At 42.9% G+C, this 129,403-nt stretch overlaps 4 protein-coding genes across 11 annotated transcripts in view; 3 read left to right on the top strand and 1 right to left on the bottom strand.

Annotated features, from left to right (window-relative positions):
* Positions 1–36,501, top strand: part of LOC110515064 (oxysterol-binding protein-related protein 3) — a 129,201-nt gene extending 92,700 nt beyond the window's left edge. For 2 of the 4 annotated variants that reach the window (XM_090187202.1, XM_090187198.1), the window contains 12 exons: positions 12,954–13,091; positions 14,011–14,101; positions 14,297–14,421; positions 14,887–15,006; positions 18,704–18,841; positions 18,962–19,025; positions 21,911–21,989; positions 23,285–23,429; positions 25,129–25,273; positions 30,986–31,112; positions 31,991–32,113; positions 34,526–36,501. In XM_090187202.1, the coding sequence (XP_090043328.1) occupies positions 12,954–13,091; positions 14,011–14,101; positions 14,297–14,421; positions 14,887–15,006; positions 18,704–18,841; positions 18,962–19,025; positions 21,911–21,989; positions 23,285–23,429; positions 25,129–25,273; positions 30,986–31,112; positions 31,991–32,113; positions 34,526–34,622 (1,392 nt within the window). In that variant the 3' untranslated portion in view covers positions 34,623–36,501. Of the gene's footprint in view, positions 1–7,955; positions 8,383–12,953; positions 13,092–14,010; positions 14,102–14,296; positions 14,422–14,886; positions 15,007–18,703; positions 18,842–18,961; positions 19,026–21,910; positions 21,990–23,284; positions 23,430–25,128; positions 25,274–30,985; positions 31,113–31,990; positions 32,114–34,525 lie in introns of those variants that run through there. The other 2 variants (XM_090187215.1, XM_090187209.1) reach the window with 2 other exon arrangements.
* Positions 36,502–46,313: 9,812 nt separating this feature from the next.
* On the top strand, positions 46,314–69,142 carry LOC110515062 (gasdermin-E-like). 2 transcript variants are annotated; one of them, XM_090187190.1, is made up of 10 exons: positions 46,314–46,514; positions 46,823–47,075; positions 47,562–47,766; positions 49,635–49,809; positions 57,741–57,861; positions 58,347–58,472; positions 60,340–60,467; positions 64,168–64,339; positions 64,447–64,520; positions 68,403–69,142. In XM_090187190.1, exons 2-10 carry the CDS (start codon positions 46,853–46,855, stop codon positions 68,628–68,630), a joined length of 1,452 nt encoding a protein of 483 aa, XP_090043316.1. In that variant the 5' UTR covers positions 46,314–46,514; positions 46,823–46,852; the 3' UTR covers positions 68,631–69,142. The 2 variants fall into 2 exon arrangements, with proteins under 2 accessions (XP_090043316.1, XP_090043313.1); XM_090187187.1 differs by having other exon boundaries at positions 46,423–46,503.
* Positions 69,143–71,128: 1,986 nt separating this feature from the next.
* On the top strand, positions 71,129–87,804 carry LOC110514302 (gasdermin-E). Of its 2 annotated transcripts, none has more exons than XM_090187147.1 (10): positions 71,129–71,394; positions 72,011–72,266; positions 80,175–80,379; positions 83,727–83,901; positions 84,016–84,136; positions 85,583–85,708; positions 86,596–86,723; positions 86,920–87,091; positions 87,199–87,272; positions 87,367–87,804. In XM_090187147.1, the coding sequence occupies exons 2-10, from the start codon at positions 72,035–72,037 to the stop codon at positions 87,598–87,600; spliced, it is 1,467 nt and encodes a 488-aa protein (XP_090043273.1). In that variant the 5' UTR covers positions 71,129–71,394; positions 72,011–72,034; the 3' UTR covers positions 87,601–87,804. The 2 variants fall into 2 exon arrangements, with proteins under 2 accessions (XP_090043273.1, XP_090043276.1); XM_090187150.1 differs by having other exon boundaries at positions 71,183–71,704.
* Positions 87,805–98,365: 10,561 nt separating this feature from the next.
* LOC110535004 (gasdermin-E) lies at positions 98,366–110,772 on the bottom strand. 3 transcript variants are annotated; one of them, XM_036936664.2, is made up of 10 exons: positions 110,570–110,772; positions 110,073–110,345; positions 105,419–105,629; positions 104,583–104,745; positions 104,217–104,337; positions 100,274–100,381; positions 99,564–99,691; positions 99,286–99,469; positions 98,985–99,058; positions 98,366–98,742 (listed from the first exon to the last, which is right to left on the bottom strand). In XM_036936664.2, the coding sequence occupies exons 2-10, from the start codon at positions 110,281–110,283 to the stop codon at positions 98,515–98,517; spliced, it is 1,428 nt and encodes a 475-aa protein (XP_036792559.2). In that variant the 5' UTR covers positions 110,284–110,345; positions 110,570–110,772; the 3' UTR covers positions 98,366–98,514. The 3 variants fall into 3 exon arrangements, with proteins under 3 accessions (XP_036792559.2, XP_036792564.2, XP_036792560.2); XM_036936669.2 differs by having other exon boundaries at positions 110,193–110,345; positions 110,570–110,663; XM_036936665.2 differs by having other exon boundaries at positions 110,559–110,615.
* Positions 110,773–129,403: the final 18,631 nt, after the last annotated feature.

The following is a 129,403-nucleotide window of genomic DNA, read 5'->3' as shown; positions in this document are numbered from 1 at the left end:
TCCTTCCCCCCCTCTTTTATAGCCTTCCCTCCTTCCCTCCCTCTTTCCATCCTTTCCTCCCTCTGTCCTTCCTTCCTTCCTTACCTCCTTCCTTCCCCAGCTAGAGTTTATATTGTGGGTTTTAACATGATTGTGTTTCATATGTTTCAACCTCTGAGTTATTTATACTGGGATTCAGAGAACTACCAGGAAGTAAGAAAACACTAGAGTTATTTATACTGGGACTCAGAGAACTACCAGGAAGTAAGAAAACACTAGAGTTATTTATACTGAGACTCAGAGAACTACCAGGTAGTAAGAAAACACTAGAGTTATTTATACTGAGACTCTGAGGACTACCAGGAAGTAAGAAAACACTAGAGTTATTTATACTGAGACTCAAAGAACTACCAGGTAGTAAGAAAACACTAGAGTTATTTATACTGAGACTCAAAGAACTACCAGGAAGTAAGAAAACACTAGAGTTATTTATACTGGGACTCAGAGGACTACCAGGAAGTAAGAAAACACTAGAGTTATTTATACTGAGACTCAGAGAACTACCAGGTAGTAAGAAAACACTAGAGTTATTTATACTGGGACTCAGAGAACTACCAGGAAGTAAGAAAACACTAGAGTTATTTATACTGAGACTCAGAGAACTACCAGGAAGTAAGAAAACACTAAAGTTATTTATACTGAGACTCAGAGGACTACCAGGAAGTAAGAAAACACTACAGTTATTTATACTGAGACTCAGAGGACTACCAGGAAGTAAGAAAACACTAGAGTTATTTATACTGAGACTCAGAGAACTACCAGGTAGTAAGAAAACACTAGAGTTATTTATACTGGGACTCAGAGGACTACCAGGTAGTAAGAAAACACTAGAGTTATTTATACTGAGACTCAGAGGACTACCAGGTAGTAAGAAAACACTAGAGTTATTTATACTGGGACTCAGAGAACTACCAGGAAGTAAGAAAACACTAGAGTTATTTATACTGAGACTCAGAGGACTACCAGGAAGTAAGAAAACACTAGAGTTATTTATACTGGGACTCAGAGAACTACCAGGAAGTAAGAAAACACTAGAGTTATTTATACTGAGACTCAGAGAACTACCAGGAAGTAAGAAAACACTAGAGTTATTTATACTGAGACTCAGAGGACTACCAGGAAGTAAGAAAACACTATAGTTGTGTGACTGTGATGGGGTTTTCTTTTGCTGTTGTTTCCCTTGTGAAAGAGGTCTTCTGACCTCAATGAGAGAACCTGGTTCAAAAAGTTTTTTTTAAAAGTTAACATTACAACAAACTGCAAGATTATATATTTTTCCCTTTGCACAATGCTCTGCACTACAAACGTGTCCATAAGCCTGCAGCTGTGTTTGGTTGGGGCATGTTCTCCTCTCCTCCGCTCCTGCCTGCTATAGATATAGAATGAATAGAACGGGGTTCCCCAGTCAAGTCAGCGATGGCATAATGGGTGGACTGGCAGCCATTGCAGGTGAACCCCTATGGGTACGCAGGACGTACGAGTAGGAAGTAAAAGCAGGATTCAACTCAACGGGCATTAGAAAATATTAGAAGGGCCACCACACGTTCAGGCTGCTACACAGAATCTATGGAGTCTCTAGTCTAGAGCTTCAACTAGAAAATATTAGAAGGGCCACCACACGTTCAGGCTGCTACACAGACTCTATGGAGTCTCTAGTCTAGAGCTTCAACTGTGTTTCAGAGTAGTTTTAAACTCTAAATGGTTAAATGAGTGAGAAATAGATGTCATTGTTGCAATAGTTTTTGAGTGGGCAACATATATTATCATCTGAAATTGACATGTTGAATAATTTTGCCATGTAAAATGATTGTATATTTCCCTAATGGGGACAGTTTGTGTTACTACCTTACACAAGCTGGCATTTTCACCCCATAAAATTGAGTGGAATTACACATCCTTTTTACCTCAGATTGGTGATGTTAGTATAAAAGTTTACAGTCATCACGATGACATAAGATTGATTGCTTGAAACGGATCAATATCTTTGGTTTTGTACCGTTGCAACTTCCTTTAAACTGCACACAGAGACATTAAAAAGGGATCCAAGAGTTCATCTGACTCTGGGGAAGTAGATAAACGGCTTCATTACCAAAATCCAGAAGTATCCTTTTAAGTTAACTTCCCTTTTTCGTGATGGCAGCCTCCAAAATAATCAACATCCGATGTTCTAAAATATAAGCCTTATGCAAGTTCTCATCTAGTCAACCTTGTACAGTGGGGCAAAAAAGTATTTAGTCAGCCACCAATTGTGCAAGTTCTCCCACTTAAAAATATTTTTTTAAGTGGGTGAATAATTTGCTAAATAAATTCATAAAAAATCCTACAATGTGATTTTCTGGATTTTTTTTCTCATTTTGTCTGTCATAGTTGAAGTGTACCTATGATGAAAATTACATGCCTTTCTCATCTTTTTAAGTGGGAGAACTTGCACAATTGGTGGCTGACTAAATACTTTTTTCACACACTGTTGCTGGTATTTTGGCCCATTCCTCCATGCAGATCTCTTCTAGAGCAGTGATGTTTTGGGGCTGTTGCTGGGCAACACGGACTTTCAACTCCCTCCAAATATTTTCTATGGGGTTGAGATCTGGAGACTGGCTAGGCCACTCCAGGACCTTGAAATGCTTCTTACGAAGCCACTCCTTCGTTGCCCGGGCGGTGTGTTTGGGATCATTGTCATGCTGAAAGACCCAGCCACGTTTCATCTTCAATGCCCTTGCTGATGGAAGGAGGTTTTCACTCAAAATCTCAAGATACATGGCCCCATTCATTCTTTCCATTACATGGATCAGTCTTCCTAGTCCCTTTGCAGAAAAACATCCCCAAAGCATGATGTTTCCACCCCCATGCTTCACAGTAGGTATGGTGTTCTTTGGATGCAACTCAGCATTCTTTGTCTTCCAAACACGACGAGTTGAGTTTTTACCAAAAAGTTATATTTTGGTTTCATCTGACCATATGACATTCTCCCAATCTTCTTCTGGATCATCCAAATGCTCTCTAGTAAACTTCAGACGGGTCTGGACATGTACTGGCTTAAGCAGGGGGACACGTCTGGCACTGCAGGATTTGAGTCCCTGGCGGCGTAGGGTGTTACTGATGGTAGGCTTTGTTACTTTGGTCCCAGCTCTCTGCAGGTCATTCACTTGGTCCCCCCGTGTGATTCTGGGATTTTTGCTCACCGTTCTTGTGATCATTTTGACCCACGGGGTGAGATCATCAGTGGTCTTGTATGTCTTCCATTTCCTAATAATTGCTCCCACAGTTGATTTCTTCAAACCAAGCTGCTTACCTATTGCAGATTCAGTCTTCCCAGCCTGGTGCAGGTCTACAATGTTGTTTCTGGTGTCCTTTGACAGCTCTTTGGTCTTGGCCATAGTGGAGTTTTGAGTGTGACTGTTTGAGGTTGTGGACAGGTGTCTTTTATACTGATAACAAGTTCAAACAGGTGCCATTAATACAGGTAACGAGTGGAGGACAGAGGAGCCTCTTAAAGAAGAAGTTACATGTCTGTGAGAGCCAGAAATCTTGCTTGTTTGTAGGTGACCAAATACTTATTTTCCACCATAATTTGCAAATAAATTCATTAAAAATCCTACAATGTGATTTTCTGGATTTGTTTTTCTCATTGTGTCTGTCATAGTTGAACTGTACCTATGATGAAAATTACAGGCCTCTCTCATCTTTTTAAGTGGGAGAACTTGCACAGTTGGTGGCTGACTAAATACTTTTTTGCCCCACTGTATTTATGGTTAACACTTGCATCTGTGGCCATAGCAACGCTCCTCTGGTCACTACTCATCGGCTAAAAAAAAGCCTTGTGGGTTTTCTGATGCCTCTGCAAAATATATATTGTACCACTCAAAAGTTTGGACATTCAAGAGTGGCTAGTTTGAAGAATCTGAAATATAAAATATATTTTGATTTGTTTAACAGTATTTTGGTTACTACATGATTCCATATGTGATATTTCATAGTTGTAATGTCTTCACTATTATTCTACAATGTGGAAAATAGTACAAATAAAGAACAACCCTGGAATGAGTGTACAAACTTTAGACTGGTACTGTATGTTTTTAAATAAGTACATACAGTACCAGTTCCCTAACCCTACCACCCCTCCCCTAATTGGAGTAAACTAATGTACAACAACATTTAGGCTTCTACTTACAGCTTATACATACTATATACATTTTACTGACACAGTATATTTTACATTAGTGTTTTTTTTGTCCCCCTACAAGATCTTGCATCTGCAATTCCGCTCTTAACCCTTAAAGGGGATTTTTCAGTCTTAAAGGGGCCTTTTTCAGTCAACCACTAACCACACATTTTTCCTTACCCTTTCTTAAAACACAGGCTCCTGCGAGCCGTGACGCAAGTTGCCCCTAACCCCCGAAGAGGGTGTGGGTTCCAATACCAAATGATATGAGCATTATCTCATAATGATCCGAGCCCCCTATCAATCTGGTTACCTCTCCTCCTTTTGGGAGGAGTCTGACCTGGGGATATTCAACGTCCATTATTTCTCTCAATGTTCAACCTCCTCTGTGCTCCGTTTGTGAGTTTAAGTGAAACTTCTTCATGGGTGTGTGTGAGATTAGGGCCTTCCTGTCAGCACTTCCTTCCCACGCTCTATGCTTACTAAAAATGACTCTGAAAGCTAGGCCTAAACCAACTTACTCTGACGGTAGCTAGCTAGCCAATTGATACAACTTGTTTTCTCTAGATGTATACTAATGTTCAGAAGTTTGGGGCCACTTAGAAATGTCCTTATTTTTTAAAGAAAAGCTATTTTTTTGTCCATTAAAATAAAATAAAATAGATCATAAATACAGTGTAGACATTGTTAATATTGTAAATTACTATTGTAGCTGGAAACGGCAGATTTTTCCAGCACCCAGCTGGATGAAGGCATTTGTGGGTGAAGGCTTTTCAATGCGAGAAATTGCCAAGAAACTGAAGATCTCGTACAACGCTGTGTACCACTTCCTTCACAGAACAGCGCAAACTGGCTCTAACCAGAATAGAAAGAGGAGTGGTAGGCCCTGGTGCACAACTGAGCAAGAGGACAAGTACATTAGAGTGTCTAGTTTGAGAAACAAGTCCTCAACTGGCAGCTTCATTAAATAGTACCCGCAAAACACCAGTCTCAACGTCAACAGTGAAGAGGCGACTCCGGGATGCTGGCCTTCTAGGGAGAGTTGCAAAGAAGAAGCCATATCTCAGACTGGCCAATAAAAAATAAAAGATTAAGATGGGCAAAAGAACACAGACAATGGACAGAGGAACTCTGCCTAGAAGGCCAGCATCCCAGAGTCGCCTCTTCACTGTTGACGTTGAGACTGGTGTTTTGTGGGTACTATTTAATGAAGCTGCCAGTTGAGGACTTGTGAGGCGTCTGTTTCTCAAACTTGACAAAAGCTAAATCTGGAGACTTATATCTCCCTCACTAACTATAAGCATCAGCTGTCAGAGCAGCTTACCGATCACTGCACCTGTACACAGCCCATCTGTAAATAGCCCACCCAACTACCTCATCCCCATATTGTTATTATTTTTTTTTGTTGCTATTTTACACCCCAGTATCTCTACTTGCACATCATCATTTGCAGATCTATCACTCCAGTGTTAATGCTAAATTGTAATTATTTCGCCACTATGGCCTATTTATGGCCTATTTATTACCTTACCTCCCTAAACTACATTGGCACACACGGTATATAGATTTTTCTATTGTGTTATTGACTGTACGTTTGTCTATCCAATGTGTAACTCTGTGTTTTGTTTTTGTCGCACTGCTTTGCTTTATCTTGGACAGGTCGCAGTTGTAAATGAGAACTTGTTCTCAACTGGCCTATCTGGTGAAATAAAAAATAAAAATAAATAATAATGGGCCTCTGTACGCCTATGTAGATATTCAATAAACCATCCAGCTACAATAGACATTTACAACATTAACAATGTCTACACTGTATTTCTGATCTATTTGATGTTATTTTAATGGACAAAAAATTTGCTTTTCTTTCAAAATCAAGGACATTTTTAAGTGACCCCAAACATTTGAACGATAGTGTATGTTAGCTAGCTAAGTCAGCAATGTCATGAATACATCTCCTATCTTCTGTCAACATCAGGATACGATTTGAGCGCACTAGTTAGCTCCAAAAGTGGTGATAGTATATGATGATGGTGGTGATTGTATATATTTTCTGGTAATAGTTGACTAAGGTTTATGCAACATACTGGCCGTCTATTCCTCTTCTTTCTTGGATAATCAGTTTGCTGAAATAAGTCATGATATTTTGAAGATCAATACATAAAAGTTACTCCCGACACACACGTGTTACACTTGTATTCAGATGACTTGTAATTTTGCTAAATCAGTGCCTTATAAACTGCTCACGTGCCAATATTTACCAAGCTGTCTCACTCAAGACACAAATTGATTAGCTTGTTCTACTGTAATCAAATAGCTTGTGCAAATGAATCCCTCACATTGATATTGAATTGAAATGAATGGAACTGGGACAATAGGCAGCGGCGACATTGCAGCGTCTTCTAACAGACAAACCTCTAGGAACTTTGGTGTCCTACATCTACCTGACGTTAGATGACAACCAGTCATAGCCGTAGTATACTGTATGAAGCACACTCACAGATTTTTATAACAATTACATATATTTCTCACTATCTTTAACCATGGAGAGAGTTTTAAAATGTTACTAAACACAAGTCAACCATGCACTCTAGACTAGTTTCCATAGTGACTGTGCAGCAGCCTGAACATTTGACTTTCCTACATTCAGTGGCTAGCTACACTGCAAAAATAATCGTACCGCGTTTCCGTGAAGCAATCGTAGTGACAGTCCACCACAACAAACCCAAGAGTTTCCTGATTAGCAAAGGTTAGTGTATGTTTCATTTCATTGTGTATTAGAAACACAGGTTGAGATCGTTGTGAGGGGATTTCACCAGTGATTGAATGGGGAATTGGTCTTGCCGGGAAAATGTTGTCCTAGGTTGCAACAGTAAACAATGGGGGCGGGGCTTAGAGGGTTAGAGGTTCCAAGCCCATTCTATTCATTCTATTTCTATTGCTGCAGGGAGGGAGGTGTTGTCTTGGCAACCGAAGAACTTTGCTTGTTTCAGCAAGGAACATCAAGTTATCACAGAGACGGACTCAACCACAATAGTGCCTGGTCATCCCGTCTTCAGTCAGCTGTTCGTTCCATTTATTTTTTATAACGGTGATGACGGTTATTTCATTTATTCATGACGGGCTTCATCCATAACCTCCAGGCCTAATGGCATATCAGTGTCTGGAAGGAAGTGACATTGTATTTTGTTCGATGTCCTGCCTCTCTAAGTCACTCTTGAAAGACACCTCTGTTCTTAACCACTCCTACTACTGATGAGGCAGGTCTCATCTTGTTTGGGTCTTCTCAGAGCTTATTGGGGAGACATTTCTAGGCACCTCATCACCTCTTCCCCACAGCTGTGTGTTCATACAGCACCTGTTTTCAGTACATGATCAATCCATTGACACAATCTATAAGTGGTTGGCTGTATTTGTGCAGAATCACATTTCAAACATTTCGATTTTTGAATTGGTAGAAACAGAAGTATTGTGGAAAATGTTTGATAGAAAATGTTTGATTTAGTGGGGAAAAAAGTATGAATCATACCAATCAGTAGAGATAAGTGGTGTTTTGGTGTCCCAGGGTCATATTAACTTTGCACCAAACAGAAGATAACAGACTGCAACACGGAGGATGTGTCCAATAAGAAACACTCGTTTTTCATTTTTCTGCTGCAAAAGGTTTTGCTACGGTGTGCACTAATGAATACGTCCCAGCATTCTGTGTGTGGCTGTGTGCTGAAACAGAACACTGGTTGTTTGTTGTTCCATCCAGGCTATAGCCCAGAACTCTGAACTGAGAGAGCGGCTGAGCAACATTCACGCTGAGTCCAGCTGCGTCCCAGAACCCTCCACTGGGCTCATAAACCTCTCTGGTCCCCTACAGGTGGGTGTGGGACGTGCATGATGACGTGCATGATGACACACCCTCCCTCCCTCCCACATCAGCATCATCAGGTTTACAAAATTCCGCTAACGTGTCAGTGGATTCTGGATTCCAGAGGATTCTGGATTTTATGCATGTTCCCTCCTAATTCTAGGAATCTAAACCGTGATTTCTGGGATAACCTGGGAACTTAACAGACTTTTCCAACCGTGATCATCATCATTGTTATCCAGTGAGAACAGGCTGTATGATTATAAAAACATCTGACACATTATCATCTGCTGGCCTTAGTCCCAATACAACAGGTGTTGTCCCACTCACTGCATGTTCAGCCCCTCTGTGATGATGAGTGGTTATCATCACAACATCTCCTTAGTTGTTACAGAGTAACAGGTTCAGCAGTGTTTTCTACTCCTAACTGCTACAATATGGATGCTTAGTGTTGACAGCTCCAACTCCTACTTACCAAGCTGAGTGTTGAGACAACAACTGATTAGACTGAAGGGATTGTTAGTTGTAAACACCTCTCCTTCTGTTCAGAGTCAGTTGTTATCCTTAAGAGCTCACACTCGCGCGCACACACACACACACACACACACACACACACACACACACACACACACACACACACACACACACACACACACACACACACACAAACGGATTCAGAGTACCCTCTGGAGCTCACTGTTGTGTTTATTTAATCAGATCTGATGATAGGGTACAGCCTGATCCTGTTGATCACATCCCTGGATGCTTCCAGTACACACACACACTCACATGCCCACACACACACACACTCACATGCCCACACACACACACATGCCCACACACACACACACACACGCACATGCACACATACAAAACAAACACACACACACACACACATGCCCACACACACACACCCACACATGCACACATACAAAACAAACACACACACACATACACACACACATGCCCACACACACACACCCACACATGCACACATACAAAACAAACACACACACACACACACAGTTAGTGATTCTGTTATTGTCAGAGGAGTTTCCTCAGAGGAAGTCTTCCCTGTTTCCTCATCATTAATTGGTCAACAGAGGCATGAGGGAATCAACAAGTAGGCCTAATGCACTGTCTGGGTCCCCCTCTGGGTCCTGGTCAACAGTACTGTCTGGGTCCCCATCTGGGTCCTGGTCAACAGTACTGTCTGGGTCCCCCTCTGGGCCCTGGTCAACAGTACTGTTTGGGTCCCCCTCTGGGCCCTGGTCAACAGTACTGTCTGGGTCCCCCTCTGGGTCCTGGTCAACAGTACTGTCTGGTTCCCCCTCTGGTCCCTGGTCAACAGTACTGTCTGGGTCCCCCTCTGGGTCCTGGTCAACAGTACTGTCTGGGTCCCCCTCTGGGCCCTGGTCAACAGTACTGTCTGGGTCCCCCTCTGGGCCCTGGTTAACAGTACTGTCTGGGTCCCCCTCTGGGCCCTGGTCAACAGTACTGTCTGGGTCCCCCTCTGGTCCCTGGTCAACAGTACTGTCTGGGTCCCCCTCTGGGCCCTGGTCAACAGTACTGTCTGGGTTGCCCTCTGGTCCCTGGTCAACAGTACTGTCTGGGTCCCCCTCTGGGCCCTGGTCAACAGTACTGTCTGGGTCACCCTCTGGTCCCTGGTCAACAGTACTGTCTGGGTCCCCCTCTGGGCCCTGGTCAACAGTACTGTCTGGGTTGCCCTCTGGTCCCTGGTCAACAGTACTGTCTGGGTCCCCCTCTGGGCCCTGGTCAACAGTACTATCTGGGTCCCCCTCTGGGCCCTGGTCAACAGTACTGTCTGGGTCACCCTCTGGTCCCTGGTCAACAGTACTGTCTGGGTCCCCCTCTGGGCCCTGGTCAACAGTACTGTCTGGGTCCCCCTCTGGTCCCTGGTCAACAGTACTATCTGGGTCCCCCTCGGGTCCCTGGTCAACAGTACTATCTGGGTCCCCCTCTGGTCCCTGGTCAACAGTACTGTCTGGGTCCCCCTCTGGGCCCTGGTCAACAGTACTGTCTGGGTCCCCCTCTGGGCCCTGGTCAACAGTACTGTCTGGGTCCCCCTCTGGGCCCTGGTCAACAGTACTGTCTGGGTCCCCCTCTGGGCCCTGGTCAACAGTACTGTCTAGGTCCCACTCTGGTCCCTGGTCAACAGTACTGTCTGGGTCCCCCTCTGGGTCCTGGTCAACAGTACTGTCTAGGTCCCACTCTGGTCCCTGGTCAACAGTACTGTCTGGGTCCCCCTCTGGGCCCTGGTCAACAGTACTGCCCTATAACAGGAATAAGGTACATTTGAGACACAACCTGTATGAGTGTTCAATTCACACAGTCACGCTATTCTTTGGAAATGTCCATGTTTAATCATGGTTTATTGTTTCAGACAGTAATGTTTTTTCCTTTTGAAAGTTCTAACAACAGGAGAATGAGTTCCAATTAATCTGAGCCTAAACCTAGCTGAATTAATCTGAGCCTAAACCTAACTGAATTAATCTGAGCCTAAACCTAGCTGAATTAATCTGAGCCTAAACCTAACTGAATTAATCTGAGCCTAAACCTAGCTGAATTAATCTGAGCCTAAACCTAGCAGAATTAATCTGAGCCTAAACCTAGCAGAATTAATCTGAGCCTAAACCTATCTGAATTCATCTGAGCCTAAACCTAGCTGAATTAATCAGAGCCTAAACCTAGCTGAATTAATCTGAGCCTAAACCTAGCAGAATTAATCTGAGCCTAAACCTATCTGAATTCATCTGAGCCTAAACCTAGCTGAATTAATCTGAGCCTAAACCTAGCTGAATTAATCTGAGCCTAAACCTAACTGAATTAATCTGAGCCTAAACCTAGCTGAATTAATCTGAGCCTAAACCTAGCTGAATTAATCTGAGCCTAAACCTAGCTGAATTAATCTGAGCCTAAACCTAACTGAATTAATCTGAGCCTAAACCTAGCTGAATTAATCTGAGCCTAAACCTAGCTGAATTAATCTGAGCCTAAACCTAGCTGAATTAATCTGAGCCTAAACCTAACTGAATTAATCTGAGCCTAAACCTAGCTGAATTAATCTAAGCCTAAACCTAGCTGAATTAATCTGAGCCTAAACCTAGCTGAATTCATCTGAGCCTAAACCTAGCTGAATTAATCTGAGCCTAAACCTAGCTGAATTAATCTGAGCCTGAACCTAGCTGAATTAATCTGAGGTTAAACCTAGCTGAATTAATCTGAGCCTAAACCTAGCTGAATTAATCTGAGCCTAAACCTAGCTGAATTCATCTGAGCCTAAACCTAGCTGAATTAATCTGAGCGTAAACCTAGTTGAATTAATCTGAGCCTAAACCTAACTGAATTAATCTGAGCCTAAACCTAGCTGAATTAATCTGAGCCTAAACCTAGCTGAATTAATCTGAGCCTAAACCTAGCTGAATTAATCTGAGCCTAAACCTAACTGAATTAATCTGAGCCTAAACCTAGCTGAATTAATCTGAGCCTAAACCTAGCTGAATTAATCTGAGCCTAAACCTAGCTGAATTAATCTGAGCCTAAACCTAGCTGAATTAATCTGAGCCTAAACCTAGCTGAATTAATCTGAGCCTAAACCTAGCTGAATTAATCTGAGCCTAAACCTAGCTGAATTAATCTGAGCCTAAACCTAACTGAATTAATCTGAGCCTAAACCTAACTGAATTAATCTGAGCCTAAACCTAGCTGAATTAATCTGAGCCTAAACCTAGCTGAATTAATCTGAGCCTAAACCTAGCTGAATTAATCTGAGCCTAAACCTAGCTGAATTAATCTGAGCCTAAACCTAGCTGAATTCATCTGAGCCTAAACCTATCTGAATTAATCTGAGCCTAAACCTAGCTGAATTCATCTGAGCCTAAAACTAGCTGAATTAATCTGAGCCTAAACCTAGCTGAATTAATCTGAGCCTAAACCTAACTGAATTAATCTGAGCCTAAACCTAGCTGAATTAATCTGAGCCTAAACCTAGCTGAATTAATCTGAGCCTAAACCTAGCTGAATTAATCTGAGCCTAAACCTAACTGAATTAATCTGAGCCTAAACCTAGCTGAATTAATCTGAGCCTAAACCTAGCTGAATTAATCTGAGCCTAAACCTAGCTGAATTAATCTGAGCCTAAACCTAGCTGAATTAATCTGAGCCTAAACCTAGCTGAATTAATCTGAGCCTAAACCTAGCTGAATTAATCTGAGCCTAAACCTAGCTGAATTAATCTGAGCCTAAACCTAACTGAATTAATCTGAGCCTAAACCTAACTGAATTAATCTGAGCCTAAACCTAGCTGAATTAATCTGAGCCTAAACCTAGCTGAATTAATCTGAGCCTAAACCTAGCTGAATTAATCTGAGCCTAAACCTAGCTGAATTAATCTGAGCCTAAACCTAGCTGAATTCATCTGAGCCTAAACCTATCTGAATTAATCTGAGCCTAAACCTAGCTGAATTCATCTGAGCCTAAAACTAGCTGAATTAATCTGAGCCTAAACCTAGCTGAATTAATCTGAGCCTAAACCTAGCTGAATTAATCTGAGCCTAAACCTAGCTGAATTAATCTGAGCCTAAACCTAGCTGAATTAATCTGAGCCTAAACCTAGCTGAATTAATCTGAGCCTAAACCTAGCTGAATTAATCTGAGCCTAAACCTAACTGAATTAATCTGAGCCTAAACCTAACTGAATTAATCTGAGCCTAAACCTAACTGAATTAATCTGAGCCTAAACCTAACTGAATTAATCTGAGCCTAAACCTAGCTGAATTAATCTGAGCCTAAACCTAGCTGAATTCATCTGAGCCTAAACCTAGCTGAATTCATCTGAGCCTAAACCTAACTGACATTATGTTCTCCTCTTATTAGAAGCAAGACTCCACCGATGGATCCCACCCCCTAGTTCACCAGGCGTCCAATGAGAGCAGAGCGTCCATCACAGAGTCTCTGTCAGAGTTCTTCGATGCTCAGGAGGTTCTACTGTCTGCCAGCTCCTCAGAAAACGAGGTCAGTGTCTGACTGGGCTGCTCTCTCTCTCTGCTGTTGAAACCAGTCAATACTGGAGGAGGGAGCGGGAGGAGGAAGGAGGGGTGGAGGGATAGGAGGACAGGGAGGGAGGGAGGATCGGGGAGGAGAAGGAGGAAGAGGAGCAAGGGGAGGCTACGGGGTGGGAGGGGGATGAGGAGGGGGATGAGGAGAGAGGATGAGGAGGAGAGGGAGGAGGATAGAGGAGGGAGGGGGATGAGGAGGGAGAATGAGGAGGGAGGGGACTGAGGAGGGAGCGGGAGGAGGAGGGAGGATGAGGAGGGAGGGAGGAGAGAAAGAGGAGGAAAGAGAGGAGGGAGGGGGATGAGGAGGGAGGAGGAAAGAGAGGAGGGAGGGGGATGAGGAGGGAGGAGGAGAAAGAGAAGAGGGAGGGGGATGAGGAGGGAGGAGGAGAAAGAGAGGAGGGAGGGGATGAGGAAAGAGGAGGTAGAGAGAGGAGTAACAGACAGAGAACTAGAGGATACTTTGTCTGGACACACTTCTGGCTTCAGACTTAATGAGGCACCTCCAGTCAGAGCTCTGAGCTACAGGACATGTTCAGTATGTTTTCTGTTCCTGTGTGAAAGTTAATTACCCCCATCTAAAAATAACATACCCTTACTGCAGAGAGGAGAGGAGCTGAGGTGTACATTAGTCAGTGTCTTCTCTGGGACCGACCGTCTCCCTCCCCCTCCGTTCTCAAACCCACTGAATGCATCCCAAATGGCATCCTATTCCCTATTTAGGGCACCATTTAGGATGTTCCCATATGTTGTGACAGGATGTTGAAAGAGACCTGACAGCTTCCTGTTTCCTGGTTCTCACATCTCTCAGGTGGGCGCTGTTAAAAAGGTATATTTGACCATTAATGATAATCTGGGATTTATTCTTTACCCTGCAGGCCTCTGATGATGACTCATACATCAGTGACAACGTCAGCGACAACATCTCTATGGACAACTTCAGCAACGAGACGGAGAGACCTAACTCGGGTAAGGGGACACTTTACCATGTGTGTTTCAAGTGGTGCCCTATTCCCAGTATAATGCACTCCTGTTGACCGGGGTTCATAGCTCTGTTCAACACTAGTACAATAGGGTCTAATTTGGGACTTGTTTTCCTGGTTACGTATTGACATACAGTAGTTATGACCACTAATATCCTGATCATAACCCTCCACCCTCCAGGCTGTGAAGAGAACGGGGCCCTTCTGAGAAGACGCAGGTCGTGCCTCCCGTCGGCCAGCCCTAACACCAGTAACATCAGTTTATGGAACATCCTTAAGAACAACATAGGGAAAGACCTCTCCAAGGTATCCATGGACTTATAGCTTTATTTCTGTCAACTGTGTTGGTTTATTTCTGTCAACTGTGTTGGTTTATTTCTGTCTATTATGTTGGTTTATTTCTGTCTCCTGTGTTGGTTTATTTCTGTCTACTGTGTTGGTTTATTTCTGTCTATTGTGTTGGGTTATTTCTGTCTCCTGTGTTGGTTTATTTCTGTCTACTGTGTTGGTTTATTTCTGTCTCCTGTGTTGGTTTATTTCTGTCTACTGTGTTGGTTTATTTCTCTCTACTGTGTTGGTTTTTAGTTGTGTTTGTGATTTGTCTCTGCCTACGTAGAGCTCTAAACATTACTAAATGTCTTATTATTTTACTTACATTATTCTATTTGGTTTACGTGACATTATTACATAATTACTACATTTGTTTTCTTATGAAGGTGACCAAATCTAGCTTTGTGATTGCTGTGTAAATGTGTTCTAATGATTATTCAGGTGGCTATGCCTGTTCAGCTGAACGAGCCCCTCAACACCCTGCAGAGACTGTGTGAGGAGCTGGAGTACAGCGAGCTGCTGGACAGAGCTGCTAACACACAGGACCCCTTTGAACGTATGGTGAGAGGGGATGTGTACACACACACACACACACACACACACACACACACACACACACACACACACACACACACACACACACACACACACACACACACACACACACACACACACACACACACACACACACACTGGACTCCTTTGAGGGTATGGAGAGAGAATATGCTCTAAATACACACACACTGACATAGTACCACTTTCACAACGGGACCCGCACACATACACACACCGAACAGATTCACACATCTGAGCACACAAGACCCCTTCTGCACAAATGGTGAAGAATACACACTCTCCACGGTAGTGCCGTAATGTCCTATGGACATTTGAGGAGAAGTTACATTTCATTCCCACTGGCTAGATCCTGATTGGACACTTCGGCTGTAGCCAGTAGTGTGCCTCGGCTCGCTCCGTTTTAAATGACTTGGGACAAATTATCTGTTTGGTTTTCTGCTTTTGTGCATATAATTGTTCATCGGCAATTGTATATGACTACTAAAATGGAGTGAGGATTTAGGATCAGCACTTGGCTGATTTGATGGCGCTTTATATTCACTGACCAGTTTCTCTAAAGCGAGAGACATTTGATGAAAGCCTTTGAAGACATGGGACCTCACTGCGGTAATAAATCTGTGTGGAATATATTTCCCGCAGAGCGTTTGTTCCATTTGAAATGATGAATGTGTGTTACCGGCTGCAGTAGCTCAGTGTGAAGGCCCAGAACTAGACCCACAGCTTCCAGACTCCCCGACCAATAGAAGTTGAGTGGAGTTTGTCAGTTTGTCAGAGAGGTGGGCGTCATAGCGATGATACATGAGGTGAACTAGAGAAAAGGGCAGAGGTGTCAGTAAATACTGGCTGCGTTCCAAATGGCTCCCTAATACCCATTAAGGCTCTGGTCAAAAGTAGTGCACTTGGGAATAGGGTGCTATTTGGGATGCACTTGTATTTATTGACACCTCAGCCCTCTTCTCTAGTTCACCTCATGGATCATCGCTATGATTGTGTGTTCTCTTCCTCCTCTCACTGCATTATCAGCAGGCAGAGCCAAACATCAATCAACAGCTAGGCATTAGTTACAGACAGAGTTACAGTAATGCTACATCAATCAATAGCTAGGCATTAGTTACAGACAGAGGTACAGTAATGCTACATTAATCAATAGCTAACCATTAGTTACAGACAGAGGTACAGTAATGCTACATTAATCAATAGCTAACCATTAGTTACAGACAGAGGTACAGTAATGCTACATTAATCAATAGCTAAGCATTAGTTACAGACAGATGTACAGTAATGCTACATTAATCAATAGCTAGGCATTAGTTACATACAGAGGTACAGTAATGCTACTTTAATCATTAGCTAGGCATTAGTTACAGACAGAGGTACAGTAATGCTACATTAATCAATAGCTAGGCATTAGTTAAAGACAGAGGTACAGTAATGCTACATTAATCAATAGCTAAGCATTAGTTACAGACAGAGGTACAGTAATGCTACATTAATCAATAGCTAAGCATTAGTTACAGACAGAGGTACAGTAATGCTACATCAATCAATAGCTAGGCATTAGTTACAGACAGAGGTACAGTAATGCTACATCAATCAATAGCTAGGCATTAGTTACAGACAGAGGTACAGTAATGCTACATCAATCAATAGCTAGGCATTAGTTACAGACAGAGGTACAGTAATGCTACATTAATCAATAACTAGGCATTAGTTACACAGAGGTACAGTACTTGTGTTAGTTTAATTACAACCTGCTCCCAAACCCAGTCCTCCTTGGCCCCCCCTGTGTGCACATTTATTTTTTTCCCCAGGCACTACACACAGCGGATTCAAACAACCAACTCATCATCAAGCTCAGATTATTTGAATCAGCTCTATGGTGCAAGGGTAATGACTAAATGTACGCTTCTTGGTGTCCCCAGGACTTAGTTTGGGAAACACTGATTTAACACAACTGCCGCAATTACGCATGGTTTTAGTTCTCGGATTTCCGAGATTACCACAGGTGTGAAGGACTGTATCATCAGCATACATGCGGGTGTCCACTCCCTTTCACATAGAAGAAAGGTTGTTGATGTAGAGGCTGAATGATAAGGACCTAGGATGGAGCCCTGGGGCTCTTCAGGGATGCACCTCATTGGTACAGCTCAGTACATATACTCATATGGTAGATGACATCACACAGTTCTTGAAGATTTCTGAAAAACCTGGGAATTTTGCAACTATCATCTGTGTTAAAGAGGAGAGGTAGCAGTCAGCTGAAGACAGCTCTAATCTGTGTTGAAGAGGAGAGGCAGCTGAAGACAGCTCTAATCTGTGTTGAAAATAAGAGGCGAGGCAGCTGAAGACAGCTCTAATCTGTGTTGAAGAGGAGAGGCAGCTGAAGACAGCTCTAATCTGTGTTGAACAGGAGAGGAAGCTGAAGACAGCTCTAATCTGTGTTGAAGAGGAGAGGAAGCTGAAGACAGCTCTAATCTGTGTTGAAAATAAGAGGCGAGGCAGCTGAAGACAGCTCTAATCTGTGTTGAAGAGGAGAGGCAACTGAAGACAGCTCTAATCTGTGTTGAAGAGAAGAGGCAACTGAAGACAGCTCTAATCTGTGTTGAAGAGGACAGGCAGCTGAAGACAGCTGTCCCATCAGGGTCTTTGTGGAGTGGAGGAGATGGTGATGATGAGTGCTTTTTCCCCTGGCCCAGTGTGGCCTATCAGAGGGGGCATCCAGATCCAGACAGCATCCACTCAGCCAGCCAGCCATTCTGTCTTCCTCTCAAATGACACCCTATTCCATATGGGCCCTGATTAAAAGTAGTGCACTAAATTGAGTTCCATTTGGACACAGCCTCTCCCATTCAGTTTCACATTACTGAGGTCATCAGGCCCATTCTACTCAAATGGAGAGGAAATTATTTATGTTTTATTCATTTAACTAGAAAAGTCAGTTAAGAACAAATTCTCATTTACAATGACCAAACCCTAACCCGGATGACACTGGGCCAATTGTGCGCCGCCCTATGGGACTCCCAATCACGGCCAGTTGTGATACAGCCTGGAATTGAACCAGGGTCTGTAGTGACACCACTAGCACTGAGATGCTGCACCACTCGGGAGCCCAATGATATCTGTATCTGTGGGAAATCGACTGGGAATTTCACCAGCAATGATCAGATGTTAGAATGAAGGGTTATATAATGGTCCATTGGACACAAACTCACTACAAACAGTTCTCCTGCGGACCCCCAGGGGTAATTATGGTGGGACGACCTCTTATCTCATAGAGACGTACCAGAGGGCTCATCTCCGGCTCGGGTCATCTTTGGACAATGGAGATAGCACAGACAGCGCCATTGAGGGCTGAAACAGGCTTTGGTCCAAGTCCTCTATCCAACTCTATGGTTCCCACTTTGCACTTTCTGTCATCCATAAAAACTGTCATAATGTCATTCTTGGGTTGATCTGTGTTTTGACTCACTAACTACTGTCCGTGTCTGTCTGTCTGTCTGTCTGTCTGTCTGTCTGTCTGTCTGTCTGTCTGTCTGTCTGTCTGTCTGTCTGTCTGTCTGTCTGTCTGTCTGTCTGTGGTTATCCTGCTCAAGTGTTACTGATGATGGCCATTAGAATGTGCTGATGACTGATACTTGAACAGAGGAGTAATGAACTGACCGGTGCTGTTAACTGTCTGTAGGTGTACATAGCCACGTTTGCAGTGTCGGGGTACGCGTCCAGCTACCACCGAGCGGGAGGGAAGCCCTTCAACCCGGTCCTGGGGGAGACCTATGAGTGTGACCGCCCCGACAAGGGCCTCCGATTTGTAGCAGAACAGGTACTGTACACAGACCCACATGTCCTAAATATGACCTGGAAGTATTTGTCCCACATCTGAAGAATTCATAGGGTTTGATCCATCAAGTACAAGCCTGACATTCTTTATATCTGTTCTCAGGTCAGCCATCACCCACCTATATCAGCATGCCACGCTGACTCTAAAAACTACATGTTCTGGCAAGGTAAGTCAACACCATGGTCCTCTACAAACTATTACCCATTCACCTGATACACATCCTTCCACCTAATACTCACTCTTTCACCTGATACTCACCCTTTCACCTGATACTCACCCTTTCACCTGATACTCACCATTTCACCTGATATTCACCCTTTCACCTGATACTCACCCTTTCACCTGATACTCACCCTTTCACCTGATATTCACCCTTTCACCTGATACTCACCCTTTCACCTGATATTCACCCTTTCACCTGATATTCACCCTTTCATCTGATACTCACCCTTTCACCTGATACTCACCCTTTCACCTGATATTCACCCTTTCACCTAATATTCACCCTTTCACCTGATATTCACCCTTTCACCTGATACTCACCATTTCATCTGATACTCACCCTTTCACCTGATACTCACCCTTTCACCTGATACTCACCCTTTCACCTGATATTCACCCTTTCACCTGATATTCACCCTTTCATCTGATACTCACCCTTTCACCTGATACTCACCCTTTCACCTGATATTCACCCTTTCACCTGATACACACCCTTTCACCTGATACTCACCCGTACACATAATACTCACCCTTTCACCTGATGCACACCCTTTCACCTGATACACACCCTTTCAACTGACACTCACCCTTTCACCCGATACTCACCCTTTCACCTGATACTCACCCTTTCACCTGATACTCACCCTTTCACCTGATACTCACCCTTTCAACTGATACACACTCTTTCACCTGACACAGACACTGGGTCATAATAACTAGGGGCAAGAGATTTTCCTGACCACGCGGATCACTGGTCTTAACCATACCAGCTATTACAGCTAGTCTAAAGCTGGAGGCCCTAACCAACCATACCAGCTATTAGTCTAAAGCTGGAGTCCCTAACCAACCATACCAGCTATTAGTCTAAAGCTGGAGGCCCTAACCAACCATACCAGCTATTAGTCTAAAGCTGGAGTCCCTAACCAACCATACCAGCTATTAGTCTAAAGCTGGAGGCCCTAACCAACCATACCAGCTATTAGTCTAAAGCTGGAGTCCCTAACCAACCATACCAGCTATTAGTCTAAAGCTGGAGGCCCTAACCAACCATACCAGCTATTAGTCTAAAGCTGGAGGCCCTAACCAACCATACAAGCTATTAGTCTAAAGCTGGAGTCCCTAACCAACCATACCAGCTATTAGTCTAAAGCTGGAGGCCCAAACCAACCATACCAGCTATTAGTCTAAAGCTGGAGGCCCTAACCAACCATACCAGCTATTAGTCTAAAGCTGGAGTCCCTAACCAACCATACCAGCTATTAGTCTAACGCTGGAGGCCCTAACCAACCATACCAGCTATGAGTCTAAAGCTGGAGTCCCTAACCAACCATACCAGCTATTAGTCTAAAGCTGGAGGCCCTAACCAACCATACCAGCTATTAGTCTAAAGCTGGAGGCCCTAACCAACCATACCAGCTATTAGTCTAAAGCTGGAGTCCCTAACCAACCATACCAGCTATTAGTCTAAAGCTGGAGTCCCTAACCAACCAAACCAGCTATTAGTCTAAAGTTGGAGGCCCTAACCAACCATACCAGCTATTAGTCTAAAGCTGGAGTCCCTAACCAACCATACCAGCTATGAGTCTAAAGCTGGAGGCCCTAACCAACCATACCAGCTATTAGTCTAAAGCTGGAGGCCTAACCAACCATACCAGCAATTAGTCTAAAGCTGGAGTCCCTAACCAACCATACCAGCTATTAGTCTAACGCTGGAGGCCCTAACCAACCATACCAGCTATTAGTCTAAAGCTGGAGGCCCTAACCAACCATACCAGTTGTTAGTCTAAAGCTGGAGGCTCTAACCAACCATACCATCTATTAGTCTAAAGCTGGAGTCCCTAACCAACCATACCAGCTATTACAGCTAGTCTAAAGCTGGAGTCCCTAACCAACCATACCAGCTATTAGTCTAAAGCTGGAGTCCCTAACCAACCATACCAGCTATTAGTCTAAAGCTGGAGGCCCTAACCAACCATACCAGTTGTTAGTCTAAAGCTGGAGGCTCTAACCAACCATACCATCTATTAGTCTAAAGCTGGAGTCCCTAACCAACCATACCAGCTTTTACAGCTAGTCTAAAGCTGGAGTCCCTAACCAACCATACCAGCTATTAGTCTAAAGCTGGAGTACCTAACCAACCATACCAGCTATTAGTCTAAAGCTGGAGTCCCTAACCAACCAAACCAGCTATTAGTCTAACGCTGGAGGCCCTAACCAACTATACCAGCTATGAGTCTAAAGCTGGAGGCCCTAACCAACCATACCAGTTGTTAGTCTAAAGCTGGAGGCTCTAACCAACCATACCATCTATTAGTCTAAAGCTGGAGTCCCTAACCAACCATACCAGCTATTACAGCTAGTCTAAAGCTGGAGTCCCTAACCAACCATACCAGCTATGAGTCTAAAGCTGGAGGCCCTAACCAACCATACCAGTTGTTAGTCTAAAGCTGGAGGCTCTAACCAACCATACCATCTATTAGTCTAAAGCTGGAGTCCCTAACCAACCATACCAGCTATTACAGCTAGTCTAAAGCTGGAGTCCCTAACCAACCATACCAGCTATTATTCTAAAGTTGGAGGCCCTAACCAACCATACCAGCTATTAGTCTAAAGCTGGAGTCCCTAACCAACCATACCAGCTATGAGTCTAAAGCTGGAGGCCCTAACCAACCATACCAGCTATTAGTCTAAAGCTGGAGGCCTAACCAACCATACCAGCAATTAGTCTAAAGCTGGAGTCCCTAACCAACCATACCAGCTATTAGTCTAAAGGGGCTGTTCCTCTTGGATGCACTAACCTTGCTGTTGTCTTTCCTGTGATGTCTTTAGACATGAGGTGGAAAAACAAGTTCTGGGGGAAGTCTATGGAAATAGTTCCTGTGGGCACCACCCATGTGATGATGCCAGGGTGAGTCATTTACGGTCCCTCTCAATCTCACTCTACCTGGCCACCCTTACTGACCAACTAGCCACTACATCCATGGTCCAACCAGACCCCCCAAACCTGTTTGTCAATGTCACTCAAATAGATAATAGACTGATAATAGACTGATAACAGACTGATAACAGACTGATAACAGACTGATAACAGACTGATAATAGACTGATAACAGACTGATAACAGACTGATAACAGACTGATAACAGACTGATAGTAGACTGATAACAGACTGATAATAGACTGATAACAGACGGATAATAGACTGATAACAGACCGGTAACAGACTGATAATAGACTGATAACAGGCTGATAGTAGACTGATAACAGACTGATAACAGACTGATAATAGACTGATAACAGACTGATAACAGACTGATAACAGACTGATAATAGACTGATAACAGACTGATAACAGACTGATAACAGACTGATAATAGACTGATAACAGACTGATAACAGACTGATAACAGACTGATAATAGACTGATAACAGACCGGTAACAGACTGATAATAGACTGATAACAGGCTGATAGTAGACTGATAACAGACTGATAACAGACTGATAATAGACTGATAACAGACTGATAACAGACTGATAACAGACTGATAATAGACTGATAACAGACTGATAATAGACTGATAACAGACTGATAACAGACGGATAATAGACTGATAACAGACCGATAACAGACTGATAATAGACTGATAAAAGACTGATAACAGACTGATAATAGACTGATAATAGACTGATAACAGACTGATAACAGACTGATAACAGACTGATAGTAGACTGATAACAGACTGATAATAGACTGATAACAGACGGATAATAGACTGATAACAGACCGGTAACAGACTGATAATAGACTGATAACAGGCTGATAGTAGACTGATAACAGACTGATAACAGACTGATAATAGACTGATAACAGACTGATAACAGACTGATAATAGACTGATAACAGACTGATAATAGACTGATAACAGACTGATAACAGACGGATAATAGACTGATAACAGACCGATAACAGACTGATAATAGACTGATAATAGACTGATAACAGACTGATAATAGACTGATAATAGACTGATAATAGACTGATAATAGACTGATAAACGTATTTAATTCTATTAAACGTACATCTTATCTCATGCGCACACACACACACACACACACACACACACACACACACACACACACACACACACACACATACACTGAAACACAAACATATTGTGACATGCCCTCTCCCCGTCCTGCAGGTTTGGGGACCACTATGAGTGGAACAAGGTCACGTCCTGCATCCACAACATCCTGAGTGGGCAGCGCTGGATAGAACACTACGGAGAAATCTCCATCAGGAACACCAGCACTGATATCTGCCAGTGTAAGGTCACCTTCATCAAGGTGAGAGACGGTGTGTGTGTGTGTGTGTGGGGGGGGGGGGGTAAACCGGAGGGGATATTCCACCTGTTTAACTTGATATTTAGAGCAGTCAGTATCTCGGTGTGTGAGTCCCCCCTGGCCGTGGCAGTAATAAAGCTGCTTTTCAGTGAGAGATATCCAGCCACTCTCCAGTCTAACTGGACACTGGAAAGCTGCAAGCTGAGTGGAAATGCTTCTTTATAAGGGATGCGGGTTGGTGAAAGGGTTGTTAAAAGCTTAAATCAGTCAAAATTGTGTTCCACACACACACACACACACACACACACACACACACACACACACACACACACACACACACACACACACCCTGTGCATGGCCTTCCCCCTGAATGAACAACAACTCCATGCATCTCTGCGTTTTGAAGTTGAACTTCGTAGAGCCCATTCCAAAAGCTGACAGGTAATTGGTGTTCGTCTCTGAGGAGTTGAAAGGTCTACTGCAGTGTAGAAGGATGCCAGGTCAAGACATGTAGGAGCTCATTATACAATATAACCTCTCCTGTCCTGTCCTGTCCTTTTTCCTCTCCTCTCCTCTCCTCTCCCCTCTCCTGTCCTCTACTGTCCTGTCCTCTCCTCTCTCCTGTCCTCTCCTGTCCTGTCCTGTCCTCTACGGTGCTGTCCTCTCCTCTTTCCTCTCTCCTCTCCACTCTCCCCTCTCCTCTCTCATCTATCCCCTCTACCCTGTCCCCTCTTTCCTCTCTCATCTCTCTCCTCTCATCTCTCCTCTCACCCCTCTCATCTCTCCTGTCCTGTCCTCTACGATGCTGTCCTGTCCTCTTTCCTCTCTCCTCTCCCCTCTCCTGTCCTCTACTGTCCTGTCCTGTTCTCTCCTGTCCTGTCCTCTACGGTGCTGTCCTCTCCTCTTTCCTGTCTCCTCTCCACTCTCCCCTCTCCTCTCTCATCTCTCATCTCTACCCCCTCTCCTCTCCCCACTCCTCTTTCCCCTCTCCCCTCTCCCCTGTCCCCTCTTTCCTCTCTCATCTCTCTCCTCTCATCTCTCCTCTCACCCCTCTCATCTCTCTTCTTTCCTCTCTCATCTCTCTCCTTTCTCCTCCTCTCTTCTCCTGTCCCCTCATCTCCTCAGTGGTTCTCATTGTAAACTACTGTACTCTACTGGTTCAGCATGTTGCGTTTGAACATAGATAACTCAACACTGCCATCTACTGGCTGGTATATGAAGATGAAAATAAAGATCTATTACGACTCATAGATCAGAGTGACAGACAAACTAAACCTGAGAACTATTAAATAAGATGAATTTAGGGGCTGTCCCCAATGGAACCCTATTCCCTATACACTCTTAGAAAAAGGGTTCTTCAGCTTTCCCCATAGGAGAACCCTTTTTGGTTCCAGGTAGAACCCTTTTTGGTTCCAGGTAGAATCCTTTTTGGTTCCAGGTAGAACCCTTTTTGGTTCCCGGTTGAACCCTTTTTGGTTCTAGGTAGAACCCTTTTGGGTTCCAGGTTGAACCCTTTTGGGTTCTATGTAAAACACTCTGTGGTAAGGGTTCTACATGGAACCAAAAAGGGTTCTCCTATGGGGACAGCCAAAGAACCCTTTAAGGTTCTAGATAGCATATTTTTTTCTAGGTGTATATTGCAATATTTTGGCCAGGGCTTGATATTCAATAACAATGTTATGCATTCCTCCCTGTGTACAGGCCAAGTACTGGAACTCGAGTGTTAACGAGGTGGAGGGCACCATCACAGACCACAAGGGGAAGGTCATCCACAGACTGTTTGGGAAGTGGAACGAGGGGGTGTACTGTGGAGACCCACCCTCTGCCACCTGCATCTGGAGAGCCAGTATGTATGATTGTAATAACAGCCTGAACCTGTTATACTGAGCCCAGTGTCTTGACCTACACATGCTACAGATCAGGGCTTTACATGTTTAGCCCATCGGTTGGTAGTATTCATACTTTTCTCATCCGTACAGTTGATTTTTAAATGATCTCTTTATCTTGATTTCTACTAGTAGATACAGTTCAGACCTCTTGTGTCTTTATCTTGATTTCTACTAGTAGATACAGTTCAGACCCCTTGTGTCTTTATCTTGATTTCTACTAGTAGATACAGTTCAGACCCCTTGTGTCTTTATCTTGATTTCTACTAGTAGATACAGTTCAGACCTCTTGTGTCTTTATCTTGATTTCTACTAGTAGATACAGTTCAGACCCCTTGTGTCTTTATCTTGATCTCTACTAGTAGATACAGTTCAGACCCCTTGTGTCTTTATCTTGATTTCTACTAGTAGATACAGTTCAGACCCCTTGTGTCTTTATCTTGATTTCTACTAGTAGATACAGTTCAGACCCCTTGTGTCTTTATCTTGATTTCTACTAGTAGATACAGTTCAGACCCCTTGTGTCTTTATCTTGATTTCTACTAGTAGATACAGTTCAGACCCCTTGTGTCTATATCTTGATTTCTACTAGTAGATACAGTTCAGACCCCTTGTGTCTATATCTTGATTTCTACTAGTAGATACAGTTCAGACCCCTTGTGTCTTTATCTTGATTTCTACTAGTAGATACAGTTCAGACCCCTTGTGTCTTTATCTTGATTTCTACTAGTAGATACAGTTCAGACCCCTTGTGTCTTTATCTTGATTTCCACCAGTAGATACAGTTCAGACCCCTTGTGTCTTTATCTTGATTTCTACTAGTAGATACAGTTCAGACCCCTTGTGTCTATATCTTGATTTCTACTAGTAGATACAGTTCAGACCTCTTGTGTCTTTATCTTGATTTCTACTAGTAGATACAGTTCAGACCTCTTGTGTCTTTATCTTGATTTCTACTAGTAGATACAGTTCAGACCTCTTGTGTCTTTATCTTGATTTCTACTAGTAGATACAGTTCAGACCCCTTGTGTCTTTATCTTGATTTCTACTAGTAGATACAGTTCAGACCCCTTGTGTCTTTATCTTGATTTCTACTAGTAGATACAGTTCAGACCTCTTGTGTCTTTATCTTGATTTCTACTAGTAGATACAGTTCAGACCCCTTGTGTCTATATCTTGATTTCTACTAGTAGATACAGTTCAGACCCCTTGTGTCTATATCTTGATTTCTACTAGTAGATACAGTTCAGACCCCTTGTGTCTATATCTTGATTTCTACTAGTAGATACAGTTCAGACCCCTTGTGTCTTTATCTTGATTTCTACTAGTAGATACAGTGCAGACCCCTTGTGTCTTTATCTTGATTTCTACTAGTAGATACAGTTCAGACCCCTTGTGTCTTTATCTTGATTTCTACTAGTAGATACAGTGCAGACCCCTTGTGTCTTTATCTTGATTTCTACTAGTAGATACAGTTCAGACCTCTTGTGTCTTTATCTTGATTTCTACTAGTAGATACAGTGCAGACCCCTTGTGTCTTTATCTTGATTTCTACTAGTAGATACAGTTCAGACCTCTTGTGTCTTTATCTTGATTTCTACTAGTAGATACAGTTCAGACCCCTTGTGTCTTTATCTTGATTTCTACTAGTAGATACAGTGCAGACCCCTTGTGTCTTTATCTTGATTTCTACTAGTAGATACAGTTCAGACCTCTTGTGTCTTTATCTTGATTTCTACTAGTAGATACAGTTCAGACCCCTTGTGTCTTTATCTTGATTTCTACTAGTAGATACAGTTCAGACCTCTTGTGTCTTTATCTTGATTTCTACTAGTAGATACAGTTCAGACCCCTTGTGTCTTTATCTTGATTTCTACTAGTAGATACAGTTCAGACCTCTTGTGTCTTTATCTTGATTTCTACTAGTAGATACAGTTCAGACCTCTTGTGTCTTTATCTTGATTTCTACCAGTAGATACAGTTCAGACCCCTTGTGTCTATATCTTGATTTCTACTAGTAGATACAGTTCAGACCTCTTGTGTCTTTATCTTGATTTCTACTAGTAGATACAGTTCAGACCTCTTGTGTCTTTATCTTGATTTCTACTAGTAGATACAGTTCAGACCCCTTGTGTCTTTATCTTGATTTCTACCAGTAGATACAGTGCAGACATAATTACTTTTCTTGTCCATATAGTTTATTTTGAAATGTATCTCTATATCTTTATTTATACCAGTAAATATCTTAGAAAAATAATAGCTAAACAATATTAATATACTGTAAGTAGCCCTGTACATCTTTACTTATGAAAAAGTACTAAATTCTCATAAAGGTAAAGATACCACAATAAAAGTAAAAAGTAAAAGTGAAAATCACCCAGTAAAAGTCTAGAAGTATTTGGTTCCAAATATAATTAAGTATCAAAAGTAAATGTAATTGATCTAATGTACTTAAATATCAAAAGTAAAAGTATAAATCATTTAAAATTCCTTATATTAAGCAAACCAAACGGCACAATATTCTTGCTTTTTTTCTTTACGGATAGCCAGGGTGACACTCCAACACTCAGACATCATCTAAAAACAAAGCATGTGTGTTTAGTGAGTCCTCCAGATCAGAGGCAGTAGGGATGACCAGGGATGTTCTCTGTTTAGTGAGTCCTCCAGATCAGAGGCAGTAGGGATGACCAGGGATGTTCTCTGTTTAGTGAGTCCCCCAGATCAGAGGCAGTAGGGATGACCAGGGATGTTCTCTGTTTAGTGAGTCCTCCAGATCAGAGGCAGTAGGGATGACCAGGGATGTTCTCTGTTTAGTGAGTCCTCCAGATCAGAGGCAGTAGGGATGACCAGGGATGTTCTCTGTTTAGTGAGTCTGCCAGATCAGAGGCAGTAGGGATGACCAGGGATGTTCTCTGTTTAGTGAGTCTGCCAGATCAGAGGCAGTAGGGATGACCAGGGATGTTCTCTGTTTAGTGAGTCCTCCAGATCAGAGTCAGTAGGGATGACCAGTAGGGATGACCAGGGATGTTCTCTGTTTAGTGAGTCCTCCAGATCAGAGTCAGTAGGGATGACCAGTAGGGATGACCAGGGATGTTGTCTGTTTAGTGAGTCCTCCAGATCAGAGGCAGTAGGGATGACCAGGGATGTTCTCTGTTTAGTGAGTCCTCCAGATCAGAGGCAATAGGGATGACCAGGGATGTTCTCTGTTTAGTGAGTCTGCCAGATCAGAGGCAGTAGGGATGACCAGGGATGTTCTCTGTTTAGTGAGTCCTCCAGATCAGAGGCAGTAGGGATGACCAGGGATGTTCTCTGTTTAGTGAGTCCTCCAGATCAGAGGCAGTAGGGATGACCAGGGATGTTCTCTGTTTAGTGAGTCTGCCAGATCAGAGGCAGTAGGGATGACCAGGGATGTTCTCTGTTTAGTGAGTCTGCCAGATCAGAGGCAGTAGGGATGACCAGGGATGTTCTCTGTTTAGTGAGTCCTCCAGATCAGAGTCAGTAGGGATGACCAGTAGGGATGACCAGGGATGTTCTCTGTTTAGTGAGTCCTCCAGATCAGAGTCAGTAGGGATGACCAGTAGGGATGACCAGGGATGTTCTCTGTTTAGTGAGTCCTCCAGATCAGAGGCAGTAGGGATGACCAGGGATGTTCTCTGTTTAGTGAGTCCTCCAGATCAGAGGCAGTAGGGATGACCAGGGATGTTCTCTGTTTAGTGAGTCCTCCAGATCAGAGTCAGTAGGGATGACCAGTAGGGATGACCAGGGATGTTCTCTGTTTAGTGAGTCCTCCAGATCAGAGGCAGTAGGGATGACCAGGGATGTTCTCTGTTTAGTGAGTCCTCCAGATCAGAGGCAATAGGGATGACCAGGGATGTTCTCTGTTTAGTGAGTCTGCCAGATCAGAGGCAGTAGGGATGACCAGGGATGTTCTCTGTTTAGTGAGTCCTCCAGATCAGAGGCAGTAGGGATGACCAGGGATGTTCTCTGTTTAGTGAGTCCTCCAGATCAGAGGCAGTAGGGATGACCAGGGATGTTCTCTGTTTAGTGAGTCTGCCAGATCAGAGGCAGTAGGGATGACCAGGGATGTTCTCTGTTTAGTGAGTCTGCCAGATCAGAGGCAGTAGGGATGACCAGGGATGTTCTCTGTTTAGTGAGTCCTCCAGATCAGAGTCAGTAGGGATGACCAGTAGGGATGACCAGGGATGTTCTCTGTTTAGTGAGTCCTCCAGATCAGAGTCAGTAGGGATGACCAGTAGGGATGACCAGGGATGTTCTCTGTTTAGTGAGTCCTCCAGATCAGAGGCAGTAGGGATGACCAGGGATGTTCTCTGTTTAGTGAGTCCTCCAGATCAGAGGCAGTAGGGATGACCAGGGATGTTCTCTGTTTAGTGAGTCCGCCAGATCAGAGGCAGTAGGGATGACCAGGGATGTTCTCTGTTTAGTGAGTCCTCCAGATCAGAGGCAGTAGGGATGACCAGGGATGTTCTCTGTTTAGTGAGTCCCCCAGATCAGAGGCAGTAGGGATGACCAGGGATGTTCTCTGTTTAGTGAGTCCTCCAGATCAGAGGCAGTAGGGATGACCAGGGATGTTCTCTGTTTAGTGAGTCCTCCAGATCAGAGTCAGTAGGGATGACCAGGGATGTTCTCTGTTTAGTGAGTCCCCCAGATCAGAAGCAGTAGGGATGACCAGGGATGTTCTCTGTTTAGTGAGTCCTCCAGATCAGAGGCAGTAGGGATGACCAGGGATGTTATCTGTTTAGTGAGTCCTCCAGATCAGAGGCAGTAGGGATGACCAGGGGTGTTCTCTGTTTAGTGAGTCCTCCAGATCAGAGGCAGTAGGGATGACTAGGGATGTTCTCTGTTTAGTGAGTCCTCCAGATCAGAGGCAGTAGGGATGACCAGGGGTGTAATCTGTTTAGTGAGTCCTCCAGATCAGAGGCAGTAGGGATGACCAGGGATGTTCTCTGTTTAGTGAGTCCTCCAGATCAGAGGCAGTAGGGATGACCAGGGATGTTCGCTGTTTAGTGAGTCCCCCAGATCAGAGGCAGTAGGGATGACCAGGGATGTTCTCTGTTTAGTGAGTCCTCCAGATCAGAGGCAGTAGGATGACCAGTAGGGATGACCAGGGATGTTCTCTGTTTAGTGAGTCCTCCAGATCAGAGGCAGTAGGGATGACCAGGGATGTTCTCTGTTTAGTGAGTCCTCCAGATCAGAGGCAGTAGGGATGACCAGGGATGTTCTCTGTTTAGTGAGTCCTCCAGATCAGAGGCAGTAGGGATGACTAGGGATGTTCTCTGTTTAGTGAGTCCTCCAGATCAGACCAGAGATGTTCTCTTGATAAGTGTGAGAATTGGACCATTTTCTGTGCTGCTAATCATTCAAAATGTAACGACTACTTTTGGGTGTCATGGAAAATGTATGGAGTAAAAAGTACATAATTTTCTTTAGGAATGTAGTGAAGTAAAACTAAAAGTTGTCAAAAATATAAATAGTGAAGTAAAGTACAGATACACAAAAAATATTTTTTTTTAAAGTATTTTTACTTCAATACTTTACACCACTGTTCCTTATTACATAAAAGGCATTCCTTACCCTGTAGTTTATAGAATCATCTCCCTGGGATGTAAAAGAGTGTCTCTGGTGTGTGTCTGTGTGTGTGTGTGTGTTCTCAGATGCCATGCCGGCTGACCACGAGCAGTACTACGGCTTCACTAAGTTTGCTATGGAGCTCAATGAGCTGGACCCTTCACTGAAACTGCTGCTGCCTCCCACAGACACCCGGCTACGGCTCGACCAGAGGTGAGAGACAGAGTGCTACTGTACAGTAACATACCGTTGTCTTAGCATGGTGTAGGGGCCAGCATGATTTAGGGGCCAGCATGGTGTAGGGGCGAGCATGGTGTAGGGGCGAGCATGGTGTAGAGACCAGCATGGTGTAGGGACCAGCATGGTGTAGTGACCAGCATGGTGTAGAGACCAGCATGGTGTAGGGACCAGCATGGTGTAGAGACCAGCATGGTGTAGGGACCAGCATGGTGTAGTGACCAGCATGGTGTAGAGACCAGCATGGTGTAGAGACCAGCATGGTGTAGAGACCAGCATGGTATAGAGACCAGCATGGTGTAGAGACCAGCATGGTGTAGAGACCAGCATGGTGTAGGGACCAGCATGGTGTAGAGACCAGCATGGTGTAGAGACCAGCATGGTGTAGAGACCAGCATGGTGTAGAGACCAGCATGGCGTAGAGACCAGCATGGTGTAGGGCCCAGCATGGTGTAGAGACCAGCATGGTGTAGAGACCAGCATGGTGTAGGGACCAGCATGGTGTAGAGACCAGCATGGTGTAGAGACCAGCATGGTGTAGAGACCAGCATGGTGTAGGGACCAGCATGGTGTAGGGCCCAGCATGGTGTAACAATGTAGAAATGTGCATTTGGCAATACAGTTTCGTATTACAGTGATCATTATTACACCATACACAGTGATGTATCACTGCATCAAATGATCATTATTACACCATACACAGTTGGGGTTGCTTTATTGTTTATACAAATTAATCCATGTGTGTGTGTGTGTGTGTGTGTGTGTGTGTGTGTGTGTGTGTGTGTGTGTGTGTGTGTGTGTGTGTGTGCGTGTGTGTGTGTGTGTGTGTGTGTGTGTGTGTGTGTGTGTACCAGGCTGCTAGAGGAGGGCAACGTAGAGGCAGCAGAGGAACAGAAACAGAAGATAGAACAGCAGCAGAGAGACAGACGCAGAGTCCTGGAGGAAAACACCATGACACATCAACCCACATTCTTCAGGTGAACTCCTACAGCTGGATACAGGGCGATGCCTAAACTGTCACGGACGTGGCCATTTGACAGACAGGATATGAGCACTCTAGTACAGGGGTTCCCAACCTAGGGGTCGCGGGACATTCCTTGATTTGAGGGATTTTATTTTTTTTACTAGACAGTATATGCAGTATTTATTTTTTTACAAATGAGCAGTTGTATAAACCGATCTATAATGACACATAACTCTGCGATGCTAGAAACAAGTGGTAGACTCCCAGAGGAAGACACTGATGCACATGGGGTTATCTTTGCTTGGGAAGTCGTCTGATACAATGTGCGATTCGGTTGCTATCAATTGATCTATTCACTTTGGGCCCGATTCCGACTTTGGAAATGGCCCGTTTCTTACACACACCTTTCCCACGCACTTCTCAGTACTTGGTATTGCCTTACGAAGGTGCGTAATGGGCTTTTTCGCACGCTGAATAAATGTAATCCCGTTTGCTGGCCAACACATTTTCTCGTGGAGTTTTCTGTGAGAAAGTTGATATGTTGAAATGTTTCAGTTTGCTGCCATATGACTGGTTTCACATTGGTCTCCAGTGATTATAATGTCAAATAGATCTAAAACAAGTGTTTTATCACTTATCACTATCACTTATATTTACAATCCCCTCATCTGAAATTGAATACTCGTTTACCTAGCTCTAATCAATAGCTCTGATCAAGTACTCGTTTACCTAGCTCTAATCAATAGCTCTGATCAAGTACTCGTTTACCTAGCTCTAATCAACAGCTCTTATCAAGTACTCGTTTACCTAGCTCTAATCAACAGCTCTTATCAAGTACTCGTTTACCTAGCTCTGATCAACAGCTCTTATCAAGTACTCGTTTACCTAGCTCTAATCAACAGCTCTTATCAAGTACTCGTTTACCTAGCTCTAATCAACAGCTCTTATCAAGTACTCGTTCACCTAGCTCTAATCAACAGCTCTTATCAAGTACTCGTTTACCTAGCTCTAATCAACAGCTCTTATCAAGTACTCGTTCACCTAGCTCTAATCAACAGCTCTTATCAAGTACTCGTTTACCTAGCTCTAATCAACAGCTCTTATCAAGTACTCGTTTACCTAGCTCTAATCAACAGCTCTTATCAAGTTGTAAATTACAGTGCATGGAGAATGGTTCTTTTTTGATTGGAAAACAAAAGTAATCTGATGCTTTTTCCACTTGGAATCGGTAGGTTTGCTAGACCTTATTCATAGTTTCCTAGCTCGTAAAAGTGGTCAGAATCCTCCGTATCTGCAGACACACCTCTGCCACACCTTCATGTATTCAATCTCCACCCAAAACGAACATCACGCTATTCTCATGCTTCAGGTCAAGTTCAGATAATTACGTTCCATTTACTCGCGCTTAACTCAGGTCGGAATCGGGCCCTTTCTGTAAAAGAGAATTACGTACAATTAAATTGAGGGTTCATATAAAGGATAATAACAAAACGTCTTTTAGCAGAATAACATTGGGTCTAGACTTCATTTTTCTTATAAAGGGACCCTGTTCTAATTCATCTCCACAGCTAAACTCCACCTGCATTTATTCCCACGGGGTTTATTAAAGCACTAAGGCAGGAAGGAGGAGGTGTGGTATATGGCCAATATACCACGGCTATGGGCTGTTCTTATGCATGACACAACGTGCCTGGATACGGCCCTTAGCCATGGTATATTGGCCATATACCACAAACCCCCGAGGTGCCTTATTGCTATTATAAACTGGTTACCAATGTAATTAGAGCAGGAAAAATAATTGTTTTGTCATACCCGTGATATACGGTCTCATTTACCACGGCTTTCAGCCAATCAGCATTCAGGGCTCGAACCACCCAGTTTATAACACAATATGGATGTACCTATATAGATGTACAAGTACCACAACAGACACACCAGTCATGTCACATGTCCATGGGAACATTAGGTTTCTCCATTTTCAGTAGCTGGTTCTCAGTTTCCATTCACTTCTGTTTGCAGGCTTGTGAGGGTTGAAGGCATAGTTCAAAAACGGTCACATGTTTGTATTTTGTTCATCAGTCCACTGTTTATCCACAAAAATGTCAACAGTCAAGGTTTCAAGAAAGAGCACTTCTAATAAAAAGCAAAAACCTGATGATGATGATGATGAGGCTGATGATGATGATGAGGCTGATGATGATGATGAGGCTGATGATGATGATGAGGCTGATGATGATGATGAGGCTGATGATGATGATGAGGAGGCTGATGATGATGACGATGAGGCTGATGATGATGATGAGGCTGATGATGATGATGATGATGAGGCTGTGTTTTGCATCATGATCTTTTTGTTGTTGATTCTTTTTAGAAGGTATTTCATTATTCAGTTCAAGTAAAGAATATGTCTTTCTGTTGTCCACAGGAAATCAAAGGACGACACCTGGGTTAGCAACAACACTTACTGGGACCTGAGAAGGGATCCAGGCTTTTCCCACCTGGACTGTCCTGTGTTGTGGTGACCTGAGGAGGGAACCAGGCTATCACCTCCTGGACTGTCCTGTGTTGTGGTGACCTGAGAAGGGATCCAGGCTATCACCACCTGGGCTGTCTTGTGTTGTGGTGACCTAAGAAGGGATCTAGGCTATCCCCACCTTGACTGTCCTGTGTTGTGGTGACCTGAGAAGGGAACCAGGCTATCCCCACCTTGACTGTCCTGTGTTGTGGTGACCTGAGAAGGGATCCAGGCTTTGCCCACCTGGACTGTCCTGTGTTGTGGTGACCTGAGGAGGGAACCAGGCTATCACCACCTGGACTGTCCAGTGTTGTGGGGACCTGAGGAGGGAACCAGGCTATCACCACCTGGACTGTCCTGTGTTGTGGGGACCTGAGGAGGGAACCAGGCTATCACCACCTGAACTGTCCTGTGTTGTGGGGACCTGAGGAGGGAACCAGGCTATCACCACCTGAACTGTCCTGTGTTGTGGGGACCTGAGGAAGGAACCAGGCTATCACCTCCTGGACTGTCCTGTGTTGTGGTGACCTGAGGAGGGAACCAGGCTATCACCACCTGGACTGTCCTGTGTTGTGGTGCCCTGAGGAGGGAACCAGGCTATCACCACCTGGACTGTCCTGTGTTGTGGTGACCTTAGTGTGACTTTTGTGGCCACTGGTCACACACCTGGGTCATGTTTATTAGGCCCAGGACTGAAACAGGGAGGGACTACCTGAACGTGTCCAGTAAGAAACCCTTGTGCATTCAAAAGGCACCAAACGGAAGAAAACAGAATGCAACTTCCAGTCCAATGTTTTCAGTTGCAAAACGTTTTGCTACGGTGTGCACTTATGAACACGACCCTGTTTGGACTTCCTGTCTGTACTGTGACCCAGGCTGGTTCTGGGGGCTGGAGTCCTGCTGCTCTATCCGTCTCATTGGTTACGCCTCAAATGGCACCCTATTCCCTACATAGTGTACTGCTTTTGACCAGAGTCCTGTGGGCCCAAGTAGTGCATCATACGCTAAAGGGAATAGGGTGCCGTTTGGGACGTACGGTCTTGCACATGTCCATCTACTGTCCATCATTCACATGTCCATCTACTATCCATCATTCACATGTCCATCTACTGTCCATCATTCACATGTCCATCTACTATCCATCATTCACATGTCCATCTACTGTCCATCATTCACATGTCCATCTACTGTCCATCATTCACATGTCCATCTACTATCCATCATTCACATGTCCATCTACTGTCCATCATTCACATGTCCATCTACTGTCCATCATTCACATGTCCATCTACTATCCATCTACTGTCCATCATTCACATGTCCATCTACTGTCCATCTACTGTCCATCATTCACATGTCCATCTACTGTCCATCATTCACATGTCCATCTACTATCCATCTACTATCCATCATTCACATGTCCATCTACTGTCCATCTACTATCCATCATTCACATGTCCATCTACTGTCCATCTACTATCCATCATTCACATGTCCATCTACTATCCATCATTCACATGTCCATCTACTGTCCATCATTCACATGTCCATCTACTATCCATCTACTATCCATCATTCACATGTCCATCTACTGTCCATCTACTGTCCATCATTCACATGTCCATCTACTGTCCATCTACTATCCATCATTCACATGTCCATCTACTGTCCATCTACTATCCATCATTCACATGTCCATCTACTATCCATCATTCACATGTCCATCTACTGTCCATCATTCACATGTCCATCTACTATCCATCATTCACATGTCCATCTACTATCCATCATTCACATGTCCATCTACTATCCATCTACTGTCCATCTACTGTCCATCATTCACATGTCCATCTACTATCCATCATTCACATGTCCATCTACTGTCCATCATTCACATGTCCATCTACTGTCCATCATTCACATGTCCATCTACTGTCCATCATTCACATGTCCATCTACTATCCATCTACTGTCCATCATTCACATGTCCATCTACTGTCCATCTACTGTCCATCATTCACATGTCCATCTACTGTCCATCATTCACATGTCCATCTACTATCCATCTACTATCCATCATTCACATGTCCATCTACTATCCATCATTCACATGTCCATCTACTATCCATCATTCACATGTCCATCTACTATCCATCATTCACATGTCCATCTACTGTCCATCATTCACATGTCCATCTACTGTCCATCATTCACATGTCCATCTACTATCCATCATTCACATGTCCATCTACTGTCCATCATTCACATGTCCATCTACTATCCATCATTCACATGTCCATCTACTATCCATCATTCACATGTCCATCTACTGTCCATCATTCACATGTCCATCTACTGTCCATCATTCACATGTCCATCTACTATCCATCATTCACATGTCCATCTACTGTCCATCTACTATCCATCTACTGTCCATCATCAGAGTCCTGTGGGCCCAAGTAGTGCATCATACGCTAAAGGGAATAGGGTGCCGTTTGGGACGTACGGTCTTGCACATGTCCATCTACTGTCCATCATTCACATGTCCATCTACTATCCATCATTCACATGTCCATCTACTGTCCATCATTCACATGTCCATCTACTATCCATCATTCACATGTCCATCTACTGTCCATCATTCACATGTCCATCTACTGTCCATCATTCACATGTCCATCTACTATCCATCATTCACATGTCCATCTACTATCCATCTACTGTCCATCATTCACATGTCCATCTACTGTCCATCTACTGTCCATCATTCACATGTCCATCTACTGTCCATCATTCACATGTCCATCTACTATCCATCTACTATCCATCTACTGTCCATCTACTATCCATCATTCACATGTCCATCTACTGTCCATCTACTGTCCATCTACTGTCCATCATTCACATGTCCATCTACTGTCCATCATTCACATGTCCATCTACTGTCCATCATTCACATGTCCATCTACTATCCATCATTCACATGTCCATCTACTGTCCATCATTCACATGTCCATCTACTATCCATCATTCACATGTCCATCTACTGTCCATCATTCACATGTCCATCTACTATCCATCATTCATATGTCCATCTACTGTCCATCTACTATCCATCATTCACATGTCCATCTACTGTCCATCTACTATCCATCATTCACATGTCCATCTACTGTCCATCTACTATCCATCATTCACATGTCCATCTACTATCCATCTACTGTCCATCTACTATCCATCTACTATCCATCTACTATCCATCATTCACATGTCCATCTACTATCCATCTACTGTCCATCTACTGTCCATCATTCACATGTCCATCTACTATCCATCATTCACATGTCCATCTACTATCCATCTACTATCCATCATTCACATGTCCATCTACTATCCATCTACTGTCCATCTACTGTCCATCATTCACATGTCCATCTACTATCCATCATTCACATGTCCATCTACTGTCCATCTACTGTCCATCTACTGTCCATCTACTCTCCATCTACTGTCCATCTACTGTCCATCATTCACATGTCCATCTACTATCCATCATTCACATGTCCATCTACTGTCCATCTACTGTCCATCTACTATCCATCTACTGTCCATCTACTCTCCATCTACTGTCCATCTACTATCCATCATTCACATGTCCATCTACTGTCCATCTACTATCCATCTACTGTCCATCTACTGTCCATCTACTCTCCATCTACTGTCCATCTACTGTCCATCATTCACATGTCCATCTACTATCCATCATTCACATGTCCATCTACTGTCCATCATTCACATGTCCATCTACTGTCCATCATTCACATGTCCATCTACTGTCCATCTACCTTCCATCATTCACATGTCCATCTACTGTCCATCTACTATCCATCATTCACATGTCCATCTACTATCCATCATTCACATGTCCATCTACTGTCCATCATTCACATGTCCATCTACTATCCATCATTCACATGTCCATCTACTGTCCATCATTCACATGTCCATCTACTGTCCATCTACTATCCATCATTCACATGTCCATCTACTATCCATCTACTATCCATCATTCACATGTCCATCTACTGTCCATCATTCACATGTCCATCTACTGTCCATCATTCACATGTCCATCTACTGTCCATCTACTATCCATCATTCACATGTCCATCTACTATCCATCATTCACATGTCCATCTACTATCCATCTACTGTCCATCTACTATCCATCTACTGTCCATCTACTGTCCATCATTCACATGTCCATCTACTGTCCATCATTCACATGTCCATCTACTGTCCATCATTCACATGTCCATCTACTATCCATCATTCACATGTCCATCTACTGTCCATCATTCACATGTCCATCTACTGTCCATCTACTATCCATCATTCACATGTCCATCTACTATCCATCTACTATCCATCATTCACATGTCCATCTACTGTCCATCATTCACATGTCCATCTACTGTCCATCATTCACATGTCCATCTACTATCCATCATTCACATGTCCATCTACTATCCATCTACTGTCCATCTACTATCCATCTACTATCCATCTACTGTCCATCATTCACATGTCCATCTACTGTCCATCATTCACATGTCCATCTACTGTCCATCATTCACATGTCCATCTACTGTCCATCATTCACATGTCCATCTACTATCCATCATTCACATGTCCATCTACTATCCATCTACTGTCCATCTACTGTCCTTCATTCATATGTCCATCTACTGTCCATCATTCACATGTCCATCTACTGTCCATCATTCACATGTCCATCTACTGTCCATCATTCACATGTCCATCTACTATCCATCATTCACATGTCCATCTACTATCCATCTACTGTCCATCTACTGTCCTTCATTCATATGTCCATCTACTATCCATCATTCACATGTCCATCTACTGTCCATCATTCACATGTCCATCTACTGTCCATCATTCACATGTCCATCTACTATCCATCATTCACATGTCCATCTACTGTCCATCATTCACATGTCCATCTACTGTCCATCATTCACATGTCCATCTACTATCCATCATTCACATGTCCATCTACTGTCCATCATTCACATGTCCATCTACTGTCCATCATTCACATGTCCATCTACTATCCATCATTCACATGTCCATCTACTATCCATCTACTGTCCATCTACTGTCCTTCATTCATATGTCCATCTACTGTCCATCTACTGTCCATCATTCATATGTCCATCTACTGTCCACCCCCCCCCCCCCCACCCCACGCATGTTGCTGCTTTATAATTCATTGTTGTTTTCATTTGAGAGTTTATCCAGTTCATTGCCTTAATAGACAACATTTATCCGAGTAGTGTATTAATGTAGGGTTTTTGCGAGCATACCCTTCGAATGCAGAGACTATTATGCAACAATGTGTCCTGTTTTTCCACCTGTGGTGTCTCATCATGCAGAATAGAACAAATAAAAAATACTGTATACAAGGTACTAATGAATGAATTACTGGCCTCGTGGGTTCTGCAAAGACTGTGGAATAATCCTTCCCTTTTTGTATTGCCGATCCTCGCTAACTTAGCTACTAGTCCACATTAACACAGCTGTTGACTGTACAACACTGTCTTAATACACGCGGTTTTCTACCTCTGAGATGAGATTCCATGGTACTTGTAACACCGTTGAGAAGGTGTACGTGTCAATATTTATTCTGCACCTGTCTAATGCCTTACTGGGTGAACTATATTACTGTAAACAAACTGAGATGTTTCAGAAGGGCACGTGTGTTTCGTGCGAGGAGAAATTCTTTAAAGAATGAAGTATGTATATGAAGTTTCATTCTAAAAATGCTATATATCCATTTTCAGAAATGTTGGTGAATTAGCTTTTGTAATTTAAAAGGTCATGAACAGTCAAAATCATGTTTTTCATGAAATTGTATGATATTTGAAGGGAACCTGATTAAAGTATTGATGACCAAAGAATGAAAATGACCGTTGCTTCTTTATTGATCAAGTTTGATCATAAAGTTCCTGGCCCCTCCCCCATGTCAAACACTGGTAACATTGTATTCTCTTACCTAATTTACATAAGTACCGCCGGGGAACCAACATTGGAGAATGCGAGTTTGCGGAGGGGTGTGGTTTATATAGCTAGGCTAGATCGATACTGTAGGGGTCAGCAAATATAATTACAAGTTTACCCTATTAATCTATAGCAAAGATACCGTATTCAGACCCCTTGACATTCATCTATAGCAAAGATACAGTATTCAGACCCCTTGACATTCAATACAGTATTCAGACCCCTTGACATTCATCTATGGCAAAGATACTGTATTCAGACCCCTTGACATTTATCTGTGGTAAAGATACAGTATTCAGACCCCTTTACATTCATCTATGGTAAAGATACAGTATTCAGACCCCTTGACATTCATCTATGGTAAAGATACAGTATTCAGACCGCTTGACATTCATCTATGGTAAAGATACAGTATTCAGACCCCTTTACATTCATCTATGGTAAAGATACAGTATTCAGACCCCTTTACATTCATCTATGGTAAAGATACTGTATTCAGACCCCTTGACATTCATCTATGGTAAAGATACAGTATTCAGACCCCTTGACATTCATCTATGGTAAAGATACAGTATTCAGACCCCTTTACATTCATCTATGGTAAAGATACAGTATTCAGACCCCTTTACATTCATCTATGGTAAAGATACAGTATTCAGACCCCTTGACATTCATCTATGGTAAAGATACAGTATTCAGACCCCTTGACATTCATCTATGGTAAAGATACTGTATTCAGACCCCTTGACATTCATCTATGGTAAAGATACTGTATTCAGACCCCTTGACATTCATCTATGGTAAAGATACTGTATTCAGACCCCTTGACATTCATCTATGGTAAAGATACAGTATTCAGACCCCTTGACATTCATCAATGGTAAAGATACTGTATTCAGACCCCTTGACATTCATCAATTGTAAAGATACTGTATTCAGACCCCTTGACATTCATCTATGGTAAAGATACTGTATTCAGACCCCTTGACATTCATCTATGGTAAAGATACTGTATTCAGACCCCTTGACTTTTTCCACATGTTGTTATGTTTCAGCCTTATTCTAAAATGTATTAAATACATGTTTTTCCTCATCAATCCACACCCAATACCCCATAATGACAATGCAGAAAAAGGTATTTAGATATTTTTTCAAATTAATAAAACAGAAATACCTTATTTACATAAGTATTCAGACCCTTGGCTATGAGACACAAAATTGAGCTCAGTTGCAGCCTGTATCCTGTTTCCATTGATCATCCTTGAGATGTTTCTACAACTTGATTGGAGTCCACCTGTGGTAAATTCAATTGATTGGACATGAAAAGGCACACGCCTGTCTATATAGGGTCCCACCAGTTGACAGTGCATGTCAGAGAAAAAAACTATCCTTGAGGTCGAAGGAATTATCAGGATTGTGTCGAGGCACAGATCTGGGGAAGGGTACCAAAACATTTATGCAGCATTGAAGGTCCCCAAGAACACAGTGACCTTCATCATTCTTAAATGACAGAAGTTTGGAACCACCAAGACTTCCTAGAGTTGGCCACCCGGCCAAACTAAGCAATCAGGGGAGAAGGGCCTTGGTCAGGGAGGTAACCAAGAACCCGATGGTCACTCTGACAGAGCTCCAGAGTTCCTATATGGAGATGGGAGAACCTTCCAGAAGGACAACCATCTCTGCAGCACTCCACCAATCAGGCCTTTATTGTAGAGTGGCCAGACGGAAGCCACTCCTTAGTAAAATGCACATAACAGCCCGCTTGGAGTTTGCCAAAACGCACCTAAAGGACTCTGACCATGAGAAACAAGATTCTCTGGTCTGATGAAACCAAGATTGAATTATTTTGCCTGAATGTCAAGCGTCACGTCAGGAGGAAACCTGCCACCATCCCTACGGTGAAGCATGGTGGTGGCAGCATCATGCTGTGGGGATGTTTTTTAGCGACAAGGACTGGGAGACTAGTCAGGATCAAGGGAAAGATGAACGGAGTGAAGTACAGAGAGATCCTTGATGAAAACCTGCTCCAGAGCACTCAGGACCTCAGACTGGGGAGAAGGTTCACCTTCCAACAGGACCACGACCCTAAGCACACAGCCAAGACAACGCAGGTGTGGCTTCGGGACAAGAGCCCGGACTTAAACCCGATCGAACATCTCTGGAGAGACCTGAAAATAGCTGTGCAGCGATGCTCCCCATCCAACCTGACAGAGCTTGAGAGGATCTGCAGAGAACAATGGGAGAAACAAATAATAATGTTTTGTTGCAAAACGCTATATACCTCAGTCTCAGAGAAATAAGTAGTATTGCTAGGTTTTACACAGTCAAATGTGACAAATAACTACATTTTTAATAGAGAACTGTACAAATGTTGTATCTTTTTTAAAGGTTTAAAAAATCAATAATATAATATGAGATACACTACATAACCAAAAGTATGTGGACACCTGCTCGTAGAACATCTCATTCCACAAGAGCATTAGTGAGGTCGGGCACTATTGTTGGCCAATTACTGTAGGCCTGGCTTGCCGTCGGCGTTCCAATTCATCCCAAAGGTGTCCGATGAAGTTGAGGTCAGGGCTCTGGGCAGGCCAGTCGAGTTCTTCCACACCGATCTCAACAAACCATTTGTTGAAACAGGAAAGGGCCTTCCCTAAACTGTTGCCACAAAGTTGGAAGCACAGAAGTGTCTAGGATGTCGTTGTATGCTGTAGCGTTAAGATTTCCCTTCACTGGAACTAAGGGGCCTAGCCCGAATCATGAAAAACAGCCCCAGACCATTATTCCTCCTCCACCAAACTTTACAGTTGGCACTACGCATTGGCGCAGATAGCGTTCTCCTGGCATCCCATGAGCCCATATTCATCCATCAGACTGCCAGATGGTGAAGCGTGATTCAACACTCCAGGGAACGCTTTTCCACTGCTCCATAGTCTAATGGCAGCGAGCTTTACACCACTCCAGCCGACATTTGGCATTACACATGTTGATCTTAGGCTTGTGTGCGGCTGCTCGGCCATGAAAACCCATTTCATAAAGCTCCCGACGAACAGTTCTCGTGCTGACGTAAGGCCATTCTGCCGCCAATGTTTGTCTATGGAGATTGCATGGCTGTGTGCTCAATTCTATACACCTGTTAGCAGCAGGTGTAGCTGAAACAGCAGAATCCACTAATTTGAAGGTGTGTCCACATACTTTTGTGTATGTTGTGTATGTATGTAAAGTATTTACATTTGACATCTTATCCAGAGTAACTTAGTTAAAGCATTCAACTTAATAAGCTCGCTAGGTGAGACAACCACATATCACAGTCAAATAGACAGGATACCAACATTCCTTTCTAGCTAAACAATGGATATATACAGAATAGCGTTTAGCAACAAAAAAAAGATATACAATTAAAGTCTATTAATAACAAATCTGAGAACAGTAATATTTTACACACACATGAAGGAACCCATAAGCAATAATTTGTGATTAAAAAAGGCACATGAATAATTGGTGGATATAGTATTTTGGAATGATACAGAGCATATACAGCACCAGTCAAAAGTTCAGACACAGCTACTCATTCAAGAGTTTATTTTTTTTGCAAATGTTTACTTAGTAAATAATAGTGAAACGATGAAATAACACATATGGAATCATGTAGTCACCAAAAAAAGTGTTAAACAAAACAAAATATATTTTAGATTCTTCAAAATTGATGAGAAATAATGAGAAATGCTTTTCCAGCAGTCTTGAAGGAGTTCCCACATATGCTGAGCACTTGTTTGCTGCTTTTTCTTCACTCTGCGGTCCAACTCATCCTAAACCATATGGGTTGAGGTCAGGTGATTGTGGAGGCCAGGTCATCTGATGAAGCACTCCATCACTCTCCTTGGTCAAATAGCCCTTACATAGCCTGGAGGTGTGTTTTGGGTCATTGTCCTGTTGAAAAACAAATGATAGTGCCACTAAGCCGAAACCAGATGGCATGGCGTATAGCTGGTAAACATGCTGTGGTAGACATGCTGGTGTGCCTTGAATTCTAAATAAGTCACAGTGTAACCAGCAAAGCACCCCCACACCGTCACACCTCCTCCATTCTTCACAGTGGGAACAACACATGCAGAGATCATCCGTTCACCTACTCTGTGTCTCTCAAAGACACGGTGGTTGTAATCAAAAATCTTACATTTTGTAACGATTGTCCGCCTCTTCTAACGAAGAGGAGTAGTAGGAAGGATTGGAGGACGTACAGCGTGGTACGTGTCCATTTTAATATATAAAACTGAACACTACAAAAATACAAATAACAATGTGAATGACCAAACGAAAATCGAAACAGTCCCGTATGGTACAGACACAGGAAACAATCACCCAAAACTCAAAAGTGAAACCAGGCTACCTAAGTATGGTTCTCAATCAGGGACAACGAATGACAGCTGCCTCTGATTGAGAACCATACCATGCCAAACACAGAAATCCCAAATCATAGAAAAAGGAACATAGACAACCCACCCAACTCACGCCCTGACCATACTAAAACAAAGACATAACAAAAGAACTAAGGTCAGAACGTGACACATTTGGACTCATCAGACCAAAGGACTGATTTCCACCTGTCAAATTGTTCGTCTTTCTTGGCCCAAGGAAGTCTCTTCTTATTATTGGTGTCCTTTGGTAGTTTTTTTTGCAGCAATTCAACCATGAATGCCTGATTCACGCAGTCTCCTCTGAACAGTTGATGTTGAGATGTGTCTGTCTGTTAATTGTGAAGCATTTATTTGGGCTGTAATCTGAGGTGCAGTTAACTCTAATGAACTTATCCTCTGCAGCAGAGGTAACTCTGGGTCTTCCTTTCCTGTGGCGGTCCGCATGAGAGCCAATTTGTGGAGTGGTTGAAAAACAAGTTTTAATGACTCCAACCTAGTGTATGTAAACTTCCCACTTCAACTGTAACTGGCTTGTATGTTAGATGCTCCATGAGATCTAATAAAATATCATAGTGGTGATATTTTTGTGAAGTCTGTTATTATTATTAAGAAGGTGTAATTTGAGAGAGTAAATATCTACTTGGACCTTCCAGCTACTTGAACCTCCAGCACAATCTCTACTTGGACCGTCCAGCTACTTGGCCCTCCAGCACAATCTCTACTTGGACCTTCCAGCTACTTGAAACTCCAGCACAATCTCTACTTGGACCGTCCAGCTACTTGGCCCTCCAGCACAATCTCTACTTGGACCTTCCAGCTACTTGGTCCTCCAGCACAACTCTACTTGGACCGTCCAGCTACTTGGCCCTCCAGCACAATCTCTACTTGGACCTTCCAGCTACTTGGTCCTCCAACACAATCTCTACTTGGGCCTTCCAGCTAAGCACTCTGGCCATATGTACACTCATGTACTTGTACAAACTAAACTGTGCTATGTTAAGAACCACTCCCAATACTGCTTCACTGACATGAGGATGACAACACATCAAACCACATTATCCTTCCCTGCAACTTGGCATGTACCAAGGACATAACAATGGACGACAGCCAATTCCCTGCTCTTAAACACAAAACAATACAGGCATGTTGTTCCTTGAGTTCTAACTGCTTCTAGTGAAGTTATTTTCTCATGAAATAAAACAGAAGTGAAGAGCAGGAATGTAAGAGTGGAACAGGACAGTTTCCCAGTAAGGGGTTAAGTTAAAGAGACTCCTCCTACTAGTATGTAATGAACTCTTAGCTAATGCATTTCAGACATACTAGTATCTCCTTCTTAAGAGCATATCTCTACAACCTGTCAGTCATAAGGACCCAGAGGAAGAATTGGTAAGAACCAGGTATTGAAGCTCTTGCAGATTGATGAAATAAAACAATTAAGAAAAATATACAGCATGCTTTGTATAGTCTTGAATGATATATAACCAACATTTTGGTCAAAAATTATTTGCTACTCTGTTCTGATCCACTCTTTTCCCAGGGAAAGTGAACCTTTCAAAGAGATTGTGTTTGCATTGTTGAGTGTCTTGACAACTGTGGAATGTATTTAGAATGCTCTTCTGAAGATGTTGTATTGAGTGTTCATGTGTTCATCCTAGTTTTGTTTCTTAGACATCTTTGTCATTTGTGTCTTTGTCATCTGCTGCAGCCAGAAACACGATCCATCACCATCTCTCAGATGTTTGCCAAAGCCACAAAAGCCTTCGTGAAGGACACAGATCATGCGGGTCGCCTGATCCCTGTGTCCAGTCTGAATGACACAGACAAACTGAATCTCCGATCACTCATTGTCAAGACCAGGCACAGATGCTTCTGGCAGGAAGCCAAATACCAGTCCCCTGGCTTTACCCTCGGTGATGTTCTGGAGCCTGGAGAGCCTGGAAACACACCTTTAAGCCCAAGTAAGCACCAGAGCAAATAACAAACAAATAACTATGGGTTGTTGTTGTTCTAAAATATCTGACCGTTGATTTAAATATTTATCCTACTCTTGTTTTTCTGAAGAGAATAGGAAAATGATAATGTCATGGATGTGTCTGTTATAGATATGTGATGGATGTGTCTGTTATAGATATGTGATGGATGTGTCTGTTATAGATATGTGATGGATGTGTCTGTTATAGATATGTGATGGATGTGTCTGTTATAGATATGTGATGGATGTGTCTGTTATAGATATGAGATAGATGTGTCTGTTATAGATATGTGATGGATGTGTCTGTTATAGATATGTGATGGATGTGTCTGTTATAGATATGTGATGGATGTGTCTGTTATAGATATGTGATGGATGTGTCTGTTATAGATATGTGATGGATGTGTCTGTTATAGATATGTGCTGTGGTATAATAGCACAGAGTCCATTCAAATGTTGAACTTTCCCTCAGCTGTCAAGGAGTCTGACTTTGTGGACTACAGTGGGACATTTGGTGACAAGAAAGAAATGAACGCAGACGGAAACGTGGAGGCAAAGTTGGCTGATTTCAACCTGACCATCGGAGGGAAATGGTCCACCAAACAGAAGCTGTCCCTTGGCAGCCTGAACAAAGAGAAGGTTGATGTGAAGGACTTACACAACTACTCAAAAAACAGGTGAGTTACCCTATACTATACATATGTTCAATACAGTCATAATACATCATAATACAGTCATAATACAGTCATAATACAGTCATTATACAGTCATAATACAGTCATAATACATCATAATACAGTCATTATACAGTCATAATACAGTCATAATACATCATAATACAGTCATAATACAGTCATTATACAGTCATAATACATCATAATACATCATAATACAGTCATAATACATCATAATACATCATAATACATCATAATACAGTCATAATACAGTCATAATATAGTCATAATACAGTCATTATACAGTCATAATACAGTCATAATACATCATAATACAGTCATAATACATCATAATACAGTCATAATACAGTCATAATACAGTCATTATACAGTCATAATACAGTCATAATACATCATAATACAGTCATAATACATCATAATACAGTCATAATACATCATAATACAGTCATTATACAGTCATTATACATCATAATACATCATAATACATCATAATACAGTCATTATACAGTCATAATACAGTCATAATACATCATAATACAGTCATAATACAGTCATTATACAGTCATAATACATCATAATACATCATAATACATCATAATACATCATAATACAGTCATAATACATCATAATACAGTCATAATACAGTCATAATACAGTCATTATACAGTCATATACAGTCATAATACATCATAATACAGTCATAATACATCATTATACAGTCATTATACAGTCATAATACATCATAATACAGTCATAATACAGTCATAATACAGTCATAATACATCATAATACATCATAATACAGTCATAATACATCATAATACATCATAATACAGTCATAATACAGTCATAATACAGTCATTATACAGTCATAATACATCATAATACATCATAATACAGTCATAATACAGTCATAATACAGTCATAATACATCATAATACAGTCATAATACATCATAATACATCATAATACAGTCATAATACAGTCATAATACAGTCATTATACAGTCATAATACATCATAATACATCATGATACAGTCATAATACATCATAATACATCATAATACAGTCATAATACAGTCATAATACAGTCATTATACAGTCATAATACAGTCATAATACATCATAATACAGTCATAATACAGTCATAATACATCATAATACATCATAATACAGTCATAATACAGTCATAATACAGTCATTATGCAGTCATAATACAGTCATAATACAGTCATAATACATCATAATACAGTCATAATACATCACAATACATCATTATACAGTCATAATTCAGTCATTATACAGTCATAATACATCATAAAACAGAAAAAAGTCATAATACATCATTATACAGTCCTAATTGTCATACTACATCATAATACAGTCATAATATGGTCTTATATAGTCATAATACAGTCATTATACAGTCATTATACAGTCATAATAGTCATACTACATCATAATACATCATAATACAGTCACAATACATCATAATACAGTCATAATATATCATAATACAGTCACAATACAGTCATAATACATCATACAGTTCACCTTCCCAAGGAGTCCAAGACCCAAGACCAGCGAGCAAAACTGGTTGCAATGACATCAGGCAGGTCTTTTGTGTAAAAAGGACATTTTCAGGTTGAAGTGATTTCAGACAAGAAAGAAGTGGAACTGTACTGGTTTAGCAACTTCCTGAAACTTAAACTACCTCCTCACTGTTTTCACTACTAGTTTAGCTTAAAGGGACAATCTGTGATTGGTACATCCATTTGTTTACTTTTAAAGTAGCTTTCCAGTGTTTCCAGATTTCTATGAAATATGACCTAAAATGTGTCCCTCCTGCAGAGTTCTGGACATGTCCCATCCTGTGATCAAGCAGACCCGTGCGAATCCCAGGGCAGTGTTAGGCGTCTTGACGGAGAGGATTATGACGTCACTACCTTGCCCGGTCACAAACAATGTCCTTAAGCATGGCAATGTAGGAGCCAACGTGAGCGCCTGTGTGTTCCTGAGCGGGAAGGTAGGAAGAAAGATTACCAAGTGTTCTACCGAAGTGAATTATATTTTCCTCATATTTTACTGGTAACTCAGATTTAGACAATCTCTGTTGTAAAATAGATTTTTAATCTTAATAATCTCACTTCATGATAGCTAGGCCTTCATAAATAAAGTCAATGTCAGGACCATATTGACAGATCACAGATGTTCAGTCGTGGTAATACTCACAGATGTCTGTTCAGTAGTCGTAATACTCACAGATGTCTGTTCAGTAGTCGTAATACTCACAGATGTCTGTTCAGTCGTGGTAATACTCACAGATGTCTGTTCAGTCGTGGTAATACTCACAGATGTCTGTTCAGTAGTCGTAATACTCACAGATGTCTGTTCAGTAGTCGTAATACTCACAGATGTCTGTTCAGTAGTGGTAATACTCACAGATGTCTGTTCAGTAGTCGTAATACTCACAGATGTCTGTTCAGTAGTGGTAATACTCACAGATGTCTGTTCAGTAGTCGTAATACTCACAGATGTCTGTTCAGTAGTGGTAATACTGTCTCTTGCTCAAGTCAGAATGCTGTACCTGGGTTGTTCCAGAATAAATTGTGCACCAATATTGAATTTTAAAAGCATGTTAAATTAAATGAAGTGCCCTTTCATTAATATAGACCACATGGAGAATTCAATAAATCTGATTTTTGATATGAATAAAGACTTGTTTATAGTGCCACCATTCAGCATATTGTCCATCCATGCAGCATTCATTAACGTCCGTCCCTCATTTTAAGGTCAACCCTTTTATGTGAACTGAACTCTCAAAACTATTCATTTTTAAATGGGTTTTTTTCAGAAGAAATATTGAACATCTAATATTCAAATTATAGTGTAAAAGCAGGTCAGCTGGTTTTATTATTTTTGCCAATTATCTTGTGTTTTGTGGTGGAACACTGAGCAGGTGGACCACAACGCACCATAGATAGACATGCTAGAAATGTTTGAACAATTGTTCATTTTTTTTGTGAAGCTTGCATTCAACTGCCAATCCCTTCAAACAACAAGCTTACATTCCCCCTGTCACAAGGACATCCCTAGTTATGTTCAACCTTACTTTATTTGGGACTTAACAGGCACTTACTATAGTCATAAAAGAAGGATACCTCTTGTGATGCAATTTTTTTTTTTCAAGTTACACTTCTCAAACCGAATTGGTGGAATGACCCAGCTCTAGTTACCACATCATTTCCTGTTCTTGACATTAGAACCACTTCCTGAAAATGCAATGGTGTAGAATCAAATCAAATCCAATTTTATTTGTCACACACACATGGTTGGCAGATGTTAATGTGAGTGTAACCTAACAATTCCACAACTACTACCTTATACACACAAGTGTAAAGGGATAAAGAATATGTACATAAAGAGATATGAATGAGTGATGGTACAGAACGGCATAGGCAAGATGCAGTAGATGGTATCGAGTACAGTATATATATATATATATACGTATGAGATGAGTAATGTAGGGTATGTAAACATAAAAGTGGCATAGTTTAAAGTGGCTAGTGATACATGTATGACATAAAGATGCAGTAGATGATATAGAGTACAGTATATACATATACATATACATATACATATACATATGAAATTAATAATGTAGGGTATGTAAACATTATATTAAGTGGCATTGTTTAAAGTAGCTAGTGATACATTTTTTACATCAATTTCCATTATTAAAGTGGCTGGAGTTGAGTCAGTGTCAGTGTCAGTATGTTTGCAGAAGCCACTCAATGTTAGTGGTGGCTGTTTAACAGTCTGATGGCCTTGAGATAGAAGCTGTTTTTCAGTCTCTCGGTCCCTGCTTTGATGCACCTGTACTGACCTCGCCTTCTGGATGATAACGGGGTGAACAGGCAGTGACTCAGGTGTTTGTTGTCCTTGATGATCTTTTTGGCCTTCCTGTGACATTGGGTGGTGTAGGTGTCCTGGAGGGCAGGTAGTTTGCCCCCGGTGATGCGTTGTGCAGACTTCACTACCCTCTGGAGAGCCTGTAGGGACCATCATTTGGCTATCATTATGAATATTTTTGTGGCAGGAGGCCAGGTATTTGAGACAGAATGTTTACATAGGGCTGTTAATTAAAAATGAAGATTTAGTGATCTTGCTATAAGAAGAAAGTCTGTTGTCAGGAAATAACCCATGTGTTAGTGTGTATGTCCTCGGGAAAAAACAGCACATAAGAGGCCTGGAAGGGCATGGGCTGAATTCTGGAGACTGAGCGTACATCAAGATACACCAGGCTGGGGGTATACTTCTTACAGCACCTGCAGTGGTAAAGATCGTCATGTCTCTCTTTGGTGGGTGCATAAGTCTCACAAGAAGTAAGGTTCAGCTGAATAATGGGTGAGCTTGAAAACACCATGACAGAGGACGTGGAACCAGAGAGAGAGAGAGAGAGAGACTAGATTCCACTGTAGACATACTGGGTTGAGTTTGGGGGTTACTTGTTTTATTTGTTAATGCATCATGTGAAAAAGGATAGATGTTAGGGTAGTTGTACTCTAAACAACATGTTGAAGGCTTGATGTGAAAGCAGATACAGTGTTAAATTACTTTAAAAAAAAATCATGTTGATTAAGGTTATGCACATGCTTATCAGTTGAAATAGAGCAGATGGGGAACTAAGTAAAAAATGACATGATTTGGGAACACCTCTCAGAACCTGCGGCCGAAAGGGGAAGACTGGGTGGAAGCATGAGGAAGCTTTTCAGGGAATTCATTTTTGTGGAGTCCAGCAGAAAAGTATCATGGAGGCATAGAGTCAGGTGAAGAGAGAGTGGGAATTGTCATGGTCTCAGAGTTCAGTATTCATTAATATATTAATGCATAACACATAACATTGTCAATACTGTTATGTTTTGTCCTTTGCTTTCCAAGTCTTATGTTTAGGAAACCAGATGGAGAAGGGTTCGCCAGCTTCAGCTGGAATGTTAGTTTTTTGTGTGATGAGTGATGGAAGTAAGAGAATGTATGGTGTAATCATAGAACAGAGGCCATAAGTCTCTAAGTCTGAATGCCTCACAGAAAGAAGGCAGAAACCTGAACCAGGACGAGAAGTCTGATGTCTGATGATCCAAGGGGACCAGAAGGACCTCTCCCAGTGATACCAGGAGATCTAGTCTATGTTTAAGTGTTCCGGAGGAAGTGGGATCAACCGAGGAGAGAAGGACCCTACGAGGAGGCCGCAGCAACAAACACGGCCGTCCAAGTGAAAGGAAGCAAGACGTGGTACCATGGTATCATCTGAATCACTGCACCTGAGTCCCAACAGAAAGAAGGACACAACCATATATAGATGAGGACACAGAGGATGCTGATCCATCAGGCAGGAGCTCGGAAGGAGCAGGAACAGCGAAAGCAATCGAGACGCCAGGGAGGAGCCAAGAGAACAGCAGACCAAGTGAAAGCCAAAATACGACAGGTGCATCGCCTAATGCACCCAGAAGAAGGAGAAGGAGAGACAACACTGGAGAGAGGACCTGTGAACAACCAAAATTCACTCCTGTGGGGCCAGAGGCCAGGGATGTGAGGGAGTAACATGCCTGATACTCTTGATGACATACCTGTTGTGGCAGAACTCTTTGACAGAAGCCCTCCACAGTGGGACCCCAAAGTATCACCTACAGAATGGGAACATCTTTTCCCTAAAATTACACCCTTCCAGATGGAAGCCCAGTCCGGCCTGAGGAGGGAGCCTCAGGGGAAGAAAGAGGAGGAGAGGCCTCACAAGGAACAGAAGGAGAGACCCCACAAAGAGGAGGAAAAGTCCAGCAAGCTGAAGAAAATGGGGATTTCCCCACAATTGACTTTTCAGCTCTTGAATGGTCTCCTTAACAGACACTTGAAGTTAGAACCACAGAAGAACAATGACATTGAGATAACAGAAGTAACAGTGAACGCTAGTATAGCAACAACAGACTCACGCACAATCAATATGTAAGGTGGAAACAGGAAGAGAAGAGAGGAACCAGCCAAACAATCTAAAAAGACTGACAAGGTTAGAATCTCTGTTCCACCTCAACACAGAACTGAAACAGGAGAACAGAAGACAATCTCAATCAGCCTCTACCTGAGATTGCACTCTGTGGATGGACACATCATCACACGAAGGGAGAAGTCATTTGGGACCCAAAAGGATGTGACCTGACGTTAACCAAAGAAGTAGACGAGTGGGTGCTCACCATGAATCATATTGAACCAGTTGAAGGTGAAGAATTAATAGTTGAAATAACGAGAACAAGATTGACCGAAGGGAGCAGCACCTCAGTCATTAGAATTGGTCCTACGCCAACACCTAAACAGGAAGAGCCTGTGGTAGCTAGAAAGACAACAACAGTGGAAGCTGCTGTGAAGACCACAGTAGCTACCACTAAGATAACATCAACCGCCCTTACCAAGCAGTCCTTACCAAGCAGTCCTTACCAAGCAGTCCTTACCAAGCAGTCCTTACCAAGCAGTCCTTACCAAGCAGTCCTTACCAAGCAGCCCTTACCAAGCAGCCCTTACCAAGCAGTCCTTACCAAGCAGCCCTTACCAAGCAGTCCTTACCAAGCAGTCCTTACCAAGCAGTCCTTACCAAGCAGTCCTTACCAAGCAGTCCTTACCAAGCAGCCCTTACCAAGCAGTCCTTACCAAGCAGTCCTTACCAAGCAGTCCAATGTACCCACAAAGAAACCTAAAACATCAGAACCAGGAGGGTTCTTTACTGACATTTGGAACTTTTTGACAAACTCTAATGATATACCTCAAGACAAAAACATTGTAAAAGCGACATCTATCTCAGAATCAGAACCACTAAAGGACGCCACACGAGAAGAAGTAGTGAAGAACGAGTGGTACGAATGGGCTAAGTATACAGAAAAAAATCAACATAGGATGGACAATTGTCTTTTGTGTAGAAAATCACCTTTGTCTGATCTTTTGATAGTACCTGAACTTGCATCAATACTACATTCCTTTGTGTAACACAGAATGCAGTTTGGCACTAGGCAACACTAAAGGCAGAAGTGAATTAAATAACAATATGTTGGGAGAACATGAATGTGCAACAGAATAACTGAATTGAATGATCCTCATAATGATGAGTTTACTATTGTAAAAAGAAAAGAAAGGGGAAAAAATGAATGTTTCTACAGCTATGGAGATAATGGGATGGATGTGGGAAACACTATAGTTAATTGGAGATAATGGGATGATGTGGGAAACACTATAGTTAATTGGAGATAATGGGATGGATGTGGGAAACACTATAGTTAATTGGAGATAATGGCATGATGTGGGAAACACTATAGTTAATTGGAGATAATGGGATGGATGTGGGAAACACTATAGTTAATTGGAGATAATGGGATGGATGTGGGAAACACTATAGTTAATTGGAGATAATGGGATGGATGTGGGAAACACTATAGTTAATTGGAGATAATGGGATGGACGTGGGAAACACTATAGTTAATTGGAGATAACGGGATGGATGTGGGAAACACTATAGTTAATTGGAGATAATGGGATGGATGTGGGAAACACTATAGTTAATTGGAGATAATGGGATGGATGTGGGAAACACTATAGTTAATTGGAGATAACGGGATGGATGTGGGAAACACTATAGTTAATTGGAGATAATGGGATGGATGTGGGAAACACTATAGTTAATTGGAGATAATGGGATGGATGTGGGAAACACTATAGTTAATTGGAGATAATGGGATGGATGTGGGAAACACTATAGTTAATTGGAGATAATGGGATGGATGTGGGAAACACTATAGTTAATTGGAGATAATGGGATGGATGTGGGAAACACGATAGTTAATTGAATACACTATTTGGGTGTTAGAAACTGCAGGAGTTAGTCAATTTGATAAAGTAATGATTGTAAAACACAAAGGTAAAATGTGGTAATATAACTCAAGTAACATTATATCTTGAAATGTTAAAGAATCAGGATTAAGGAATAGCTGATTGTTTCTGGATGTGTGGGCATACTACATGCTCATTGCTTCTTCACAATATAACGATTGATTATAAGTGTTTTATTCTTTACAGACTAGATCTTTTACTCCTATCTCTATGTTATTGTTTGGAGATGTTTGGTCTAGTTGGGTTTTGTAAGTGTTTTATGTTTCAAATAGGATCTGGAGATGTTTGGTCCAGGTGATTTGTAAGCTTTATTTTTGTTAATGTTTTTGTCAACTGTTGGTATTGGCCTCCACCCTATATGTCCTTTTAGTGTAGTTTTTGGTGCTAAATAAGCACCAGAGGAAGGTTTTGTGGGAGAAAGATGTACATATAGGGAGAAACTTAATACTGTACCACAAGAGAAAGATACACTTAGAGTGCATTTGCCATTCTGGTAAAATGCATTGTCTATTGTATAGGATAGGAAACCAGAGTAAGGCCATGAGAGCATAGGACAGCTGGACATACCAAGGTCAGAGGGACATACAAAGGAGGGGGTCAGCCAAATGACCAACTGATGGACTATAGACATAGGGCATATATTTTTAGGACATGAAGAGAAGAGACACATAGTCTACTAGTCCTAATAAGGACAGACATACCAAAGACCACACCAAGCTGAACATAAGGGGCCCATAGGATAGATGGGCATGTATTATTATTGGGACATGAAGAGGTCCTGTCACCATTATAACTTGACTGAAAGCAGATATGGGCAGTATTGGGCGTGAACAAGCAGGATGCACAGATTGGGATATAATGGTGGCAGATGGACTGAGGGAAATAACTTCATTTGCATGTGGGATAGACTCATATGTTGTATGTGAATAAATACAGAGCCAGAGCTCAGGGAAAGGGTGTGTTCCGCGGACCATCTAGGCTTCTGATATGTTTGTATTAAAAGCCTATATTGAATTCACAAGTTCTTGTAAGTGTTATATTTTGTAACGATCCACCGCGACATCATCTCCTTTGTTTTGTTGACTTTGAGTGTGAGGTTATTTTCCTGACACCACACTCCGAGGGCCCTCACCTCCTCCCTGTAGGCCATCTCGTCATTGTAATCAAGCCTACCACTGTAGTGTCGTCCGCAAACTTGATGATTGAGTTGGAGGTGTGCATGGCCACGCAGTCGTGGGTGGACAGGGAGTACAGGAGAGGGCTCAGAACGCACCCTTGTGGTGCCCCAGTGTTGAAGATCAGCGGAGTGGAGAAGTCCAGTACCCAGTTGCACAGGGCGGGGTCGAGACCCACGGTCTCGAGCTTGATGACGAGTTTGGAGGGTACTATGGTGTTAAATGCCGAGCTGTAGTCGATGAACAGCATTCTCACATAGGTATTCCTCTTGTCCAGATGGGTTAGGGCAGTGTGCAGTGTGGTTGCAATTGCATCGTCTGTGGACCTATTTTGGTGGTAAGCAAATTGGAGTGGGTCTAGGGTGTCAGGTAGGATGGAGGTGATATCGTTCTTGACTCGTCTCTCAAAGCACTTCATGATGACGGAAGTGAGTGCTAAAGGGCGGTAGTCGTTTAGCTCAGTTACCTTAGCTTTTTTGGGAACAGGAACAATGGTGGCCCTTTTGAAGTATGTGGGAACGGCAGACTGGGATAAGGATTGATTGAATATGTCCGTAAACACACCAGCCAGCTGGTCTGCGCATGCTCTGAGGACGCTGCTGGGGATGCCGTCTGGGCCTGCAGCCTTGCGAGGGTTGACACGTTTAAATGTTTTACTTACGTCGGCTGCAGTGAAGGAGAGACCGCAGGTTTTGGTAGCGGGCCGTGTCAGTGGCACTGTATTGTCCTCAAAGCGAGCAAAGAAGTTATTTAGTCTGTCTGGGAGCAAGGTCCTTTGAATAGATGACTGTCTGGGTTAGAATCTGGGTCATCTGTGTACCAAACGTCTCTGACTGATTTTACATTTTCTCCACAGGCCTCTATGAAGCAGAGCGGCAGTACTCAGACAGATAGTGATGTGTCACTGGGTATTCCTGCAAATACTGTCATGGCCTACAGTCTGATTGAACTCTACGTCAAATGCAATGGAAAGTTTGGTGAGGAAGTGTATGGTTTGTCAATGTCCCAGGTATAGCTGCATTGTTAAGTACCATGGTAAAGTACACAGCCAGCGTCTATGTTCTTCAGTGTATTTAGTATAGCCACTGTATTTAGTATAGCCACTGTATTTAGTATAGCCACTGTATTTAGTATAGCCACTGTATTTAGTACAGCCATTGTATTTAGTATAGCCACTGTATTTAGTATAGCCACTGTATTTAGTATAGCCATTGTATTTAGTACAGCCATTGTATTTAGTATAGCCACTGTATTTAGCATATCCACTGTATTTAGTATAGCCACTGTATTTAGTATATCCACTGTATTTAGTATAGCCACTGTATTTAGTATAGCCACTGTATTGAGTATAGCCACTGTATTTAGTATAGCCACTGTATTTAGTATAGCCACTGTATTTAGTATAGCCACTGTATCTGTCTGTGTGTGACTGGTTATGACTGTTGTCTGCTCTTGTCCACAGAGCTGTGCCTCATCTGCAACAACGGGGGCTTTGAAATAGATAAGTCAAAGGAGGGGTTGGAAGTAGATGGATTTATGGACCAGGGAGGCGACTTTGATACCAACAGTCCCCTAAATCTGAACAAAGGTAATAATGCCAGTGGAGGGTAATGTCTCCTGTTTAGCGGTCAACATGTAGTCTACTGAATGGAATGTTTGGTCAACACGTAATGTAGTCTACTGAATGGAAGGTTTGGTCAACATGTAGTCTACTGAATGGAACGTCTGGTCAACATGTAATGAAGTCTACTGAATGGAACGTCTGGTCAACATGTAATGTAGTCTACTGAATAGAACGTCTGGTCAACATGTAGTCTACTGAATGGAACGTCTGGTCAACATGTAGTCTACTGAATGGAACGTCTGGTCAACATGTAATGAAGTCTACTGAATAGAACGTCTGGTCAACATGTAGTCTACTGAATGGAACGTCTGGTCAACATGTAGTCTACTGAATGGAAGGTTTGGTCAACATGTAATGTAGTCTACTGAATAGAACGTCTGGTCAACATGTAATGTAGTCTACTGAATGGAATGTCTGGTCAACATGTAATGTAGTCTACTGAATGGAACGTCTGGTCAACATGTAATGTAGTCTACTGAATAGAACGTCTGGTCAACATGTAATGTAGTCTACTGAATAGAACGTCTGGTCAACATGTAGTCTACTGAATGGAACATCTGGTCAACATGTAGTCTACTGAATGGAACGTCTGGTCAACGTGTAATGTAGTCTACTGAATGGAACGTCTGGTCAACATGTAGTCTACTGAATGGAACGTCTGGTCAACATGTAATGTAGTCTACTGAATGGAACGTCTGGTCAACATGTAGTCTACTGAATGGAACGTCTGGTCAACATGTAATGTAGTCTACTGAATGGAACGTCTGGTCAACATGTAGTCTACTGAATGGAACGTCTGGTCAACATGTAGTCTACTGAATGGAGCGTCTGGTAAACATGTAGTCTACTGAATGGAACATCTGGTAAACATGTAGTCTACTGAATGGAACGTCTGGTAAACATGTAGTCTACTGAATGGAACGTCTGGTCAACATGTAGTCTACTGAATGGAACGTCTGGTCAACATGTAGTCTACTGAATGGAACGTCTGGTCAACATGTAATGTAGTCTACTGAATGGAACGTCTGGTCAGCATGTAGTCTACTGAATGGAACGTCTGGTCAACATGTAATGTAGTCTACTGAATGGAACGTCTGGTCAACATGTAGTCTACTGAATGGAACGTCTGGTCAACATGTAGTCTACTGAATGGAACGTCTGGTCAACATGTAATGTAGTCTACTGAATGGAACGTCTGGTCAACATGTAGTCTACTGAATGGAACGTCTGGTCAACATGTAATGTAGTCTACTGAATGGAACGTCTGGTCAACATGTAATGTAGTCTACTGAATGGAACGTCTGGTCAACATGTAATGTAGTCTACTGAATGGAACGTCTGGTCAACATGTAATGTAGTCTACTGAATGGAACGTCTGGTCAACATGTAGTCTACCAAATGGAACATCTGGTTAACATGTAGTCTACTGAATGGAACATCTGGTCAACATGTAATGTAGTCTACTGAATGGAACATCTGGTCAACATGTAGTCTACTGAATGGAACATCTGGTCAACATGTAATGTAGTCTACTGAATGGAACGTCTGGTCAACATGTAGTCTACTGAATGGAACATCTGGTCAACATGTAGTCTACCGAATGGAACATCTGGTCAACATGTAGTCTACTGAATGGAACGTCTGGTAAACATGTAGTCTACTGAATGGAACGTCTGGTCAAAATGTAATGTCTATGGAATGTTCAATATTTCTCTTTGATTAGTAATTACAAAGTTACCACACTTTTGAAATATATAAAAATGTATGGATTTGTCACATGAAAATAAGACACTTTGATAAAATGGTTTCTGTATTGTTTGTGTGTTGACAGAACTGGAGAAACTGAGTGGTCATTTCCAGCTGCTGTCAGTCCTGCCAGCAGACACACGTTCCTCTCTGCTCCAGCTCCTCAAGACAACCATGGAGGACAGAGAGGCAGTCAGTGTGCTGGAGAGTGTGGTGAGTGAGACGTACAGAAACAGGGCCCAAACACACACACACACACAATGTAGACACACACACACACACAACTAATGGCAGGAATGAATATCTCACCCTGAATATCTGTAAAATTCTCTCTGTGTTAAATATACTCTCTCTCTCTTTCTCTCTCTCAATTCAATTCAATGTCAATTTAAGGGGCTTTATTGGCATGGGAAACATACAGTACCAGTCAGAGGTTTGGAGACACCTACTCATTCAAGGGTTTATCTTAATTGTTACTATTTTCTACATTGTAAAATAATAGTGAAGACATCAAAACTATGAAATAACACATATCTGAGATTCTTCAAAGTAGCCACCCTTTGCATTGATGACAGCTTTAAACACTCTTGGCATTCTCTCAACCAGCTTCATGAAGTAGTCACCTGGAATGTATTTCAATTAACAGGTGTGCCTTGTTAAAAGTTAATTTGTGGAATTTCTTTCCTTCTTAATGCGTTTGTGTCACGCCTGCTCCCGCTCCAGGCTCCCCAGCATTATGCACTCCTGCCAGCCATCATTACGCACACCTGCCTTCCCCCGTCACTTGCATCAGCGATTATTGGACTCACCTGGACTCAATCACCTCTTTCATTACCTCCCCTATATCTGTCTGCCCCCCCCCCCTCTTTTCCCTACTTCAGCATTGTGCTGATGCTCTTCCTGTCTTGTTCTATGTCTGTTCCGATTAAATGTTTGACTCCCCGTACCTGCTTCTCTACTCCAGCGTCGGTCCTTACAGTATGAGCCAATCAGCTGTGTTGTGACAAAGTAGGGGTAGTATACAGAAGATGGCCCTACTTGGTAAAAGACCAAGTCCATATTATGGCAAGAACAGCTCAAATAAGCAAAGAGAAAATACAGTCCATCATTACTTTATGACATGAAGGTCAGTCAATGTGGAAAATGTTGCAAAAACCATCAAGTTCTATGACAAATCTGGCTCTCATGAGGACCGCCACAGGAAAGAAAGACCCAGAGTTACCTTTGCTGCAGAGGATAAGTTCATTAGAGTTACCAGCCTCAGAAATTGCAGCCCAAATAAATGCTTATGGAGTTCAAGTAACAGAAATATCTCAACATCAACTGTTCAGAGGAGACTGTGTGAATCAGGCCTTCGTGGTCAAATTGCTACAAAGATGAACCACTACTAAAGGACACCAATAAGAAGAGACTTGCTTGGGATAAGAAACACAAGCGATGGACATTAGACCGGTGGAAATCTGTCCTTTTGTCATGGTTCCACCTGTCACCTAGAGACATTAACAACACTCAGCTGTGTCCTACTATTCATTATGATTTCCCTGTTAAAACAGGTGTGTTTTCTGGTTTCCTGAAGCTTGAATTGTTTCCCGTGTGCGTTTGTTTCCTGAGTGAGTTTTTGAGACTTAGTGTTTGTTGTTACTGTGATCCTTTGGATACCGTTTCTCAGTAAAGTATTTATGTTTAACCACTGATTCCTCATCTGGTCTCTTCTCTGCACCTGGATCCAACCTCATCACGTCACAACTTTGGTCTGATGAGTCCAAATTTGCGATTTTTGGTTCCAAGTGACGTGTGTTTGTGAGATGCAGAGAGTAGGTGAACGGATTATCTCTGCATGTGTGGTTCCCACCGGAAAGCACGGAGGAGGAGGTCTGATGGTGTGGGGTGCTTTGCTGGAGACACTCTCTGTGATTTATTTAGAATGCAAGGCACACTTAACCAGCATGGCTACCACAGCATTCTGCAGCGATACTCAATCACATCTGGTTTGTTCTTAGTGGGACTATCATTTATTTTTCAACAGGACAATGACCCCAAACACACCTCCAGGCTGTGTAAGGGCTATTTGACCAATAAGGAGAGTGATGGAGTGCTGTATCAGATGACCTGGCCTCCACAATCACCCGACCTCAACCCAATTGAGATGGTTTGGGCTGAATTGGACCGCAGAGTGAAGGAAAAGCAGCCAGCAAGTGCTCAGCATATGTGGGAACTACTTCAAGACTGTTGGGAAAGCATTCCATGTAAAGCTGGTTGAGGGAATGCCAAGAGTGTGCAAAGCTGTCATAAAGGCAAAGGGGGGCTATTTTGAAGAATCTAAAATATATTTTGACTTGTTTAACACTTTTTTGGTTACTACATGATTCCATATGTGCAATTTCATCGTTACGATGTCTTCACTTATTCTACAATATAGAAAATAATAAAAATGAAGAAAAACCCTTGAATGAGTAGCTATGTCCAAACTTCTGACTGGTACTGTATGTTTACATTACCAAAGCAAGTGAAATAGATAATAAACAAAAGTGAAATAAACAATAAAAAATAACAGTAAACATTACACACACAAAAGTTCCAAAATAATAAAGACATTTTAAATATGTTGCAACGATGTGCAAATAGTTAAAGTACAAAAGCAAAAATAAATAAACATAAATATGGGTTGTATTTACAATGGTGTTTGTTCTTCACTGGTTTCCCTTTTCTCGTGGCAACAGGTCACTTGCTTCTGTGATGGCACACTGTGGTATTTCCCCAATAGTTAAGGGAGTTTATCAAAATAGGATTTGTTTTAAAATTCTGAGGGAAACATGTGTCTCTAATATGGTCTTACATTTGTCAGGAGGTTAGGAAGTGCATCTCAGTTTCCACCTCATTTTGTGAGCAATGTGCACCTATCCTGTCTTCTCTTGAAATCCAGGTCGGCCTATGGCGGCCTTTCTCAATAGCAAGGCTATGCTCACTGAGTCTCTACATAGTCAAAGCTTTCTTTAATTTTGGGTCAGTCACAGTGGTCAGGTATTCTGCCAGTGTGTTCTCTCTGTTTAGGGCCAAATAGCATTCTAGTTTGCTCAGTTTTTGTTAATTATTTCCAATGTGTCAAGTAATTATCTTTTTGTTTTCTCATGATTTGTTTGGGTCTAATTATGTTGCTGTTGCTGTCCTGGGGCTCTGTGGGGTCTGTTTGTGTTTGTGAACAGAGCCCCAGGACCAGCTTTCTGAGGGGACTCTTCTCCAGGTTCATCTCTCTGTAGGTGATGGCTTTGTTATGGAAGGATTGGGAATCGCTTCCTTTTAGGTGGTTGTAGAATTTAATGGCTCTTTTCTGGATTTTGATAATTAGTGGGTATCTGCCTAAATCTGCTCTGCATGTGTTATTAGGTATTTTATGTTGTACACGGAGGATGCAGAATTCTGCAGAGTGTCAATTTGGTGTTTGTCCCATTTTGTGCGCCGACCTCAGACCTCACAACCATAATCAGTGGTAACAGGTTCTATATCTGATTCAAGTATTTGTAGCAAAATTTGGTATGTCAAATTTTGATGGCATTTTTTTATTTAACCAGGCAAGTCAGTTAAGAACAAATTCTTATTTACAATGACATCCTAGGAATAGTGGGTTAACTGCCTTGTTCAGAACGACCTTGTCTACTCGGGGATTCGATGTAGCAACCTTTCGGTTACTGACCCAACGCTCTAACCACTAGTCTACCTGCCGTCCCCAAGAGCAAAGGCAAGGCTTGCCTTGTCTCTTTTTACCATTCATTCATTCACTCACTCACTCACTCACTCACTCACTCACTCACACTCACTCACTCTCACACTCACTCGCTCACTCGCTCACTCGCTCACTCGCTCACTCACTCACTCACACTCTCTCTCTCTCCCCCTCCCCCACCCCTTGTCACAGCTGGATCAGATGTGTGAAGGTGAGACTCCTGACCTGGGTGATCCGGAAGAGTCTGAGAGGGAAACAGTCCAGGCCATACTGGATCTTGTAGACCAATGTGTTGGGAAGGATGAGGACGAGATCAGATCCTCACTTCTTAGTGCCGTCCACCTCATTGTCAGTGCCATGGACGGTGAGATAGAGAGCAGTTTTCACAGGATTCTCCAGTTATTATTTGATCAGTTCCTGGGAAACTAGGTTCACTACTGTGGTTTTATGTGTGTATATTTATATCTTCAGGAATGACAGATGAAGGTCTCTCTGTGTTGGGATCCTGTTGCAGTCCTCCAGTCTTACAGGCCCTGCAGATCCTGGTGAGTTCACACCTGCTTGATTGAGCCTCCAGTCCTGTATGACCTGGAGTTCATTTTTCTAGGTTTTTGTTTATGTAAATGTGTTTGGGTTTATGTAAATGTATTTGGGTTTATGTAAATGTATTTGGGTTTATGTAAATGTGTTTGGGTTTATATAAATGTTTTGGGTTTATGTAAATGTATTTGGGTTTATGTAAATGTATTTGGGTTTATGTAAATGTATTTGGGTTTATGTAAATGTATCTTCCCATGTTAAACAAACTGATATTTCTACCATTATGATAACATTGTACCACCAGTAGCAGTACTGACACCAATGACGGTAACCAGTGGCGATTTTTAACAAAAATATTGGTGTGGCAAACTCAATGAAAAAAGTGAATATGCATCGATACATTACTACACTAAACATTGAATGGACCATCATAAATAATTATCAGACACACACAAACGTTATAACATAAGGGTTATGACCAGTGTATAGGCTACTGCCCATATCTTTGGTTCCTAATGCAAGGAAGACCACGGTAGTCCGGCATACTTTATAGAGTAAAGTCTATTTTACTTCAGAATCAATATCAGCACCGGTCTGCAATATTGCTAATCACTGTTAGAGTGATGGGACGCAGCAGAACACCATTCTGAGTGCAGTTGCCTCTGCCTGTCTGTTAAAACCTCTTTGGGATATTCGGAACGGTAGCGTCCCACCTCAGCAACAGCCAGTGAAAGTGCAGGGCGCCAAATTCAAAACAACAGAAATCTCATAATTAAAATTCCTCAAGCATACAAGTATTTTACACCATTTTAAAGATACATTTATCGTTAATCCAGCCACAGTATCTGATTTCAAAAAGGCTTTACGGCAAAGGCACACCTAATGATTATGTTAAGTAAGCACCTAGTCACAGAGAAACACAGACATTTTCCCAGACAAAGAGAGGAGTCACAAAAGGCAGAAATAGAGATAAAATGAATCACTAACCTTTGATGATCTTCATCAGATGACACTCATAGGACTTAATGTTACACAATAAATGTATGTTTAGTTCGATAAAGTTCTCATTTATATCCAAAAATCTGAGTTTACATTGGCGTGTTATGTTCAGTAGTTCCAAAACATCCGGTGATTTTGCAGAGAACCACATCAATTTACAGAAATATTCATCAAAAATATTGATGAAAATACAAGTGTTGTACATGGAACTTTTTATTTTTGTATATTTTTACCCCTTTTTCTCCCCAATTTCATGGTATCCAATTGTTTTTAGTAGCTACTATCTTGTCTCATCGCTACAACTCCCGTACGGGCTCGGGAGAGACGAAGGTTGAAAGTCATGTGTCCTCCGATACACAACCCAACCAAGCCGCACTGCTTCTTAACACAGAGCCATCCAAACCGGAAGCCAGCCGCACCAATGTGTCGGAGGACACACCGTGCACCTGGCAACCTTGGTTAGCGCGCCACAGGAGTCGCTGGTGCGCGATGAGACAAGGATTTGCCTACCGGCCAAGCCCTCCCTAACCGGGGCGACGCTAGGCCAATTGTGGGTCGCCCCACGGACCTCCCGGTCGCGGCCGGTTACGACAGAGCCTGGGCGCAAACCCAGAGTCTCTGGTGGCACAGCTGGCACTGCAGTACAGCGCCCTTAACCACAGTGCCACCCGGGAGGAACGTACATGGAACTTTAGATAAACTTCTCCTTAATGCAACCGCTGTGTCAGATTTCAAAAAAGCTTTACAATAATCTGAGTACAGCGCTCAGACAACAAAACAGCCAAACAGATATCCGCCGTGTTGTGCAGTCAACAGAAGTCAGAAATAGCATTATAAATATTAACTTACCTTTGATGATCTTCATCAGAATGCACTCCCAGGAATCCCAATTACACAATAAATGTTTGATTTGTTCGATAAAGTCCATCACTTATGTCCAAATACCTCCTTTTTGTTTGCACGTTTAGTACACAATCCAATCTCACGTCGCGCAGGCAAGTCCAAGCGAACGTTCAGACGAAAAGTTATATTACAGTTCGTAGAAACATGTCAAACGAAGTATAGAATCAATCTTTAGGATGTTTTTATCATAAATCTTCAATAATGTTCCAACCGGAGAATTCCTTTGTCTGTAGAATTGCAATGGAATGCAAGCTAACTCTCACGTGAATGCGTGTGGTCGGCTCATGGCACTTTGCCAGACCTCTGACTCAATCCCCTCTCATTCGCTCCCACTTCACAGTAGAAGCCTCAAACAAGGTTCTAAAGACTGTTTACATCTAGTGGAAGCCTTAGGAAGTGCAATATGACCCCATAGACACTGTATATTCGATAGGCAATGAGTTGGAAAAACTACAAACCTCAAATTTCCCACTTCCTGGTTGGATATTTAGCTAGCTAGCTAGCTAGCTAGCTTCCTCAAACAGCAGCTGTTAGCCACTGCAAGTTCCATCCAAACCACTCAGGCTTAATTATTTTATAACTTGCTTTATTTTAACGGAAGCCTGTTCAGCGGTTGATGAGCACCAAGATATTTTAGCTCTACAAGTTTGAAAATAATTTTCTTGGTGATTGTTGACATGATTCATGATGACTTTTCAGCTAGGTAGCTAGAAGACGATTAACAACTATAGTCGGGCACTACTAATGACTCTCTATAGCAGCACCCAAGCGGGCTTGGCTAGCCTCTCCACAACAGATTACTGAGTGAGAATGAAACCGCTGCATTAGCGAGCTGCCTTTCCTCAAATAACATTTGGCAAAATAACAATACAACAGGGAAGCGAGCACGTACTGTATGCTTGATTAGCTCAAGCAATTACACATCAAATGTGTTTGCTTACTGATACAATGTTGTGACATGAGTGAAAGCCAGAATTACATGCAGATCAGCGCCATCTCTTGGATAGTGGTGGAGCTGAACGATGTGTTGCATCAAAGTATAGGTCACACCAATGACTTTTTGTAAGTATTTTAGGAGTTTCTTAAATGGAGCCCACCGATCTCAAATCTAAGGTCATTTAACCTTTAAAAAGAATTGACTTAATCATTCACTAAGGAGATTTGATGAATCATTTTGCTCAGAGTGTAATTTCCCTTCATTTAAATTGAGTTACACCAATGATATCGTTTTATTTAAACACACCAAATTATCTATGGAATCATAACATCGATGACATACTAAAAGGGTGTGATTAGCTAAAAATCTTCTTTAATATTGACCCCTCTCCTGATAACAGTTTGTCACTGGAAGGAATGTTCAAGGTCCTTGTATATCTTTGTAATGAGTGATTATTTTAAGGCGGTAACACTAATTACATAAAACTTAGGGACACATAATAATTGTAAATATATATATATATTTTAGTGGCCTTCTTTACTTTATTGATCTATATACAGTGTATTCATAAATGTTGTTTACTTTGTAGATATATATATATATATTTGTCTTTGTAATGAGTGATGTTCAAGGGGTTAACAAAGTATTCTATTTGTTTTCATTGATCTATAAAATATATTAAATACTTTTGTTTATTTTAGAACATTCAAAATAATATATCCCAAAATCATGCCACTAAGATAACGTTTTGACTTCCATTATGTTTCACATTGATAAACAGTTCAATATCAATTAAAACATGTATAATGTCTAACTATTTGTCATTTTAAAGTGTTTGTCATTGTTGCAAATTCTAGGGATGCAGATGCCACCTTAATTCCTGCTAAGATAACGTTTTGACTTCCATTATGTTTCACATTGATAAACAGTTTAATATCAATTAAAACATGTATAATGTCTAACTATTTGTCATTTTAAAGTGTTTGTCATTGTTGCAAATTCTAGGGATGCAGATGCCACCTTAATTCCTGTACTGCTTGTCCTCCAGGTGCAGCATGTGGCAGCAGGGAGTGGGGAGACCCTCTCTCTGAGAGATGCAGGTCTGGCTGTTCTGACTGAGGAGGAGCTGTATCAGAGGACAGAGAGTCTCTTTGGTCACTCTAAAGTTACACTGAAGAGAGAGGAGGACACACTGAGGACAGAGATGAAGGACCAGCCTGGATACCTTCCTCTAGTCATGAGTATCACTGTTAAAGGCCTGGCCTCTTTAGTGTAAGGAGGGAGAGAGAGGAGGACACACTGAGGACAGAGATGAAGGACCAGCCTGGATACCTTCCTCTAGTCATGAGTATCATTGTGAAAGGCCTTTTTAGTGTAAGCTGAGAGAGAGAAAGAGAGTCCCGGACTAGAATCCCACACGCAGATTCTAAACAGACGTTGAACTGAAAAACAACTATTTCCATTGATTGTTAATTCCCTGCATTGTGTATTTATCTTCGAATATTCTTACATAATATTTTGTGAGTGTAATGTTTACTGTTCATTTTTTATTGTTTATTTAAATTTGGTTTATTATCTATTTCACTTGCTTTGGCAATGTAACAGGTATGCACGCATGACTGTAAGTTGCTTTGGATAAAAGTGTCTGCTAAATGGCATATATTATGAAACTTGTCAATCCTGTTTGAACCATTCAGTATTTTACTCTTGCACTAGTTGAGCTGAAGAACTAGTGAACAACAGTGAATGTATCCTTGTAATGTTTTCAGTAAAGTTCAACACACGATATCAGACGTCCCGACCTCCATTCTTCTAGTCATTAGATAATACAACATAAAGTGGGACATTACAGAAGGAAGGAGGGAGGGAGGGAGGGAGGGAGGGAGGGAGGGAGGGGGGAGGGGGGAGGGAGGGAGGGAGGAGGGAGGGGGTTACTTTATTAGGATCCCCATTAGATAATAAAACATAAAGTGGGACATTAAAGGGGGGGGGGGGGGGGGTAGTTTATTAGATCCCCATTAGATAATACAACATAAAGTGGGACATTAAAATTAGTTTATTAGGATCCCCATTAGATACCTCACATGCAGCAGCTACTCTTCCTGGAGTCCACATGAAACCGACAAATACATTACAAGTTACAGAACGGTTATAGACAAGAACAACATAAGATATTACATTACATTACATTAAAATAATAGTTATTCTCAGAGTGTACTAAACATTAAGAACCCCTGCTCTCTCCATGACAGACTGACCAGGTGAGTCCAGGTGAATGATCCTTTATTGATGACACTTGTTAAATCCACTTCAGTCAGAGTAGATGAAGGGGAGGAGACTGGTTAAATGACAATTTTCAAGCCTTGAGACAATGAAGACATAGATTGTGTGTGTGTGTCATTCAGAGGGTGAATGAGCAAGACAGAAGACAGGGGTCCTACACATTGTCAAGTGACCCGTATGACAACAACAGAAACAGAATCCTGTTCAAAATCCTGTTCACCAGAATCATGTCCCAAAAACAAGTCTGTTATTGTTGTAGACTCATTTGAAAGTGTAAACTTTCTCACATTACTGTGCTACCAGGTTCAAAAAGTATAAGAGGAAGTCCAGCACCCTGGTAATATTGATGTCTAGAATACCAGGGTGATTAAATTGTTGTTCTTTTTAATAATGATTCTATACTCAAAGATAACATCCCCAATGCTGAATATGTGGAGTCAGTATGATGGTCCAATCCTGTGATGTCTGATTCACAGTGTTTGAACAACATAGACATTTTGTCATCAGAAACCCTATACTACAGTATGTTATTACTACAAGGCTCCTGGGATTTGTTCAAACTGAAACTAACACTTGACCTTCAGAACTGTTATTGCACTTTGGAACTGATAAGTGTCTGTTGGTGTTGGACTCTCCTACGGTACAGTGGTGAAGTCTATGGATGTGACTTTCTGACCCTGTAGTAACAGTTAGGCCCCGTACACACTCAGGTTGGACAACTGATTTACCACACGTTGGACACAAAGGTTGTGAATGATACTTTATAAAATTAAACAATGATTTAACTAGGCAAGTCAGTTAAGACTTTTTTATTTACAATGACGGCCTCCCCCAGCATCCCCTACCCCAGCATCCCCTACCCCAGAATCCCCTTCCCCGGCCTCCCCTACCCCAGCCTCCCCTACCCCAGCCTCCCCTACCCCAACATCCCCTAACCCGGACGTTGCATTGTGCGCTGCCCTATGTGACTCCCAATCACGGCCGGTTGTGATACAGTCCAGGGTCTGCAGTGACACCTGTAGCACTGAGATACAGTGCCTTAGACCACTGCGCCACTCGGGAGCCTTAAAATACAGTAGGCTAATACTGATATTCTTGTGCTATAACAGAGTTCATCTACACAAAATATTTCACACAACCATTGTACAATGTCTCCATAACACTGTTTGTGCAGAAACACTCTGTTGTATTAAACCAGTTTTACCAAGCGCATTGTGCATTATTAGTTCTACAACTTCAGTGTGTACAGGGCCTTAAAGGAAACATTCCTCATCAAATCAAACTTTATTTGTCACATGCGCCGAATACAAAACAGGTGTAGACTTACAGTGAAATGCTTATTAACAAGCCCTTAACCAACAATGCAGTTCAAGAAAGAATTAAGAAAACGTTTATCAAATAAACTAAAGTAAAACATGATAAAAAAAGTAACACAATAAAACAACAAAAATGAGACTATCTACAGGGGGTACCGGTTAGTTGAGGTCATTTGTACATGTAGGTAGGGGTAAAGTGACTGTGCATAGATAATAAACAGGAAGTAGCAGCAGTGTAAAAACAAAGCTGTGCTTCGGTAGCCTGAAGTGAAAGTGAAAGTGGATGAGTTACTGAGTTATTACATGTAAGACCAGGAGCATTATTCTCTGGTAACTCTAATAGCCCTGAGTCTGTGTAGGAAATAGAGGCGTTGTTGGACACTGGAGCAGACACTCTACTTGGAATTTCCAGCGACGCACATTGTTCATACGGACATCCAGGTACTTGTAGGAACTAACGTCTGCTTGGTTGAAGGATGCTATGAGGATGACAACACATCAAACCAGAATATACTTCCCAGTAATGTGGCATGTAGCTCTAACTGCTTCTAGAGAAGTTATTTTCTCATGAAATAAAACAGAAGTGAAGAGCAGGAATGTAAGAGTGGAACAGGACAGTTTCCCAGTAAAAGAGACTCCTCCTACTAGTATGTAATGAACTCTTAGCTAATGCATTTCAGACATATTCCTATCTCATTCATAACGTATCTCTAAGTCATAAGGACCCAGAGGAAGAAGCAGTGGGAACCAGGTATTGAAGCAGTGTTGCGATCAGAATAAAATACAGCATGCTTTCGATTGTTTTGAATGACCAACCATTTTGACTGAAATTATTTCCTGTCTGTATTCCTGTCTTGTCAAAAGCAATGCTACTCTGTTCTGATCCACTCTTTTCCCAGGGAAATTGAACCTTGTGTTTTGCATTGTTGAGTGTCTTGCCAACTGTGGAATGTATTTAGAATGCTCTTCTGAAGCTGTTGTATTGAGTGTTCATGTGTTCATCCTAGTTTTGTTTCTTAGACATCTTTGTCATTTGTGTCTTTGTCATCTGCTGCAGCCAGAAACACGATCCACCACCATCATGATTTCCAAGGCCGTGAAATCCATGTTGAAGGAAGTAGATTCTAACGGTAGCCTGATTCCTGTGTCCAGTCTGAACGACAGCTCTGGTAAACTGAATCTCCTCTCACTCATTGTGAAGACCAGGCCCAGATGTGGATGCTTCTGGCAGGAACCCAAATACCAGTCCAGAGGCTTTTCCCTGAGTGATGTGCTGAAACCCGGAGAACCTGAAGACAAACCTTTAAACCCAGGTAAACACCAGAACATTGGACTAGCGTTGGACTATTAACTGAAAGGTTGCAAGATCGAATCCCCGAGCTGACAAGTTAAAAATCTGTCGTTCTGCCGGCCGAACAAGGCAGTTAACCCACTGTTCCTAGGCCTTCATTGAAAATAAGAATTTGTTCTTAACTGACTTGCCTAGTTAAATAAAGGTCAAATAAAAAAAATAAAAAACAGCCCCTCTGGCAGGGTTGCCAGGTCAAAAAAAAAAATCCCAAGCGTTGACTACGCAAAACCCACCCAAAAGGCCTGAAAACTAGTCCAACCTTTATTTCCTACAGCAATAAACCTTTTTTCCATTAACGTTATCGAACCAATTAGAAGGAATATTTACGAAACTTGTAATGACGTTAGAAGCAAAATTCGGTTTTCATCCAAATAATATTTATTGCAAACTATAACATGATAAAATATAGGAATTTGAATATGTCGCAAGAGAAAATATAATTTGCCCTTATTAAACTCACCAGATAATTTTCCATCAATGGATGTCGATATTAAACCTGCCTGGATACAGCCTTTGGCTGTGGGATACTGGCCATTTTTTACATGTGTTTTACCTTTATTTAACTAGACAAGTCAGTTAAGAACAAATTCTTATTTTCAATGACGGCCTAGGAACAGTGGGTTAACTGTCTGTTCAGGGGCAGAATGACAGATTTGTACCTTGTCGGTTCGGGGATTTGAACTTGCAACCTTCCAGTTACTAGTCCAACGCTTTAACCAATAGGCTACCCTGCCGCCCCTATATAAACTAGTTACCAGTTTAAACTGGTTATTATAAACTGGTTACCAACGTAATTAGAAGAGTAAAAATAAATGTTTTGTCATACCCATGGTACGCGGTCTGATATAGCATGGCTGTCAGCCAATCAGCATTCAGGGCTTGAACCCGGTTTATAATTGTAAATAAATCCATTTAGTGCATGTACATAATTATAGGTCTTTTAAACCCAGGTAAACACCAGAGTAGCCCCTCAGGCAGGGTGCTTGTGTTAACCAATAGCCTGCTGGAATAGGCTACTGGGGATGAGGTCATCATTTCAATCACTGAATTAAATATGAATAATATGTAAATGAACTGACTATGCTTGTCAACAACAGCCAGAGTTTGTTTACCTGTAGCCTAATCTAACTGACTGTTACCGTCAATCTAATGCATTCTAACAATTGATGACAATTGCGATAGAGCTTTGATAACTTACAATTTAATAAACTAAACATGGCCATTAGTAACTGCATAATAACACAAGGTTTCAACAACATTAAACTGAAGTTACAGGCTATTTATTAAATCCGTGTTCCAGCTCCAAGTAGGCTACACAAGTAGCACAAATTGATTTGCATCGACTCCAGCAACTCCATTTCAACATATTTATTTTGTCAAATGATATTCTACAGTAGCCAGCAATGGCATATCAATTAATAGGCTAATAGGTCGACGGATGCAAACGTGTCATTCTTCACATTTGTCTGTTTCATTGAGGACTTTTCCCAATCACAGAATCAGCGAGGGAGTTCCAGAACTTCCATTTAGGATTTCCACTAGCACATCCCCGGAAACCGTAGAACTGAGCATGTGTAAAACCCAGTCCACATTAGAAGGGAGTTTAAACCACCTCCACGTGAATTATTCTAATGCGCCCAAAGTGGTTATCCTGTGTTTTGTCACTGTTATTTCTTGATGCGCATCAGTTGTAGCGTGTTAACATGTTTTATTGTAAAATGGTTGGAAAAAATAGGTGACTCCATAATGGCATTCTAAATAGCCTACCTACAACTGGTAAAAAGTTGTCATAAAGTGTGTGTGTGCTGCTTTGTCTCCTCTCACTCATGTGACTCAGCCAATAATGGACTAAGCTGCCTGCAGCAGTTATCTCTCAACCACCCTAATCGAGTGTCTCAACATACACACCCTTCCAGCACTCCCCTAACTCACTCACTCAGCAACAGCCTGCCTCACTGCCTGAGTCAGTTGCAGCAGGTCACAGTGAAATATATGTATATATGTATATAATGTGTATATATATAATATATATATATAATGTATATAATGTATGTGTATATATATATATATATATATATATATATATATATATATATATATATAGTTGTGGCTAAAAGTTTTGAGAATGACACAAATATACATTTTCACAAAGTTTGCTTTGTTTGTATGATGGCAATATGCATATACAGAATGTTACGAAGAGTGATCAGATGAATTGCAATTAATTGCAAAGTCCCTCTTTGCTATGCAAATGAACTGAATCCCAAGAAAACATTTCCACTGCATTTCAGTCCTGCCACAAAAGGACCAGCTAACATAATGTCAGTGATTCTCTCGTTAACATAGGTGTGAGAGGACAAGGCTGGAGATCACTCTGTCATGCTGATTGAGTTCGAATAACAGACTAGAAGCTTCAAAAGGAGGGTGGTGCTTGGAATCATTGTTCTTCCTCTGTCAATCATGGTTACCTGCAAGGAAACATGTGCCGTCAGCAAAGAAGCCACTTCTCTCCAGGAAAAACATAAAGGACAGACTGATATTCTGCAAAAGGTACAGGGATTGGACTGCTGAGGACTGGGGTAAAGTCATTTCTCTGATGAATCCTCTTTCCGATTGTTTGGGGCATCCGGAAAAACCCTACAAAAACAAAACAAAACACACCACATAAATAACCCATGTCACATCCTGGCCTGACCAAAATAATAAAGAAAACACAAAATATTAGTTGTCACGGCGTGACAATATCTGACATTTAATCCTAATAAAAATTCCCCTACTTTGGTGATTTAGGATCACTAATTTATTTTAAGTGAAATGTCAGAATAATAGTAGAGAGAATGATTTATTTCAGCTTTTATTTCTTTCATCACATTCCCAGTGGGTCAGAAGTTTACATATACACTCAATTCGTATTTGGTAACATGGTCTTTAAATTGTTTAACTTGGGTCAAACGTTTCGGGGTAGCCTTCCACAAGCCTCCAAACAATAAATTGGGTGAATTTTGGCCCATTCCTCCTGACAGAGCTGGTGTAACTGAGTCAGGTTTGTAGGCCTCCTTGCTCGCACACACAAATGTTCTATAGGATTGAGGTCAGGGCTTTGTGATGGCCATTCCAATACCTTGACTTTATTGTCCTTAAGTCATTTTGCCACAACTTTGGAAGTATGCTTGGGGTCATTGTCCATTTGGAAGACCCATTTGCGACCAAGCTTTAACTTCCTGACTGATGTCTTGAGATGTTGCTTCAACATATCCACATAATTTTATTTCCTTCCACATAATGTTATGTCCAATTCCAGTACTTCCTCAAATATCATTATTATTGATAACCCACATCATCAAAATAATTCACACTTGTCTTCCTATTTCCACATAATCTGCCATGGTTTACCACCCCAACTGGGCACACAACTAACCTTCCATTCACACACACTTTTATGGCCAATACAACTCACCCCGTTATAGCTATGCAGGGAACCAACCCCGCCGGGATTTACCCCCTAGAACTCACCCTTCGTAGGTTCCAGCCTGTGCGGGCTTACCTTAAGGGACTTACCCTATATTTATAGTAATCACAGGTATTAACCCACTGGGATTTACTATTGACTTTATAGTAATAGCAGGAACCAACCCACTAGGGAGTTACCCCCTAGGACCTGTATGAGTTTACATTCCGGGCCTTACCATTTACTATAAAGCTACGACCGGTTGTTACACAATGGGCTTATATAATTAAACTCAGGCTCTCCAGGTCGGTATCCCATAATTAGTTCAGCGAACGATTCTCATTTCCCCAAGATGTCAAAATGAGTGGAAACAGATATAGGAACTAGCCTACCTTGTTTGTTGCCAGCTCTGCTTCACTGATGTGGACTCTTTGGTTTGATGACAAATCATGGTGAACTCTGCTCGCAGCGCCATCTGTTAGGTTCTAATTTTTCAGAGTAAATAACCAACGGACACTAGATAAGCTTTAATCAAGTTTAATTCTGCCCAAAGGTTCTGTACAGTTGTAATTCAGACAGAAAAACATTTCTCACCATCACAGTTATATTCATCCCACTTAAGACACTCCTTCTCTCCAATCCTTACATCTTATGGTTCTACAGGAAACGGGTAACAGGATACCAAACCTTTATTACTCCCTTAAGGTGACCTGTCCTCACCTCCTGACCTCAACCCCTCCTTCACCTAATCCACAGATGTCCATCTGTCTTTCCTGTATCAACACGGTGCTCTCGTTCCGTCCCCCAACACATTCCAACGACATCTGGCTTGCTCTAGAAAACCATTAACTTCTGACATCAAACCCAGTCGTCTCTTTCACTCCTCATATTCTATGCTTCTTCTCTAACATTTATTTAATATCTCAATATCTCACACCACTCACACCGTAACATGTAACATATATAATTGCAGGGTACAGTGAAAATCAGGTTGTTGTTATAAGGAAGCATGTGTTAGGAAGTCCTCTGCTGGTGACTTCACCATCTCACACCACTCTCAAGCAGCTCGCCCCACTACGTCTCTCCCACACCCGAATCCAGGAGTCAAGGGGTGATGATCTCCAGCTCTCTCTGGAACTTTCCTTAACCTGTAATGATTGGTTGATAAGATCACAGCTTGAGACTTTGATACTGTGTATAGTCTCTTTGTAACAATATGCCATGACAATTTGATGGCCTAATATTGTAATAAAGTTTCTGTTTATTAGTGTTTAAGACCTACATTTAATGACAGGTATTTTTATAAACAGTCGGTTTTCTAGATGAACACAAAGTTAAAATGTCATAGGCCTATGCATGGCCATTATCTCTCGTCATAATACATACAGTACCTTCTGAAAGAGGTCATGCCACCTTTTCTTCCTCGGAGCTGGCATGTTGCCGCATCGACAGGCCAAACCCCTGAGGTGGCAAATGTCTGCAAGCAGGACATCCACTCCCTTATGGGGCTGTAACTAACAGGATGAATGTATCACACTACCACAAGAACAATTAGCAATACAATGGAAACCTAATGTAAACTAGGCTAATTGTCACGCCCTGACCTTAGAGAGACGTTTTATTTCTCTATTTGGTCAGGTCAGGGTGTTATTTTGGGTGTGCGTTCTATGTTGTCTATTTCTTTGTTTTGGCCGAGTATGGTTCCCAATCAGAGGCAGCTGTCTATCGTTGTCTCTGATTGGGAATCATACTTAGGCAGCCTTTTTCCCACCTGTGTTTTGTGGGTATTTATTTTCTGTTTAGTCTCTGTTACCTGACAGAACTGTTCGCTTTTGTTTTGTTACTTCGTTCGAGTGTTTTTTGATAATAAAATAAATCATGAACACTTTTCACTCTGAGCTTTGGTCCACTCCTTCCGACGACAGGCTCTCGTTCCGTCCCCCAACACATTCCAACGCCATCTGGCTTTCTCTAGAAAACCATTAACTTCTGACATCAAACCCAGTCGTCTCTTTCACACCTCATATTCTATGACATTTAGCCTACAAGAGTACATGGTGTTAATGGGACATTAGTCGGTATTCAAGCAAGTATGCTAATGAAGCATCATGGCAAATTAGTTAACTTTGGCTATATCATGCTGATATTAATCATGCTGATATATCACCTGACTGATTTGAATTCCCAAACAAATGGGCTAGTCAGCTGCACAACTAAATGCATTCAAGTGAAATGTGTCTGAATGAGAGAGGTGTGGGGGGCTGCCTTAATCAACATCATTGGGACATGGGGAGCAGTTGTTGGGGATTAATTGCCATGCTCAAGACCAGAACGACAGATTTTTCCCCTTGTCGGCTCTGGGATTTGAACCAGCAACCTTTCTGATACAGACCCAACACTTTTAACCACTATGCCCCTCATAGATATACAGTGGGGCAAAAAAGCATTTAGTCAGCCACCAATTGTGCAAGTTCTCCCACTTAAAAAGATGAGAGAGGCCTGTAATTTTCATCATAGGTACACTTCAACTATGACAGACAAAATTAGAAAAAAAAAATCCAGAAAATCACATTGTAGGATTTTTTATGAATTTATTTGCAAATTATGGTGGAAAATAAGTATTTGGTCACCTACAAACAAGCAAGATTTCTGGCTCTCACAGACCTGTAATTTCTTCTTTAAGAGGCTCCTCTGTCCTCCACTCGTTACCTGTATTAATGGCACCTGTTTGAACTTGTTATCAGTATAAAAAAGACACCTGTCCACAACCTCAAACAGTCACACTCCAAACTCCACTATGGCCAAGACCAAAGAGCTGTCAAAGGACACCAGAAACAAAATTGTAGACCTGCACCAGGCTGGGAAGACTGAATCTGCAATAGGTAAGCAGCTTGGTTTGAAGAAATCAACTGTGGGAGCAATTATTAGGAAATGGAAGACATACAAGACCACTGATAATCTCCCTCGATCTGAGGCTCCACGCAAGATCTCACCCAGTGGGATCAAAATGATCACAAGAACGGTGAACAAAAATCCCAGAACCACACGGGGGGGACCTAGTGAATGACCTGCAGAGAGCTGGGACCAAAGTAACAAAGCCTACCATCAGTAACACACTACGCCGCCAGGGACTCAAATCCTGCAGTGCCAGATGTGTCCCCCTGCTTAAGCCAGTACATGTCCAGGCCCGTCTGAAGTTTGCTAGAGAGCATTTGGATGATCCAGAAGAAGATTGGGAGAATGTCATATGGTCAGATGAAACCAAAATATTACTTTTTGGTAAAAACTCAACTCGTCGTGTTTGGAGGAAAAAGAATGCTGAGTTGCATTCAAAGAACACCATACCTACTGTGAAGCATGGGGGTGGAAACATCATGCTTTGGGGCTGTTTTTCTGCAAAGGGACCAGGACGACTGATCCGTGTAAAGGAAAGAATGAATGGGGCCATGTATCATGAGATTTTGAGTGAAAACCTCCTTCCATCAGCAAGGGCATTGAAGATGAAACGTGGCTGGGTCTTTCAGCATGACAATGATCCCAAACACACTGCACGGGAAATGAAGGAGTGGCTTCGTAAGAAGCATTTCAAGGTCCTGGAGTGGCCTAGCCAGTCTCCAGATCTCAACCCCATAGAACATCTTTGGAGGGAGCTGAAAGTCCATGTTGCCCAGCAACAGCCCCAAAACATCACTGCTCTAGAGGAAATCTGCATGGAGGAATGGGCCAAAATACCAGCGACAGTGTGTGAAAACCTTGTGAAGGCTTACAGAAAACGTTTGACCTCTGTCATTGCCAACAAAGGGTATATAACAAAGTATTGAGATAAACTTTTGTTATTGACCAAATACTTATTTTCCACCATAATTTGCAAATAAATTCATAAAAAATCCTACAATGTGATTTTCTGGATTTTTTTCTCATTTTGTCTGTCATAGTTGAAGTGTACCTATGAAGAAAATTACAGGCCTCTCTCATCTTTTTAAGTGGGAGAACTTGCACAATTGGTGGCTGACTAAATACTTTTTTGCCCCACTGTATAAGTAATGTAAGCTATGGCTATATACATGATTGGCTTTAGAAACATAGACATGGAGATGGTGGGTGATTGGACATGGTTGACAGACTAACGTGAGTAAAACAGCGCCACAGCGCCGTGCTCTTCCAACTGAGCTACGCAGGACCAAGTCAATGTTTTTACACTTGGAACCGACAGGTTGCTCAACCTTATTCATGGTTTCTGTGTGTGTGAAGGTGGTGGAATTATGAGGGAATTAAATCAAGGTCAGAATACGTGTAGAGAGAAAAGTGCATAGAAGTGAAATAAATGAAATGTTTGTGCGCATAACTCGGGTCTGAATTCCCCCTTTATGAAAAAATGATGAAAATGATCATGTTGAATTCTAATGTTGAATGTTCCCTCAGATGTGAAGGAGTCTGACTTCGTGGACCACAGTGGGACATTTGCTGACAAGAAAGAAATAAACTCAGAAGGAAATGTGGAGGGATTGGCGGCTGATTTAAAACTTAACTTGGGCTTAAAATGCTTCAACGAACAAGAGTCGTCCTTTGGCAGACTGAAGAAGGAGGAGGTGGAAGTGAAGGAGGTGGTTAACTACTCGAAAGACAAGTGAGTTGCCCTATACTGTACATACACTGAGTGTACAAAACATTAAGAAAACCTGCTCTTTCCATGACAGACTGACCAGGTGAATCTGGGTTGCAATTAGTAACAAATCGTATTTCATAACATATCATATGAAATGAATGATGGACATCCACAAATGAATACATACGAAACGTAACATATTACACTAAATGGAGAGAGACAGATTTACGTTCACTTCAATCCCTGAGTCCAGGTTGGTATGTTAACTACAATCATACGGTTCACCTGCCCAAGGAGTCCAGGTTGGTATGTTAACTACAATCATACGGTTCACCTGCCCAAGGAGTCCAGGTTGGTATGTTAACTACAATCACACGGTTTACCTGCCCTAGGAGTCCAGGTTGGTATGTTAACTACAATCATACGGTTCACCTGCCCAAGGAGTCCAGGTTGGTATGTTAACTACAATCACACGGTTCACCTGCCCAAGGAGTCCAGGTTGGTATGTTAACTACAATCATACGGTTCACCTGCCCAAGGAGTCCAGGTTGGTATGTTAACTACAATCATACGGTTCACCTGCCCAAGGAGTCCAGGTTGGTATGTTAACTACAATCATACGGTTCACCTGCCCAAGGAGTCCAGGTTGGTATGTTAACTACAATCATACGGTTCACCTGCCCAAGGAGTCCAGGTTGGTATGTTAACTACAATCATACGGTTCACCTGCCCAAGGAGTCCAGGTTGGTATGTTAACTACAATCATACGGTTCACCTGCCCAAGGAGTCCAGGTTGGTATGTTAACTACAATCATACGGTTCACCTGCCCAAGGAGTCCAGGTTGGTATGTTAACTACAATCATACGGTTCACCTGCCCAAGGAGTCCAGGTTGGTATGTTAACTACAATCACACGGTTCACCTGCCCAAGGAGTCCAGGTTGGTATGTTAACTACAATCACACGGTTTACCTGCCCTAGGAGTCCAGGTTGGTATGTTAACTACAATCATACGGTTCACCTGCCCAAGGAGTCCAGGTTGGTATGTTAACTACGATCATACGGTTCACCTGCCCAAGGAGTCCAGGTTGGTATGTTAACTACAATCATACGGTTCACCTGCCCAAGGAGTCCAGGTTGGTATGTTAACTACAATCATACGGTTCACCTGCCCAAGGAGCCCAGGTTGGTATGTTAACTACAATCACACAGTTCACCTGCCCAAGGAGTCCAGGTTGGTATGTTAACTACAATCATACGGTTCACCTGCCCAAGGAGTCCAGGTTGGTATGTTAACTACAATCACACGGTTCACCTGCCCAAGGAGTCCAGGTTGGTATGTTAACTACAATCATACGGTTCACCTGCCCAAGGAGTCCAGGTTGGTACGTTAACTACAATCATACGGTTCACCTGCCCAAGGAGTCCAGGTTGGTACGTTAACTACAATCATACGGTTCACCTGCCCAAGGAGTCCAGGTTGGTACGTTAACTACAATCATACGGTTCACCTGCCCAAGGAGTCCAGGTTGGTACGTTAACTACAATCATACGGTTCACCTGCCCAAGGAGTCCAGGTTGGTATGTTAACTACAATCATACGGTTCACCTGCCCAAGGAGTCCAGGTTGGTATGTTAACTACAATCATACGGTTCACCTGCCCAAGGAGTCCATATTTAGACCCAAGTCCAGCGGGCAAGATGGGTTGCAATGCGGTCATGCTGGCATCTAATCTGACATCATGGTCAGGTTGTATACTGGTTGTAAAAAGGGCGTTTTCTGGTTGAAGTTCTGTCAGCTGACAAAGAAGTGGAACTGTACTGATTTAGAAACTTCCTCACACTTAGAATACAGCTTAGAATCCTCACTGCTATCACAATCAGCATAACACTGAAGAATCCCAGGGTCTAGATTCAATCTGGACCATGGAAGGTCATTTACACTTGAGACGACATGAACAGTATGCAGCGTTTATGTCCAAATCTAAAGGTCATTAACCTTTTAAAAAATAGTTTACTAAAGAGATATGATTAAGTATTTTGCTCACAATGTAATTTCCCTTAATTTAAATTGAGGAACAGCAAATACACTTTTTATTTAGACACACACCAAATGATCAATAAAATACTCAAATGTCTGACATACTGTACTTAAAGGTTGTGATTAGCTAGTATAACAGTTTGCCACTTGAGAGAATGCTTAATGTCCTTTTATATAATATTTTAATGAGTGATTTATAAGGTGGCATCACTAATGACATAAAGCTTAAGGACACATATTATATTTGTTTAAAAAAATTATTTTAATAGCCTTCTTTGTTTTTATTGATCTATACAATATATGAAATACTTTTACTTCTATCATTCAAAATAATAGATAGATGTCTCTAAATCCCCGAAACATGTCCCTACAACTCTACACATCACTACTGGGACAAACCAATTTGCTTTCCTTAAGTTCTTTAAACAATAAAAACATCAAAATAATGTTTTGCATTATATAGGACTTGTTTTCACATTGATAAACAGTTCAATATCAACTAAAACTATTTGTCATTTTAGGGCTGTACTCAATCCGGATCACAGAAATTCAATTCAATATCAACTAAAACTATCTGTACTCAATCCGGATCACGGAAATTCAATTCAATATCAACTAAAACTATCTGTACTCAATCCAGATCACGGAAATTCAATTCAATATCAACTAAAACTATCTGTACTCAATCCGGATCACGGAAATTCAATTCAATATCAACTAAAACTATTTGTCATTTTAGGGCTGTACTCAATCCAGATCACGGAAATTCAATTCAATATCAACTAAAACTATCTGTACTCAATCCAGATCACGGAAATTCAATTCAATATCAACTAAAACTATTTGTCATTTTAGGGCTGTACTCAATCCAGATCACGGAAATTCAATTCAATATCAACTAAAACTATCTGTACTCAATCCGGATCACGGAAATTCAATTCAATATCAACTAAAACTATCTGTACTCAATCTGGATCACGGAAATTCAATTCAATATCAACTAAAACTATCTGTACTCAATCTGGATCACGGAAATTCAGCTTTGCAGTGTGATTGAAATGCATGATTATTTCCCTGGTAAACGCTGCATATGTCGGCTCAAACGGAAACGACTTTTACATTTATTTTGCGTAATCCGTAACGCTTCAGTGTTACAGATTGAAGAGAGCCTTGAAAGGGTTTTTCATGGTTGCAAAGGCGAGGGATGTAAAATACAGTGCAGTTCAAGAATAACCCTCTAGTAAGAAGCATAACTAGTACCTTTAAATAATATTTCCTTGCCCACTCTATATTTTGTATAACATCATTTATTTGGGTCCCTCCTGCAGACGTCTGGACATGACCCACCCTGTGATCAAGCAGACCCGGGAGAAGCCCAGGGCAATATTAGGGGTGTTGACGGAGAGGATTATGACATCACAACCTTGCCCGGTCACAAACAAAGTCCAGAAGCGTGGCAATGCAGGAGCCAACATGAGCGCCTGCGTGGCCCTGAACGTGAAGGTAGTAGGAAGGATTACTAGGCGTTCTACTGAAGTCAATTATGTTTTTATCATATTTTCATGAGTGGAAAACGGGCACCAAACGTCTCTGACTGATTTGACATTTCCTCCACAGGCCTCTATGAAGCAGAGCGGCAGTACTCAGACAGAGAGTGATGTGTCGCTGAAGATTCCTGAATATACTGTCGTGGCCTTCAGTCTGATTGAACTCAAGGTCAAACGCAATGGAAAGTTTGGTGAGGAAGTGTATGGTTTATCAATGTCCCAGGTATAGCTGCATGGTAAAGTACACAGCCAGCGTCTATGTTCCTCAATGTATTTAGTATATCCACTGTATTTAGTATAACCACTGTATTTAGTATATCCACTGTATTTAGTATAGCCACTGTATTTAGTATAGCCACTGTATTTAGTATAGCCACTGTATTTAGTATAGCCACTGTATTTAGTATAGCCACTGTATTTAGTATAGCCACTGTATTTAGTATATCCCACTGTATTTAGTATAGCCACTGTATTAAGTATAGCCACTGTATTTAGTATATCCACTGTATTTAGTATATCCACTGTATTTAGTATAGCCACTGTATTTAGTATAGCCACTGTATTTAGTATATCCACTGTATTTAGTATAGCCACTGTATTTAGTATAGCCACTGTATTTAGTATATCCCACTGTATTTAGTATAGCCACTGTATTAAGTATAGCCACTGTATTTAGTATATCCACTGTATTTAGTATATCCACTGTATTTAGTATAGCCACTGTATTTAGTATATCCACTGTATTTAGTATAGCCACTGTATTTAGTACATCCACTGTATTTAGTATAGCCACTGTATTTAGTATAGCCACTGTATTTAGTATAGCCACTGTATTTAGTATATCCACTGTATTTAGTATAGCCACTGTATTTAGTATAGCCACTGTATTTAGTATAGCCACTGTGTTTAGTATGGCCACTGTATTTTATATATCCACTGTGTTTAGTATAGCCACTGTATTTAGTATAGCCACTGTATTTAGTATAGCCACTGTATTTAGTATAGCCACTGTATTGAGTATGGCCACTGTATTTAGTATAGCCACTGTATTTAGTATAGCCACTGTATTTAGTATAGCCACTGTATTTAGTATATCCACTGTATTTAGTATAGCCACTGTATTTAGTATAGCCACTGTATTTAGTATAGCCACTGTGTTTAGTATGGCCACTGTATTTAATATATCCACTGTGTTTAGTATAGCCACTGTATTTAGTATAGCCACTGTATTTAGTATAGCCACTGTATTGAGTATGGCCACTGTATTTAGTATATCCACTGTATTTAGTATAGCCACTGTATTTAGTATAGCCACTGTATTTAGTACATCCACTGTATTTAGTATAGCCACTGTGTTTAGTATGGCCACTGTATTTAATATATCCACTGTGTTTAGTATAGCCACTGTATTTAGTATAGCCACTGTATTTAGTATAGCCACTGTATTTAGTATAGCCACTGTATTTAGTATATCCACTGTATTTAGTATAGCCACTGTATTTAGTATAGCCACTGTATTTAGTATAGCCACTGTATTTAGTTTAGCCACTGTATTTAGTACAGCCACTGTATTTAGTACAGCCACTGTTTCTGCCTGTGTGCGACTGGTTATGACTGTTTTCTGCTCTTGTCCACAGAGCTGTGCCTCTTCTCCAACAATGGGGGCTTTGAAAAGGTTAGGTCAAATTACGAGATTGAAGAGGATGGATTTATGGACCTGGTAGGCGACTTTGATGCCAACAGTCCCCTAAATCTGAACAAAGGTAATAATGCCAGTGGAGGGTAATGTCTCCTGTTTAGTGGTCAACATGTAGTCTACTGAATGGAATGTCTGGTCAACATGTAATGTAGTCTACTGAATGGAACGTCTGGTCAACATGTAATGTAGTCTACTGAATGGAATGTCTGGTCAACATGTAATGTAGTCTACTGAATGGAAGGTTTGGTCAACATGTAGTCTACTGAATGGAACGTCTGGTCAACATGTAATGAAGTCTACTGAATGGAACGTCTGGTCAACATGTAGTCTACTTAATGGAACGTCTGGTCAACATGTAATGTAGTCTACTGAATGGAACGTCTGGTCAACATGTAGTGTACTGAATGGAACGTCTGGTCAACATGTAGTGTACTGAATGGAACGTCTGGTCAACATGTAGTGTACTGAATGGAACGTCTGGTCAACATGTAGTCTACTGAATGGAATGTCTGGTCAACGTGTAATATAGTCTACTGAATGGAACGTCTGGTCAACATGTAATGAAGTCTACTGAATGGAACGTCTGGTCAACATGTAGTGTACTGAATGGAACGTCTGGTCAACATGTAGTCTACTGAATGGAACATCTGGTCAACATGTAGTCTACTGAATGGAACATCTGGTCAACATGTAATGTAGTCTACTGAATGGAACGTCTGGTCAACATGTAATGTAGTCTACTGAATGGAATGTCTGGTCAACATGTAATGTAGTCTACTGAATGGAATGTCTGGTCAACATGTAATGTAGTCTACTGAATGGAATGTTCCATATTTAAGTTGTTCTTTTTGATTAGTAATTATGAAGTTACCACACTTTTGGTATATAAAAAACCCGTTGATCAATATTTTACAAAGTAACACGTTCTGTCTGTTGTTTGCGTATTGACAGAACTGGAGAAACTGAGTAGTCATTTCCAGCTGCTGTCAGTCCTGGCAGCAGACACACGTTCCTCTCTGCTCCAGCTCCTCAAGACAACCATGGAGGACAGAGAGGCAGTCAGTGTGCTGGAGAGTGTGGTGAGTGAGGCGTACAGAAACAGGGCCCAAACACACACACACACACACACACACACACACACACACACACACACACACACACACACACACACACACACACACACACACACACACACACACACACACACACACACACACACACACACACACACACACCTAATAGCAGGGATGAATATCTCACTCTCTCTCATCACAGCTGGATCAGATGTGTGATGGTGAGACTCCTGACCTGGGTGATCTGGAAGAGTCTGAGAGGGAAACAGTCCAGGCCATACTGGATCTAGTAGACCAATGTGTTGGGAAGGATGAGGACGAGATCAGATCCTCACTTCTCAGTGCTGTCCACCTCATTGTCAGTGCCATGGACGGTGAGATAGAGAGCAGTTTTCACAGGATTCTCCAGTTATTATTTGATCAGTTCCTGGGAAACTAGGTTCACTACTGTGGTTTTATGTGTGTATATTTATATCTTCAGGAATGACAGATGAAGGTCTCTCTGTGTTGGGATCCTGTTGCAGTCCTCCAGTCTTACTGGCCCTGCAGATCCTGGTGAGTTCACACCTGCTTGATTGAGCCTCTAGTCCTATATGGCCTTTTAGAAAAGAGTGCATGTAAGCTTATTCCTGTGCTGCTTGTCCTCCAGGTGCAGCATGTGGCAGCAGGGAGTGGGGAGACCCTCTCTCTGAGAGATGCAGGTCTGGCTGTTCTGACTGAGGAGGAGCTGTATCAGAGGACAGAGCGTCTCTTTGCCCTCTCCAATGTGGAACTTACCAGATTGAATGAGGACGCAGAATTCACAGTGACTTCAGTTATCTGTCCTGGACACCTTCCTCTTGTCATGAGTATCGCTGTGAATGGCCTGGCCTGTTTAGGATAGATTGAGCCGAATAGAAACATTCCTTGTGCTACAAAGTGGATATATGAACTGCACCGCCAGGGATGAGTTTCAGAAATGTCACATTTTATAACATATTGTTGATGATTGCAAAGCGACAGGAGTAAAGCATATCAAAAACAAGATAATGCACGTGTGAAGAAAAATGTATAAAACAATATGAATAAATCAATACATAAATTCCAACTACTGTACATTAATTAATGACCCATTCCTACGTTATACTTCCGTGATAATGGCTTTTCATCAAAACTGTAAGGAGTGCGTACTGGCGACAGAGAAGTCAAACGCAGGAGAGAAAGAATGGTGTTTCTAAACGGTGCAGTTTAATAACAAAAACCCACCGGAAAACAGAGCAATACAAAATAATGGGTACATAACCCGACGCACACCAGGACAAACGCGCACAAGCACTTACAATAAACAATCACCGACAAGGACATGAGGGGGAACAGAGGGTTAAATACACAACATGTAATCGATGGGATTGGAACCAGGTGTGATGGAAGACAAGACAAAACCAAAGGAACATGAAAAGAGGATCAGCGATGAGTAGAAGGTCGGTGACTTTGACGGCCGAACGCCGCCCAAACAAGGAGAGGGACCAACTTTGGCGGAAGTCGTGACAGTACCCCCCCTCCCCCCTGACGCGCAGCTCCAGCAGCACGTTGACACCAGCTTCGGGGACGACCCGGAGGGCGAGGCGCAGGGCGATCTGGACGAAGACGGTGGAACTCCTGCAGCATAGATGGGTCCAACACGTCCTCGACCGGAAACCAGCACCTCTACTCCGGGCCGTACCCCTCCCACTCCACGAGATACTGAAGGCCTGGCGCCTGGCGCCTCGAATCCAGTATGGAGCAAAGGGAGTACGCCGGGGCTCACCCGATGTCCAGAGGGGGCGAAGGAACCTCCCGCACCTCAGACTCCTGGAGCGGGCCAGCCACCACCGGCCTGAGGAGTGACACATGAAACGAGGGGTTAATACGGAGGAGGAAGCTGTAACCTATAACAACCTCGTTCACTCTCCTCAGGACTTTAAATGGCCCCACAAACCGCAGACCCAGCTTCCGGCAGGGCAGGAGGAGGGGCAGGTTTCGGGTTGAGAGACAGACCCGGTCCCCCGGTGCGAACACTGGGGTCTCACTGCGGTGGCTATCTGCATTCCTCTTTTGGCGCGTCATGGCCTGCTGAAGGTGGACACGGACGGCTTCCCATGTCTCCTCCGCGCGCCTGAACCAGTCGTCCACTGCAGGAACCTCGGTCTGACCTTGATGCCAAGGCACCAGAACCGGCTGGTACCCCAGCACGCACTGGAAGGGAGAGAGGTTAGTGGAGGAGTGGCGGAGCGAGTTCTGTGCCATCTCGGCCCAGGGCACGAACGCCGCCCACTCCCCCGACCGGTCATGGCAATAGGACCGCAGAAACCTACCCACATCCTGGTTCACTCTCTCCACCTGCCCATTACTCTCGGGGTGAAACCTTGAAGAAAGACTGATCGAAACCTCCAGACGTTCCATGACCCTAGACGTGAACTGGGGACCCCAATCAGACACTATATCCTCAGGAACCCATAGTGCCGGAAGACGTGTGTAAACAAGGCCTCCGCAGTCTGTAGGGCCGTAGGGAGACCGGGCAAAGGAAGGAGATGACAGAACTTAGAGAAACGATCCACAACAACCAGGATCGCGGTGTTACCCTGTAAGAGTGGAAGATCAGTCAGAAAATCCACTGACAGGTGCAACCAAGGCCGCTGTGGAACGGGTAGCTTACCTCTGGGTTGGTGCCTCGGAGCCTTACACTGGACGCACACCAAGCAGGAGGAAACATAAACCCTCACATCCTTAGCCAACGTGGGCCACCAGTACCTCCCGCTCAAACAGTGCACAGTCCGACCGATCCCAGGATGACCAGAGGAGAGTGACGTGTGGGCCCAATAGATCAACCGGTCACGAACAGCTGACGGGACGTACAGACGCCCAGCGGGACACTGGACGGGAGCGGGCTCTGCACGTAACGCCTGCTCAATGTCCGTGTCCAGCTCCCACACTACCGTCGCCACCAGGCTGGAGGCCGGGAGTATGGGAGTGGGATCCATGGGCCGCTCCTCTGTGTCATAGAGTCAGGACAATGTTTCTGCCTTAATGTTCTGGGAACCTGGTCTGTAGGAAAGGGTAAACACAAAACGGGTGAAAAACATGGCCCACCTTGCCTGGCGAGGTTCAGTCTCCTCGCTGCCCGGATGTACTCCAAATTGTGGTGGTCAGTCCAGATGAGAAAAGGGTGTCTAGCCCCCTCAAGCCAATGTCGCCACACCTTCAAGGCCCTGACAACAGCCAACAGCTCCCGGTCCCCCACATCATAGTTTCGCTCCGCCGGGATGAGCTTCTTCGCGAAGAAGGCACAGGGGTTGAGCTTCGGTGGCGTACCCGAGTGCTGAGAGAGCACAGCTCCTATCCCAGCCTCGGACGCATCCACCTCCACTATGAACACCAAAGAGGGATCCTGATGGGCCAGCATGGGAGCCGAGGTAAACAGAGCCCTCAGGTGACTAAAGGCCCTGTCCGCCTCAGCTGACCACTGCAAGCGTACCGCTTCAGCAGTGTGGTAATGGGAGCCACTACCTGACCAAAACCTCAGATAAACCTCCGGTAGTAGTTGGCAAACCCTAAGAACCGCTGCACCTCCTTAACTGTGGTGGGAGTCGGCTAATTACACACGGCTGAAATGCGGTCACTCTCCATCTCGACCTCTGAGGTGGAAATGCGATACCCTAGGAAGGAGACGGACTGCTGAAAGAACAAGCACTTCTCAGCTTTGATGTACAGGTCATGCTCCAACAGGCGACAAAGCACCTTGCGCACCGGGGACACATGCTCGGTGCGTGTAGCGGAGTATATCAGAATGTCATCAATATACACCACCACACCCTGCCCGTGCAGGTCCCTGAAAATCTTGTCTACTAAGGCTTGGAAGACTGATGGCGCATTCATCAACCCGTACGGCATGACGAGGTACTCATAGTGCCCTGAGGTGGTACTGAAAGCCGTCTTCCACTCGTCTCCCTCCCGGAAACGCACCAGGTTGTAAACGCTCCTGAGCTCTAGTTTGGTGAAGAAGTGCGCCCAGTGCATTGACTCAATCGCTGTGGCTATGAGCGGTAGTGGGTAACTATACCTCACAGTGATCTGATTCAGACCACGATAGTCAATATACGGGCGCAGACCTCCCTCCTTCTTCTTCACAAAAAAGAAACTCGAGGAGGCGGGTGAAGTGGAGGACCGAATGTACACCTGACGCAGGGATTCGGAGACATATGTTTCAATAGCCTCCGTCTCCGCCTGTGAGAGGTGATACACGTGACTCCTGGAAAGTGCAGCGTCTACCAGGAGATTTATCGCACAATCGCCCCATCGATGAGGTGATAATTGAGTCGCCTTCTCTAAAAAGAAGGCGACTCAATTAGAGCCAAATCGGCATATTCAGGGGGAATGCGCATGGTGGAGACCTGGTCTGGACTCTCCACCGTAGTAGCACCAATGGAAACCCCTAAACACCTATCTGAGCACTCTCACGACCACCCTGTGAGAGCCCTCTGTGGCCAAGAAACAGTGGGGTTATGACAAGCTAACCAGGGTAGGCCCAGCACCACGGGAAACACAGGAGAGTCAATAAGGAAGAGACTAATTCTCTCCTTGTGACCTCCCTGTGTCACCATGCCCAAAGGAGCGGTGACCTCCTTAATCAACCCTGACCCTAAATTATCTAAGGCGTGAACGGGGAAAGGCACAGCCATGGGAACAATGGGGATCCCAAAACTATAGGCTAACGCTCTATCAATAAAATTCCCAGCCGCGCCTGAATCGACGAGCCCCTTATGCTGGGAATGCGGGGGGAAACTCAGGGAAAGTGACATACACAAACATATGAGCAACAGAGGACTCCAGAGTGCCCTGCCTGCTGCCTCGATCCCCAGAGGAACCAACCAACCCGGCACCAACCGGCAGTGTGACCTCTGCGGCCACAGATGGTGCACAAGCTGGAACCCTCTCCGGTCTAACTGCGCACCGCCCCTCCCAGCTCAATGGGTATCGGAGAGAGGGTGTGGGAGGATGGAACCTCTAGACCCCGATCAGAACGTCCGCGGGTAGCCATCAGGTTGTCCAGCCAGATGGACAGGTCCACCAGCTGGTCGAACGTGAGTGTGGTGTCTCTGCAGGCCAACTCCCGACAGACGTCCTCGCGCAGACTGCAATGGTAATGGTCAATCAGGGCCCGGTCGCTCCATCCCGTGCAGGCAGCCAGGGTCCTAAACTCCAGGGCGAACTCCTGGGCGCTCCTCATCTCCTGCCTCAGATGGAAGAGGCGCTCACCCGCCGCTCTACCCTCGGGTGGGTGGTCGAAGACTGTCCAGAAACTGCGGGTGACCTCCTCAAACTGGTCCAACGCCGCATCTCCCTCTCCCCATACGGTGTTGGCCCACTCCAGGGCTCTCCCGGTGAGGCACGAGACGAGGGCGGACACCCTCTCACGGCCTGATGGAGCCGGGAGGACGGTGACCAGGTATAGGTCCAGTTGAAGAAGGAACCCCTGGCAGTTTGCAGCCTTTCTGTCATACTCCTGGGGCAGGGAGAGACGAATCCCACTGGAACCAGGAGGAAGAGGGGCGCTCAGAGAGGACCCCGGTTGTGCTGGTGGAGGCGTTGGAAGAACTCCCTGTCTCTCCCAGCGGTCCATAGTCTGGAGTGACCCAGCCCCAAAGCTAGCCCTGAGCCAAGCCCACCTCCCGGCCTACTCAGTAATCACTCGGCTACACAGCCTATGCCTCCCGGACTCTACTCCAACACGGCTAGAATCCAACACTCCACCGGATCCTTGCCGTAAGCTCTGGACCTTTGCATCGGATCATCGCTGCTAGCTAACTGCTACCGAGTGGCTATAGTGGCTAACGCCCCTGTCCCAAAGTTAGCACCAGTTAGCAAACAAAATTACTACAACTACAATACCTCTTTCGCCATCTGGCTTGGACCCCTTTGTCGACACGGCGCCCCGCCGTACCACCACGACTGGTCCGCCAACGTAACTCCATCCTCTGTGCCCTCAACCGGCTTTTGCCAGACGTTGGAGCAGACGTTTCTCCTTACCCCGGCCTACTAACTTTAAACGCAGTGTCTCCCGCGTGCTAGCGTAGTAACGACTACCCCGCGGCTTCCCTGTTCCATCTATTGCTGTTCACTGGACCCTATGAACACTTGGCTACATAGTTGATGCCTGCTGGACTGCTCATTAATCACGGTACGCCATTTTGTTTAATTTAGTTGTGTAGTTAACCGACCCTCTCTGCCCATTCATCGCCATTTTACCTGTTGTTGTTGTCTAGCTGATTAGCTGTTGTTGTCTTACTGGTTGTTCTCTTAGCTAGCTCTCCCAATCAACACCTGTGATTGCATAATGCCTCGCTTTATGTCTCTCTCAAATGTCAATATGCCTTGTATAATGTTGTTTAGGATAGTTATCATTGTTTTAGTTCACTGCGGAGCCCCTAGTCCCACTCAACATGCCTCAGATACCTCCTTTGTCCCACCTCCCACACTGGCGGTGACCTCACCTAGCATAACTAGCACATCCAGAGATGCAACCTCTCTTATCACTCAGTGCCTGGGTTTACCTCCACTGTACCCGCACCCCACCATACCCCTGTCTGTACATTATGCCCTGAATCTATTCTACCACGCCCAGAAATCTGCTCCTTTTATTCTCTGTCCCCAACGCACTAGACAACAACTTTTGATAGCCTTTAGCCGTACCCTCATCCTACTCCTCCTCCGTTCCTCAGGTGATGTGGAGGCTAACCCAGGCCCTTCGTGTCCCCAGGCACTCTCATTTGTTGACTTCTGTAACCGAAAAAGCCTTGGTTTCATGCATGTTAACATCAGAAGCCTCCTCCCTAACTTTGTTTACTCACTGTTTACTTAAATTCTCAGGCCGACTCTCTTCTCTGTATACATCAATGATGTCGCTCTTGCTTCTGGTGATTCTCTGATCCACCTCTACGCAGACGACACCATTCTGTATACATCTGGCCCTTCTTTGGACACTGTGTTAACTAACCTCCAAATGAGCTTCAATGCCATACAACACTCCTTCCGTGGCCTTGAACTGCTCTTAAATGCTAGTAAAACCAAATGCATGCATTTCAACCGTTCGCTGCCCGCACCTGCCCGCCTGTGGACAACTACAAATACCTAGGTGTCTGGTTAGACTGTAAACTCTCCTTCCAGTCTCACATTAAACATCTCCAATCCAAAATGCAATCTAGAATTGGCTTCCTATTTCGCAACAAAGCCTCCTTCACTCAGGCCGCCAAACATACCCTCGTAAAACTGACTATCCTACCGATCCTCGACTTCGGCGATGTCATTTACAAAATAGCTTCCAATACTCTACTCAGCAAACTAGATGCAGTCTATCACAGTGCCATCTGTTTTGTCACTAAAGCCCCTTATACAACCCACCAATGCGACCTGTATGCTCTAGTCGGCTGGCCCTCGCTACATATTCGTCGCCAGACCCACTGGCTCCAGGTCATCTATAAGTTTATGCTAGGTAAAGCTCCGCCTTATCTCAGCTCACTGGTCACAATAGCACGCTCTCCAGCAGGTATATCTCACTGGTCATCCCCAAAGCCAACACCTCCTTTGGCCACTTTTCCTTCCAGTTCTCTGCTGCCAATGACTGGAACGAATTGCAAAAATCGCTAAAGCTGGGAGACTTATATTTCCCTCATTAACATTAAACATCAGCTATCTGAGCAGCTAACTGATCGCTGCAACTGTACATAGCACATCTGTAAATAGCTCACCCAATCTACCTACCTCATCCCCATATTGTTTTTATTTACTTTTCTGCTCTTTTACACACCAGTGTTTCTACTTGCACATCATCATCTGCTCATCTATCACTCCAGTGTTAATTTGCTAACTTGTAATTATTTCGCTACTATGGCCTATTTATTGCCTTACCTCCACACACCATTTGCACACTGTATATTCACATTATTTTTTTTCTATTGTGTTATTGACTGAATGTTTATTCCATGTGTAACTCTGTGTTGCTGTTTGTGTCGCACTGCTTTGCTTTATCTTGGCCAGGTCGCAGATGTAAATGAGAACTTGTTCTCAACTAGCCTACCTGGTTAAATAAAGGTGAAATCAATAAAATATATGTATTTTAGAAATTTGGCCGTTCCTGCATGTGGGCATCCCATGTGGGCACTCCCCCCCTCAAGCATCCCATTGGTTCCTTCATCTGTGGGGTTTGGCGGTGGTTGACATCCAAAGTCATGGTACCTACTGTACTGGAGCGCCCCCATCTCCTGCCTGTCCTGGTTTAAATATGGACCAACAGAAGTATAAAGAGGGGTTTCTGCAGATGCAGGAATGCTCAAATGCAGGAACGCCCGGAATTGCAGTCCAAAATTGCACCCTCCTCAGTCAAACAACAAACTCTTCACTGTGCATGAAGTTTCAAATGTATTCTAAATGCAAATGTATTCAAAATAAGACATTTACATAAGTATACAGACCCTTTACTCAGTACTTTGTTGAAGCACCTTTCATTGTGATTATAGCCAAGTCAAGCCTTCCATTCTTCTCTGCAGATCCACTCCAGCTCTGTCCAGGGTTGTTCGATCGGGTTCAAGTCCGGGCTCTGGCTGGGCCACTCAAAGACATTCAGAGACTTGTCCCGAAGCCACACCTGCGTTGTCTTGGCTGTTTGCTTAGGGTCCTTGTCCTCTTAGAAGGTGAACCTTCACCCCATTCTGAGGTCCTGAGCACTCTGGAGCAGGTTTTCATCAAGGATCTCTCTGTACTTTGCTCCGTTCATCTTTCCCTCGATCCGGACTAGTCTACCAGTCCCTGCCGCTGAAAAACATCCCCACAGGATGGTGCCAGGTTTTCTCCAAACGAGAAGCTTGGCATTCAGGCCAAAGAGTTCAATCTTGGTTTCATCAGATCAGAGAACCTTGTTTATCATGGTCAGAGTCCTTTAGGTGCCTTTTGGCAAAATCCAAGTGGGCTGTCATGTGCCTTTTACTGAGGAGTGGCTTCCTCCTGGCAACTCTACCATAAAGGCCTGATTGGTGGAGTGCTGCAGAGACGGTTGTCCTTCTGGAAGGTTCTCCCATCTCCACAGAGGAACTCTGGAGCTCTGTCAGAGTGACCATCAGGTTCTTGGTCACCTCCCTGACCAAGGCCCTTCTCCCCCGATTGCTCAGTTTCTCCGGGAGGCTAGTTTTAAGGAAGAGTCTTGGTGTTTCCAAACTTCTTTCATATAAGAATGATGGAGGCCACTGTGTTCTTGGAGACGTTCAATGCCCTCAGAAATGTTTTGGTACCCTTCCCCAGATCTGTGCCTCTACACAATCCTGTCTCAAAGCTCTACGGACAATTCCTGGCTTGGTTTTTGCTCTGACATTCACTGTTGAACTGTGGGACCTTATATAGACAGATGTGTGCCTTTCCAAATCATGTCCAAACAGTTGAATTGACCACAGGTGGACTCCAATCAAGTTGTAGAAACATCTGAAGGATGATCAATGGAAACAGGATGCGCCTAAGCCCAATTTCGAGCCTCATAGCAAAGGGTCTGAATACTCATATAAATAAGGTATTTCGGTTTTTCATTTTTTATACATTTGCTAAAATAAAAATAAAACCTGTTTTTCTTTCTCATTATGGGGTATTGTGTTTAGATTTTTTTATTTAATCCATTTTAGAATAAGGCTAACGTAGCAAAATTAGGAAAAAGTCAGGGGGTCTGAATACTTTCAGAATGCACTGAAGAGCATCTATACATGCATACATCTACTGTATATAGAGCATGTGGGCAAAGAAATACATAATAAATAAATACATAACAAACCAAAGTATCTCTTTGTACTTGAAGTACTATGCCTTTGTATGCCTCTCCGAATGTACCGACAACAAAAAACTGTTGATACACTGTACATACATTTAAAGAAAGTCTTCCACTTAAGTATTGTTATCAGCTTGTATTACCTTATAAATGTAAATGAAAGTATAGTGGCTGGTGTGGGACTGCTTGGGGTGAGTGGGTCCTCTGAGAGACTGAAATGGGATGAGTGGAGGCCCCACACACACTTCAGAGAAGTATCTAATGCCCTCCCAGTCACCCCATCCAAATCCCCTGGATATAACCCCTCTCTCCTCAGAGAAGTATCTAATGCCCTCCCAGTCACCCCATCCCAATCCCCTGGATATAGCCCCTCTCTCCTCAGAGAAGTGTCTAATGCCCTCCCAGTCACCCCATCCCAATCCCCTGGATATAGCCCCTCTCTCCTCAGAGAAGTATCTAATGCCCTCCCAGTAACCCCATCCCAATCCCCTGGATATAGCCCCTCTCTCCTCAGAGAAGTATCTAATGCCCTCCCAGTCACCCCATCCCAATCCCCTGGATATAGCCCCTCTCTCCTCAGAGAAGTGTCTAATGCCCTCCCAGTAACCCCATCCCAATCCCCTGGATATAGCCCCTCTCTCCTCAGAGAAGTATCTAATGCCCTCCCAGTCACCCCATCCCAATCCCCTGGATATAACCCCTCTCTCCTCAGAGAAGTATCTAATGCCCTCCCAGTCACCCCATCCCAATCCCCTGGATATAGCCCCTCTCTCCTCAGAGAAGTATCTAATGCCCTCCCAGTAACCCCATCCCAATCCCCTGGATATAGCCCCTCTTCATTCTCACCAATAACCACCATTACATCTTAGTTGTAATGACAAACAAGGAATAATAATGATTCGACATCCTTTCCTAATCTGTCCTGAACACTTATTCATGTTGTAACGGTTTTACAAGTCATAAAGAAATGCAATGACATCGTAGTAGAATTAAGTTGTTCCTTCTCTCTCTCTAACAATATCCATCCCTCTCGACCCCCCCTCCCTGTTCTCCCCCCTTAACCCCACCAAAGCCATGCTTAACCCCATCTCCCATCATTACTCCCCCTTGCCTCCCCAAGCCAAGCTTGTCCCACCCTTCCATCCTTACCCTCTTACCCACCAGACCCAGTTTATCACCACCTCCCCTCTACTTCCTCATCCATTCTCCTTCATTCACACACAACATATAGCTTAGTCCTCCACACACCCATTCTCTCCCACCCTCCTACATATATTCATATTCACCCTCCTTCACTCTCCCATTCATATGTATAGACACATACCCACATATATACCCACTCATACCCTCTCACCCACACACACACACTCACACACACACCGCATAGGGTTTCTGATGACAAAATGTCTTTGTTGTTCAAACACTGAATCTCACAGATTCATATTCAGCATTGGGGATGTTATCTTTGAGTAAAGAACCATTATTAAAAAGAATCATTAATAACAACTTAATCACCCTGGTATTCTAGACATCAAGATTACCACGGTGCTGGACTTCCTCTTATACTTTTTGAACCTGGTAGCACAGTAATGTGAGAAAGTTTACACTTTCAAATGAGTCTACAAGAATAACAGACTTGTTTTTGGGACATGATTATTTTGAACAGGATTCTGTTTCTGTTGTTGTCATGTGGGTCACTTGACAATGCTCAAATGTAGGATCCCCACCCTCCTCCCTCCCTCCCTCCCCCCTCCCTCCCTTACTCTGTAATGTCCCACTTTATGTTGTATTATCTAATGACTAGAAGAATGGAGGTCGGGACGTCTGATATCGTTTGTTGAACTTTACTGAAAACATTACAAGGATACATTCACTGTTGTTCACTAGTTCTTCAGCTCACCTAGCGCAGGAGTAAAATACTGAATGGGTCAAACAGGATTGACAAGTTTCATGGTCTCTCTCCCTCTCTCTCCCTCCTTACACTAAAGAGGCCAGGCCTTTCACAGTGATACTCATGACTAGAGGAAGGTATCCAGGCTGGTCCTTCATCTCTGTCCTCAGTGTGTCCTCCTCTCTCTTCAGTGTAACTTCAGAGAGACCAAAGAGACGCTCTGTCCTCTGATACAGCTCCTCCTCAGTCAGAACAGCCAGACCTGCATCTCTCAGAGAGAGGGTCTCCCCACTCCCTGCTGCCACATGCTGCACCTGGAGGACAAGCAGCACAGGAATAAGATTATATACTGCTGCATTATGCCTGTATGGCTGCGTTTAGACAATCAGATCAGCTCTGAAAAAGATCTGATATGATTAGTCAGAAAAAAATGGATGATTGGGACATACAGTAAAGTATTGAATACAGACCTGTTTACCAGGCTAAGTGTACAGTATTTTTGAAGAACTATACAGACTTGTTTACCAGTGTAGCAAAAGGGGAAGTGTGAACTCACCAGGATCTGCAGGGCCTGTAAGACTGGAGGACTGCAACAGGATCCCAACACAGAGAGACACCCATCTGGCATTTCTACAAAATAAATATGCACACTTTTTTAAGTTGGGAGCACCAGTGCTACTAATGAACATTTCTTCATTTAGAGCCGTGTGAACACATGACATGAAACTGGAACGGGAAGAGTGTCGCAGTTGACAGGGTCAAAGGTTAAGTTACGTCATTATCCAAAAAGTTGTTGAAACAGAATTGATCCACGTAATGATAAACTGATGATGTAATGTAATTCTGCTCTATTTCACCATTCATGGCGCTGACAATGAGGTTGACGGAACAGAGCAGTGAGGGTGACTCGTCGTATGTCTGGCCCTCATTTGTTCCATCAGACTCATGTAAAAGGTCCAATATGGTCTGGACTGTCTGCTTCTCAGTCTCCTCCATAAGATCATCCATGTCAGGTGTCTCATCAACCAACATCTGATCCAGCTGTGAGGAGAGAGATAGTATAGTACCTCAGAGACTTTTCTCTAAAGCTCCACTGATTTATTTTAAGTGCTTGTAATCCGTAATAGTGCCTCACCACACTCTCCAGTACACTGACTGCCTCTCTGTCCTCCATGGTTGTCTTGAGGAGCTGGAGCAGAGAGGAGCGTTTAGCTGTTGGCAGGGATGACAGCACCTGGAAATGACCCCTCAGTTTCGCCAGTTCTGTCAACACACAACAGACTGTAAACAAAAACAGGTTGAAACAACATTGTTTCCACTTTCAACAAAAACATGTACACGTAGTGATGTTGAATAAAGTGGGGAAATCATCAAGGTAAAAGAATGTAGTCTTTTTTTCAACCTACTTTTGACCTAAATCCAAAGACATGGTGAATGTGTTTGTTGAATTCATGTTAGTTTACAGCCTCAATCAAATGTCATTCAAAACTAGACGTTGAACTGACTGACATCTGTGCCCAGTGGTAAACAACACAAAGTTTGTATCCAGATTGAGAGAATCACAGGACTCAACTGCCACTATTTCAAAGTATGTTATTTTCTATGAATTACTTAAAAAGTCACAACAAATGTGCTGCAATTGTAACTAAAGGATAGGCTTGACATTTAGGGCTTCTGCTTCACCCAAATAACAACATACAGTACATTCACTACAGCATCACTAGACTTACAGTATGCAAACAATTACCACATCAATCAAATCACCAGATTCATTTAAACTACAACTGTAAGGAAAATGGAGAAGGGAGAAACACAGCTGCTCTGTCAATCCAGTGGCATCATTACCTTGACGAAGGAGGCATTCCTTTGGGAGCGACACCACCGCGGACATATTGCATGAACCTACAAGGTTCCAGGCTCTTTCAAACCCACCCTTTCCAAAGGAGCGCACCTCTATAGCCAAGAGAACAGGGTATTAGACCAATGATGTACTGTAACCAGTGAACACAGCAGGGTTAGATTACAGTCTTAGACCAGTGATGTACTGTAACCAGTGAACACAGAAGGGTTAGATTACAGTCTTAGACCAGTGATGTACTGTAACCAGTGAACACAGCAGGGTTAGATTACAGTCTTAGACCAGTGATGTACTGTAACCAGTGAACACAGCAGGGTTAGATTACAGTCTTAGACCAGTGATGTACTGTAACCAGTGAACACAGCAGGGTTAGATTACAGTCTTAGACCAATGATGTACTGTAACCAGTGAACACAGCAGGGTTAGATTACAGTCTTAGACCAATGATGTACTGAAACCAGTGAACACAGCAGGGTTAGATTACAGTCTTAGACCAGTGATGTACTGTAACCAGTGAACACAGCAGGGTTAGATTACAGTCTTAGACCAGTGATGTACTGTAACCAGTGAACACAGCAGGGTTAGATTACAGTCTTAGACCAATGATGTACTGTAACCAGTGAACACAGCAGGGTTAGATTACAGTCTTAGACCAATGATGTACTGAAACCAGTGAACACAGCAGGGTTAGATTACAGTCTTAGACCAGTGATGTACTGTAACCAGTGAACACAGCAGGGTTAGATTACAGTCTTAGACCAGTGATGTACTGTAACCAGTGAACACAGCAGGGTTAGATTACAGTCTTAGACCAGTGATGTACTGTAACCAGGGAACACAGCAGGGTTAGATTACAGTCTTAGACCAGTGATGTACTGTAACCAGTGAACACAGCAGGGTTAGATTACAGTCTTAGACCAGTGATGTACTGTAACCAGTGAACACAGCAGGGTTAGATTACAGTCTTAGACCAGTGATGTACTGTAACCAGTGAACACAGCAGGGTTAGATTACAGTCTTAGACCAGTGATGTACTGTAACCAGTGAACACAGCAGGGTTAGATTACAGTCTTAGACCAGTGATGTACTGTAACCAGTGAACACAGCAGGGTTAGATTACAGTCTTAGACCAATGATGTACTGTAACCAGTGAACACAGCAGGGTTAGATTACAGTCTTAGACCAATGATGTACTGTAACCAGTGAACACAGCAGGGTTAGATTACAGTCTTAGACCAGTGATGTACTGTAACCAGTGAACACAGCAGGGTTAGATTACGGTCTTAGACCAATGATGTACTGTAACCAGTGAACACAGCAGGGTTAGATTACAGTCTTAGACCAATGATGTACTGTAACCAGTGAACACAGCAGGGTTAGATTACAGTCTTAGACCAGTGATGTACTGTAACCAGTGAACACAGCAGGGTTAGATTACAGTCTTAGACCAATGATGTACTGTAACCAGTGAACACAGCAGGGTTAGATTACAGTCTTAGACCAGTGATGTACTGTAACCAGTGAACACAGCAGGGTTAGATTACAGTCTTAGACCAGTGATGTACTGTAACCAGTGAACACAGCAGGGTTAGATTACAGTCTTAGACCAGTGATGTACTGTAACCAGTGAACACAGAAGGGTTAGATTACAGTCTTAGACCAATGATGTACCAGTGAACCTGAATCTACACTTGTACACTAGGACTTTGTATAGTTTATTTCCTGATCTGGAGAATGTTATCATCCTAATTGTGTTATAGCCTTTGATTTATCTCCTGGACTAGCAAGGCTGTATGAAATTAAGTGATGCCGGAAATACCTGACCTCCATTCCTCACTAAACCACATCTCTCCACCCTTATCAGTGACTCAATACAAACCAAGCTTAATTTATTTTATTTTTACCTTTATTTAACTAGGCAAGTCAGTTAAGAACAAATTCTTATTTTCAATGACAGCCTAGGAACAGTGGGTTAACTGCCTGTTCAGGGGTTTTTGAACTTGCAACCTTCCGGTTACTAGTCCAACACTCTAACCACTAGGCTATCCTGCCACCCCGGTAATAAGCATTAACTTCTGGTTTAGAAACAGACTATGGCACTCAATATTTCAATAGGATACCTGAAATTAACAATATTTAGAAAAGTCAGAACCCATCAACACAAACTGACCAGGTGAAAGATACGATCCCTTATTGATGTTACTTGTTAAATCCACTTCAATCAGTGTAGATGAAGGGGAGGAGACAGGTTAAAGAAGGATTTTCTACCCTTGAGGAAATTGAGACATGGATTATGTATGTGTGCCATTCAGAGGGTGAATGTGCAAGACAAAATATTTAAGCGCCTTTGAACGGGGTATGGTAGTAGGTGCCAGGCCCACGTCGTTTATGTCAAGAACTGCAATGCTGCTGGGTATTTCCCGCTCAAAGGATATCCAGCCAACTTGACACAGCTGTGGGAGCATTGACATCAACATGGATCAACATCCCTGTGGAATGCTTTCGACACCTTGTAGAGTCCATGCCCTGAACGAATTGAGGCTGTTATGAGGGCAAAGACTCAATATTAGGAAAGTGTTCACATCAATAAGGGATAATAGCATCACCTGGATTCACCTGGTCAGCCTGTCATGGAAAGAGCAGGTGTTCTTAATAAAACTAGGGGGCAGAATTTCCACTTTTGGATAAATAGCGTGCCCAATTTCAACTTCCTGCTACTCATGCCAAGAATATAAGATATGCATATTATTCATAGATTTGGATAGAAAACACTCTGAAGTTTCTAAAACTGTTGAATCATGTCTGTGAGTATAACAGAACTTATGTAGCAGGCAAAACCCTGAGGACTAACTGTTCAGATTTTTTTTTCCTCTCTCTGTTCCCTATATTGTCTTTGCCATGGGATATTTCATAGGAACCTATTTTCAGTTCCTACCGCTTCCACTAGGTGTCGCCAGTCTTTGGAATTTGGTTGAGGTTATTCCTTTGTGCAATGAAGAAGTAGACCAACTCGGAACTGGGGACACTTTTGTGAGTTGCGTAAGATGTGAAAAGCAGTGCTGGTTTCTTTTCTTTCCTGTATTGAATACAGATTGCCCCGTCTACAATTTGATCGATTATTAACGTTTAAAAATACCTAACGTTGTATTACAAAAGTAGTTTGAAATATTTTGGCAAAGTTTATAGGCAACTTTTGAAATATTTTGTAGTGACGTTGCGTTTTTGTAAGCTGTTTTTTTCTGTATCAAACGCGCTTTATAAATGGACATTTCCGATATATATGGACGGAATTAATCGAACAAAAGGACCAATTGTGATGTTTATGGGACATATTGGAGTGCCAACAAAAGAAGCTCATCAAAGGTAATGCATGTTTTATATTTTATTTCAGTGTTTTGTGTAGCGCCCGCAGGGTTGTAATATGCTAGCTCCTTTGTTCACTGCTGGTGCAGATGGTGCAGGCTATCAGATAATAGCTTCTTATGCTTTTGCCGAAAAGCATTTTTAGAATCTGACATGTTGGCTGGATTCACAACGAGTGTAGCTTTAATTGAGTATCTTACATGTGTGATTTAATGAAAGTTTGAATTTTATAGCATTTTATTTGAATCTTTTGAATCTGGCGCTCTGCATTTCCCCCAGCAATTGGCCAGTGGAGACGTTAGCGTCTCGCCTACCTGTAAGAGGTTAATGTTTTGTACACTCAGTGTATATATTATATATTTTGTTTATGTTTAGCTCACATATAATTTAACAGTGTACATTAATGTGTCTGTAATAGAATATAACCAGTTATAACCCCAGACAGACTGGATAGTGTACTGGATAAGCACATTGAAGGATAGAGTGGCTTTGTACTAGTAGATCGATGAAGGTATACCAAAGTGAAAACCAAAGAATCCAAGTTATTTTAATGAACTACTCCCTCACCAAAGTGTCCATCGAGTTGGACCATGATCTCATCAATGCTGTAGGCAATGACAGTGTTTTTAGGAATCTCCAGGAACACATCTTTGACTTCTTGTACTTTGCCTTTCCCCTTTACAGACACCTGTAAATAAACCAAAAACTAGAGTTAATCAGAAACAAACCATTTATGTTTCTACAACAAAAATGGACTTAATTGACTTCCACTTTAAATCTGTGATACGCTATCGTGATTTGGATATCGTCATACCACCATGTCGGCTACCGACACATGGGTTGGATATCAGCTTGCCTGCAGTGGTGTGCTGCCTCAGTCACCAGTTATTTGAGAAGTGCTGGCTGGCTGGTTACTCTTGTTCTCACACCTACCGGGACTCCAGTGACCTTCCCTCCAGCACCACATTTTCCAGCCTGATGCTTCTTTACTCTTATCGAGCACGGCTCACTCGTCACAATCCTCTCCATCACCACCCCAAACACAGACCTACTATTACGGGCCTCCTGGATCAGATAGTGGGACATGTCCAGAAGCCTGCAGGAGAGACACAAATAAATGATGCAACGGGGATACTTAATCAGTTGCACAACTGAATGCATTCAACTAAATGTTTCTTCTGCGTTTAACCCAACAACTCTGAATCAGAGAGTTACGGGTAGCTGCCTGAATCGACGGTCAAGTCATCGGTCTCCGGGGAGCATGTGTTTTTGGGTTGTTACCTGCCTTGTTCAAGAGAACAGCAGATTTTTCCACCTTGGGTGGATTCTGGGGGTTCTAACCAGTGACCTTTCAGTTACTGGCCCAGCTCTCTTAACCTCTAGGTTAACTGCCGTTGAATCAATTTAGACAAAATCTGGAACTTTCTCCATTAGGGGTGCCGGTAAGTTTTTTTTTTTAAGTCCCTGAAACTGTCTCTCGCTCGACAGAAATACAAGGTTTTGGAAATGGCATGAAGTTGACTCGCATCAAATTGATTGTTTCCGCTTTTAGCTGGAATTTTGTGTGAGTTATGTTGTTCACTTCAACTCCCAGGGGCACAGTCACATTATGTTACAAATGTTTTAGCATGTTTCACTGATCATAGTGTGTGTTTACACATGGACAAAGACCCACTTGTAACTTTCCTTTCAAACTTCCTCTTCCCCATTCTGATGTCTAACCATTGACTCTGATCTACTTTATGACTCTATATAAAAGGGTAGCTTACTTGTGTTTTGAGTTGTTTTGTAACCACTTCAGGTCAACCTCTTCTTTCTTCAGTTTGCCAAGGGACGACTTGTGTGTGGAGGCGTGTTTTGCCCCCATGTTAAAGTTTACATTAACTGCATCTGCCGCCAATTTTGTCTCCACGTCTACGCTGGCATCTCGGCTGTCACTAAATGTCGCACTGTAGTCCACAAATTCAGACTCCTTGACAGCTGAGGGAAAGTTCAACATCTGAATGGACTCTATGCTATTATACCACATCACATACAGTGCCTTGCGAAAGTATTCGGCCCCCTTGAACTTTGCGACCTTTTGCCACATTTCAGGCTTCAAACATAAAGATATAAAACTGTATTTTTTGTGAAGAATCAACAACAAGTGGGACACAATCATGAAGTGGAACGACATTTATTGGATATTTCAAACTTTTTTAACAAATCAAAAACTGAAAAATTGGGCGTGCAAAATTATTCAGCCCCCTTAAGTTAATACTTTGTAGCGCCACCTTTTGCTGCGATTACAGCTGTAAGTCGCTTGGGGTATGTCTCTATCAGTTTTGCACATCGAGAGACTGAAATTTTTTCCCATTCCTCCTTGCAAAACAGCTCGAGCTCAGTGAGGTTGGATGAAGAGCATTTGTGAACAGCAGTTTTCAGTTCTTTCCACAGATTCTCGATTGGATTCAGGTCTGGACTTTGACTTGGCCATTCTAACACCTGGATATGTTTATTTTTGAACCATTCCATTGTAGATTATGCTTTATGTTTTGGATCATTGTCTTGTTGGAAGACAAATCTCTGTCCCAGTCTCAGGTCTTTTGCAGACTCCATCAGGTTTTCTTCCAGAATGGTCCTGTATTTGGCTCCATCCATCTTCCCATCAATTTTAACCATCTTCCCTGTCCCTGCTGAAGAAAAGCAGGCCCAAACCATGATGCTGCCACCACCATGTTTGACAGTGGGGATGGTGTGTTCAGGGTGATGAGCTGTGTTGCTTTTACGCCAAACATAACGTTTTGTATTGTTGCCAAAAAGTTCAATTTTGGTTTCATCTGACCAGAGCACCTTCTTCCACATGTTTGGTGTGTCTCCCTGGTGGCTTGTGGCAAACTTTAAACAACACTTTTTATGGATATCTTTAAGAAATGGCTTTCTTCTTGCCACTCTTCCATAAAGGGCAGATTTGTGCAATATGTGACTGATTGTTGTCCTATGGACAGACTCTCCCACCTCAGCTGTAGATCTCTGCAGTTCATCCAGAGTGATCATGGGCCTCTTGGCTGCATCTCTGATCAGTCTTCTCCTTGTATGAGCTGAAAGTTTAGAGGGACGGCCAGGTCTTGGTAGATTTGCAGTGGTCTGATACTCCTTCCATTTCAATATTATCGCTTGCACAGTGCTCCTTGGGATGTTTAAAGCTTGGGAAATCTTTTTGTATCCAAATCCGGCTTTAAACTTCTTCATAACAGTATCTCGGACCTGCCTGGTGTGTTCCTTGTTCTTCATGATGCTATCTGCGCTTTTAACGGACCTCTGAGACTATCACAGTGCAGGTGCATTTATACGGAGACTTGATTACACACAGGTGGATTGTATTTATCATCATTAGTCATTTAGGTCAACATTGGATCATTCAGAGATCCTCACTGAACTTCTGGAGAGAGTTTGCTGCACTGAAAGTAAAGGGGCTGAATAATTTTGCACGCCCAATTTTTCAGTTTTTGGTTTGTTAATAAAGTTTGAAATATCCAATAAATGTCGTTCCACTTCATGATTGTGTCCCACTTGTTGTTGATTCTTCACAAAAAAATACAGTTTTATATCTTTATGTTTGAAGCCTGAAATGTGGCAAAAGGTCGCAAAGTTCAAGGGGGCCGAATACTTTCGCAAGGCACTGTATCTATAACAGACACATCCATCACATATCTATAACAGACACATCCATCACATATCTATAACAGACACATCCAAATAATATGTACCTATACAAATATTTCCATTTATGAACTTGGCGCATGCCACACATACTCATGTTTCCTGTTATAAATCAAATGGACTGATTTATAAACTTAAATATACAACAAAAGTTTGCTTTTATAAAAACTGAACTTGCTTCCTGCAAACTTTAGACCACACGTACACACAATATCTATCTAGGGGTTGAAGTATTGTAAAGGAGCCATGTGCCGTTAGTGAGAAGAGTGAAAATCTGTGTTTTATTTTTGGAATCTAATACTGTATAAATAGACACAGAAATCTATTTCCTATTTATTTTATGATGATCATTCCTCACCTTCTCTGGCTGTAATGGGTTCATGTACCTGAAGGAGCCATACATCAAATTAGCATTCACATCTCTCATTTAATTTGGCCTAGTAGCCTAGTAAATAGATAGGCTATTTATTTCAAGTTTTGCTGTAGGCTATGCAATCACATAGGCAGTGCAGTTTATAGTAGGCTACACAGCTGAATTTAACAGGTGATTGAGCCTCCCGGTTAAGGGCGCTGTACTGCAGCGGCAGCTGTGCCATCAGAGTCCTGGGTTTGCGCCCAGGCTCTGTCGTAACCGGCCGCGACCGGGAGGTCCGTGGGGCGACGCACAATTGGCCTAGCGTCGTCCGGGTTAGGGAGGGCTTGGTCGGTAGGGATGTCCTTGTCTCATCATGCACCAGCAACTCCTGTGGCGGGCCAGGCGCAGTGCGCGCTAACCAAGGTAGCCTCCGACACATTGGTGCGGCTGGCTTCCGGGTTGGCTGGCTTCCGGGTGTTAAGAAGCAGTGCGGCTGGTTGGGTTGGGTAGTGTATCGGAGGACGCATGACATTCAACCTTCGTCTCTCCCGAGCCCGTACGGGAGTTGTAGCGATGAGACAAGATAGTAGCTACTACAACAATTGGACACCACGAAAAAGGGGTCAATTTTTTTTTTTTTAAACAGGTGATTGATATTTTCCATTGAAGTATATATGCTAGCACTGTGAGGAAACTGCTGTGTATTTTCTTTGATTTGTTCTCCTTTACAATGTCTCAGAATTAACAGGTAGTCCAGTCAATGCAAGACATGTTGAATTGAAATGCTCTGCTGACAGGTCCACCACCATTTACCATTGGCAGAATGGAAAGAATGGAAGTTTTAGAAACTGCTGTTGCCTAATTCCAATAGTTCCAAATTATACCGCGTTATTGTCACCATAAAAGGTGAATGGAGGACTTTTCCAAGCAGAGTTTTACTACAGGTCTGATTTATAATGGGAAACATGCACATCTGCTTGTGTCAAGTTTATAAATATCTCTATTTGTATACATAGTATTCTTTTCAGAAATGGTGCAAAGAGGATATTTAGTGTGACATTTACGCAATAGTTATAAATGAGGCCCATTTGTAGCAATTGCATCAATTTCACACAAAATAATTGCTGCGTGTGCAATTTCTGAAAAAAATATGTAGGCCTATCTATGGTTAAAAATAGAGATTTAAAAACTTGGCAGACACCATACATTCGCAGTTCCCGTTATACATCAGACCCGTTTAAAAACTTTGTGTGAGTGAACAGGCATTTTAACTCTGCCTGGAAAGCACGCCCTCTATTCACATTTTATGGTGACAATAATGCTGTATCATTTGGAGAATATTGGAATTAGACAACAGCAGTGAGCCACGGAAAATTTGATCAGATGTTTTTGGAGGTGTTGACAGAATGTTTTCATATTTTGTAATAATTATTGCCGTATTCGACCAAAGGACTGTGCCAGTTTCTGGGCGACAGGTATCCTAGGGGTTAGGAGCATTGGGCCAGTAACCGAAAGGTCACTGGTTCAAATCCAAGAGCCAACCACGTGAAAAATCTATCTGTGCCCTTGAGCAAGGTACTTAAACCTAATTGCTCCTGTAAGCTGCTCTGGATAAGATTGTCTGCTAAATTACTAAAATTACAAAAAACAATGGCAAATAGTTTTGGACCTGTCAGCAGAATTTTTGAACTCAATGCTTCACTGTAAAATATAATCTGTCTGTTCAACTGTTACATTTGACGGCATGTTATATGGTTATGAAAATACTTTATCAATCAACTCGGCTTTATTATTAAGCTACTATTGTGATAGCCTACTGTAAAGAAATGACATTGACAGCTGATATATAATTCTGAAACACAATCCAGTTGTTAATGAATAGGATTTTGTTGCATTCATGCATTGCTACACCGTTTATCATTAGCCCCAGCCTATACATAGTATTGGCACTGATAGTTAAACTTATCAGCATTGGCGCTTTCAACTACACATTACAAAATTCCAGACATAACAATGTACAATCAGTCTATTTTCTGGCAATTGATCCGCTAATTTGACCGGCATTGCTCCACATAGACGTGAGAAAAATAGACTTCCTTTCTAATTTGACATCTTATGACACCCACCATTCATGCTTGTAAACCGTCTGTTTTCTCACATTCACTCATATGCATTCTATTTCCATTATGAGAAATAAACGTTTGTGTGATTTCGACTTTAATGCTCATTCATGAGCACAGTTTTAGGAAGTGACATGCGCTAAGTTTATAATTCTCAATATTTTCATGTGTACGTATTTTAAGAAATGTCGCACGCTGATATTTACTGTGAAACATACGGTTAGAAATGAGGCATCAGGAGTTTACCTGGATTTAAGGGTGTATTTTTGGTAAACACATCATCGAGGGTCAACTTAGTAGGCGTGTATTTGGTTTTCATAAAGAAAGGTGACTGTTTGAGAACCAGTGAGAGAGGGTTCAACTTGCCACAGTTGTTCAGGGAGGACACAGGTATCAGGTTGCCATCAGAATCCACGTTCTTCACAAAGTTTTCTGTTGCTGAGGCAAACGTAGCCATAGCTATAAGTCCAAAGAGGTCAAGGAGACAGATGAGGAGATGGTTGAGAATGGTGTCTCAGGCTGAGGAAAAACAGAAAGGACAAAGACAAAAAGTAATAAATGCAAGTCCAAGCAAGCCTTCTCAATAGCATCAATTCAAACTACTGTAAACTACATTTCACTCAAAGCATGAAATGTGACATTTTCTATCCCATAATATATTTATCCAGTGTATCCTGAAGAGCAGTATTTCATATCTCTGTTGACGTAATCTGCAAGAGCTTCTATAGCTACCAGGTTCTCACCGTTTCTTCTTCCAGGTCCTTGGGACTCAGTCAGTGCTAAATCTCTGAAGGGGATGTGTCAGTCACAAGCCTATAAGAGGAGTGTCTTTGCCACACCCCCTTCTCACAATGACACAGGAACTGCATTCCAAATACACCCACAGTTTGTTTCCTAGTTTGATTAAATACAGTAGCGTCCTATTACAGCTGGAACCAACTATGCCAACCAGTCCACAATCACAATGCATTGTATAAAATAGCAGGTTTCTATGTGAATTCTATGTAGGTTTCTCTCTACCACTGTACACTGTGCTGTAACAGTGGACTAGCCGCTAGCATGTCACTGTAAGGTTCTCATGTATGTGGTTTCCAATAAAGGTACAATAAAACGCTTATTCAGATTCAGAAGGGTTCTGTGTAGAAGAACCCTTCTTTCCTTCCAAATAATTATCAAATAACCCTTTCTTCCAAAAATGGTTTGCAGGATATAAAAAGTTCTAGGTAGAATCCTTTACCTTAAATAACCATCATTTTCCAAAAAGGATTCTTCAGATGAAAACGGCTCTTGGTAGAACCCTATGCAAAAAACCCTTTTGGAACCCTTTTTCTAAGAGTGTAGCTATACGTATTTGGGTTGGTTAAATCAATTGAATCAATCCATGCCCATTTTCAACATCTCTTTCTAAAAAAAAAAAAAGAATTAAACAAATATAAGCTAATTAGCTTGCTTAAGAATGATATACTATAATGTCTTAAATGCATTAGCTAAGAATTAATTACATAATCATAGGATTGTCTTTAACCCCTTACTGGGAAACTGTCCTGTTCCACTCTTACATTCCTGCTCTTCACTTCTGTTTTATTTGATGAGAAAATAACTTCACTAGAAGCAGTTAGAACTCAAGGATCAACATGCCTGTATTGTTTTGTGTTTAAGAGCAGGGAATTGGCTGTCGTCCATTGTTATGTCCTTGGTACATGCCAAGTTGCAGGGAAGGATAATGTGGTTTGATGTGTTGTCATCCTCATGTCAGTGAAGCAGTATTGGGTGGTTCTTACATGTAATTCAACATAGCACAGTTTAGTTCGTAGAAGCACCTCGGTGTACGTACAGTGCCTTGCGAAAGTATTCGGCCCCCTTGAACTTTGCGACTTTTTGCCACATTTCAGGCTTCAAACATAAAGATATAAAACTGTATTTTTTGGTGAAGAATCAACAACAAGTGGGACACAATCATGAAGTGGAACGACATTTATTGGATATTTCAAACTTTTTTAACAAACTTATGTTAATACATTTGCAAAAATGTCTACCTGTTCGCTTCGTCATTATGGGGTATTGTGTGCAGATTGCTGAGGAAGAAAATCTATTGAATCCATTTTAGAATAAGGCTGTAACGTAACAAAATGTGTAAAAAGTGAAGGGGTCTGAATACTTTCTGAATGCACTGCATATGACGGTGTTGAGGAAAACTAAGTCTAGGAATAAGGCAGAACTCATTTATCAGCAATGAGGTTTATTCGAGCAATTGCAAGGAAGATCACTCTCAGGATTAGAGAGAGGATCTATTTAATTTAAAATTGACATATTTCGTGCTCCTGAACAATTGTGTTTTTTTGCTCGGTTTTTGCATTGTTTGTAACTTATTTGTACTTAATGTTGCTGCTACCGTCTCTTGTGACTGAAAATAACTTCTGTACAACAAAGCAGTGATTACTCACCACCACGAGCTGGAAGCTTTTTTTCCTTCAATGAGTGCGACGAGCTCGACGTGAAGGACATACTGCTTTCCGGGAACAGGCCCAAATCCCCGTAATCTGCGTGAAGAGAAGACAGAGAAAATGGGGTCAGAGGTCGGGCTGCCTTCTGAGGATTTGTAGGTGATCAAATAAAACCCCAACTGCCTTCCGTTCTACTAGCTAACGTGCAATCATTTGAAAATAAAATCGATGATCTACGAGGAAGATTGAACTACCAACAGGACATTCAAAACTGTAATATCTTATGCTTCACGGAGTCGTGGCTAAAAGACGACATAATCAACATACAGGAGGAGGCTGGTTATACACTGTATCGGCAGGATAGACAGGGGCGTCTGGTAAGACAAGGGCTGGTGGGCTATGCATATTTGTAAACAACAGTGGCATCCGCTGGTGCACGATATCTAAGGAAGTCTCGAGGTTTTGCTCACCTGAGGTAGAGTATCTCATGATAAGTTGTAGACCACACTATCTACCTAGAGAGTTTTCATTTGTATTTTTCGTAGCTGTCTACATACCACCACAGACCGATGCTGGCACTAAGACCACACTCAATGAGCTGTATTCCGCCATAAGCAAACAGGAAACCATTCATCCAGAGGCAGCGGTCCTAGTGGCCGGAGACTTTAATGCAGGGAAACTTAAATCTGTTTTACCTCATTTCTATCGGCATGTTAAAGTGCAACCAGAGGGGGAAAAAAACTCAAGACCACTTTTACTCCACACACAGAGATGTGGGGACGACCGGGTTGGATCCGAGTTGGATGTGCGCTGTGTCAAGAAGCAGTGCGGCTAGCAGTGCACAAAGCTCTCCCTTGCCCATAATTCTCTCCTCCTGATTCCTGCTTACAAGCAAAAATCAAAGCAGGAAGCACCAGTGACTCGGTTTATAAAATAATTGGTCAGATGAAGCAGATGCTAAGCTACAGGACTATTCTGCTAGCACAGACTGTAATATGTTCAGGGATTATTCCGATGGCATTGAGGAGTACACCACATCAGTCATTGGCTTCATCAATAAGTGCATTGATGACGTCGTCCCCACAGTGACTGTACGTACATACCCCAACCAGAAGCCATGGATTACAGGCAACATCCGCACTGAGCTAAAGGCTAGAGCTGCCGCTTTCAAGGAGCGGGACTCTAACCCAGAACCTTAGAAGATTTCCCGCTATGCCCTCCAACAAACCATATCCTTGATATCCTTGATATCCACCGCGCACTAGCGACTCCTGTGGCGGGCCGGGCGCAAAGAAGCAGTGCGGCTAGGTTGGGTTGTGTTTCGGAGGACGCATGGCTCTCGACCTTCGCCTCTCCCGAGTCCGTACGGGAGTTGCAGCGATGAGACATGAGAAACTACTACCAATTGGGGAGAAAAAGGGGGTAAAAAAGTTTTTAAAAAGAGAATGCTATTCATTGACTACAGCTCAGGGTTCAACACCGTAGTGCCCTCAAAGCTCATCATTAAGCTAAGGACACTCAGTTCACCTGTACGTATTCTAACTACCCATATGGGCTGACTGTAATCTAACTGCCCAACACCATATGGGCTAACTGTATTCTAACTACCCATATGGGCTGACTGTTATCTAACTACCCAACACCATATGGGCTAATTGTATTATAATTGCCCAACACCATATGGGCTGACTGTATTATAACTGCCCAACACCATGTGGGCTGACTGTATTCTGACTATGTTACGGTGAGTGAATGAGGACCCAAAAGCGAACTAACTTAAACAGAGCTTCTTTAATAACCAAACATAGGTAGGCTCAGATAGACCGGCAGATTCCGACAGGACAGGACAAGGTTACAGCAAACATGACGATAGTCTGGCTCAGGCATGAAACACAACAAACAAGAATCCGACAAGGACAGGAACAAAAACAGAGAGAGATATAGGGGACTAATCAGAGGGAAAAGGGGAACAGGTGGGAGAAGGGGTGACGAGGTAGTCAAGAGGAGACAAGGAACAGCTGGGGGAAAGCGGGGGAGAAAAGGTAACCTAATACGACCAGCAGAGGGAGACAGGGTGAAAGGAAAGGACAGAAAGACACAACATGACAATACATGACAGTACCCCCCCACTCACCGAGCGCCTCCTGGCGCACTCGAGGAGGAAACCTGGCGGCAACGGAGGAAATCCTCGATCAGCGCACGGTCCAGCACGTCCCGAGAGGGAACCCAACTCCTCTCCTCAGGACCGTACCCCTCCCAATCAACGAGGTACTGGTGACCACGGCCCCGAGGACGCATGTCCAAAATCCTGCGGACCCTGTAGATGGGTGCGCCCTCGACAAGGATGGGGGGGGGGGGGGAAGACGAGCGGGGGCGCGAAGAACGGGCTTAATACAGGAGACATGGAAGACCGGGTGGACGCGACGAAGGTATCGCGGAAGAAGAAGTCGAACTGCGACAGGATTAATGACCCGAGAAATACGGAACGGACCAATGAACCGCGGGGTCAACTTGCGAGAAGCCGTCTTAAGGGGAAGGTTCTGAGTGGAGAGCCAAACTCTCTGACCGCGACAATATCTAGGACTCTTAGTTCTACGCTTATTAGCAGCCCTCACAGTCTGCGTCCTATAACGGCAAAGTGCAGACCTGACCCTCTTCCAGGTGCGCTCGCAACGTTGGACAAAAGCCTGAGCGGAGGGGACGCTGGACTCGGCGAACTGAGATGAGAACAGCGGAGGCTGGTACCCGAGGCTACTCTGAAAAGGAGATAGCCCGGTCGCAGACGAAGGAAGCGAGTTGTGGGCGTATTCTGCCCAGGGGAGCTGTTCTGACCAAGACGCAGGGTTGCGAAAAGAAAGACTGCGTAAGATGCGACCAATAGTCTGATTGGCCCGTTCTGCTTGACCGTTAGACTGGGGGTGAAAGCCGGAAGAGAGACTGACGGAAGCCCCAATCAAACGGCAAAACTCCCTCCAAAATTGAGACGTGAATTGCGGACCTCTGTCCGAAACGACGACTGACGGAAGGCCATGAATTCTGAAAACATTCTCGATGATGATTTGTGCCGTCTCTTTAGCAGAAGGAAGCTTAGCAAGGGGAATGAAATGAGCCGCCTTAGAGAACCTATCGACAACCGTAAGAATAACAGTCTTCCCCGCTGACGAAGGCAGTCCGGTGACAAAATCTAAGGCGATGTGAGACCACGGTCGAGAGGGAATGGGAAGCGGCCTGAGACTGCCGGCAGGAGGGGAGTTACCGGACTTAGTCTGCGCGCAGACCGAACAAGCAGCCACGAAACGACGCGTGTCATGCTCCCGGGTGGGCCACCAAAAACGCTGGCGAATGGAAGCAAGCGTACCCCGAACGCCAGGGTGGCCGGCTAACTTGGCAGAGTGAGCCCACTGAAGAACGGCCAGACGAGTAGGAACGGGAACGAAAAGAAGGTTCCTAGGACAAGCGCGCGGCGACGGAGTGTGAGTGAGCGCTTGCTTTACCTGCCTCTCAATTCCCCAGACAGTCAACCCGACAACACGCCCCTCAGGGAGAATCCCCTCGGGGTCAGTGGAGGCTACTGAAGAACTGAAGAGACGAGATAAAGCATCAGGCTTGGTGTTCTTAGAGCCCGGACGATAAGAAATCACGAACTCGAAACGAGCGAAAAACAGCGCCCAACGCGCCTGACGCGCATTAAGTCGTTTGGCAGAACGGATGTACTCAAGGTTCCTATGGTCAGTCCAAACGACAAAAGGAACGGTCGCCCCCTCCAACCACTGTCGCCATTCGCCTAGGGCTAACCGGATGGCGAGCAGTTTGCGGTTTCCCACATCATAGTTACGTTCCGACGGCGACAGGCGATGAGAAAAATACGCGCATGGGTGGACCTTGTCGTCAGAGAGGGAGCGCTGAGAAAGAATGGCTCCCACGCCCACCTCTGACGCGTCAACCTCGACAACGAACTGTCTAGAGACGTCAGGTGTAACAAGGATAGGAGCGGATGTAAAACGATTCTTGAGGAGATCAAAAGCTCCCTGGGCGGAAACGGACCACTTAAAGCACGTCTTGACAGAAGTAAGGGCTGTGAGAGGAGCTGCCACCTGACCGAAATTACGGATGAAACGACGATAGAAGTTCGCGAAGCCGAGAAAGCGCTGCAGCTCGACGCGTGACTTAGGGGCGGGCCAATCAATGACAGCTTGGACCTTAGCGGGATCCATCTTAATGCCTTCAGCGGAAATAACAGAACCGAGAAATGTGACGGAGGAGGCATGAAAAGTGCACTTCTCAGCCTTCACAAAAAGACAATTCTCTAAAAGGCGCTGGAGGACACGTCGAACGTGCTGAAGATGAATCTGGAGTGACGGTGAAAAAATCAGGATATCGTCAAGGTAAACGAAAACAAAGATGTTCAGCATGTCTCTCAGGACATCATTGACTAATGCCTGAAAGACAGCTGGAGCGTTAGCGAGGCCGAAAGGAAGAACCCGGTATTCAAAGTGCCCTAACGGGGTGTTAAACGCCGTCTTCCACTCGTCCCCCTCCCTGATGCGCACGAGATGGTAAGCGTTACGAAGGTCCAACTTAGTGAAAAACCTGGCTCCCTGCAGGATCTCGAAGGCTGAAGACATAAGAGGAAGCGGATAACGATTCTTAACTGTTATGTCATTCAGCCCTCGATAATCTATGCAGGGGCGCAGAGACCCGTCCTTCTTCTTGACAAAAAAAAACCCTGCTCCGGCGGGAGAGGAGGAGGGGACTATGGTACCGGCGTCAAGAGCTACAGACAAATAATCCTCGAGAGCCTTACGTTCGGGAGCCGACAGAGAGTATAGTCTACCCCGGGGGGGAGTGGTTCCCGGAAGGAGATCAATACTACAATCATACGACCGGTGTGGAGGAAGAGAGGTGGCCCTGGACCGACTGAACACCGTGCGCAGATCGTGATATTCCTCCGGCACCCCTGTCAAATCACCAGGCTCCTCCTGTGAAGAAGAGACAGAGGAAACAGGAGGGATAGCAGACATTAAACATTTCACATGACAAGAGACGTTCCAGGAGAGGATAGAATTACTAGACCAATTAATGGAAGGATTATGACAAACTAGCCAGGGATGGCCCAAAACAACAGGTGTAAAAGGTGAACGAAAAATCAAAAAAGAAATGGTTTCGCTATGATTACCAGAAACAGTGAGGGTTAAAGGTAGCGTCTCACGCTGAATCCTGGGGAGAGGACTACCATCCAGGGCGAACAAGGCCGTGGACTCCCTTAACTGTCTGAGAGGAATGTCATGTTCCCGAGCCCAGGTCTCGTCCATAAAACAGCCCTCCGCCCCAGAGTCTATTAAGGCACTGCAGGAAGCTGACGAACCGGTCCAGCGTAGATGGACCGACAAGGTAGTGCAGGATCTTGAAGGAGAGACAGGAGTAGTAGCGCTCACCAGTAGCCCTCCGCTTACTGATGAGCTCTGGCTTTTACTGGACATGAAGTGACAAAATGACCAGCAGAACCGCAATAGAGACAGAGGCGGTTGGTGATTCTCCGTTCCCTCTCCTTAGTCGAGATGCGGATACCTCCCAGCTGCATAGGCTCAGCTCCCGAGCCGGCAGAGGAAGATGGTAGTGATGCGGAGAGGGGGGCAACGGAGAACGCGAGCTCCTTTCCACGAGCTCGGTGACGAAGATCAACCCGTCGCTCAATGCGAATAGCGAGTTCAATCAGGGAATCCACGCTGGAAGGGACCTCCCGGGAGAGAATCTCATCCTTTACCTCTGCGTGGAGACCCTCCAGAAAACGAGCGAGCAAAGCCGGCTCGTTCCAGCCACTGGAGGCAGCAAGAGTGCGAAACTCAATAGAGTAGTCTGTTATGGATCGATTACCTTGACATAGGGAAGACAGGGCCCTGGAAGCCTCCTCCCCAAAAACAGATCGATCAAAAACCCGTATCATCTCCTCCTTAAAGTCCTGATACTGGTTAGTACACTCAGCCCTTGCCTCCCAGATTGCCGTGCCCCACTCACGAGCCCGTCCAATAAGGAGAGATATGACGTAGGCGACACGAGCAGTGCTCCTGGAGTAAGTGTTGGGCTGGAGAGAAAACACAATATCACACTGGGTGAGGAACGAGCGGCATTCAGTGGGCTCCCCAGAGTAACACGGCGGGTTATTGATTCTGGGCTCCGGAGATTCGAAAGCCCTGGAAGTGGCCGGTGGATCGAGGCGGAGATGGTGAACCTGTTCTGTGAGGTTGGAGACTTGGGTGGCCAGGGTCTCAACGGCATGTCGAGCAGCAGACAATTCCTGCTCGTGTCTGCCTAGCATCGCTCCCTGGATCTCGACGGCTGAGTGGAGAGGATCCGAAGTCGCTGGGTCCATTCTTGGTCGGATTCTTCTGTTACGGTGAGTGAATGAGGACCCAAAAGCGAACTAACTTAAACAGAGCTTCTTTAATAACCAAACATAGGTAGGCTCAGATAGACCGGCAGATTCCGACAGGACAGGACAAGGTTACAGCAAACATGACGATAGTCTGGCTCAGGCATGAAACACAACAAACAAGAATCCGACAAGGACAGGAACAAAAACAGAGAGAGATATAGGGGACTAATCAGAGGGAAAAGGGGAACAGGTGGGAGAAGGGGTGACGAGGTAGTCAAGAGGAGACAAGGAACAGCTGGGGGAAAGCGGGGAGAAAAGGTAACCTAATACGACCAGCAGAGGGAGACAGGGTGAAAGGAAAGGACAGAAAGACACAACATGACAATACATGACAGACTACCCAACACCATGTGGGCTGACTGTATTATAACTGCCCAACACCATGTGGGCTGACTGTATTCTGACTACCCAACACCATATGGACTGACTGTAGTCTGACTACCCAACACCATATGGGCTGACTGGGGAATACGAATACAAATCAAAAATAATACATCAACATTGACCTTCAACAAAACCTTAAACATTTTTGAGGTTGTAGCTATAGTTTAAAAAAATAGATTTATAAGACCAGTAAATGTCTTAATGAATCTGAATACAGCTGTATAAGTAACCTGGAGAAATCTAGTCTGTCTGTGCTAACATTACACTCCTTGTCACTGTTCGTCATGTTTAGCACAATGAGGAGTGGCAAGGAGTGGAATGTTGGCACAAACAGACTGGATTTCTCCAGAATACATTATTATCAGCCAAGAAAAATTATAGATTTGAATCATCTTTGACCTCATCAAAGGACAACTCTCTGATTTATTTGTCTCTCCTTCAGGATTTTGGACATGTCCCACTGTCTGATCCAGCAGACCCGTGAGAAGTCCAGGGAGGTGGTTGCGGTGGTGAAGGAGAGGATTGTGACGACCCAGCCGTGTTCGGTCATAGAGGAGGTCCAGCAGGGGGGGCAGTTAGGGGAGCTACTGAGCTTCTGTGGGCCCAAGAGCACCCAGGTAGATGGAGAGAGATGAAGAGCGTTGTAGGATTTGTTACATTAATCATCTCTATTTGTTAGGCTTGGATATTATATTTTACAAGTGTTGAAGTTAACTATGTACTTTACTCTGTATAGATTCATATTTAATATACAGTGCCTTGCGAAAGTATTCGGCCCCCTTGAACTTTGCGACCTTTTGCCACATTTCAGGCTTCAAACATAAAGATATAAAACTGTATTTTTTTGTGAAGAATCAACAACAAGTGGGACACAATCATGAAGTAGAACGACATTTATTGAATATTTCAAACTTTTTTAACAAATAAAAAACTGAAAAATTGGGCGTGCAAAATTATTCAGCCCCTTTACTTTCAGTGCAGCAAACTCTCTCCAGAAGTTCAGTGAGGATCTCTGAATGATCCAATATTGACCTAAATGACTAATGATGATAAATACAATCCACCTGTGTGTAATCAAGTCTCCGTATAAATGCACCTGCACTGTGATAGTCTCAGAGGTCCGTTAAAAGCGCAGAGAGCATCATGAAGAACAAGGAACACACCAGGCAGGTCCGAGATACTGTTGTGAAGAAGTTTAAAGCCGGATTTGGATGCAAAAAGATTTCCCAAGCTTTAAACATCCCAAGGAGCACTGTGCAAGCGATAATATTGAAATGGAAGGAGTATCAGACCACTGCAAATCTACCAAGACCTGGCCGTCCCTCTAAACTTTCAGCTCATACAAGGAGAAGACTGATCAGAGATGCAGCCAAGAGGCCCATGATCACTCTGGATGAACTGCAGAGATCTACAGCTGAGGTGGGAGACTCTGTTCATAGGACAACAATCAGTCGTATATTGCACAAATCTGGCCTTTATGGAAGAGTGGCAAGAAGAAAGCCATTTCTTAAAGATATCCTTAAAAAGTGTTGTTTAAAGTTTGCCACAAGCCACCTGGGAGACACACCAAACATGTGGAAGAAGGTGCTCTGGTCAGATGAAACCAAAATTGAACTTTTTGGCAACAATGCAAAACGTTATGTTTGGCGTAAAAGCAACACAGCTCATCACCCTGAACACAACATCCCCACTGTCAAACATGGTGGTGGCAGCATCATGGTTTGGGCCTGCTTTTCTTCAGCAGGGACAGGGAAGATGGTTAAAATTGATGGGAAGATGGATGGAGCCAAATACAGGACCATTCTGGAAGAAAACCTGATGGAGTCTGCAAAAGACCTGAGACTGGGACGGAGATTTGTCTTCCAACAAGACAATGATACAAAACATAAAGCAAAATCTACAATGGAATGGTTCAAAAATAAACATATCCAGGTGTTAGAATGGCCAAGTCAAAGTCCAGACCTGAATCCAATCGAGAATCTGTGGAAAGAACTGAAAACTGCTGTTCACAAATGCTCTCCATCCAACCTCACTGAGCTCGAGCTGTTTTGCAAGGAGGAATGGGAAAAAAATGTCAGTCTCTCGATGTGCAAAACTGATAGAGACATACCCCAAGCGACTTACAGCTGTAATCGCAGCAAAAGGTGGCGCTACAAAGTATTAACTTAAGGGGGCTGAATAATTTTGCACGCCCAATTTTTCAGTTTTTGATTTGTTAAAAAAGTTTGAAATATCCAATAAATGTCGTTCCACTTCATGATTGTGTCCCACTTGTTGTTGATTCTTCACAAAAAAATACAGTTTTATATCTTTATGTTTGAAGCCTGAAATGTGGCAAAAGGTTGCAAAGTTCAAGGGGGCCGAATACTTTCGCAAGGCACTGTATATACATATACACTACCGTTCAAAACTTTGGGGTCACTTAGCCTATGTGGGTTATGAATGCCGTATGAACCTGTCTTCGATGACAATCCATCAGGCCACTATGAGGTCTACCTGTGTTGATTCTAAGCTTCCTGGAGCAACCGGAAGTGATTAAATTCACCCTAAAAGTGTTTTGAAACACATAACCTGTCATTATGAAAATCACTGTATTCAAACCTGTGTAGATCAGTCAATTCTTAACATAAAGACTTTAAACCCAGGATTCTGTAAGAGCATACCCTAAGAAATATATGTGTTTACTTATAGCTTCCTGTGCCAACCGTAAGGGCCTTTAATTGGGTCACAGTGTCTGTTTCGAAGGGTTAAAAAAGTCACGTCTTTCCAAAACTTCATATGTGTGACTAGGTAACCCTCCTGAACTGTAAATCAGTCATTTCTCCCAACAGAGATGTCAAAGAAAAGCTCTCACACACACATACAGCAAGGATGGAGTGACAAAGTGTGGTGCTTAAAGACACAGAGAGCAGGCAATGGCATTACCATAATCTCTAGGCCATGCCGAGTTCAACAAGATATCCCGCTTGACCGTAGCTCGCTCGGTCTAAGCGCAGCAACCATGAGAAAAGTAGGCCCAAAATGAAGCCTGCCCCCCAACGTCATTTGCTTTTGGGTGACAGTGAGAGAACCGTTAGGGTGAGAAGCACAATTCGACCTCAGGTACGTTCATGAGGTCCTCCTGATCCGTGCAAGCCTAACCTTGACCGTGTGGCATTATTCCTTAACAGTTAAAAGAAGGTGTTCACATCAAACAGTTTGCATTGACTTCTCTCCCCATAGGAATACATTGCCTGCACCCACCCCTAAATTCAACCTGAAGCCTATGTGGATTATGAATGCCGTATGAACCTGTCTTCGGTGACAGTCCATCAGGCCACTATGAGGTCTACCTGTGTTGATTCTAAGCTTCCTGGACTAACCGGAAGTGGTTAAAATCACCCTAAAAGTGTATATCCATGATAGAAATAGTGCATTCAACCTTGTGTAAATCAGTCAGTTCTTAACGTAAAGACTTAAAACTCAGGATTCTGTAAAAGCATACCCCAATGAGGATATGTGTTGACTTATAGCTTCCTGTGCCAACCGTAAGTGCCATAATTGGTGTCACAGGGGCTGTTTCGAAGGGTTAAAAAAGTCAGAACCCCCATGAACTATAAATCAGTCATTTTTCCCATAAAATTTCAAAGAAAAACTAAATCACACACACACACAGCTTGGAAGGAGGGACACATTGTGGTGCGTAGAGACATACACTGCCTGCATGAGTTAACTTTGTTCGAACTATTAAAGAACCGTCAGACCTAGAGTTCTGAAACTTTGGAATCATGTTCTAGACCTCAGGTCGATAGTGCGTGGTGAGTTACGTGGCTCTAGAAGGTTCTCGGACCGAGAAACAGCCTTGTACATTTGGAATAACTTCAATTCATTTTTGCATCACGAAAATGACGACATTTAGAAATGTCCCCGAGTCGCAAGACTAGGTGCATTACGACCGCCTTGGCCCATATAGACGGACCCAACGTTTCTGTCCGATTGCTCATTCAAGGACCCCGTAGCAAGGCATGGAAAAAAGTGGATTTTCAGCACCAATTAGGGTCTTGCTCGGGCACCAAATGACCTATCGAGCCAAAACTGGGGATTCGGGGTCACCTCACATAGGCCTACACATAATGTCAGGACTGGACCCGCAGCTAAAACGTAACTACGTGTTTTAGGTTTTTATTGTGGTTTGAACAGAAGACGTTGTGAATTATGGGCCAGCTCTGAAGTATGTGATAGTTGGCTACTAAATGTGTTGGAAAAAGTGGGTTTGGTTTGTATCAGTTTGGTGTCAGAATGATATCTAATTGACTGATGGACGGTGTCATGCTGGTGACTATTGTCCATTTGCAATATGTTTAACAGTGAGGTACCACCAAAGTGACATTCTGAAATCAACCCTAACGAGCGATGGAAAGGAACAACTATTACTGCCCAGCTATCCAGAGTTCATCGGGCCAGTCAATTTTGCATTTCTGCAGGATTTTTGAGCATGCCAAATTCGTGATGGGAAATGCCCATTGAAACATATTGCAAATGCACGTGCACTTGCAATATGATTCAACAGTGAAAAAACATCACCAAATGGACATGATGAAGTCAACACAACAAGCGATGGAAAGGAACCACTATCACTGCCCGGCCATCCTGTTTTCATCAGGCCAGTCAATTTTGCATTTCTGCAGGATTTTTGAGCACGTCAAATTTCTTATGGCATTTGGCCCCAAAAAAAGTGACTTTTGACTTTGACTTTTGACTTCCTATGAAATCATATTGCAAATGGACAAAACATACGCCTTATGCACAAGTTTAAAAAATATATATATATGATAATAAAAGTTGACAAAAGTATATTCTACAGTTCTTACACATGATTAATTGACAAAAACTGAAAGAATTTCGAAAAACGGTCCAGAAAGCACTTTTTTAAGGGGGTGATACGTTTTTGAAAAAAAGTTCACATTTTCGACTTTTGACTTCCTATGAAATAATATTGCAAATGGACAAAACATATGCCTTATGCACAAGTAAAAAAAAAAAAATTAAAAAAATATGATGATAATAAAATTGGACAAAAGTATATTCATACAGTTCTTACACATGTGTAATTGACAAAAGAAATCGAAAGAATTTCGAAAGATGGTCCAGAAAGCACTTTTTTAAGGGGTTGCTAGGTTTTTGATTTTTTTAAAACTTTTTCAAAATGTTGCTTTTGGATGTTGACTTGTGTTGGATTTGCAATATGAAAAACCACGGTGGAGCGCGCTCGCCACCTGTTGGATTTTTAAAGTGTTACACCTGGCATTTGCCATATGGCATTTGCAATCAACTTTGAACGAAACGACGCCGAATTGAGTGGTATTGAACACCGTGTATATGGTTTGTCCAGTGCCAATGACTTCCCATTCATTTTTTTCCATTTCAGGGGGGTGTTCCCTTACTATAGAAAGAATTTTGCAACAAAAGCTGAGTTTCTTACTGGACCAATTCAGGTAGGTCCCTCCTTGTTTTGTCCCGTTTGGTTCGTAGTTAATACACCCCAGATGTGAGGTTTCTGTCTTGTCAACCCACAGGTGTCTGTGAAGGAGAACAGCAGTCTGCTCAATGACAGCAGTGTGTCTCTGGAGATTCCTGCCCATACTGTCATCACTTACTGCGTTATTGAGATAGAGATCAAACTCAATGGACACTATGGTGAAGGAGCATATGCCTTTATTTTCCAGTTTCTCAGGCAACAACACACGTTTTAAACTGTAAACCCTCACCTGGACTCATCATCAGACCATGTAGGTTGTATATTACAAAGCCTTATCAAGTGCATGGTCTCTGTTAATGTTCAGTATGTCCAATGTATTTGAATGCGTGTCTGTATTAATAGACTACTACTACGACACACTACTGTCTCCTTGTCTTGTTCCTCAGAGCTGTGCCTAATGTCCCACACTCTTGGGGGGTTCGAGGTGGATGGGCCTGTTAAGAAGAGCGTAGTGGGGGTCTGGCACCCGCGACAACACCCCAAAGAAGAGCTGCTTTCAGAGAGGTAACGAGACCAATGAAAGAAGGCAGTGTTTCCTTTGGCTTTTTCCCTTCTATGGAGCCCTATGGACCTGTCAAAAGTAGTGCACTATATAGGGAATAGGCTTGGAATAGTAGAATACACAAGGTGCAATTTCGAAATGTGGTTTTGCATCAGCAGTCTTCTTCTTATTTCAGTCACTGACAGTCACTTACCCATGTCAGCAAACATGTTTTAGATTAGTCAATTAGTCTAGCCAGCTATCTAAACTTGTAGTGATCATGGTCTGAATTACCGACCAGGGGGCCATCATTGATTTAGCATGGGCAACCGAGAAAATCTAATTGGTACAATTTCAGGCCAAGTGGCAAACATTAATGCAGACACTAGGGATGTGTGAGCATCCGGGTCTGGGTAGATGAGATGTAGTCATTGTTTGTGGGCATCTGTAATTTGTTGTTCGTATATATATATATGTTTCCTATCTGGAGTGGAATAAAAAATAATAATAATATGAAAACAAATAAATATATACATAGTACCAGTCAAAAGTTTGGACACACCTACTAATTCCAGGTTTTTTCTATATTTGTACATTGTAGAATAATAGTGAAGACATCAAAACGATGAAATAACACATCTGGTATCATGTAGTAATCAAAAAGGTGTTCAAGAAATCTAAATATATGTTATATTGGGGGCACTGCCCTGGGGCATTGGGATATTTTTTTAGACCAGAGGAAAGAGTGCCTCCTACTGGCCCTCCAACACCACTTCCAGCACTATCTGGTCTCCCATCCAGGGACTGACCAGGACAGGAGTCCTGCTAGCTAGCACACAGTGTCCCCCTGCCTGCTGTGTACTGGAGTCCTGCTAGCTAGCACACAGTGTCCCCCTGCCTGCTGTGTGCCGGAGTACACAGCGGGCAGGAGGCTGGGGCATCACTGTGTTCTAGCTAGCTTGCGACACCATGAGCTAGTTAGCTTGCTAGTTATCTAATTAGCTAGCACACGGTGTCACCCCGTCACCCCAGGCCTTCCGCTTGCTGTGTACCGGAGTCCTCCACGGACTAGCTAGTTAGCACACAGTGTCCTTCGCTCATGCCTGCCAAACACCTGCCCTCGCCATCATTAAACTTGTTATGGCAAGGAGTTCCCTAAAGGGAACACCCCCTCCCATTCAGTTGAATTTTTTTTAAATTTAAAAATAGTTAACTTTCACACATTAACAAGTCCAATACAGCAAATGAAAGATAAACATCTTGTTAATCTACCCATCGTGTCCGATTTTTTAAATATTTTACAGCGAAAACACAACATATATTTATGTTAGATGACCACCAAATTCAAAAACACACACAGCCATTTTTCCCAGTCACAAAAGCAGAAATATAGATAAAATGAATAACTAACCTATGATTATCTCCATCAGATGACACTCATAGGACATCATGTTATACATGTTTTGTTCGATAATGTGCATATATATATATATATATACATATGTAAAAAAAATCTCAGTTTACATTGGCGCGTTACGTGCAGTAATGTTTTGATTCCAAAACATCCGGTGATTTTGCGGAAATACTCACAATAAACATTGATAAAAGATGCTAGTGTTATTCACAGAATTAAAGATAAACGTATCCTCTATGCAACCGCTGTGTCAGATTTTTTTTTAACTTTACGGAAAAATAATAATCTGAGAACAGCGCTCAGAACCCAAAGAAATAGCCGCCATTTTGCCGTCAACAGAAGCTACAAAAAACACTATAAATATTCACTTACCTTTGAATATCTTCATCAGAAGGCAGTTTCAGGAATCCCAGTTCGACAATAAATGACTGATTTGTTCCATAAAGCCCACCATTTATCCACTTGTTGTTAGCTTGTTCAGCCCAGCATTCAATCCTCAAAAAGCACAAGCAATTCCTCCAGACAAACTCAAAAAGTTCCGTTACAGGTTGTAGAAACAAGTCAAATGATGTATGCAATCCATATTTAGGATGTTTTAAACATGAATCAGCAATAAGATTCCAACCGGAGAATTTCATTATCTGAAGAAACGCATTGGAAAGCAAGAACACTCTCTAGTGACCGAGCGCAATGAGACCGAGGCTTTCTGTCAGACCACTCAGTAAAAGAGCTATTATGAGCCCCTCCTTTATAGTAGAATCATACAACCAGAATCTAAAGACGGTGACATCTTGTGGAAGCCCTAGGAAGTGCATGCTCATCCATATCTAAGATGGACATCAAATGGCACTGTTTTCAAAATTGAGTTCTCACTTCCTGTTTGGATTTCTTCTCAGGTTTTTGTCTGCCATATGAGTTTTGTTATACTCACAGACATAATTCAAACAGTTTTAGAAACTTCCGAGTGTTTTCAATCCAAATCCACCAGTAATAATAATATGCATATATTCCCATCTTGGAAAGAGTAGGAGGCGGTTTACTCTGGGCACACCTTTCATCCAAAAGTGAAAATGCTGCCCCCTAGCCTCAACAGGTTTTAACAGGAAAAACAGTGCCTAACAGGCGTGAGCGATTAGTCGTGTAATGTACTTTAGTCAAAATACTTGATTGTGCTATAGTTTTTTTTTTAAATAGAGGTATAAGACCAGTAAATGTCTTAATGCATCTGAATACAGCTGTATAAGTAACCTGGAGAAATCCAGTCTGTCTGTGCTAACATTACACTCCTTGCCACTGTTCGTCATGTCTAGCACAATGAGGAGTGGCAAGGAGTGGAATGTTGGCACAAACAGACTGGATTTCTCCAGAATACATTATTATCAGCCAAGAAAAATAATAGATTTGAATCATCTTTGGCATACGAGAAAAGCACGTTAAGGGCCAAGTGGCAAACAATCATGCACGCACTAGGGATGGTGGTGTGAGCATGCAGGTCTGGGCAGATGAGATGTAGTCATTATCTGTGTGCGCCTGTTAGTAGTTGTTCGTATACATTTTCTATCTTGAGTGCAATAAAAAATACATATAATATGAAAACAAATAAATATACAGTACCAGTCAAAAGTTTGGACACACCTACTCATTAAAGGGTTTTAATAAGTTGTACTATTTTCTACATTGTAGAATAATAGTGAAGCCATCAAAACTATGAAATAACACATATGGAATTATGTAGTAACCAAAAAAGTGTTAAACAAATCAAAATGTATTGTACATTTGAGATTCTTCAAATAGCCACCCTTTGCCTTGATGACAGCTTTGCACACTCTTGGCATTCTCACAACCAGTGCCATGAGGTAATCACCTGGAATGCATTTCAATTAACAGGTGTGCCTTAAAAGTTCATTTGTGGAATTTCCTTCCTTCTTAATGCGTTTGAGCCAATCAGTTGTGTTGTGACAAGGTGGGGGGTATACAGAAGATAGCCCTATTTGGTAAACGACCAAGTCCATATATATATATATATCAGCACCTCCCCTCCTTGTCCTCTCTTATCCACCAGACCCAGTTTATCAGCACCTCCCCTCCTTGTCCTCTCTTATCCACCAGACCCAGTTTATCAGCACCTCCCCTCCTTGTCCTCTCTTACCCAGCAGACCCAGTTTATCAGCACCTCCCCTCCTTGTCCTCTCTTACCCAGCAGACCCAGTTTATCAGCACCTCCCCTCCTTGTCCTCTCTTACCCAGCAGACCCAGTTTATCAGCACCTCCCCTCCTTGTCCTCTCTTACCCAGCAGACCCAGTTTATCAGCACCTCCCCTCCTTGTCCTCTCTTACCCAGCAGACCCAGTTTATCAGCACCTCCCCTCCTTGTCCTCTCTTACCCAGCAGACCCAGTTTATCAGCACCTCCCCTCCTTGTCCTCTCTTATCCACCAGACCCAGTTTATCAGCACCTCCCCTCCTTGTCCTCTCTTACCCACCAGACCCAGTTTATCAGCACCTCCCCTCCTTGTCCTCTCTTACCCACCAGACCCAGTTTATCAGCACCTCCCCTCCTTGTCCTCTCTTACCCAGCAGACCCAGTTTATCAGCACCTCCCCTCCTTGTCCTCTCTTATCCACCAGACCCAGTTTATCAGCACCTCCCCTCCTTGTCCTCTCTTATCCACCAGACCCAGTTTATCAGCACCTCTCCTCCTTGTCCTCTCTTATCCACCAGACCCAGTTTATCAGCACCTCCCCTCCTTGTCCTCTCTTATCCACCAGACCCAGTTTATCAGCACCTCCCCTCCTTGTCCTCTCTTACCCACCAGACCCAGTTTATCAGCACCTCCCCTCCTTGTCCTCGCTTACCCACCAGACCCAGTTTATCAGCACCTCCCCTCCTTGTCCTCTCTTACCC

This window comes from Oncorhynchus mykiss, chromosome 2 (assembly GCF_057628025.1).
Source record: "Oncorhynchus mykiss isolate SJ-2025 chromosome 2, ASM5762802v1, whole genome shotgun sequence".
Classification (NCBI taxonomy): domain Eukaryota; kingdom Metazoa; phylum Chordata; class Actinopteri; order Salmoniformes; family Salmonidae; genus Oncorhynchus; species Oncorhynchus mykiss.
Note: the sequence above shows the minus strand (reverse complement) of the source record. Positions and strands in the feature narration are given on the sequence as shown.

Excerpts from the sequence above, each read along its gene's own strand:
- LOC110515062 (XM_090187190.1), top strand. The coding sequence starts at position 46,853 with ATGTTTGCCAAAGCCACAAAAGCCTTCGTGAAGGACACAGATCATGCG. Across the intron at positions 57,862-58,346 it reads CAAATGCAATGGAAAGTTTG|AGCTGTGCCTCATCTGCAAC; the intron begins GTGAGGAAGTGT and ends TCTTGTCCACAG. Across the intron at positions 64,521-68,402 it reads TACAGGCCCTGCAGATCCTG|GTGCAGCATGTGGCAGCAGG; the intron begins GTGAGTTCACAC and ends CTTGTCCTCCAG.
- LOC110514302 (XM_090187147.1), top strand. The coding sequence starts at position 72,035 with ATGATTTCCAAGGCCGTGAAATCCATGTTGAAGGAAGTAGATTCTAAC. Across the intron at positions 80,380-83,726 it reads GTTAACTACTCGAAAGACAA|ACGTCTGGACATGACCCACC; the intron begins GTGAGTTGCCCT and ends TCCCTCCTGCAG. Across the intron at positions 86,724-86,919 it reads TCAGTGTGCTGGAGAGTGTG|CTGGATCAGATGTGTGATGG; the intron begins GTGAGTGAGGCG and ends CTCTCATCACAG.
- LOC110535004 (XM_036936664.2), bottom strand. The coding sequence starts at position 110,283 with ATGGCTACGTTTGCCTCAGCAACAGAAAACTTTGTGAAGAACGTGGAT. Across the intron at positions 99,692-100,273 it reads GGAATGCCTCCTTCGTCAAG|AACTGGCGAAACTGAGGGGT; the intron begins GTAATGATGCCA and ends GTGTGTTGACAG. Across the intron at positions 99,059-99,285 it reads CATTGTCAGCGCCATGAATG|AAATGCCAGATGGGTGTCTC; the intron begins GTGAAATAGAGC and ends TTTATTTTGTAG.